Source organism: Nerophis ophidion, linkage group LG08, assembly GCF_033978795.1.
Source record: "Nerophis ophidion isolate RoL-2023_Sa linkage group LG08, RoL_Noph_v1.0, whole genome shotgun sequence".
NCBI lineage: Eukaryota > Metazoa > Chordata > Actinopteri > Syngnathiformes > Syngnathidae > Nerophis > Nerophis ophidion.
This window is the reverse complement of record NC_084618.1, coordinates 62873062-63017240: the sequence shown is the minus strand read 5'-3', so window position 1 is coordinate 63017240 and position 144179 is coordinate 62873062. Positions and strand designations below refer to the sequence as shown.

Genomic DNA, 144179 nt, shown 5'->3' with positions numbered 1-144179 from the left:
GGCACAGCCCGAAGATGCAACGTGGGTCATCCCTCCAATGGGCTCACCACTCATAGGAGGGGCCATAGAGGTCGGGTGCATTGTGAGCTGGGCGGCAGCCGAAGGCAGGGCACTTGGCGGTCCGATCCTCGGCTACAGAAGCTAGCTCTTGGGACGTGGAACGTCACCTCACTGGGGGGGAAGGAGCCTGAGCTAGTGCGCGAGGTAGAGAAGTTCCGGCTGGATATAGTCGGACTCACCTCGACGCACAGCAAGGGCTCTGGAACCAGTTCTCTCGAGAGGGACTGGACCCTCTTCCACTCTGGCGTTGCCGGCAGTGAGAGGCGACGGGCTGGGGTGGCAATTCTCGTTGCCCCCCGGCTCAAAGCCTGCACGTTTGAGTTCAACCCGGTGGACGAGAGGGTAGCTTCCCTTCGCCTTCGGGTGGGGGGACGGGTCCTGACTGTTGTTTGTGCTTACGCACCAAACAGCAGTTCAGAATACCCACCCTTTTTGGGTACACTCGAGGGGGTACTGGAAAGTGCTCCTCCGGGTGATTCCCTTGTCCTACTGGGAGACTTCAACGCTCATGTTGGCAACGACAGTGAAACCTGGAGAGGCGTGATTGGGAAGAATGGTCGCCCGGATCTAAACCCGAGTGGTGTTTTGTTATTGGACTTTTGTGCTCGTCACGGATTGTCCATAACAAACACCATGTTCAAACATAAGGGTGTCCATATGTGCACTTGGTACCAGGACACCCTAGGCCGCAGTTCCATGATCGACTTTGTAGTTGTGTCATCGGATTTGCGGCCTTATGTTTTGGACACTCGGGTGAAGAGAGGGGCGGAGCTTTCTACCGATCACCACCTGGTGGTGAGTTGGCTGCGATGGTGGGGGAGGATGCCGGACAGACCTGGCAGGCCCAAGCGCATTGTGAGGGTCTGCTGGGAACGTCTGGCAGAGTCTCCTGTCAGAGAGAGTTTCAATTCACACCTCCGGGAGAACTTTGAACATGTCACGAGGGAGGTGCGGGACATTGAGTCCGAGTGGACCATGTTTCGAACCTCTATTGTCGAGGCGGCTGATTGGAGCTGTGGACGCAAGGTTGTTGGTGCCTGTCGTGGCGGTAATCCCAGAACCCGTTGGTGGACACCAGCAGTGAGGGATGCCGTCAAGCTGAAGAAAGAGTCCTATCGGGTTCTTTTGGCTCATAGGACTCCGGAGGCAGTGGACGGGTACCGACGGGCCAAGCGGTGTGCAGCTTTAGCGGTCGCGGAGGCAAAAACTCGGACATGGGAAGAGTTCGGGGAAGCCATGGAAAACGACTTCCGGACGGCTTCGAAGCGATTCTGGACCACCGTCCGCCGCCTCAGGAAGGGGAAGCAGTGCACTATCAACACCGTGTATGGTGCGGATGGTGTTCTGCTGACTTCGACTGCGGATGTTGTGGATCGGTGGAGGGAATACTTCGAAGACCTCCTCAATCCCACCAACACGTCTTTCTTTGAGGAAGCGGTGCCTGGGGAATCTGTAGTGGACTCTCCTATTTCTGGGGCTGAGGTCGCTGAGGTAGTTAAAAAGCTCCTCGGCGGCAAGGCCCCGGGGGTGGATGAGATCCGCCCGGAGTTCCTCAAGGCTCTGGATGCTGTGGGGCTGTCTTGGTTGACAAGACTCTGCAGCATCGCGTGGACATCGGGGGCGGTACCTCTGGATTGGCAGACCGGGGTGGTGGTCCCTCTCTTTAAGAAGGGGGACCGGAGGGTGTGTTCCCACTATCGTGGGATCACACTCCTCAGCCTTCCCGGTAAGGTTTATTCAGGTGTACTGGAGAGGAGGCTTTGCCGGATAGTCGAACCTCGGATTCAGGAGGAACAGTGTGGTTTTCGTCCTGGTCGTGGAACTGTGGACCAGCTCTATACTCTCGGCAGGGTTCTTGAGGGTGCATGGGAGTTTGCCCAACCAGTCTACATGTGCTTTGTGGACTTGGAGAAGGCATTCGACCGTGTCCCTCGGGAAGTCCTGTGGGGAGTGCTCAGAGAGTATGGGGTATCGGAATGTCTTATTGTGGCAGTCCGTTCCCTGTATGATCAGTGTCAGAGCTTGGTCCGCATTGCTGGCAGTAAGTCGGACACGTTTCCAGTGAGGGTTGGACTCCGCCAAGGCTGTCCTTTGTCACCCATTCTGTTCATAACTTTTATGGACAGAATTTCTAGGCGCAGTCAAGGCGTTGAGGGGTTCCGGTTTGGTGGCCACGGGATTAGGTCTCTGCTTTTTGCAGATGATGTGGTCCTGATGGCTTCATCTGGCCGGGATCTTCAGCTCTCACTGGATCGGTTCGCAGCCGAGTGTGAAGCGACCGGAATGAGAATCAGTACCTCCAAGTCCGAGTCCATGGTTCTCGCCCGGAAAAGTGTGGAGTGCCATCTCCGGGTTGGGGAGGAGACCCTGCCCCAAGTGGAGGAGTTCAAGTACCTAGGAGTCTTGTTCACGAGTGGGGGAAGAGTGGATCGTGAGATCGACAGGCGGATTGGTGCGGCGTCTTCAGTAATGCGGACGTTGTATCGATCCGTTGTGGTGAAGAAGGAGCTGAGCCGGAAGGCAAAGCTCTCAATTTACCGGTCGATCTACGTTCCCATCCTCACCTAGTCATGAGCTTTGGGTCATGACCGAAAGGATAAGATCACGGGTACAAGCGGCCGAAATGAGTTTCCTCCGCCGGGTGGCGGGGCTCTCCCTTAGAGATAGGGTGAGAAGCTCTGCCATCCGGGAGGAGCTCAACGTAAAGCCGCTGCTCCTCCACATCGAGAGGAGCCAGATGAAGTGGTTGGGGCATCTGGTCAGGATGCCACCCGAACGCCTCCCTAGGGATGTGTTTAGGGCACGTCCAGCTGGTAGGAGGCCACGGGGAAGACCCAGGACACGTTGGGAAGACTATGTCTCCCGGTTGGCCTGGGAACGCCTCGGGATCCCCCGGGAAGAGCTAGACGAAGTGGCTGGAGATAGGGAAGTCTGGGCTTCCCTGCTTAGGCTGCTGCCCCCGCGACCCGACCTCGGATAAGCGGAAGATGATGGATGGATGGATGGATGGATGGATTGTTTCACATCGAGAACAGTACAATTCCAAATGTTTTCATATCCGACGCAAACATTTTTTATATGTAGATATAAATTGAATAGATTTATATGCGACTGCAGTCTGAACGCTCCGGTCACATTCATCTAACCAGTAGATAGTAGTACTTTAGTGATTCCTTCAGGAGAGTTCCCTAAGGAAAATTTAAAAAGTACGCCAACAAATAGCGATAAACGTCAGAATTGTTCGCCAAGATTGAAAGTTTCGAAATAAATAGTTAGCAAATGAGCAGAATACAGGCAGGAATAATATTTTTTAGGAACTCAAGTCAATGTTCCACAACTAGTGTCTCCGACTGCTCACCAACACGCCTTCGGAGCAGACGTCGAAGCAAATGTCTCGCAAACTACAAGAGCCAAAATGTTTGCCTCGTTCCTTCTTAATATTCTACGCATAATATATCGGTTAAGAAAAATGTTGATATTGATTGCACAAAATCTTTGACATTGCCACAGATACACCAAGACTGAGACCTATTAGAAGTGAAGCATGATTACGTTCATAAACACTGCAGCACATGACTTCATGACTGCATACGGGTTTTGATTGCGTTCACATTAGACATCACATTTTTTTTAGTAATGTGAAGGACTACATAAAATTTTTTTAATTTGACTAAAAATCTGAATGGGACATCCTACCTTTCAGTGTGAACATAGCCTAAACAGGGTGAGGAGCTCAGTCATTGATTAGGAGCTTACAGTAGAGCTGCTACTACTTCGCATTGAGAGCAGGGGATCCAGTCCGGATGCCTCCCTGGTGAGGTGTTCAGGGCATACCCAGCTGGACGAAGACCACAAGGTAGACCTAGGACACGTTGGAAAGATTATGTCTCGCAGCTGGAATGCCAAGGTTTGCTTCTGACGGATCTGAAAGAGGTGGTCGGACACTTGAAAGTTTGGGCGTCCCTACTGATACTATTGCCCGAGCGGAAAAATATGGATTACTGGATGGGTAAATAATGTAGTGTTATGTTACAGCCAAAGTATGGAACACATTGAAATAAAAAAAAAATCCCCTAGAAATTGATGACCAGACTTCAAATGAATTCAATTACATGTTTAAAAAAATTACATAAATCTAAAATAATAATTTTAAATGTGTTTGGTATTTTCCTCTTTAAAATATAAATATGATCTCTGAAATATTTTGTATTTGCAACAATACAATTTAAGATTTTATTGTATTTATTTTTAATCCTTTTAGGGCCCATGGAAGGACAAGGAGATGGCTGGCACAATGGTCCTAGTAGTAAGTTTTGTGACAGCTCAGTGTCCTAAATCTTTTCACATGACTGTACTTTATATGTTTGTGCCAGATAACTCTTCTACTTTTGAAGATAACGCTTCTTTTGAACCGCCGCACACAAAAGGTTGAACATTTGTCAAGAAATGCACCCATACTGCTACTATTTTCTTGACGAATACACCACAAGCATTTGAGGCACTTGTGATTAAGGGCTATATAAATAAACTTTGATGATTGATGGTGACGTTGTCAATAAAACCCCTTAAATCGGATTAACTTGATATCTCTAGAACAGCTCAATGCACTCTACAAAACCCCCACTGTGACTTGCGTTCTTTAGCCAAAACACCATAAAATTTGGTACGCATCTTGAAGGAACTGACAGGCTTAAGGGTGTAAAATTTAAGCAGAATTGGTTAAAAATATAGCCGTCATCAAGCAAAACATTACAGGGGCACGGATGGGTATTGTACATTAGCCCATTGGTCATTAATCGTTTGTCTTACGATTTTAAAACTTTCCAAAATAGACTATAAAACTTTGAGGTAGTGTTGTAAAATTACCAATATTTTAAAACCGGTATCGGTACCACATTTTTTTTGATACTTTTCGCTGCTTTTCTAAATAAAAGGACACCACAAAAAATTGCATTATTGGCTTAATTTGAACAAAAAAAATCTTACGGTACATTAAACATATGTTTTTTATTGCTAGCTTGTTCTAAAATAAAATAGTGAACATACAAGACAACTTGTCTTTTATTAGTAAGTAAACAAAGGCTCCTAATTTAGCTGCTCACATGCAGTTACATATTGTGTCATTTATCATTCTATTATTTTGTCAAAATTAGAAAGGACAAGTGGTAGAAAAATAATTATTAATCTACTGGTTCATTTACTGTTAGTATCGGCTTACTTTTTATTTTAACATGTTCTATTTAGACTTCTGTTAAAATGTCAAAAACACTTATTCTTCTGTTTAATACTTTACATTAGTTTCGGATGACACCACGAATTTGGGTGTCAATCCGATACCAAGTCGTTACAGGATCATACATTGGTCATATTCAAAGTACTCATGTGTCCTGGGACATATTTACTGAATTTATAAACATAACATCCATTTTCTAAAAACGAAAGAAGATGTAGTGATGCCATAAATTATTGACAGAATCATAGTAGTATCGACTGTATACTACTATGATTTCAGAGGCGGTATAGTACCGAATATGATTCATTAGTATTGCGGTACTATACTAATACCGGTATACCGTACAACCCTACTTTGAGGATATTTGTATCCCATGTATGCTAACATGACCTCCAAAGCATTTTGACCACGAACCCAAGGCGACGCCTCTGATGTCATTTACAGTCATGTGAAAAAAATAATTCAGTCATTATTGGTACCCTCAAAGCATTATGGACGTTTCATATCAATGAATTACAGGTTACCACATTCCGCTGATAATAGGAAACCGACCACCAAACGATGAACCTAACATGGAATACATTGTCGTACTCGATTTTATCGTGAACCAGGAGATCATCTTCGTAAACGAGGGAGAGCCGTGGCCAACTGACGACGACATGAACGTTAGTGAGAATGAAGAAAGTTTTGTAAATATGAGTGACAATGACCGCGACTTGGATGCCGCTGTCGGGGCAGAGGTGGAGATCGGAGTCAATCGAGGAGTGGAAGAGGAAGCAGAAAGACCTCTACCCGAATCTGCGAGGAACAATGACGACGACGAAAGTAGTTTCCGATGGTGGGATGAGTTTGACGGTAACAGTTCGGACAGCAACGCTGAGCTTGACGTCGCTGAAGGCCCGACGAAGTTACAGGCACAGGCCAACCTGTACCTAATGAGCTTAAGTGGCCACCTGGCGGCTCACAGCTCGGGCATCTTAGTCGTTGCAGAGGGAGGGATCGCTTCCAAGGAGGGGGATGGTTTCTGGGAGCAGGGGGCAGAGAATGCCCTCATACCAACGCAGTCCACAGAGAGGTTGAGAGAAAGCCACGAGGAAGGAAGCAGCAGCATAATGTACTGATTCTAAACATGAGATTAAATTAATCGCAGTTTATAGAAACGATTAAACATTCTAATCTGAAGTGTGTAAACACTGTTCTAATGATTAAATGTTTGTTACGAGATGTTTGCTGAGCCATTTTCTTTTTAACACCATACTGACGTAAATGTAAAACAATTCTGCATGTAAGACTCCTTTTTCAAGAGCTGTTCTAAAAACGATATTTTTTGACATTTAATCCTAAAATTATCATCATAACCCTACTCTGTTGTTCTATAACTTGGTCACCCTTTGATTCTTTGACCAGTGGAGTGAGTGACAGGAAGAAAAGCACTGACTTGCTTGGGGGAGAAGTCGCTTTGTAACACGTACTGTTTTGCATGTATAAACCTCGAAATTATGGGGTGGAGATCTCAGGGAACCTGACAATACAGTACGTGATACATGGCTCCTTATGTGGCAACGCTCTTGATAATCTTCAATGTGTCTCTTTTTATACGGTGACACTAAAACAACATACTTTTTTGACTCATTAACATTTTAGAAAAACAAATCAAGTCTACTAATGCATCTTTTTAGTTTAACTTCAAGGCTTCAGTCCACCATATTAGTGCTTGCTGTTTGTTTTTTCTTCTGTGACGGCCTATTAAAACCCATATGTACACGTGTATGTATATATATATATATATATATATATATATATATATATATATATAATACACAGAGTGGGGCAAAAAAGCATTTAGTCAGCCACCAATTGTGCAAGTTCTCCCACTTAAAATGATGACAGAGGTCTGTCATTTTCATCATAGGTACACTTCAACTGTGAGAGACAGAATGCGGGGAAAAAATCCAGGAATACACATTGCAGGAATTTTAAATAATTTATTAATAAATCATGGTGGAAAATAAGTATTTGGTCAACCATTCAAAGCTCTCACTGATGGAAGGAGGTTTTGGCTCAAAATCTCACGATACATGGCCCCATTCATTCTTTCCCTAACACGGATCAATCGTCCTGTCCCCTTAGCAGAAAAACAGCCCCAAAGCATGATGTTTTCACCCCCATGCTTCACAGTAGGTGTGATGTTCTTAGGATGCAACTCAGTATTCTTCTTCCTCCAAACACGACAAGTTGAGTTTATACTAAAAAGTTCTATTTTGGTTTCATCTGACCACATGACATTCTCCCAATCCTCTGCTGTATCATCCATGTGCTTGCTGGCAAACTTCAGACGGGCCTGGACATGCACTGGCTTAAACAGGAGGACACGTCTGGCACTGGAGGATTTGATTCCCTGTCGGCGTAGTGTGTTACTGATGGTAACCTTTGTTACTTTGGTCCCAGCTCTCTGCAGGTCATTCACCAGGTCCCCCCGTGTGGTTTTGGGATTTTTTTCTCACCCTCATGATCATTTTGACCCCACGGAATGAGATCTTGCGTGGACCCCCAGATCGAGGGAGATTATCAGTGGTCTTGTATGTCTTCCATTTTCTGATAATTGCTCCCACAGTTGATTTTTTCACACCAAGCTGCTTGCCTATTGTAGATTCACTCTTCCCAGTTTGGTGCAGGTCTACAATTCTTTTTCTGGTGTCCTTCGACAGCTCTTTGGTCTTGGCCATAATGGAGTTTGGAGTCTGACTGTTTGAGGCTGTGGACAGGTGACTTTTATACTGATAACAAGTTCAAACAGGTTCCATTAATACTTCCTTGTTTGAAGTGACCAAATACTTATTTTCCACCATAATTTACAAATAAATTCTTTAAAATTCTTAAAATGTGAATTCCTGGATTTTTTTTCACATTCTGTCTCACAGTTGAAGTGTACCTATAATGAAAATTACAGACCTTTGTCATCATTTTAAGTAAGAGAACTTGCAGAATCGATTCTCTATTCAACATGAGTCTCATAGAAACCGATTCCCGTACGATAATTGGTATAAAATGCTAATAAAACCTATCCAAAGCAGGTTACAGATTACAAAAGCTCTTCTTGGCTGCTGATGTATGTCATACATGGACAGCGAGTAAACACGTAGACAGCTTAAAACACATTTTTTCAAAAATCAATTCCAGAATATTATGAATCGATTTAGAATCTGAATAAACAAGAATTCAAAATTGAATCTTTTTTTTCAGTACCCCTACAAGACGCCACGTTTTATATACAGGTCAATACTTACACTAGAAAAATTATGCAAAAATAAATACAATTGTGATAATGAATTAGACAGTATTTGTATTTATTTTTTTACATTTTACTTTTGCAAAAAAACAATGTATTACATGTTATTCTGGTACAGTTTTGTTTTTGCAACTTTTTTGTAATTTATTTTTTTATTTTATTTTAAGCATTCAAACCCCAAGAGTTAGCACAAAGCTTGAGAATTGTCAAAATTTAGACTGTGTTGGCCCTGCGATGAGTTGGCGACTTGTCCAGGGCGTACACTGCCTTCCGCCCGATTGTAGCTGAGATAGGCAACAGCGCCCCCCGCGACCCCTAAGGGAATAAGTTGTAGAAAATGGATCGATGGATAGATGCCAACCTTTGACATCAGCTCCAGCAATTCAACTCAAAGTGACATCACACAAATTGGGAACATCACAATGATGTAATGGTGTCCTATGTCATGAAATGCTTTGTTGCGTCGTATCACAAAGCTGACATTGTGGTCCTACGCTCTGCATTGTTGAGGGAGCGCTCTTTTTTCTGCCGTGATTGACGTCTGGAAGTCTAACATGGACGCAATCAGGAAACATGAATCGAATTACGGCTTTACTTTGGATATCATTTTGTCGAGATCAGCATGATCACAGATAACATTTTGGAAAAGCTGTCAAAGGACTTCATCGTCAGCTTTAGAGAGCAGTTCCCAGAACGTAGGTGAGACTCTCAAGCCTGCACAAAACAAAACATTATTTCTGACAAAAGTGAGTACACTTCTCACATTTTTTTTCATCTTGGGGCATTATGACCTGAATCAAACTTGGATGTACATGACTTATAGTACTGTAGTCAGTGTGCAGCCTTTATTTTATAAAAAGAAAAAAAAACTCAAGTATACTGAACACGAAAATAAACTCAACACATTTGTTTTTGCTACCATTTTTCATGAGTTAAACTGAAAGATGTAAAAATTTACTAAATACACAAAACAGCTATTCCTCTCAAATATTGTTTACAAATTGGTCTTAACCTGTGTTAGTGAGCATTTCTTCATTGCCAAGATAATCCATCAGGTGTGGCCTACCAATATGCTGATTAAACAGGATGATTATTGCACAGGCGTGCCTTGGGCTACTCTGAATAAAAGGCCGCTCTGAAAATGTGCAGTTTTGCTTTACTGGACCTCTGGGGGGGGGGGCAGAAAAGCAGTCAGTATCTGGCGTGACCACCATTTGCCTCACGCATTGCAACACATCTCCTCCGCATAGAGTTGATCATGGTTGTTGATTGTGGAATGTTGGTCCACTCTTCAATGTCGGTGCCAAGTTCCTGGATATTGGCAGGAACTGGAACACACTGTTGGATACGTTGATCCACAGCATCCCAACCATGCTCAATGGGTGACATGTCCGGTGAGTATGCTGGCCATGAAAGAACTGGGATGTGTCAGCTTCCAGGAATTGTGAACAGATTCGAGCAACATGGGGCCGTGCATTGTCATGCTGCAACATGAGGTGATGGTCTGGGGTGAATGGCACAACAATGAGCCTCAGGAACTCATCACAATACCTCTGTGCAATCAAAATACCATCAATAAAATGCACCTGCGTACGTTGTCCATAAAATACGCCTGCCCATACCATAACCCCACCCAATCATGGATCACTTGATTCACAGCGTTGACGTTAGCAAATCACTCTCCCACACAATGTTCCACACACTGCCATTTGCCCCGAACAGTGAAAACAGGGATTCATCCGTGAAGAGAACACCTCTCTAACATGCCACACCTCTCTAACGTGAACTTTTGCCCACTTAAGTCAGTTAAAACAACTAACTGCAGTCAGGTTGAGACACCAATGACGAGCATGCGGACGGCTTCTCACAGTTTGTGCAGAAATTATTTGGTTATGCAAACCAATTGTTGCAGCAGCTATCTGAGTTACTGGCGATCATGGAGGTGCACCTGCTGGATGTGATTACACATTGTCTGCGGTTGTGAGGCCGGTTGGATATACTGCCAAATTATCTGACTTGTAGTAGAAAAATGAACATTCAATTCACGGGCAACAGCTCTGGTGGACATTCCTGCAGTCAGCATGCCAAATGCACGCTCCCTTTAAACTTGCAACATCTGCGGAATTATGCTGTGTGATAAAACTGCACATTTCGGAGTGGCCTTTTATTGTGGGCAGCCTAAGGCACACCTGTGCAATAATCATGCTGTTTAATCAGCATCTTGATACGCCACACTTTTGAGGAGGGATAGGCTATTTTGCAATGAAGACATGCTCACTAATTTGTGATCAATATTTGAGAGCAATAGGTAATTTGTGTCTACAGCTAGTGGTGTGATTAGCAGGGTGTACCTGTTTTGGCAGTTTGCGAGTCTCTCGAAAATTAGCTTCATTGTCGAGAAATTTGGTCCCGGGGATACACATTACTGTGACTGGTTAATTAAACTGATATAATCACCAATAACTAAGGGGTGGTGGCCAGTCGACTGAAGTGTAGGACCAGCTAACAGGCTAAATTTGTTATGCGTCATTAACGGCTTTTTGAAGTTAGCTAACCACTTAGAGGCTACGGCTAACTGGGCTTGTTAGCTCAGTACAGTTAACATTAGCAAGCGTGTCCAGGACATCTAAAGTTACGTTGTAACTCTGCTCTAACTGGCGAACACTTCAATTCAGCAGGGACAACCTTTTCATGGGAAGTGCAAGAAGTACATAAAGCCATACTCGTGATTTTTTCTGCTCCGGTTTCTTGCTGTCTTCGGAGCGGGGGCTTTGGACTTGGGCCAGCACCACAAAGCTAAGCTAGCTTGAGAGTGAAGCGTGGAAAAAAAGACTAAATGCTTTGTATAATCCAGTCTGCAGGACATAATATTTTGCCACTTACTTATGTTGCCAGCTGTTTAGTAAATAATGGCTGAGGGAGGATTCAGCGTATGGCAAATCTGTACTGCTATACAAGCTGTACACCAGTCTTAATCAACTGATGACCCGGGAGCCACAACCAGCCCGCCAAAGCTTTTCGTTTGGCCCACAAAACATCACCCAAATAGGTTTGATGGGTTGGGTTGCGGGCAACACAGTGGCCCAGGGGTTAGTGCATGTGCCTCACAAATACGAAAGTCCTGAGTAGTCCTGAGTTCAATCCCAGGCTCGGGACCTTTCTGTGTGGAGTTTGCATGTCATCCCCGTAAATGCGTGGGTTCCCTCCGGGTACTCCGGCTTCCGCCCACCTCCAAAGACATGCACCTGGGGATAGGTGGATTGGCAACACTAATTTGGCCCTAGTGTGTGAATGTGAGTGTGAATGTTGTCTGTCTATCTGTGTTGCCCCTGCGATGAGGTGGCGACTTTTCCAGGGTGTACTCCGCCTTCCGCCTGAATGCATCTGAAATAGGCTCCAGCACCCCCCGCGACCCCAATTGGGACAAGTGGTAGAAAATGGATGGATGGATGGGTTAGGTTGCTCATATATGCAGTACTGCCACCACCCTACAAGGGGCAACAGCGAGGCATATGTGTCACGATTAAGCAGAAATGGGGTGAGTAGAAGAAGATTACTCATTTAACCTTGAAAACATTTTTTAAGTAAGTTGCGAAAATCTGACATTAACAACAACTGGAAAACAAAGGTTGAATATTCTGCCCCCTGCAAGGGCTCAGGGCATTGCTCCCGGTAGGACCTTTTAAGTATTATAGACAAGAAACAACAATGGAAGAAATCCACATGTGTAAACTTCCTCACTAAACTTGGTAAAACATTTTTGTAAGTAGATATTGTGCATAAAGATATATACTTTGTTTTGTATTGAAATTGCTGACTTCATGATGTCTTTTGGTTTTTGTGGTCGTGTTGTTTTTGTCTAACAGTAACTCGATCAGAGCTTGTTTATTACATCCATCCATCCATTTTTCTACCTGTTATTCCCTTTGGGGTCGCGGGGGGCGCTGGTGCCTATCTCAGCAACAATCGGGCAGAAGGCGGTGTACACCCTGGACAAGTCGCCACCTCATTGCAGGGCCAACACAGATAGACAGACAACATTCTCACTCACATTCACACACTAGGGCCAATTTCGTCTTGCCAATCAACCTATCCCCAGGTACATGTCTTTGGAGGTGGGAGGAAGCTGGAGTACACGGAGGGAACCCACGCATTCACGGGGAGGACATGCAAACTCCACACAGAAAGATCCCGAGCCTGGGATTGAACCCAGGACTACTCAGGACCTTCGTATTGTGAGGCAGATGCACTAACCCCTCTTCCACCATGAAGCCCTCGTTTATTACATGTAGCACTTAATTTGACCAGTAGAGGGAAATGAACGGTATACATTAGGTTTAATTGGGATGACTCACATACCGGTAGATTGTAGGCAATGTTTGATATACTGCAAATTTAGTTTAATTTCTATATGCGTAAACAAATGTAGTTGTGTAAAGGTATTAACACTAAAACTTTTATTTTATTCATGTAAACGACACAACGCGTTACTTTTGTAATGCTTATTTTATGTTTATATTTTAAGTCTTATAATCATAAATTCAAAAGAAAAGAAAGAAAATAAAACATTGGAAGGAAAATAATTCCAGATAAGGAACATCAATCCCCAACAAAGTGTCTGGAGCTTCTGTTTCATCAATCTGTTAACTAGCTGTACACGTTGAAACCAAGGCAGAATAATGAATTTATCCACAGTGCAATGTAAAAGTCAAGGTGTTTACGTTGTAATTGAGTAAACTTAGTCTCAAAGGAATATGACCTGCGGTGGCACTTTCTGATGGAACATCCACATTTTGATGTGCGGCCCCCAAGCCCTTGGACTCTTGAAACTGCGGCCCTCTTTATTATGAGGTTGAATAGCCATACTGTATGTACACTGATTACTGTAAATCTAAATCTTAGTTTAGATTTACAGTATTCTCTTTTCTAGTGGTTAGATTTTGCGCCCTGAGATCGTTAGGTTGTGAGTTCAAACCCCGGCCGAGTCATAACAAAGACTATAAAAATGGGACCCATTACCTCCCTGCTTGGCATTCACCATCAAAGTTTGGAATTGGGGGTCAAATCACCAAAATTATTCCCGGGCGCGGCCACCGCTGCTGCTCAATGCACCCCTCACCTCCCTGGGGGTGATCAAGGGTAATGAGTCACATGCAGAGAATAATTTCGCCACACCTATTGTGTGTGTGACTTTAACTTTTAACTTTAAAGATATATGGAGGGGGGGGAACCTGTCAATATATTGGTGAGACTGTCCTATGTAGAATTTTATGATTGTCTTTCAGGCAACATGGATGGACAAGGGGATGGATGGCACAATGGCCCGAATAGTAAGTTTGGTCGTCATCCGGTTTTCCACTAACTGATTTGTGTAGGTAATAGTAGTAGTGCATGTGTCAATCATCCTACAGGTTTCCGTCTGCCAATCCCAAGAGGACACCGGCCACCAAACGATGAACCAAACATGGAATTCATTGCCATCCTCGACTTTATCGTTAATCAAGAGATTATCTTTGTAAACCAGCCTGAGCAGTGGGACCTGGACAACAACAATGACATTCCCAACAACGTGAACATGGAAGATGTCATTGTTGAAGAGAATATCGACAATATCATTGGTGGTGAAGCTCAGCCTGCCGATGGTGTTGGGGCTGAGGGTCAGATGGACGTGAACCAGCGTTTGGAAGAAGCTGAGGCTTTGTCTGAATTACCAGGGAACCAGTCCAGAGAAGATGATGATGAACAGAATGATGTTCGAAACAGCGAGAGTATTTGTTGGTCACCTAGGTTGGGGTTAGATGATGCTAACCCTCAGCCAGGACCGTCAAGGATGAGATCAGAAGATGATGATAAACTATTATTGCAACACAACAGTTCTGACAGTAGCACAGACTCAGATATATTTGAACTAAACCTTTTACTTGATAGATGTAAGAAAACCTTGAGAAACAACTTGGACTTACAAGAGGAAAAAGAAGGGAAGACAATGATAGACTTTTGTGGCGCATCCAAAAGTGTCTGCAATAGTGATAAGGCTGAAGAAGGATCAGACTGTGAGGAGAGGTTGAAAGATTTAATCAGACAAGAGGCAGAGGAGGAGCCACCAGTCAGGATCAAGTCCCCACATAAGTGTTTCCAGTGGTGGCCTGGATGTGAGATAGACAGCTCTGAGAACAGCAGGAGCATAGATGGTCCTGAAGAAGACTCTCCGTCGGCTGGATTGATCCCTCAAAAAGATTACTTGGATACGGAAGAGCAAAAGACAACTTTAGGACTGAACAATGTTTCTGAAATCCCAAAAAGTAATAATTCTTACAAGGCTGACAAAACCGGGCTTTCAGAGAGTGCAGATGAAGACCCACTGCCTGGTCCGTCCAGCAGAATATTGAGTGAGGAAGCTACACACCAGGTCGACATGAGAAGCAGCAATCGGTTGCAGTGGTGGCGAGAGTTTAGTGGTAATAGTTCAGACAGCAGCACGGACTTCGACGATAGCCAGCAAGTTTGTCTGCCGGGACCGTCAAGGAAGAGATCTGTAGAAAATGAAAAAGACGAAGATGAAACGAGACGAAACAAACGTTTCCGTGTCACATTTCAGCATAATTCTGATAGCGGCTCTGACATGGAAGACTGGAATGGTTCTAAAAAACACTTGGATTTGCACAATACCAAAGGGAAGAAAAGATTAAGGTGGCGGGACAAGTTTCCTGTTAGGCACAAATGTGATTACGTTCCTTCTCACGACATCTTAAATGGTCCCCAAGAATTAACATCTGGTTTTAGTGACCAAGAGGCTGATGATATCCCTCTGCTTCCGCCATCCAAGGACAAGACATGGAGACTTGAGAGGAGAAGCCTGAAAAGCTTCCAAGTAGGGCACAAATGTGAAAACAGTTCCGACAGCACCGGCTCTGGCCAAGAGGAACCTTTCAAATCAAGTTTGCAGGACAACCTGGAGCGCTTGAATCTGAGCGGCAGTAGGAGAATAGTCACGTTCCAAGAGGGAAGAACTTCGAAAGAAAGTTCCAGTGGTGCGGAAGCGGAAGAAAGCCCACCGTTAGCACAGAAGACCAAGAGCTTGAGTGAGGAAGAAGAGAGCTGTGGCAAGAAATGATTTATTTATATCTTCTTAAAACTGAAATGGACTGTGGATGCATGTAGCTAATCTAACTTTGCATCCAGTTCCAAATCATGTAGTTTAATTCCATCGATTTAGGTGAAACATCAATGGGTTTGAGATCAAACATAAACTAGTAAACATACAAGTGAAATATGTTCTCAAACTACATAACAATTAATCCATAGGTTGAGAATAGTTTGCATAGCTGTTCTGTGAAAAGCATGCACTGTGTCCAAAGTGTTAAGCAGAAAAACAACAAATAGACATACAGTAGTATGGTTGTGCTATACTGTTGAAATACCATATTGACCCGAATGGAAGATTCACCTGAAAATAACACATTTTTAATAAAAGTAAAACGTTTTTCTAAATCAGCTAAATACATTTTCCAGGTCATTGATGTGTGAGTGACTAGAAGAAATGCTCTGACTTTCTTAAGAGGAAGTCAAGTGATGCCACCCGCTGATTTGCATGTAAAAAAATCTAACCCCCTGAACATGACCTGTTTTTCAGGCCGTTTTCTTGGAGGAAATATAATATTCTGGTCAATACGGTAGTTTTAGAGATTAGTTGCTTTAACAGCTATCTGATCAAAATGGAGCATTTTTTGCCAGCTGTCATCCCGATCTGTAATAGATCTGAGAATATCAAGAACACAAACAATACACATCCTGTTTGTAGGGCCAACATTCAAAGTGACATCACCCGCAGAATATATGCATCATCCCAATGATGTAATCATGTAATGACATCAAGTGCTTTGGTCAAAGCATGTTGACTGAATGTTACACAGAGAGCAATAAAAATCTTACTACAGTGTTTTTACATAATACCATTGCATTATTGTCAGCTTACTGACCTCTTACCCAAGTTTCAAATATGTGACACATCTTTGAATATTTTTAGTTCAACATGAGAAGGACTAACATCTGCGAAAGAAACTTTGGACTGCTTTGTAAACGTCGTTTTTATAGACCAGTTCCCTGAAGTTAAGGTAAGTATCACAATTTTCCCATTGTCAACCAATTGTAGCTATCGGGTGAGGCTTTAAATAACGATTATAAATGACAACGTACTTCAAGATTAAAACTACTGTGGTGCAGATCCATCGTTTAATCTTGATTCACTGATGTTTGTTTTCTAGAATTCCGTTTGACACCATGGAAGAAGGACGGGGAGATGGGCGGTGCTCTGGTACTTGATATTTGTTTCCCCATTACCATTGACAGTATCTCACAAGAGTGAGTACTCGTCTTACATTTTAGCAGCCATTTTAATTTTTCTATATTTTGTCAAAAAGACAAGAGGAGAGAACGGCGTTGGTTGTCACATGTTTTACAACAGTGTGAATTGCTTATCAACACATTCCAATAGTGACTACTACATTAAATTAAATCTGAAGGTGTTTTCCTAAAATGTCTTAGGCCATCTGCTGGTTGGTTTTAAAGAACAGATTCTGTTTTAAGAAACTTACAATGGATACCGTAAATTGTGCCATGCGTTTGAAGAGTGACAGCCGTAAAGCTTCTCAAACTGACGCTGAAATGCAATCGGGGAAAGAAAAACCTCTTGCCAGGTTGACAATGTCAGTTATGGACCAGAAAAAAATCAAAAAACGTCAAGCAACATATACACATTGGAGTACATACAAAACTCAACTATTTCAATGGGGGGAAGCTGCATCCACCAGGGGCGCTGCTCCGTTGTCCATCACACTGCAGGGGGTGAAGTGCCAAAGAGGTGGGATGGGGTGTAGAGCGTATGTGTGTGTCTATATAGTAGTAGTACATGGGTGCGTGTGTGACCATAATCTTGGAAGTGTTGTGAATTATATTTGTGAAGTGAATTATATTTATATAGCGCTTTTTCTCTAGTGACTCAAAGCGCTTTACAGAGTGAAACCCAATATCTAAGTTACATTTGAACCAGTGTGGGTGGCACTGGGAGCAGGTGGGTCAAGTGTCTTGCCCAAGGACACAACGGCAGTGACTAGGTTGGCAGAAGCGGGAATTGAACCTGCAACCCTCAAGTTGCTGGCACGGCCACTCTACCAACCGAGCTAAACCGCCCCACAAGTGTTGTGTATTTGTAATTTTCCTGTCTTCTCCGTATTTGCTTTTGTGTTAATTTTCCTCTACCCATTAGTCCAACGAGGCACACCTGCGACGACTCACTGCCCGGCACTATATAAGTTCATCACGGTCAGCTGTTCCTCGCCGGTTATTTTGTCATCTGTGTCCTCCATGTGCTCATGCCTGATTCACCTCTTCGAACTCGGTACGTGCTCTTCCCTTGTTCGCATTATTCCTTACCTCTCGCTTTTTGCTCCCTAGTTCCTCAATAACTGAGAGAAGTTTTTTGGAACATTTTGCTGACCTCCAAAAGTCCTCCTTTTGTTAGTATCCCCATGGGTTGCACTTCTGCCCCATCACCTTTAGTTTAACTTTTGTACCAATAAAGACATTCTAATTTTTTGTGACTCACTTAGCCTCCCGTCTCTGCATCTTGGGGTCCAGTCCTTGTTAGGTACCCAACAGGAAGTTGTTCATTCAGTGTTAAAGCCTTTTGCCTCAGTTCGCAGAGTGACTTCACGATAAGGCAGCTGGTTGCTATGTAGACGTTCGAAGTCTACCCAAAAATAGTCAACAATATTCCACGTGTCCTTGAAGGAAGGAGGGAAGCGATTTCAGAGCGTCCTTTGCTGCCAGGGTGTACCCTGCCTTTCGCCCAAGTGCATTTGGGATAGGCTCCAACACCCCCGCGACCCCGAAAGGGACAAGCTATTAGGTAATGTTTAAGGGTGGACTCCGGGATGCAGAGAATGAAGGCAAGGTAGTAGCTCAAAATGAAAATATTTAACTAGTCCATAATAGTAACAAAGGGTGATGGGGCAAAAATGCACACCATGGGTATTTAACAAAAGTCTTATCTTGAGTGGTCGGCGGAAAAAAAAAGCCGGGAAACACTAAGCGCAGCAAAAAGTCCTCTTAAAACAAGGTGGCTAGAAAACAAAACACAACGAGGTCAAGGTTAACAAGAATATAAAAAGGCACATACCAGGGCAGCAGAATCAGAGTAGGCACATGTAAGTGCGGGGTTCAGGAAAAAATAACCGTCAGGGACCAGCTGGCGGTGACGAGCTTAATTGCTACCGGGTAGTGATTAGTAGCAGGTGTGCCTCGTTGGGGACAAATAGACTGAGGAAAAAAAACTGACAAACAAATAGAGAAGGCAGGGAGAAGACAACAAACACAACACAAGTGGTAGAAAATTAATGGATGGGTCTCACTGGGTGTGTTTACAGTTACAGCATGAGCGATTGCAGGAGCTGAATTGTAAATAAGGGTTGTGTTGGTTAGGGAAAGCAGATGCATTCCAATACGTTTGTCTGCTCTACAGTTGTCCGTTCCGACTCTTAAATTCATCATCATTTTGCCTTCAATCCAGAAAATCAAGTTTGCCTGATAGAAAATGCCCGTACCTAACGTAAGTCTCCATTTTTTTTCAAAATTGCGCTAGATTGATGCTAATTTACATTGGTTTTGCTATATTAATGTTATTGATTAACACTAGCAATATTACATGGCGATTTCAACACCTTTGAAATTTGGTAAGTAAAACTACAACTAAGATACACGTTACAATCAAACAGCAAGTGTGTAAAAAGTACAAAACTTAGAGTACAAAGCACAAGACTAGACCAGCACATTCGGCTTCATGGCAACACAGTGTAGTCTATAAAATACTGCCACCGCTGTCTAATATCTTTGAAATTGCAACTGCATGCAAATTTTATTACATAATGTTGCACACATGAAAAGGAATCATAGTCCAAATAGCAGATTATAGTTTTCGTCACATTGCTTGGTGGAACAGGGGTTAGTGCATGTGCCTCACAATACAAAGATCCTGGGTTCCATCCTGAGCTCGGGATCATTTCGGTGTGGAGTTTGCATGTTCTCCCCGTGACTGCATGGGTTCTCTCCGGGTTCTCCGACTTCCTCCCACTTTCAAAAACATGCACCTGGGGATAAATTGGCCCTAGTGTGTGAATGTGAGTGTGAATGTGGTCTGTCTACCTGCGATAAGGGCGACTTGTTTAGGATGTACCTTGCTTACCGCCCGAATGCAGCTGAGATAGGCTCCAGTACCCTCTGCCACCCCAAAAAGGAACAAGCGGTAGAAAATGGATGGATGAACATTGTATTGGTCCAAACCAGTCCCTGGAAGCTGTTTATTTTATTTTCATTTTATTTAAATTAAATAAGACGATCAGTAATCAAAACAAAGACACGTTGACTAAAATGATAAAACAAGTAAATGACATGTTAGTAAAATTATAAATACGAGACAAATAAGTTGACAGAAACAAAATCATTTAATTTTGTGTTGTCGATGGGTGAGACAAGTTAGGAATGTATCCTGTCTCAGAATGTTCTCATTCATCCAGGTCATTGTAATCTCAGAGCATTCAGTCGATTGCAACTGGACTGCTTCGTTTGACTTGGAAGACGTTTTGCCCCTCATCCGACTAGGTTTCATCAGTTCATGCTCATAGACTTAGATTTATCAGATCTAGTCTAGGATCTGGTGCCAACACCCCAAGTGTTTACACTCCAAAAACCAGGTGGATGTGCATGAGCATGGATAGTTTCGCCCTATCGTAGTGAGAGAAAAAAACTGATGCAAACGAGCAATCCTAACTGTCAGAGCCAACGACAGTCGTTGAAGTGTAATTTTCCCTCGTTAAAACTGAGGTATTGTGTGGCAGAACAATCACTACTGTTTTGGATCAACTTCTACCAGTCCAAAATAGTCGGAATCCTCCACGTAAGCATTCCATTCAGTTGTAAACAAATGGCACAAGTGGTATACTGGTCACCGTTTGTGACCAGAATGTTACTACGTTTGTAACTCCTGTTTATTTGTTGGAGGCTACATTGCAGAGTCTTTTAGGAATGGTTGACAGGACGTGTTGTATGTAGGAGACAAGTTGTGTCACAGACCATCTTCTATGTTAAGGGATGGTTTTTCAAACTTGACTTAGATGGCTTCCCTCAGTTCTATTTCATACCATCCGTCGTACCTGTCCAGAATCTTTACAATTTTGTTCTCTAAGGAGTGCTGGGTCTACCTGAGGTGCAAGTGGACAGCTGAGTCTTAGCCTGAAGAGTTTGCCCATCTACGCTGTGCCATTCGTTGGCTTACAGTTTTTTTGTTTCCACAATATATGAATCAGTGCATTCATCATTAGACTGGATACCATACACCAGATTGTTTTTGTGGGTGTGGGGTGTCCGGTTTTTAGGATGCACTAGTCTCTGTCTCAGGGTGTTGCCTGGTTTGAAGTGTACTGGGGTGGTGTGTTGGTTAAAAAGTTTTCTGAGTTTCACAGAAAGACCTGATACATATGGAATGACAGTATATTTACCTCCGTCACCTTTTTCCTTCTCATCCACTCTGTTCTTGATATTTCTGGAACTGGATGCACTTTTCACAAACGACCAGCTGGGATTAAACACAAGTTTTGAGGGCTTTTGAAGGCTTCCCTCAAATGCCTATGCTCTTTCTTTTTGGCCTGTTTGCTGATATTGGGCCGATATCCAATTCAAAAATTGGATGGGTACATCTCCACTTATAAGGTTTACCATTTTACTTCAGAAAAGACTTGGTAGATGAGCTCTGAGCCTAATTCCGCAAACACCACAATTTGATGGCACCCTCTGCTGGTGAGGTAAGATGAGTGTGACAGCCAATCCCGTTCTCCCCAACTCAACAAATTAAATTTGGATGTACTTTAGAGTAGTCGCTGTACAGCTTTTATAGCAGAATACATTTACAATCAACTAAAAAAGACTCAACTCAGGCATTATTTGGGTGGGAGGCGGGGTTTAGTGTCATGTTTTGGGGTTGCATGACTGCCGCCCGCACTTAAGAACTATGGTTCAATTACAAGATGTGTTGTGACATTCTGAAGCGCAACGCAATGACTTTTGTGAGATACTGTGGTTGACAGTGACTTGTATTGCAAATGGATATAAACAGTAGGAAGGGGATTCATATGGACCCATTTATAGTGGTTCACTTGACACCAGAAAAGTGACTAATTGGGGAGTACACGTTCCCCTTTAGCCGCCAAATGGCAGTAGAGTGTTGAATATCTTAAGATGTGTTTTGTGGCCATTCCAACATTGTCCACAGCGTCAGTTGGTGTGTGGAGTGACGCTTTCCTTCATTTTCAGCAGAATGCACTGCAAAATGATTAACCTCCTCCACCTTCCTCTCACACAAGATCCACCCAGGAATGGGGCCATTTGCCCTTCCCGACTGTAGTAGTAGCGGTATTAACTATGTGTTATCACTGTGTTGCAGGCTACCGTATTCCACTGGAATTGGGAAGAGGGGAACCAAATTTAAGATTTCGTAGATTTTGCATTTCCCTGCATAGCGATGAGATCTCATTCATAATTTCGGCAGCGCCAAGACAATCTGATAACGATGTTGAGAGTGAAGACAATAACGGGGAGGCCCATAATGAAGACCATGGCGTGGAGGGGGACAATATTGAAGACACGGACGAGGAGGGGGACAACAACGAAGACATCGATGATGTCATTGTTGACAGTGACAGCGAGCGTGAAGAGGGTGAGGCGGACAACGCCGATACAGACAGCGACGGCCAAAACGAGGATAGCGATAACAGTTCGCTGCTGGAAGCCGACCACTTTGCGTGGATCCGCTTCATCTGGCAGGTGTGGCCGTTTTCCTGCGGCAACATATTTGAGGAAATCGTCTTCGAATTCCACGGCGTTCACGAGGACGATCTGATCATTCGTGCCTTCGATGTCATCCAGGAGCACGTTGAAGAAAATGACGGTAATGACAACATCGAAAGCGACGACCACGTCGCGGAAGACAACGTGGGAGAGGCCGACGCCAATCAGTGTCCGGAGGAAGTGGAGGAGATCCCCTTGCCTTTGCCCTTGCCGCTGGTGAGTGACAATCCTAAACCTGAGGAACGGGAAGAGAAAGATGTGCAATGGTGGCATGATTATAACAGCTCTGAGAGTGTTGACGAGGAAGACCCGGACCCACAAGACGGCAAAGCGGAGAAATCAGGACCACGGGTAGACTTGAGCGATAAACGTGATCACAGCACCAGTAATGGAGATTTGACTGAGGAACAGGAAGCACCGGATGATGGCGTCACTTGCTTTGGTAATCCGGAGGAGGAGGAAGACCCTTTACCTGGACCGTCCAGAAAGAGGCCGAGGGACGAGGGCTCAAGACATCAATTTGAAACAGGACGCAGAAAGCGTTTCTGTCCCCAGAATGATAACAACTCTGACGGCAGCCCAGACTGAGACGACTCAAAAGAAACTCATGAGTAGACCTTTCTCCCGACATCAAAAAGTCCAAAAAAGATGGATTGTCTATATTTTTGCATGCAAACACCACCCGGGAGAGAGTCTGTGCTTTTGATAATAATAATAATAATAGTAATACATTTTATGTGTTTGTCACTTTACATTTGAACAACAAATCTCAAAGTGCTACAGAGTAAAAACATCATAAAAGCACCAACACAAGACAGTAAAAAATATAAAAATTAGCTATATGCTTTTTAAAAAGGTAGGTTTTTAGCCCTTTTCTTACTGTCACTCACACACATAAACATGTACGCACGCAAGTCAGGAATTTCCCCGTGGCGACTAATACACACACTGCAGTACATACGTTTGACCACTTGTCAAACACTTCACACACTAAAACAGGGGTGTCAAGTCATTTTACATTGGAGGCCACATATGAGAAAAATCTACTGCGAATTGGGCCAGACTGCTAAAATCACGACACGATAACTTAAAAATAAAGACAACTTCACATCGTTTTCTTTGTTTAAAAATATAACAAGCACATTCTGAAAATGTCTAAATCATAATGTTGTTGGGGTTTTTTTTATACTGCGGTTAATAGTATTCTACCTTTATTTGTCGTTATTTATACTTTCTGAATAAATTATGTGATAATGTTCATCAGTCAACTCTTTGGTGTTAATTTTCAATTTATGTAGATACAAAAAAATATGCCAAAATAAAATTACAAGATGTTGTTTATGTAATTTGTTCGTTTTCCTAGACTGGTGCACTAACATACTTGGTTTAATTTGTACATATATAGCATCATGTACAAAGATACAAAAAAAATGCAATTGCGACATACAGTGAACACATTTTGATCAGCTGTGCTTTCATTTAAAAAATGTCAGGTTAATTTTTATACTTATCAAACTCATCCCGGATAAGACCTGGTCGTGGGCCTTGACACCCCTGCACTAAAAGCATGAAGGCTTACCTCCAGGGAACAATTTAAAAAAAAAGACATGCATAGGAGCCTGTTTCCTATTGCTTTCCATGCTTTTTGGCAATATTTGGACCCAACAAAGAGGGCTCAAAGATTAGACAAATTATGGTCATGGTTTAAATGTATTTTCCAACATGCATACAGTTACAATAAGGTACATCACATATTTCCAGCTCCTCGTCACATTTCCAAAAAGCAATCAGTGGAGGTTAGTTTGTGTCTTTATTATCAAACGTTTTTTATTTTACATTGAATTTATTACAGATTTTTTTTTTTCTTTTGAAATTTGTGAATTTATATATGTCAAAAATGAAACAAAAAATATGAATATACAGTTCTGTTTTGAACACAATCATTATGCTCATATTTTTATTCAATGAAACCGAATTCAGCTGGGATTTTTACCCAGATCAAGACTTTGCAGTAAAAGCAACAGAGAAAGATAAACTGAAACGTTTAAATATATTTCCTATTGAAATATTTTAAAAATAAAATAATGAAAAAAACAAAACAGCATTTTTGCTCTCCTAAAATAACATTTAAAAAAGGGTCTTGCAAAATGAGGACTGTCTTATGTTCGACTCAATACAGTATAAAATGCAAGGCTCTCCCATACCACTGTGTTGAGTCATAAATTAAAGCAAGCAGTATGTTTTTGCTACATAAAGGTCCTTTATAGCAGTGCTTCTCAACCTTTTTTCAGTAATGTACCCCCTGTGAGCATTTTTTTGAGTCAAGTACCCCCTAATCAGAGCAAAACATTTTTGGTTGAAAAAAAGAGATAAAGAAGTAAAATACAGCACTGTCTTCAGTTTCTGATTTATTAGGTTGTATAACAGTACAAAATATAGCTCATTTATAGTGGTCTTTCTTGAACTATATGGAAAAAAAGATACAAAAAAAACTAAAAACTTGTTGAAAAATAAGCAAGTGATTCAATTATAAATAAAGATTTCTACACATATAAGTTATCATCAACTTAAAGTTGAAAAATATGTGTGTGACTTGCTTTTCTTTGTGCTGTTTAATTTTTTCTGTTTACATTTTTATAATTTGTACAGCCTACACTCGTTTCGCTCATTTTACCGCAAATTGTTTTGTTTTCATTCGACCAATTTTATATCTCTAAATCTGCAAAAACTACATATACTTTTAAATATCTCTAATGTTAACCCACAGTTTTTATTAGAATTTTCCAGAGGTCACTGTTTCTCTCGCTCTATTTTCAGAACACACATCAAGTTCAAATAAGAACTCACAAGCGCTTTGCAGCTGGCAACGCTTTAGGATAATGATGGCGAATTCCACACAGATGAAGGGTCCAAATGCCATACCTGCACCGTGCTCTATGGCTGCACATGCATGCTATAGCAATCTATGGCTTGATCACACTTACACTTGAGAAGCCAAATTCCCACCATATACTGTCTTACCAAATGTGCATATTTCAATGCTGTAAGATGTGTGGTACACTTACATATAGTTGCTTTATTGATAAAAAGCTGCTCTTGATTACTTAAATGCCAGCCGTGTGCAGTTCTCTAATGTATGTGCAAACATCAACTTAATGACCCACAATTTACAAATATTAGCATTAATATACAGTGGGGCAAAAAGTATCTAGTCAGCCACCGATTGTGCAAGTCGTCCCTCTTAAAATGATGACAGAGGTCTGTAATTTTCATCATAGGTACACTTCAACTGTGAGAGACAGAATGCGGGAAAAAAATCCAGGAATTCACATTGCAAGAATTTTAAATAATTTATTAGTAAATCATGGTGGAAAATAAGTATTTGGTCAACCATTCAAAGCTCTCACTGATGGAAGGAGGTTTTGGCTCAAATCTCACGATACATGGCCCCATTCATTCTTTCCTTAACACGGATCAATCGTCCTGTCCCCTTAGCAGAAAAACAGCCCCAAAGCATGATGTTTCCACCCCCATGCTTCACAGTAGGTGTGGTGTTCTTGGGATGCAACTCAGTATTCTTATTCCTCCAAACACGACGAGTTGAGTTTATACCAAAATGTTATATTTTGGTTTCATCTGACCACATGACATTCTCCCAATCCTCTGCTGTATCATCCATGAATCAATTTTGCTATAAACTCAACTCGTCGTGTTTGGAGGAAGAAGAATACTGAGTGCATCCCAAGAACACCATACCTACTGTGAAGCATGGGGGTGGAAACATCATGCTTTGGGGCTGTTTTTCTGCTAAGGGGACAGGATGATTGATCCGTGTTAAGGAAAGAATGAATGGGGCCACGTATCATGAGATTTTGAGCCAAAACCTTCCAACAGTGAGAGCTTTGAATGGTTGACCAAATACTTATTTTCCACCATAATTTACAAACAAATTCTTTGAAATTCCCACAATGTGAATTCCTGGATTTTTTTTCCACATTCTGTCTCACAGTTGAAGTGTACCTATGATGAACATTACAGACCTCTGTCATCATTTTAAGTGAGAGAACTTGCACAATCGGTGGCTGACTAAATACTTTTTTGCCCCACTGTATGTAGCTAACGGGTTTACAAACTGGCACACTGAGCGTCTTCTCAAAAAACATGGTTGCAAACACATTTTACAGACAAATGTATTTTCCTTAGCATATTTTTCAGCATTCTTTCCAGTAAAAAAATCAGTTAATTCTGCCTTTAAACAACTAAATTTAGCTAAGAAGGTTTAAAACATGTGCTTTTTGATTGCATTTTTCAAGGAAGGCACATACTTTAAGCCTGCTAGTACAAGCAACATACTATCATTTATAATGTTTAGCTTCCAATGAACAAAAGGTGCAGCCCGGTTGTACGGGGATTATACAATACAAAGGTCCTGGGTCCTATCCTGGCCTCAGGATCTTTATTTGCACGTTCTCCCCATGATTGGGTGGGTTCCTTCGGAGTACTCCGGCTTTCTCCCAGCTCCAAAGACATGCACCTGGGATAGGTTAATTGCAACACTAAAATGGCTCTACTGTGTGAATGTGAGTGTGAATCTTGTCCGTCTAGCTGTTGGCCCTGCCGTGAAGCAGAGACTTGTCCAGGGTGTACTCCGCCTTCCACCCATGTGTAGCTGGGATAGGCTCCAGCACCCCCTGCAACCCCAAAAGGGACAAGGGGTGAAAAATGGATGGATGGATGGATGAACAAAAGGTGTAATTGAAATGTGCATTTAATTCAAATACCCATTCAAAAACTTTTATTTGAGTGCATTTCATATGATTAGGAGGTTAATTATTTATGTTGGGTCCCAATACAAGCATGTAACATTACATTAAAGGCCTACTGAAACCCACTATTACCGACCACGCAGTCTGATAGTTTATATATCAATGATGAAATATTAACATTGCAACACATGCCAATACGGCCGGTTTAGTTTACTTAATTATAATTTTAAATTTCCTGTTGAAAATGTCGCGGAATGATGACGCGTGTCTGTGACGTTATTGGTGGGAGGGGACATTTTAGCCCAGCACCACTTACGGCTAAAAGTCGTCTCTTCACGCAATCACACAGTATTTTGGACATCTGTGTTGCTGAATCTTTTGCAATTTGTTCAATTAATAATGGAGACGTCAAATAAGAATGCTGTTGGTGGAAAGCGGTGGATTGCAGCTGCCTTTAGCAACCGAAACACAGCCGGTTTTTCTTTGTTTGTTGTGAAGCTTTAACACAGAGCGGTCAAGTGAACATGTTTCCCTACGTCAACCAGCAAGTTTTTGGATGGGAAATTGTGATATTAAGTCGGCCCTTACCGGAGACTCTTGAGTGGATTACGCGACCTCATCCTGCAGCTCAAAAAGGTAGCTGTGATCTTGGCTCCCTGGCTTCTCTCAGAGACACTGGCATTCACCGCAGCCATCCGACTTTCAGGTATGGCTTTATAATTTCACTAAAATACTATTAACACAATAAGCAGATAAGGGATTTTCCAGAATTATCCTAGTAAATGTGTCTAACAGCCACCCGACTTTCAGGTATGACTTTATAATCTCACTAAAATACTATTAACACAATAAGCAGATAAGGGATTTTCCAGAATTATCCTGTTAAATGTGTCTAATTACATCTGAAATGGTCCCACTGCCGCCGTCTGGAGCCGTCGCCTTTTTTTTTTTTTTTTTTAGAGCTTCACTCTAACTTTCCTCATCCACAAATCTTTCATCCTCGCTCAAATTAATGGGGAAATCGTCGCTTTCTCGGTCCGAAGTGCTCTTACTGCTGGTGGCTCACATTATAAACAATGTGAGGATGTATCGTCTGCTACTTCCGGTGCAGGCAAGGCTTTTTTATTAGCGACCAAAAGTTGCAAACTTCATCGTCAATGTTCTCTACTAAATCCTTTCAGCAAAAATATGGCAATATCGCAAAATGATCAAATATGACACATAGAATGGACCTGCTATCCCCGTTTAAATAAAATCTAATTTCAGTAGGCCTTTAAATCACATGTGTATTTATTTAATTGTCTGTTGTCAATAAGAGATGTTAAACAATGTTTAGTTTTGACATTTTATTATAGCAAAACGAAAAATGAAAAAAATATATTAATAATGGCATTCATTTTTATTTATTTAAAAAAGGTTTACAAATAAACATTAATGAGTTAGCCCAATTGAAGCCACGAGTAGGCGCTATGAGGTGTTTGGCCAGCAGAGGACGCCCATTCCCTGCTAAAAACAATTGCCGAAGAAGAAGGTAAGTATCTTTTTGACTTTGTACAAGTTAACAAAAATGAAGCCAATTAATACAAATATTAATATAGGCGCTTTCTTTGCAGCAGGCCTACAACTACAGACGTTTTCGTCGTTTGTGTATGGGATTTCCATAAAAGAGGTCTCAAATTTCGGACCAAAACGACCACTGAGCTCCAAAGTGTGACAAGTGAAGGAGAAGCTTCCATCTCATGTGAGTTTCTTCTGCTAATTTTACATGCTTCTGTGCTTTGAAACCTGACTCATAAGATATTGAAAGACATATTTAATGAATATTACTAGCATTTGAAGGCCATGTGAGACATATCCGGACTAAAATATGTGTCAAATGATTTGGATTTTGATTGACGTGTCAGCGGGGAGTGTTCTTCCTGTTTGCTAATTAGCAGCAGCTGATTGGCTTCAGCGGCGTTTGTTTTTGCGCATGCGCACCTTCGTCTAGCCCTGTATTATGAAGCTGAGTTGTGTTGGCTGGTTTGAAATGACTGAGTTGAATAATAATAAGAGCCCTGTTTCCTTAAGAGAATGGTACACTGGATTCAAGTGGAATGTTGATCAGCTTAAAAGGATTTTTGATGAAGATAATGCACTGTAATGCACCTTTTTTAAAGGGCTTTTTGTACTTTACTGTGACTTTTTGCACATGTTCATGTTGATTGTTAAAGGCCTACTGAAACGCACTACTACCGACCACGCAGTCTGATAGTTTATATATCAATGATGAAATATTAACATTGCAACACATGCCAATACGGCCGGTTTAGTTGACTAAATTGCAATTTTAAATTTCCTGCGGAGTTTCTTGTTGAAAATGTCGCGGAATGATGACGCGTGCGCGTGACGTCACGGACTGTCAGGAAATATTAGCTCAGCACCAGTTACGGCTAAAAGTCGTCTCTTTTCATCGCATAATTACACAGTAATTTGGACATCTGTGTTGCTGAATCTTTTGCAATTTGTTCAATTAATAATGGAGACTATAAAGAACAATGGTGTTGGTGGAAAGCGGTTTATTGCAGCTGCCTTTAGCACCGAGACACAGCCGGTGTTTCTTTGTTTTTAACACAGAGCGGTCAAGCGAACATGTTTCGCTACGTCAACCAGCATATTTTTGGATGGGAAAATTGTGATATATATCTTACCGGAGACATCATTGGATTATTCGTCCTCTTGCAGTAGCTGTTTAAAAGGCAGCTGTGAGCTTAGCTTCTCTCTGAGACACTGCGTGTTCACCGCAGCCATCCGACCTCGAGGTCTGTCTTTACAATCTCACTAAAACACTATGAAAACAATAAGCAGATAAGGGGTCTTGCAGAATTATCCCAGTAAATGTGTCTAATTACATCTGAAACGCTCACACTGCCGCCGCCCGTAGTCGTCGCTTTTTATTTTATTTTATTATTATTTTTCTTTTTCTAGTCCTTCGCTATCAATATCATCATCCACAAATCTTTTATCCTCGCTCAAATTAATGGGGAAATTGTCGTTTTCTCGGTCCGAATAGCTTTTCCTGCTGGAGGCTCCCACTAAAAACAATGTGAGGACGTGAGGAGCCCTCACCCTTGTGACGTCATCGTCTGCTACTTCCGGTAAAGGCGAGGCTTTTTTATCAGCACCAAAAGTTGCGAACTTTATCGTAGATGTTCTCTACTAAATCCTTTCAGCAAAAATATGGCAATATCGCGAAATGATCAAGTATGACATATAGAATGGACCTGCTATCCCCAATTAAATAAGAAAATCTAATTTCAGAAGGCCTTTAACTATATTGGACAATTTTCCATTAAAAAAATCAAATTGTTTGAATGAAACTAATTATTCGATTAAATAATACAAAAACTTTCACAAACAGGACATGCAAGAATAACAAAATGTATCCAATATTAAAAAGAATACATTGATGAATGAAATAGTAATAATGTTAACAATAAACAACTATAAACATTCTTGTTGTTGTTCTTACTATAAACAGATTATATGATGTCATGCTTATATGTTCATGCGGATGTTCTCATCCATCCACATCATCCTTTTAATGATAACGATAATTCTAATAATAATAGAAACACATATTTACTGTAAAATAAATGATACAGTACAGGCAAACATATACAAGTAGGGCTGAGCAATATTGTCTTTTACTAATAAATATCTCAATATTTTTTTGGCCATGTCACGATACATGATATATATCTCAATATTTTGCCTTTGTCTTGAATGAACACTTGGTGCAAATAATCACACCAATATGATGATTCTATGTGTCTACATTAAAACATTCTTGTTCATACTGCATTAATATTTGCTAATTTTAAACTTTCATGCAGAGAGGGAAATCACAACTAAGTCAATTTTCCAAAACTGTATTTATTAAGCAGTGGCACAAACATTCATGTCATTTCAAAACAGAAAGTGCAAGATTGTCAGAGACATTTTAAAACAAGCTATGAGTGCACTTTTGTGCATGATGTCACTAAGATGACATATCAAAACAACACTAGATTAAAGTACACTTCTTGTACAGAACACCACTACCATAGTTTAAAACAAATAAAGTGCACTTTTGTGCATGATGTCACACAAGACAATAAGTGTCACATAAAAATTAGCTGCATAATAGGAAATCAAATAGTGTATGTCCTTCGCTATGTGGTAGGTTACTGCGGACGTTATCTCCTTCTGTTGTTGACTATTTTTTTCATACATTGTTGATGTGGAAATTGAAGACATCAGGCTCAATTGGGTCAGTGCTGATTGTTTGGGCATTTTGTTGGTGTGGCACCGGCCGCAGATGTTGACATGCAGAGTTTCAAGTACTACTTACTCTCTAGCGGGTGACTTTTCAAATGATGCTACAGATTAGTAGTGCCGTGACTTTTTATGGCAACGCTTTTGCCGAATACTTTACATATTACGGTTGTCTGTTCAACATCTTCCCGCTAGAAGCCAAACCACCGCCAGATGATGCAAGTAATAAATAAAACAAAAAATAATCTTTAACATGTTATTAGTCCGATTATATTAACATGCTGAATAATAAATTTTCACTTATAGATAAAATACATAATACATTGAATAAAACAAAAAGTGAACAAATAAAAAGTACAAATACAGCCAGGTTTCGTATGGGCAATTTTTTGCATAATTTGATTTTGGCAAGAAATTAAAAAAAATGCCCCATTTTTTTGAAAACTGTCTTGTTCTTGCCATGTTTGCCAACAAGAGTCTTCAATATTTATTTCACATTGTTTTCTTGCTTGTAAAACTTTGATTGTTCTCTAAGAAATATGTTTTAGAAACTGGCAGTTTGGAGGTTTGTGATTTCCGACGGTCTGTAAACGCGACGATTTCTGATTGTGTATGTGCAGGTGGAAGAGGACCACAGTTAAGTTTGTTAATAATTTTTCTTTTCAGGTCGTGGACCTATGTGTTTATGCCCTGAACAGGCTCTGCTTAAATCGTGGTAGATGCTATAGTTTTTTTTGTTCATAATTGTGAGTGTTTGGAACATATTCTAATCATATAAAATACAGTATGAATGAATGAATTGATTATTTATTTATTAATGTAGTTATTGGAATTAAGACAATGCATATTTATCAACAAAGAGCAACAATGTCAAATATGCCGAATTAGCAAAATAGCAAATTTTCATCCGTTGTCCTATACGACAGGTTAATATGATAAACATTCAACAGGTAATGATACAAAATAATACATAAATCACAAAACATTACACATAAAAATAATTCCATAAGCTCAGGCCATGGACAAAAAAAAACAAGTGAACAAACAAGTGTTAAACAACAGTATTGGTATTCATTTGAGTTAACAGTTAGTGTACAGTCTTAATGCTGTAGATTTAATTAGATGTATGATATTTTGAATCACAATCCACATATATTTATTTATATTATTGTATGCTCTTCTCACACTACAGCAACAATATAATTTACATTTAATTTTAAAATTTAAACCTTGTTCACAGGGAAGCACACTAATCATGCGGAGGTATGTGTGTGTGTTAAAAAAGAAAGAATGGTGGGAACAGTTTTGGTGTTTGTGGTGGGAAAACAGGACATTGACACAATTGGTCGTTTTTATGTGAGTGTTTTGGTTTGATGGTGACTCCTTGGCAACACTGTAATTAGTGTGTAATCAAGTTAAACAAGGACTAAACACATGTAGTGTAATTTGAATATTCTCAGCCCTCATCTGTGCGCGCACACACGCACACAGACGCACACCTCTCACCCCCTCCTCTCCCGCACACATGGCTGGGGAAATGTGTGTTTGATTTGAATAGGGAGTTGCCTACCCTGCTCTCGCTTTACAACATATGGACGACTGCTCACATCTCAGTTGGGTAGAGGCAAGCATGAGAGAGAGAGAGGTGGACTTTGTTGCTTGCCTTTAAGGGAAAGAGACATTTAAGGACGCGTAGGACATCTTAAAGCCTAATTGGTTTGTCACAAATAAGGGTCCTTGCAGGGTAAGTTGTATTATATTTGGATACTTGCATGTGTGCAATGACAGATTACTTCAACCTGTCATTACTGAGAAATAAAGCAAATGACTGTAATTATTTTATTATTATAGACTCAGCTTTGTAGGATCCGTGCGCTCACATCCCACAGACAGGTGTCACTCTCACTAGTTAAAAGACACACAAGAAAGTATTTCTCTGCAGAGGAGGCGCAAGCTTTTTAGGAGCCACTCTTGAGCCAAAGTGTGCATGCCAAAGCAAGCAGTGCACCTCTCGGCTGCAGTATTCCTTCAACATGCGTGTGTCACTTCCAATATTTTTCCAGCTCACACTCTCGCCACCTGAACACGTGTCTGCAGGAATTAAATTCTAGGAAGACAATTTAAAGTAAGACACCCAAGGTTGTATTATTATTGATCCTGTGCAGGGCAGCTGCTGGATTAATCAGCCGAAAAGTGTGCTTTTAGGAATACCACAGAGATGGAGGGATAAAGTGTAAAAGTGTAAAACGTACTTTATTGAAGCTTTAATGACACAATTGCTTGTCATTAACATGGTACCCGTAAAACTATTGCTTTTTTTGTTTTGTTGACACTTAATTTGTATAGATTGGGAACATACCTGTGCTTTCTTTGGACAGTCACACTGGAGTTTACATTACTGAGTAATTTAATGTCTATTGCGCATTAAAAAAAGGACCACAAGTATTATTTTCAGTGTTGCTTTATTCTATCAATCAATATTGACTGACTGCGTAGTCAGTCCATCAATGTTGTCCAAAATGTGGCCTTGGAATTTAGACTGTTTAAAAGTGTTTTTAAACACTTTTGGTGTGTCTGCAGTTTTAATGCTAATAAGTTGTATTTGTCCACACCTTTTTTTGACAAAACGTGTGGGTCCAAGTGGCGCTATTGTGCACTTTATCCATATTTACATGTACGCTCTAACTTGTCAAACTCTCTTGTCATATATCACAACAAGGTAACTGGGGATTTTTCTGATCAGGGTTTTATGCTGCCGATTCAGATACCAAAAATGACACCAATCACGTGTAATAACTCTATATTTTTTAATGTATTCATGGTGAGTGCTATTGTCAGTTTAACAATATCAATACAATATGTAAACTTGATCCTTATTCTCTTCCTCTGTGTGTACATTATGTTTTGCCTTGTCCTCCAGTGATAATGCTACTTAAGACAACGAATTGCAGTTTATTTGTCGTATAGCAGGTGATTATTGTTAGCTTAGAGGAGCGGCTTCACATTGTGTATGGAGACACATTGCTACAGCCGCTAGCTTCTTGTTAGCCTAGGGACAGAAAAAATAATAGGATTTGTGTTTGTGATCGGCAAAAAATGCATTAATTGGCTATGGTGATCACATACTTTTTCAGAAAAATCATCTGATACTGATTTAAGGCTTTTCAATTGGCTCATCTCTAATGGAAATATTGAGGTGTGTACTTAAACAAAAAATAAATAGTGGGACAGGAGGACACAAATGCAACACTAGCCTAGGTTTGTCGAAGCTACAGTGTTGACTCACATTTTAACAACAACATCTTGCTAAATTAGCTTAAGAAAGCTCACAGCTCACACAAATAGTTGGAATAATAATAATTTCTTTAAGATGTGTACTGAAACCTGATTTTTTTTTTTTTTTTCATTTTGTATTTTTTTTTCCAAGCTGTTTTCTGTGAAATGGCATCGCTATACATGGTGCAGGTCCATCAGCTGAGGTGGTATGATGTCCATAAGGAAGGACAGTCATAAACCAGCTCAGGGTTTCCCCTACATGTAATTGATTGTGGCGCCCTGCCACTGCAAAATAAAAGCCACCACACCTTAAAAATATATATGTTTTTTCCCTTGAAAACAATTCCAATGAATATATTGTATGAATGGATATATTTACCCTATTATTTCCGCACTATTGACTAGTGATGCACCGAAAATTTGACCACCGAAAATTTGACCACCGTAAAAAGACTTGAACCACTGAACACACTGCTGAAACAGGATATTGTAACGATGTAAGCAATATGCATGCGATTGTTTGGAACAGAGGTAGCACATCCTTTTAATAAGTTAAGTTAAAGTACCAATGATTGTCACACACAGACACACACTAAGTGTGGTGAAAGTTGTCCTCTGCATTTGACCCATCTCCTTGACCCCCCCTGGGAGGTGAGGGGAGCAGTGGGCAGCAGCGGTGGCCGCATCCGGAAATCATTTTTGGGGATTTAACCCCCAATTCCAACCCTTGATGCTGAGTGCCAAGCAGGGAGGTAATAGGTCCCATTTTTATAGTCTTTGGTATTATTAGGCCAGGGTTTGAACTCACAACCTACCGATCTTAGGGCGGACACTCTATATACTCGGCCACTGAGTAGGGTAATATATTTAAGATATGCCCGTGGACAGCGATATACAAAATCTGCAATGTGCAAATATCAACAGGACAACTGGTGCTCTTTTAAGGAGAGAAAGTGAAGCAAGTGTGACTTCAGGCTCGCTGTTTGTTGTGGACATCGAGTGGCTGATGTAAAGAGTCTCTAAACACAAGTTTTCAATAACACCAACAAAAATATGAAATTTGTTGATAGTCGTTTATACTAAAGGAAAAGTCACTAAAAGGATTGGAGAAGTCGAAACTTGAAACATATAACAAAGTACATTGCACAATAAGCAGCAACATTAAAAACATTGAGCAAAACAGTATAAAAAAATATTTGTTAATACTAATTAACACAGATTGGTTTTTAAATGCATGTGTAACATTGTTTTAGCCTTTATAATGAAAATATATGCATCATTGCAGATTATACAAATTATATGACATCATATTGACCACACCCCTAGCTGCGCCCCCACCGCCACAGGTATATGGCGATTTGAGAGAAACCCTGAAGCTCTCTTAACTGTTATAACACAGTTGAAAATGTCTATTCTGCATGATAGGAGACCTTTAGCTCTCCCGGGGTGATATCAACCCCCCAAAGTGAACTTCACCTCCTCAAAGCTCACACAGTCTCTACTATTAAGCCCGTCGGCACCTGAAAGTGAGAGTCCCGTCCAAGCTTTCTTATCTTAACTGCTTCAATAGACTTAAAGTATGTCCCTATTGCCCCCTGAAACAGTGTCAGCCACTTGACCTACTTCTCACCACTAACCCCTGGAGCCAATCCGCAAGTAAGAAGAAAACTCTCAGAATGTCTCATGAATCAACCCCATCAGCGTGGACCTTTGCTAATTAATCATCATCATTTAATTGCATTGTGCGTCCATCAATAACACCAGCAAGAGAAGGTAGAGGCAGGAGCGAGCCACATGATGTGTACAAGCTAATCCAAAGCACCAATCTGCAGATTTTGGTCATCCTGTTGTGTGTGTGTGTGTGTGTGCGTGTGTGCGTGTGCGTGCGTGCGTGTGTGTGTGTTTGTGCGTGACTGTGTGAGGTATTTATGAACCCACAAGAAAAGGTGGTTGCACTGGGACAGAGAAGGCTGTAACATAAGCAGATAATTTTCAACTCCTTTGAATAACTTGGCTCCCTTCACGTGAACAAGTAAAGTCAACATTTCCAATATGTTTTTCTACTTTGGCTCCTCCAACAGTTCAACATGGCAAAGTCATGAAAATACACACTCTTTCCCCGAGTCTTTTATTTAATTTGTAATGCCTGTAGCTATCGTTCACCTTCTTGACTCGTGTTTTTTATTGTTTCATGAGTTGAACAAATTCAACCTTAGTAATCAGTGGTTTTCAAAGTGTGGCACGGTGAGCCTCCCCTCAGAGAACATAATATGCTTGCAGGCCTTCCTCACTCTCTGACAAATTTTTCTGGAGCATATTTTGTGGTGTTTTCTGCTCAACCTAAAACCTATTTCCATTTACACTCCAAATATAGGAACTAAAAATACATACCTTTTCTATTCTTCCAAGAACTTGCGATGTCGCGATTGCGCCAATTCAGACAAATTCTAATTCCTGTGGATTATGCACATTGTCGCCAATCATGGTAATTTTTCCCAATCAAAGGGGGTGCCGTTGTGGCTTGTGAAGCCCATGTAGGCACATATGATTAAGATTACAAATATACTTCATTGACTGTGAACGTGTAACGATATATCAATCGTTCTCGTTCCTGTCTACTTCCCGTTCCCGTCTACTTCAACAATCAACATTTAACAACACACTCACTTTGCTAGTTCACATGTATTTGTTTATATATATATATATATATATATATATATATATAAAACCTTTATTTATCCAGCCAATTATTAACAGAGTTTCATTTGCAATACCGATGACAGTGATGTGTGATACCCCTGATTTTCTTTCCGATCCGATACAGAGTGAAATTCAGGCTGGTATCGAGGATTCCGATCCGATTGCTATAGTTTGTGTACCTATACCTAATGTGTTTGGTAAAATTTTAAAAGTAGTGTATTTCAAATGTTGATGCTTTTGTGGAATCATCTTAAACAATATAAAATCACTGGGCAAAACAAAAGATAGTGTTTGTGTCTCTAAATAGTCTACGATAAAAGGATACATACCCTTGCTGTTTAATTATACTGAGAGACTTATTTTAATTGCCAGTAATTTTCTTAAATAAATGACGGACTAAATGACTGAGCACAGCACAGTGTGGCGCTGCATTACGTACTTAGGCGGAACAAAAAGGAGTTCCCACCAATTGTGTTTCATTTAGACAATGATTTAGTTACTTTACACTGTGTTTCTGTTAATACTAAGCGATTAGTCGTCCTAGCGAGGATGTTTTTTAATGCTGCAACTCGAAAGAGCATATAATGTCGCACTTGGCTTGACGGATGTTATTTATCTCAACTAACTAAAGTATCAAAAGTATTGATAGTTTGATTTGGGAATCTATATTTTTAGCATAAGATCTGGTATCGGCGGTTTGGTTATTTCAGTATCAATACGCAGATCACTAGCCGACGTAGCATTACGTAACAGAGATGTTGATGTGTGATGATGATTTTTCATTGTGTCTCATTTACCCACAAAAATTACAGCTATAAATCCCTCTCAACGGTTCACAAATGCCCTTAATGAACGGGTAGATGCGTTAGGACATATTTACAATTTTTAAGACCAAATAATACTTTACAAGCAAATAAAAAATTTGGAGAATGTCTGCAACATTTTTTTGGGCTTTATTGATTTCACGGAATGCGTCACAATATTTGCTATTTCTTTTAACAACAACAACTACTATTGGTACTACTACTACTACTATTACTAATCATGGCAGACTTCATGAAGGCAAACTACTTAGGGGAAAATGATGATCCAGAACCTTATCTTTTTTAGCCTGAATATACAGAGGATGCGCTACAGTTTTAGAAGCTAGGTGCTAAGAAGATAATGCTCCAGTAAAACTCTTAATCATCATGCAGCCGTAGTGCTAAGTGCTAAACAAGAAATACAAACTGCAAACATAATAAATCAATCACTTACTGTACACTGTCTGCTCTCACTGGGATGCCAGCTGATGGGATGTTTATGTCTTTCAGATCAAAACTCCCGTTTAAATCACTTCATCACAATCCTCACTTCTCAGGTAATAATAATGATAATAATAATAAAAATAATAATAATAATAATAATAATAATACATTTTACTTATAAGGCGCCTTTCTGGGCACTCAATGACACGGTACAAAATCAAAACAATAAAATCAAACTGGATAAAAACGACAACAACAAAGAAAGGTAAACAAATGCTCGGAGCAAATAAGCATATGTTTGTGTTTTCCTAGCGATATCTTTGGGTCTTTTAATTTCAAAGTTGACCAACTTCTCGCCTTATGGCCACAATCTTCTACTTTACAGATGCAAGACATAATTTATAAACTAGCAGAAACGTTGACCACTTCAGAGGCATCGCAGTAGTTCAGTATGTCAAGAGCTAAAATAGTTTCTTTACATCTGTGATTATGGTGGCGTGTTACTAAAAAATAGTTCCTTGTCATTAGCTCTTACAATAACAATGCTGCTAATAGTTAGTATGCATGTTTTGACAGTTTTGGATGTTTTTTTAGGGGGCTTTATAAACGGAACGGAATAGATGAATCCCATTAGCTACATTTTTAGCAATTCAGACTGCACAACAACTGTTGTTATTTTAAAAATCAGAATCATATTTAACTGCACACAAACTATATGCCTGAATTGTTGTCAGGAATATTTAAGCATTATTATACACAAAAAACTAGAATAATGCTAAATCTCACATTTAGAAGCCAGTGTCCACACCTTTGTTTGTATCTGCACCAAAACCTAATTGTTTTTTTATTCTTAGATCTTTGAATATTTTTGTGAAAATTGATTCAGTCAAGCACACAGTTATTAATACAATTATGGTGGATGTAAAAGCAAGACGTATCCCTCTAAAATAGACCAGATTTGCTACTTATGATGTGTTTAATTTTTTGTTCATGGTGTCATAAATGTGCTATATGTTACAAAATCATCAAACATGGCCTATAGTTGTCTCTGAATGCATCAACCAATTTATATTCCATAAATTGTGAATGAGGTGTGCGACTACACAAATTGCACATTCTCCTTTAGGAGGTGAGAGTAAAGTCAAAGTGGTCTTTTGTTGTTATTTCTGTTCTACTGACAAATTGCGTGGGCGCTCACCTTTCGGCGCGCCTGTTAAAGTGTTAAAATACCTGTCGTTCGTCAGCGTGACACCTCAGATGTCTCTGACGGAGAGAAGACGGACCAGGACCGAACATGCGCATGCTTCATCCTGCCTGTACAGTACTCCCCGCATCCCGCTTGGCCTGCATGCATGTGTTAGCCACACGTTTCCTCCAGATGCAGGTGTGTGTGTGTGTGTGTGTGTGTGTGCGTGTGTTTGCGTGTGTGTGTGTGTGTGTGTGTGTGTGTTTGCGTGTGTGTGAGGTCCGCACCTCTGCCCACCAACTAGATATTTAATTCAAACACACACATTTTGAGATGAATTTTACGCTGGTATTAAAGCCATTTACCGCTCAAAGGCCATCTTGTGATTAAATGTGTGTTTAAATGGAATTCACACAAGAATCCCAGAATACCAAGTACTTAATAAAAATTGATAGTGGCTGAATGCTTACAAAGGTCTTTGAAAGACTGCCCACTTTCTTTAAAGTCTTCCATCCCAACAAACAAGTCACATCTTTTCATAGCCATTAACACTTATTTAGAACATTATTCAGCCTTACGGCTCCAAATTTCCCACACAATCCAAATTGAAAATGTAAAGCACTATTAAGTAATAATGGTGGCACCTTTTGCATACGGGGCGTCTTTACAGTTTTTCTGTGTTTTTATCACAATAGCAGTAAATGCAAATAAAGTATGTTACTGCCCTTGCTCTGCCATGTATAGTCTAGCAGTGCAAGGGATGGTCTGACGGGCCCACCAATTGCTCTATCCACGGGTAGGGAACCTATGGCTCTAGAGCCAGATGTGGCTCATTTGATGACTGCATCTAGCTCTCAGATAAATCTTAGCTGACATTGCTTAACACGAAAAGTAATTAATAATTCCGCTGGTAATCACAGTGTTAAAAATAACGTTCAAAATATAAAACATTCTCATGCATTTTAATCCATCCATCCATTATCTACCGCACCTGTTCAAGAAGTCCCATTATTGGTAAGAAGTATTTTGTTTATTATTGGTTAGCTGCAGAATACCAATGTTATTTAAAATATTAAGAGACTTATTGTACTCTAAAAATATTGTTATTAATTAAAAATGCATGCATTTAGTTGTATTCATTGTTAAAAAAATATTATATGGTTCTCACGGAAATACATTTTAAAATATTTGGCTTTCATGGCTCTCTCAGCCAAAAAGGTTCCCGACCCCTGCTCTATACCAAGCCGCTGAATATACACTGTTCTTTTGATAACAAGCTCGTCTTGGGCGATAACGCAAGTTTTGCAACCTATATTAAATCAAGTAAATGGACTTGGTAACAACAATAACAATTATAGTCTAATCAGACTCATATTTTAACTCTATGTTGCTCAAAGTAAGGGTTTGTATTAATCAGTTATGCAGGGGTACGACATAAAATTATACTTACCAATACCATAGCATACTAGTGTACAGAATAGATACGGGTCCATATTGGTTACTTTTACTACATACCTTTTTATACCTGTATAAATTTCTACTAGGACTGTCAAAATTACCAAGTTAAATCATGTGATTAAATACAAAAATGTTTCGCATTTCCCATGTACACTCTTATATTAATCATACAATTTATTTCGACCGTACAAGTTCTTTTACCATAACTACTATACAGTCAGTGATCAGATCAATCAGTACAAAAATGAGTGAGGAGACTTAAACTCAGAATCGGTGACAAAGGGCAACCTTGGCGGAGTCCAATCCTCACTGGAAACGTGTCCGACTTACTGCCAGCAATGCGGACCAAGCTCTGACACTGATCGTACAGGGATCGGACTGCCATAATAAGACAGTCCGATACCCCATACTCTCTGAGCACTCCCCACAGGACTTCCCGAGGGACACGGTCGAATGCCTTCTCCAAGTCCACAAAGCACATGTAGACTGGTTGGGCAAACTCCCATGCACCCTCAAGAACCCTGCCGAGAGTATAGAGCTGGTCCACAGTTCCACGACCAGGACGAAAACCACACTGTTCCTCCTGAATCCGAGGTTCGACTATCCGGCGTAGCCTCCTCTCCAGTACACCTGAATAAACCTTACCGGGAAGGATTCTGTTCATAACTTTTATGAACAGAATTTCTAGGCGCAGTGAAGGCATTGAAGGGTTCCGGTTTGGTGGCCGCGGGATTAGGTCTCTGCTTTTTGCAGACGATGTGGTCCTGTTGGCTTCATCTGGCCGGGATCTTCAGCTCTCACTGGATCGGTTCGCAGCCGAGTGTGAAGCGGCCGGAATGAGAATCAGCACCTCCAAATCCGAGTCCATGGTTCTCTCCCGGAAAAGGGTGGAGTGCCATCTCCGGGTTGGGGAGGAGACCCTGCCCCAAGTGGAGGAGTTCAAGTAGCTAGGAGTCTTGTTCACGAGTGGGGGAAGAGTGGATCATGAGATCGACAGGCGGATTGGTGTGGCGTCTTCAGTAATGCGGACGTTGTACCGATCTGTTGTGGTGAAGAAGGAGCTGAGCCGGAAGGCAAAGCTCTCAATTTACCGGTCGATCTACGTTCCCATCCTCACCTATGGTCATGAGCTTTGGGTCATGACCGAAAGGATAAGATCACGGGTACAAGCGGCCGAAATGAGTTTCCTCCGCCGTGTGGCGGGGCTCTCCCTTAGAGATAGGGTGAGAAGCTCTGTCATCCGGGAAGAACTCAAAGTAAAGCCGCTGCTCCTCCACATTGAGAGGAGCCAGATGAGGTGGTTCGGGCATCTGGTCAGGATGCCACCCGAACGCCTCCCGAGGGAGGTGTTTAGGGCACGGCCAACCGGTAGGAGGCCACGGGGAAGACCCAGGACACGTTGGGAAGACTATGTCTCCCGGCTGGCCTGGGAACGCCTCGGGATCCCCCGGGAAGAGCTAGACGAAGTGGCTGGGGAGAGCGAAGTCTGGGCTTCCCTGCTTAGGCTGCTGCCCCCGCGACCCGACCTCGGATAAGCGGAAGAAGATGGATGGATGGATGGAGACTTAAACTGGTTTCACTCTTAAATACACCCTGACTGGACTTCAGATGAAACTGTTACCAAGTTGTGTGCAAATGCTTGACATATATATTCAAGCCACATGTTTAAAATAGAAGTTTTATTCTAAGAATTTTTAGATAAACAAGAGATCACACCATCATTGCGCAAGGCTGCTTGATTTGGTTTTGGCAAATTAACCCTCTTTAACCCCCTCAAGTCCTAGTACCTCAAACTGTTACCTCAGCTCATGTTTTTTTTTCTCCTCCTCCCATTTTCTCACCAAAACGCTGACCTCACAGAACCTTCCAGACACAGAAAAAATACACTGTAGCTTGTTCAATCAGCAATTTTGTCTTACTTTTGTGCAGATACTGTGAGAACTGCCTTGACCTCGAAATACACCTAGAATCCCCCACCCTTTCTTGAAGTATGGTTCTGGGTGTTGATCTTTAGAATCTTGTTTGGAGTTTGGGCTACAACATGTTACATTGGTATGTGTCTCATTTTATCAGATGCAAAGATAGGAATAGGGGAGAAAGGGATGCAACTTTGCACTTTATCTTAAATGTATCATTGAAATTTAAAGTGAGGATGAGCATATTTTGAATTGGATTAGAAAAAAAATCTGCATTAAATCTTGCAGACGCCCCTCCTCAGAATGAGCAGGCTTCGAAAATTTGTCAGTGATCCCTCTGCTAATGATGCCCTCAGCTGGGAGAGTTGACCCCCTTCTAGCCTGGGTCCCCACCGCCAAACCCACACTGCTCCACCCAGCCAACTCCAACACACAGGCTTATACAAACACCAGCATTGTCGTCACCGCTGTGGAGATAGCCGTCATTAGGGCGTGTGACCCCTGTTACCTGAGGCCTGTCAGTCATGTTGACTCATATGGACAGGTTTATTTGCTCTAACCCTGTGTGGGTTACATATAAGACTAGATCCACAGCCTCTATTCCTGAACAAAAATGCACTCTGGAGTGAAACTGTTGAAATAGAGGTATTCCCTTATTTTTACACTTAATATTACTTAATACATTGCCTGCATGGTTAATGGAGGTTTTATACTGGCAACTGTTGAATGCTGTTATAAATTGAATCGGTGTATCGGTGTTTGCTTTTTATCTCTTTTTTTTTTTTAAGTAAAACAAAAATCCTAAAATGTTTTGTTCTTATTTTATATACCGTATACATTTAAATCCAATATGAGGTTTTACATGGACCTGCACTTTGCAAGTAAACAACCGTTGAAGAAAACTACCACGATTTAAGTTGAAGTTATCCAGGATATTTTTTCTTTTTTTTGGCTTAACATTGAAGATGTGGAATATGCACTACTACGAAGCTGGATAACAACTTTAGAAGTTAAAATTGTATTATGTCTCCCAGAGCATTCAATCGATCGCAACTGGACTGTTTGGTTTGTCTTGAAAGATGTTTCGCCTCTCATCCGAGTAGGCTTCATGAGTTCGTGCTCATAGAGTTAGATTGGTCAGCTCTAGTCTGACAAGACTGCAACAATGTGTGGACATTGGGTGTGGTACCTCTGGATTGGCAGACCAGAGCGGTGGGTCTTCTCTTTAAGAAGTGGAACCGGATGGTCTGTTCTAACTGTCATGGGATCACACTCCTCAGCCTTCCCGGTAAGGTCTATTCAGGTTTACAGGAGAGGAGACTACTACGAAGCTGGATAACAACTGTAGAAGTTACAATTGTATTATGTCTCCCAGGGCATTCAATCGATCGCAACTGGACTGTTTGGTTTGTCTTAAAAGATGTTTCGCCTCTCATCTGGGTAGGCTTCATCAGTTCGTGCTCATAGAGTTAGATTGGTCAGATCTAGTCATAGATCTGACCAATATATTACTGTTTGAAAATTGTTTTGCAATAAGGAAAAAACAACATTTAAAGTGGTCATATATTTTTATTAATTTGAAACACTTCCCTGTGGTCTAGATAACATTTAATAGTGTTTTTGGACAAAATGTTGCACAGATTATGTTTTACAGACCATTTTCAAGCTGCGTCTGACTCAGAATGTGCCGTTTTGTTGGCGATCTATATTATGATGCTCCACTTCGACTTCGTCTTCTCCCTTCCGTCTCTGTTGTACAAACCCTGTTTCCATATGAGTTGGGAAATTGTGTTAGATGTAAATATAAACGGAATACTATGATTTGCATATCATTTTCAACCCATATTCAGTTGAATATGCTACAAAGACAACATATTTGATGTTCAAACTGATAAACATTTTTTTTTTTTGCAAATAATCGTTAACTTTAGGATTTGATGCCAGCAACACATGACAAAGGAGTTGGGAAAGGTGGCAATAAATACTGATAAAGTTGAGAAATGTTCATCAAACACTTATTTGGAACATCCCACAGGTGTGCAGGCTAATCGGGAACAGGTGGGGGCCATGATTGGGTTTAAAAGCAGCTTCCATGAAATGCTAAGTATTTCACAAACAAGGATGGGGCGAAGGTCACCATTTTGTTAGACAGAGAGACCCTACTACTGCATTTTCCACAAACGCTGCTCTTTTTACTGTCCATTTAATGTTGTAACAAGATTAATCTTAGCATATGCACAACTAAAACATCTACAACCTACTACAGCGTTTTCTCAAGTTAATAGTAGAGACATATTGTAGGCTGAAATGTGAAATCCTTTGTGAGCTGCCACCTTATCGTGGTAGAGGAGTTTGCGTGTCCCACTGATTCTAGGAGCTATGTTGTTTGGGGGCTTCTATGCCCTCTGGTAGGGTCTCCCAAGACAAACAGGTCTTAGGTGAGGGATCAGACAAAGAGCAACTCAAAGACCTCTATAAAAAGTACAAATCGAGGACCTAGATTTCCCTCGCCCGGACGCGGGTCACCGGGGCACCCCTCTGGAGCCAGGCCCAGAGGTGGGGCACGATGGTGAGCGCCTGGTAGGCGAGCCTGTCCCCATGGGGCCCAGCCCGAACAGGCAACGAGGGTCCCCCCTCCAATGGGCTCACCACTCATGGGAGGGGTCATAGAGGTCGGGTGCAGTGTGAGCTAGGCGGAAGCCAAAGGCAGGGCACCTGCCGGTCCGATCCTCGGTTACATAAGCTAGCTCTTGGGATGTGGAACGTCACCTCGCTGGGAAGGAAGGAGCCTGAGCTGGTGCACAAGGTGGAGAAGTTCCGGTTAGATATAGTTGGACTCACTTCAATGCACAGCAAGGGCTCTGGAACCTATTCTCTCGAGAGGGGATGGACTCTCTTCCACTCTGAGGTTGCAAGCAATGAGAGGCGATGGGCTGGAGTGGCAATTCTTGTTGCCCCCTGGCTCAAAGCCTGCATTTTAACCTTTAATCCAGTAGACGAGATGGTAGCTTCTCTCCGCCTTTGGGTTGGGGGGACACGTCCTGACTGTTTGTGCTTACGCACAAAACAGAATCTCAGAGTATCCACTCGTTTTGGATTCCCTTGAGGGAGTACTGGAGAGTGTTCCCTCGGTTGACTCCCTTGTTCTGCTGGGGGACTTCAACGCTCATGAAGAGGCGTGATTGGAAAGAACGGCCGCCCGGATCTTAACCCAAGTGGTGCTTTGTTATTGGACTTTTGTGCTCGTCACGGATTGCCCATAACAAACACAATGTTCAAACATAAGGGTGTCCATATGTACACTTGGCACCAAGACACCCTTGGCCGCAGTTCCATGATTGACTTTGTAGTTGTGTCATCGGATTTGCGGCCTCATGTTTTGGACACTCGGGTGAAGAGAGGGGCAGAGCTTTTTAACCGATCTCCACCTGGTGGTGAGCTGGCTCCGATGGTGGGGGAGGCTGCCGGACAGACCTGGCAGGCCCAAACGCATTGTGAGGGTCTGCTGGGAACGCCTAGCAGAGTCTCCTTTCAGAGAGAGTTTGAATTCCCACCTCCGGAAGATCTTTGAACATGTCACGAGGGTGGTGCTAGACATTGAGTCCGAGTGGACCATGTTCCGTGCCTCTATTGTCGAGGCGGCTGATTGGATCTGTGGCCACAAAGTGGTTGGTGCCTGTCGTGGCGGTAATCCTAGAACCCGCTGGTGGACACCAGCAGTGAGGCATGCCGTCAAGCTGAAGAAAGAGTCCTATCGGGTCCTTTTGGCTCATGGGACTCCAGAGGCAGCGGAGGGGGTAGGAACAGGCCAAGCGAAACGCCGCTTCAGCGGTTGGGGAGGCAAAAACTCAAACATGGGTGGAGTTTGGGGAAGCCATGGAAAACGACTTCTGGACGCTTCGAAGCGATTGTGGTCCACCATCCGCCGCCTCAGGGGGGAAGCAGTGCACTGTCAACACTGTGTATGATGAGGATGGTGTGCTGCTGACCTCTACTGTGGCTGTTATGGAAAGGTGGAGGAAATATTTCGAAGACCTCCTCAATCCCACCAACACGTCTTCCTATGCGGAAGCAGTGCTTCAGAATCTGTGGTGGGCTCTCCTATCTCTGGGGATGAGGTTGCCGAGGTAGTTAATAAGCTCCTCAGTGTCAAGGCCCTGGGTATGGAAAAGCCCGCCCGGAGTTCCTTAAGGCTCTGGATGCTGTGGGGCTGTCTTGGTTGACAAGACTCTGCAACATCACTTGGACATCGGGGGTAGTATCCCTGGATTGGCAGACCGGGGTGGTGGGTCTTCTCTTTAAAAAGGGAACCGGAGGGTGTGTTCCAACCATCGTGGGATCACACTCCTCAGCCTTCCCGGTAAGGTCTATTCAGGTGTACTGGAGAGGAGGCTATGCCGGATAGTCGAACCTCTGATCCAGGAGGAACAGTGTGGTTTTCGTCCTCGTCGTGGAATGGTAGACCAGCTCTATAATCTTGGCAGGGTCCTTGAGGGTGCATGGGAGTTTGCCCAACCAGTGTGCTTTGTGGACTTGGAGAAGGCAATCGACCGTGTCCCCCGAGAAGGCTTGTGTGAATAGCTCAGAGAGTATGGGTTAATAGACTGTCTGAGTGTGGCGGTCCGCTCCCTGTATGATCAGTGTCAGAGCTTGGTCCGCATTGCCGGCAGTAAGTCAGACCCGTTTCCAGTGAGGGTTGGACTCCGCCAAGGCTGTCCTTTGTCACCGATTCTGTTTATAATTTTTATGGACAGAATTTCTGGGTGCAGTAAGGCCGTTGTGGGGTTCCGGCTTGGTGGCGGCAGGATTAGGTCTCTGCTTTTTGCAGGTAATGGGGTCCTGATGGTTTTAACTGGCCAGGATCTTCAGCTCTCCCTGGATCTGTTCGCAGCCGAGTGTGAAGCGACTGGAATGAGAATCATCACCTCCAAATCCGAGTCAATGGTTCTCGCCCGCGAAAGGGTTCAGTGCCATATCCAGGTTGGGGAGGATATATTTCCCCAAGTGGAGGAGTTCAAGTACCTAGGAGTCTTGTTCATGAGTGAGGGAAGATCGACAGGCGGATCGGTGCGGCGTCTTCAGTAATGCGGACGCTGTATCGATCCGTTGTGGTGAAGAAGGAACTGAGCCGGAAGGCAAAGCTCTCACTTTACCGGTCGATCTACGTTCCCATCCTCACCTATGGTCATGAGCTTTGGGTTATGACCGAAAGGACAAGATCGCAGGTACAATCGGCCAAAATTATTTTTCTCCGCCGAGTGGCGGGTCTCTCCCTTAGCGATAGGGTGAGAAGCTCTGTCATCCGGGACGAACTCAGAGTAAAGCTGCTGCTCCTCCACATTGAGAGGAGCCAGATGAGGTAGTTCGGGCATCTGGTCAGGATGCCACCCAAACGCCTCCCCAGGGAGGTGTTTAGGGCAATTCCGACTAGCAGGAGGCCACGGGGAAGACCCAGGACATGTTGGAAAAGACCATCTCCTGGCTGGCCTGGGAACGTCTCGGGATCCCTTGGGGGGAGCTGGACAAAGTGGCTGGAGAGAGGGAAGTCTGGGCTTGTCTGCTTAGGCTGCTGCCCCTGCGACCCGACCTCGGACAAGTGGAAGAAAATGGATGGATGGATGGAAATGTGAACATTTGTATTGATAAATCACAGTGTATGATATATATGTTCTTTCTCCTATTTTGTTAGGTAAACATGGCCTTCTCTGACATTGTTACTTTTTAACAGTGCGTAGTTTGCGTGCCGTCATGTGACTGCCAGGCTTAGTTTGATTGCCATGAGACAATTCCCTCTGGACGAAGTCTCTAAGAGAATGCATGTTTCTTTGCCAGAAGTAATTAATAGATTTTACGTAGATATACAATATATAAAGATAATATAAATCAACATAGCAATGGGAATGAAACTCAATTTAACAGAGTATAAGTAGTGTTTCATCTTCACAAAATTACTCGAAAAACAAATGTATGTTGCACTAAAACTACTCTTACAATTTATCCAAAATGTTACTTGAGTAAATATAGGACATTATTACCCATGTTTGGTTACGTGTAATTTTTGCCAAGTACAAAAACCAAGATGCAACTGTATTTGATTTGGGAAATATTTAGTATGTGTCCATTCACTAAATTAGTCCTATTTTTTAAAATAGTTCAGCTCTAAATAAGCCTCCTACAGCCCACGGAAACACCTTAATCTAATTCCCTTTTAAAAAATCGGATTTACACACCTGGATTATGTGATTGGAAACCAGACCTTTCGAGGGGTGTATGCAGTCGGAGAGGACCCTTCGTATCACGCATGCACTAGTCTCAACGCGCGAGATACCATTCAATGAAAATGTAGCAACAATTTTCATGAAGAGTAGACTGTTTATTTTCTTCATAAATTAAAGGAACACATCGTTTTATAGTGCAACAATGGTAGAAAAAAAGAAACTGATTTATTTAAGAAGGTAGCTAAGGAAATGTAATAACAAATAAGATTAAAGAATGAAACAGGTATATTGAATGCGAGTAATAAAGCATACACAAACCTCTTCACTCTGCATTTGTGCACTCCAAACTGATAACTCTGTATTCTGTACAACTGTCAAAATAGTCCAGATTATTGCAAACTTGATCTGGAACGGTATCGCCTGTGGCATGAACAATCTTTTCCTTCAGGGTTAGAGCCTCATGAATTAACCCCAAATCATTCAAAAGTTTTGTTCATATGATTCTTCGTCAGAAAATTCCTTCCAAAAAACTGTTTCGCCAGTCTGTCTTTGCTTCGGACCAGCATTCGCCCCGATTCTTGGTAGTAGCGTCATATTTGTAGCTCAATCCAAGAGCATTGCTTTATACTGTCTGCAATTTAACGTCAACATAGCCTCTAGAAACATATTATTTGTAATCTGTGCCAATGTTACAGCAGACATCACTTAAATCAAGTTGTAAGGATTCACAGATGGCTAGTGTAACGTCATAGATCAACCGGAAAAGGAATGCATTTGAATTAAATTAAATAAGTGCCCCCCTGTGTATGCGAGGCACATGGCTTGTGACCAATAGTCACATAACAAAAAGTGCATGTGCACTTTTACTTCACTCACATGTAGGTGTGAAAATACAAAAAAACGAATTATTTGAGATCAGACTAATTTAGTGGATGGAAACGTAGTGTCTGTTTTGAAGTTCTGACAAAGGGGATGGGGTTCCAAAGTTTTTGTACTGTAGTGTTTATCCAATACATCTTGCAGCAGCGACAGTGACATTGGAGGTGACAGTCTTATGAAAAAAGCTTGGGTAGTTGTGCAAAGCCACTAATAACCCCACCAGGGATTACTGTAAAGCAGCTTGGGGGGACAGCAGGGGTACCATTTGGGTCTCTGCTGGCAGTCATCTGAGAGAGTCAGACCCGCAAGACCCCTCTCCGCTCCCCGTCTGAGACAGAGAAGCTACCCGAGCAGCGTGATAGGCTCCCACTTGGGATACAAAGCAGCTCAGCTGTCCCACTCCTACCCTCACATCCCACCACCATCAAACCTCCTGCTCCAGCCATCCATACACCCAAGCCAAATAAAGCCTCCCAGCAACTTCTGTTTTCCTAATCTGTGAACTCTGACTGAGGCAGCCCACGCTTGAAAGAGAGACAACTCAACATGGGATGATCTCCCGGTGACAGGGAGAAGCTGAAAAAACGAATCCCGGAATGTCTCTGCTGAAACCACAAGACCACCCTGCCATCCTCCCATTCTTGTCCTTCCCGCTCCCCCGCTATTTTCTAATCTCATTTCTCTTCCCTCTTGCCCTCTATCATCTACCTTTGCTAAATGGCCTGTCATTGGATGATTAAAACCATTGACTGTGTTCCACTTGCCAAGAGGCCTGAGTGGTGGCAATATACAGCTTGGACATGGAAAGCCTAATTCTCTTATCATATTTTATCGCAGTCCTAATGGACAAAAGTGTTTTTTCCTTGCCATTAGTCCACAGACAAATGCTATAGCTTACATTATACAGTATAGAATATTTCCCAACACTCCAAGCAGCTTTTTATTTGAAGAAGTTTGCCTTAAAATGCAGTAGTTGGTGCCTGAGATGGTGACTAATTTAACTTGTTTTTGTCACTGTAGCAATATAACAATACTTGTCAGACAAAAAGTCCCAACAGAGCAGAAGAATGCATATGTAGCTGGGATGTTGAATCAGATTTTGTTAAACTGCATAGAGTAATTGTGCATGGGAAGAAGTAGAACCAAGAAAATGTTGGTACTGATACAGATATTTAGACTTTTGTCAACATTCCTGGCATTTTATTTAGCATCTCTGTAAATAATGCATCAATCTCAATTACATGTTTTATGACCAAAAAGCTGATCAATGACAGAACAAAGTGAAGTGTGAATTATATTTATATAGCTCTTTTTCTCTAGTGACTCAAAGCACTTTGCATAGTGAAAATTGCAACGCCCTGGAAAAATACATTCCAACTAGGTATGGGCAATATGGCCGAAAAACTATATCGCAATATGTATTGCAGCCACCTGCGATAACAATATATATTATAATATGTGGCATATGAATTATACTAGAACCATTACAAAGACTCTTCATTGGCCTGCAGTGACATTTTGCTTGATTGATTGATAGTACCATATAATGGTTTGGTTGTATTATTTTCTCCAAACTATTATTCATATACTTGCTAATTTACTGTTATTAGCTGGTTACTTTCAGAGGTAAGATCGTTAGCTGGTTACAGTTTTGTTCACTACTATATTTAGACAAGAACACAGGATGGTGACGTAACAATTTTAATTGAAAAAATATTTCCTTATTCCCTTTAAATATATAAAATATTTTGAAATAAAGTCATTAGTGCAAAATAGTTAAACATGAGCAAAAAGTACTGTTGGCTCTCATTTAAACCTTTTATTTTTGCCCTTGAAGTCGTTTAGTGTCCAGGACCATATTTCCTGAGTTTGCAAACAACAACAAAAACGTCCCAAAAATGACTGATGATAAAAAAAAAAAATATTGATCAAATCATTGTAGTCCCGACCATATACTGTCATTATACTTGGTATCGTTTGTCGATATTTGTATCTATGCACCCACCGGTGTTTACGTTCAAGAGCTCTATCTTAGCGGTTAGCATGTATAGTGGAACATGTTTAGCTATTCCTTGTCTTCCTACTTGTAAGAAACTTACTTTATTTGCTGTCATGGAGGCAAGGATTACATTGACATAGTTGTTCCATTGTTGCTGTCAAATTTCCGTGACAGCGAGAATGTGTCAACCTGCATTATCACGATATGACAATAGTATTAATGCTCTATCCTTTTATATAATTTACAATATATATCCTGTATATTGCAAATTCCAAACGAAAGGAAACTCTTGATATGTTTTTAAAAATTTCAGCCAATTTTTGGATATCCTCAAAAAAATTTGATTATTTATAATTCAAACCATTCCTTATTTTTTTTTCAGAAAATGCCAACAAAAAGAATATATATATATACATGTATATGTATATAATACATATGTATGTATGTATATAATACATATGTATGTATATATATGTATGTATATAATACATATGTATGTATGTATTTATATATATGTATGTATATAATACATATGTATGTATATATATATATATATATATATATATATATATATGTATGTATGTATGTATTTATATATGTATGTATATAATACATATGTATGTATGTATTTATATATATGTATGTATATATATGTATATAATACATATGTATGTATTTATTTATATATATGTATATATATATATATATATATATATATATATATATATATATATATATATATATATATATATATATGTATGTATGTATGTATGTATGTATTTATATATGTATGTATATAATACATATGTATGTATGTATTTATATATATGTATGTATATATATGTATATATGTGTGTGTGTGTGTGTATGTATGTGTATATAAATATATATATATATGTATACATATGTGTATATATATATGTATATGTATATATATAGATGTGTGTGTGTGTATATATATATATATAATATATATATATATGTATATATATATATATATATATATATATATATATATATATATATATATATATATATATATATATATACACACACATACAGTCAAGAAAATACGTTTTTGAACACCCAGCTATTTTGCAAGTTCTTCCACATAGAAATCATGGAGGGGTCTGAAATGTTTACAGTAGGTGCATGTATGAGAGATAACCTAAAAAAAAAATCCAGAAATCACAATCAATGATTTTTTAACAATTTATTCGTATGATACAGCTGAAAATAAGTATTTGAACACCTGTTTATCAGCTAGAATTCTGACCCTCAAAGACCTTTTAGTCTGCCTTTAAAAGGCCTCCTCCACTCCACTGTATTATCCTGAATCAGATGCACCTGTGTGAGGTCGTTAGCAGCCCAAAGACACCTGTCAGTAAAACAATCAGTAAGACCTAAACATTCAGCATGGCTAACAGCAAAGAGCTGTCCAAAGACACCAGAGATAAAATTGTACAACTCCACAAGGATGGAAAGGGCTCCGGAGAAATTGCCAAGCAGCTTGGTAAAAAAAGGTCCACTGTTGGAGCAATCATTAGAAAATTGAAGAAGCTAAACATGACTGTCAATCTCAATCGGAGTGGAGCCCCATGCAAGATATCACCTCGTAGAGTCTCAATGATGCTAAAAAAGGTGAGGAATCAGCCCAGGACTACACGGCAGGACTTGGTCAATGACCTGAAAAGAGCTGGGACCACTGTTTCCATGGTCACTGTTGGTAATACACTAAGACGTCATGGTTTGAAATCATGCATTGCACGGAAGGTTTCCCTGCTTAAGCCAGCACATGTTAAGGCCCGTCTTAAGTTTGCCAATGACCATTTGGACTGTCCAGAGGAGTCAATGGAGAAAGTTTTGTGGACAGATGAGACCAAAATGTATCTTTTTGGTCATAATTCCAGTATGCGTGTTTGGAGGAAGAAGAATGATGCGTATCATCCCAAGAACACCATCCCTACTGTGAAGCATGGAGGTGGTAGCATCATGCTTTGGGGTGTTTTTCTGCTCATGGGACATGGCATCTGTACTGTATTAAGGAGAGGATGACTGCAGCCATGTATTGTGAGATTTTGGCCAAAAACCTACTTCCTTCAGTCAGATCATTGAAGATGAGTCGTGGCTGGATCTTCCAACATGACAATGACCCAAAGCACACAGCCAGGAAAACCAAGAAGTGGCTTCGTAAGAACCATATCAAGGCTCTGGAGTAGCCTAGCCAGTCTCTAGACCTAAATCCAATTGAAAATATTTGGGTGGAGCTGAAAGTCTGTGTTACTCAGCGACAGCCCAGAAACGTGACTGTTCCAGACAAGATCTGTGTGGAGGAGTGGGCCAAAATCCCTCCTGCAGTCCTTGCAAACCTGGTGAAGAACTACGGGAAATGTTTGACCTCTGTAATTGCAGACAAAGCCTACTCTACCAAATATTAATGTTGGTGTTCAAATACTTATTTTCAGCTTTATAACACAAATAAATTGTTAGAAGATCATTGATTGTGATTTCTGGATTTTTCTTTTTAGGTTATTTCTTATACAGTGGACATGCACCTACCGTGAACATTTCAGACCCCTCCATGATTTCTAAGTGGGAGAACTTGCAAAATAGCAGGGTGTTCAAATACTTATTTTCTTCACTGTATATATATATACATATTCACTGTGTATATATATATATATATATATTCACTGTATATATATATATATATATATATATATATATATATATATATATATATATATATATATATATATATCACACGTGTGTGTGTGTATGTATAACCTGTGTGTAATATTTTCCTGCAGTGGTGTCAGCTTTAGACCACATCTAATGAAACATAATGTGTGCCCACCCACTCCCAAAGGGAAATACCAATACTGAGTGCTAAAAATGATATTCCTCAGACGGATGGTAAGTCCAAAGACATGCACCTGGGGATAGGTTGATTGGCAACACTAAATTGGCCCTAGTGTGTGAATGTGAGTGTGAATGTTGTCTGTCTATCTGTGTTGGCCCTGCGATGAGGTGGTGACTTGTCCAGGGTGTACCCCGCCTTCCGCCCGATTGTAGCTGAGATAGGCGCCAACGCCCCCCGCGACCCCAAAAAGGGAATAAGCGATAGAAAAGGGATGGAGAAAATGGATGGATGGTAAGTCTTTGAAATATCAGCCAGCGAGACTACAATAGCAACACCCTGACAATAATAAAGATCTTAAAAGATTACGCAAAACTTGTGGCTAATGGTCCTGATGATATGTAGCGACTGCAAGTCCTTGGGATTTAAAGTAAAAAGAGGGATTGCTTTATCAATGTTCCCAGTCTGTTTAAGCACCCACTGCAAGAATCTCCTGGCAGGCCCAGCAGCAGGGATGGAAAAGGCCATATTTAGTCATTCCAAGCACAGACACAGAACGTTGCAGTTGTCCACCTTTATATTTCCCTGCTCAGTGTCTCACTCTCTCTTGCTGATATTGTTATGCACTTGTCCCCTTCCTTCTTCGTCTCCCTTAATTTTAAACATATTTCCTTCCAGTTTAATCTGATCTTGATCAACTTCCTCCTCTACCTCCTGTGTTATCGTTCCATCTCTGCAACCTTCCAACCACTTTTTCTCACTTTGCCTTCTTCTCTTTTCTTGGACGAACTTGCTGCTTTTGGAAGCTGGGCCTGAATGCTAATGAATTACTAATTCCATCAGTTCTCCCTTAGTGTCCACCTCACTTTTAAAATAGTAGCCAGTCTTTTTGATGGAGTGCCTTGGCTGATCAACTCCTCCCACTTTGGCTTCCTCACACTCAGACACATGCCATTGATCAATGTTCCATCCGTCTTGGCAAGAGTCACTCCTAATCTTTTATTAGCAGACTCTGTCCCTGAAATTCATTTTTAATACAAGAATTGCAATAGCAAGAGATTTTCTTCTTTGAGTCATGCTTGCATGACATTTTTGGCAAGACTTTTCAAGTTTCAAAATGAAATAAAAAGACATTAAAAAAATGTGTATAACACCAGGTAAATATATTATTGATCCCGAATGAGTTGTGTTAATCCGTTGGAAGACATGGTCACATACATGTCATAAGGATATCTTCAAAATCTTATAATAAATGACTTATGGATAATTACTTTCAAATATGTTTTGGTTCGTGGCAATTCAACTAATGTTGCTCAAATTTCATAGTTAGCTCTTAAAGATGTAGGTATGAGTACCGAATTAGGGACTTTTATAGGCACCGACCAAATTCCGTTGGTATCATCGGGTATCAATTCACGTAGAGTCAAACTGTTCCATATTTCAATACCTTTGTTGCATGTCACATTATGTCCGGTGCAAACACTTGGCAAGTTACAAAGCACTAATTAAGTACTCAGACTCATTTGGACTATTTCTGGAAATGTTGCAATGTCCCATGCCAACAAAGTAAGCATGCCTTAAAGAAAATACTCAAACGTACAGTAAGGCTAGCTTGATGCTAATTTATATTAGATTTTACTTAGAAATGCTACTAATTAGCATTAGCAATTTTACATGGCTAATTCAACATCTCAGAATTTGGAAATTGTGAGATGTAATGATGTAATAATGAAAACTACCGGTGAGATGCACATTACTGTAATTAGTACAATACTTACAGTACAAACACTTTTTAGGATGCAACAAACAACTATATTTATCTTAATGGAAAATACTACTCCCTGACTTGGCAACACACCACATAGTCTGTGCCAGGGGTGTCAAACAAATTTTAGCTCACGGGCTGCGTGGAGGAAAATCAATTACCACGCAGGCCGGACTGGTAAACTCATGGCATAATAAAACTAATTAAGAAAAATAGAACAAACACATTCTGAAAATGTACAAATTACAAATAATCCTCTTGGCGAAACACGTGAAGTTTGTTGAAAATTCTGAGGAACGAATCAGTGCGGTTTCAAAAACACCATGGAAAACACAATTACTGTACACGATAGACTTTGTCTCAGCCTTTTTACATAGCCATTAAACTTAATACCCTTCCTGTTTATCATTCTCATGTTGGCAGTTCACCATTAAAGACATTATTGGAAACGCTATCAAGTGTTTGCTCAAAATTGGTGACATCCGTAACTGCCACAACACATGAATTTATCAACATTCATATATTACAATTATAATATAAACAAAACAATTATCATATTGACACCATAATAGCCAAATAAAAGGTAGCATGATTAAAAACTTAACCAATGGTAGATTTAAGCATAAAATAAAATAGGACAAACAACAAATTTAAAAACACATTTTTACAATGGAGTTCAGAGTGGACATCGCTCTGTCAACAAATTGCGAGCGCTGCATGGAACTCTAACTACAAAGATGCATCTTACCATGTCATAATTTTATCTGTTGAGGGGATAATTTACAATTAAAGAAGGTATTGTGCGCCGCTACAGCATTAGTCTGCAGCCAGCCACAACAGGAGCAGCTGATTTCTCCAATCCGTAGGGCGCTTAATGTCAGCTGACACGTCATCTTCAAACAATGGGATGTGTGATACACTGGTATTGCTATTGCGACATCCAGTAGACACATTTAGGACCACAGTTTCTTTCATAAAAACATTGCAGCAAATTTTTTACTTCGATCCAGCCCGCGGACTGTACATTTGACACCACTGGTCTATACACTACTACTATCTAATGTCTTGGACTTGCAACCACATGCAAGGTCTGCTATGTAATTTTTGCAAATGATACTCCGAAGTGTAAGAAAATGATAGCACAGTTATTATCAGCTCACTGCTAAAACTTAAATAAAAAAAAATATTTTAGATTTTAGAAATTATATTAATGCATGAACACACAGATACCAAAGAGTACCGATTTCGAGTCCCAGTTACTGGGAATACCGTATCGATTCAAATGTGGAAAGGTACCCATCCCTATGAAGGTGTGAATCCAAAGAGTGTACACTAATGCTTTTTAATAATAAAATAATAATTTTATAATGCATATGTTCCTTTGGACTGTACTTAAATGTAAAATATATTTATATTATTCATATATAATAAATATTATATTTATAATATATGATATAAATTATATTATTTATAATTATTATTGTCTATTGTGAGCGAACTGTGGTGCTGAATTTCCCCCAGGGATCAATAAAGTACTTTCTATTCTATTTTATTCTATTCTGTTCTATTCTATTCTATAAACATCCGACCCAAAAGGACACCATTTCGGGCAGGATGTTTGTCTCCCAAAACTTGGGTGACAAACATTTTTGCATTCTTGAATTGAAGTGAATTTTATTTATATAGCGCTTTTGTGACTCAAAGTTCTTTGTAAGTTAAGTTAAAGTACCAATGATTGTCACACACATACTAGATGTGGAGAAATTATTCTCTGCATTTGACCCATCATCCTTGATCACACCCTGGGAGGTGAGGGGAGCAGTGGGCAGCAGCGGTGCCGCGCCCGGGAATCATTTATGGTGATTTAACCCCTAATTCCAACCCTTAATGCTGAGTGCCAAGCAGGGAGGTAATGGGTACCATTTTTATAGTCTTTGGTATGACTCACGACCTAACGATCTCAGGGCGGACAGTCTAACCACTAGGCCACTGAGTAGGTCGTATATAGTGAAACCCGTTATCTAAGTTACATTTAAACCAGTGTGGGTGGCACTGGTAGGAGCTGGGTAAAGTATCTTGCCCAAGGACACAATGGCACTGAATCAGATGGCAGAAGCAGGGATCAAACCTGGAACCCTCAAGTTGCTGGCACGGCCGCTCAACCAACCCAGCCATGCCGCCCCAAAAAACACTACTAGAGAGATGATCTTGGACTAGCTTTTTTGCAGAATGTCCTTAAAAACAGCAGAGTGCCCCTTTTAACTCTGACAAAATAAATGGAACACAATCAAATGTCCACTGTCGATGATGCTGGTTCTCCAAAATATTAATACTAAAGAAGGAAAAAAGTTTCTCCCCTCAGTCCTTAACTTTTTGGAAATGTGGCCCCCAATACAATTTAGTTTAATATCCTTGTGTACACTCCAAAGTTGCGTGAGAAACTTCAAGTTAATCAGACCCATTGGGTTAAAAACCATTTGGTGTGTCTGTCAGAAAATAAATGTTCACCTTTCTATGTTCCCTACATACACATATCATGTTGTAACGTACTAAACATTAAAGTTCAGCTTTAACACAGCAATTGTGTTCACTTTTCTAGACATTTTTTTTCAGCCCACACTTTATTTTAACACCCACTTAAAATAGTTGGATTGCAGATGAATGCTCCCATTTGCTATCCACTAGTTTTTAAAGGGTTTTCCCAGCTATGGCCATGAGATGAAGTAAACTTTTGTCTCTCTGACCGCCCTTAAATCCATCTGTCTGCCTTCCGTGCTTGACTGAAGTGGATACAGAGGCCACCTTTTGTTCTTCCGAGATGAAGAGGGATGCTGTTGTGCAGGGGAGAGCGAGTGAGTGCAGGAGGAGGTGGCTGTGATTCATTGTAATATAATAAATACCACACAAAGAGGGATGTGGTTCCCTTCTCAAACCCCCTTCAGCTGTCAATTCTCCAATGGAGGCACCTCTAGATTTGACACCCAGGAAAGGAAAAAGGGGATTAGGGAAGGAAAAGCCGCAGGCCATATTCATCTCCTTCGCCCTGTACCACCCCCCCATTACCCCAATAGCTTTCTCACCCTGCACCCCTTCAAGCGTTCTTTGGGACCAAAAGGCCCCTTGTCTAGTTGTGGGTATAGAAATTATGTCACCCAGGTACCAATCAAGGAGACTCAAATAGTTATCACTTGTGGTGTATTTCATGCTTCATTGGATGAACATAATGGCGCTTTCTCCATATGCTGTCTTGTAATTGTGTCTTTATAACTAAAAACTGGTGCTTGCTGTTTAGCAAACATGTCTGTTTCGCTTCTTAAACAGAGAGGGTCACATTAGGGATTATGGGCCGCCATGCACCTTAAACACAACCACAAAGCAGTAACATCAGAGGTCTTTGCAATTGAACATATCTTGTTGGTTAGCTAGATACTTATTTGGGTATTTTGCGGGATTCAATTCAATTTACATTCAAATTTAACTCGAGCTGTCAAAAAATAATGACTAAATACCAAATACCCCAAAAAATTGCATTAATCATGTACAGTACAGGCCAAAAGTTTGGACACACCTTCTCATTTCAATGTGTATTCTTTATTTTCATGACTATTTACATTGTATATTCTCACTGAAGGCATCAAAAAATATGAACGAACACGTGGAGTTATGTACTTACAAAAAAAGGTGAAATAACTGAAAACATGTTTTATATTCTATCCATCCATTTTCTACCGTTTATCCCTTTTGGGTTCGTGGGGGGTGCTGGAGCCTATCTCAGCTGCATTTGGGCGGATGGCGGGTACACCCTGGACAAGTCTAGTTTCTTCAAAATAGCCATCCTTTGCTCTGATTACTGCTTTGCACACTCTTGGAATTCTCTCGATGAGCTTCAAGAGGTAGTAACCTGAAATGGTTTTCACTTCAAAGGTGTCATAGTTTTGATGCTTTCAGTGACAATCTACGATGGAAATAGTCATGAAAAAAAAAAAAAATAAGCACATTGAAATGAGAAGGTGTGTCCAAACTTTTTGCCTGTACTGTATATTCGCAGATTATTCACACAGTTCTTCTGAATAATTTTCTGTTACACCCCCACAGGAAAAAAACAGCATTTTGGGCCTTCCCACACTGCCAACCACGACTATAAATAGTATGATTTGTCTCCAAAATTTTTATACGTCCACCTCTGCATAACATTGTAACATTAAATTAACATTAAAGAACCAAAACATTAAAGAAAATAAACTTGCAACAAATAACAACTTGTCCACATTGTTTTTTAGACTGTAAGAGAAAATATTTAAAGTGCATGAATTGATTGAAGTTTTGAATAAATGCAATTTTAACAATTTTTTTACGGGTGTGAGCCATTTGTAACTGAAAAAAAAAAATTAATAAACTCAAATGAATATTCATGAATTCAAATTGATCAGCAAAATTAACTCAGTAGCACAATATACACAAAAATATAACCTACAAAGAAAAATGGGTGCAAAAATTTCTGCTGATTTTTTTTTTTTTTTTTTTTAGAATTAAAAAAAAGGTCAGGATTAATGGCTACAGTGCGCACGTTTTGCAGTGTATGACTTTTTAAAGTTTTAAACCATGACACTGCAGGATGCTAATAAAACATGTTCCTCGGGGTCAGACGCGCTATCCTGGCATCGCATCCCCGCCCCCTACAGTTGGTTACCTTAAAGGCGACACGAGCTGTTGCAGCATGGTCAGTAATCAGGTCAATGCAGCGCAAAAAAAGAGTTAGGCAAATTTCACTTAAAAATAAACCTAGATAGGAGTTGTAAAACTTTTACCAAGTTTTTAGCAAATAACTGTAAACAAAAAGAAAAACATGTTCACACTGCAAAAAGTCAGTGTTGAAAAACAAGAAAAAAAATACAAAAATGAGGAGTGTTTCACTTGAACTAAGCTAAATTATCTGCCAATAGAACAAGAAAATTTGGCTTGTCAAGACTTTCCAAAACAATTAAAATTAGCTAACTTCAATGAACCCAAAAATACCTTAAAGTAAGTATATTCTCACGAATAATAAGTGCATTTTTGTTGGTACAAAAAGAGACCTTTTTGCTCAATATGTTGAAAAATATTCTTAAATTAAGTACATGCTAGTGTCATTATTTTGACATAATGATATGCGCTCCGCATCATGATTTTTTTTTCATGCATGAAGTAAGAAATTACTACTTTAAAAAAGTATTTCTATACTTGTGAGTGTTGATGACACAGCTCTGCAACAGTTGATATTCTAATTTCAAGTATGTTGTAGCGGTAGAAAATAGATGGATGGATGGATGGATAGTTCATAAAATCTCAGCTACAAGCTGTAATAGCTTACTGAGATAATTTAGGACCAAAACCCTTAAAACAAGTAAAACACTCTAACATAAAATCTGCTTTGTGAGAAGAGTTATCTTATTAGACAGAAAATAAGCAAATATCACCCTTATTTGAGATATTTAATCTTACTTAGATTTCAGTTTTTGCAGTGTATATAATTTTGACAATAAATTGCATTCGTGTTGGAATCTTTGTGTTCAAATATGGAAATATTTTTTTAATTTAAATCATGGAAGCAAATAATAACTTGTGATGAATCATAATTAATCCAAATTCAAAAGTGTGATTCATCTGAAATAAAAAAATATATATATTTGACAGCACTACGTTAAATCCATTGTGTTTTGGTGCAAATCAAGGAATGTATAGTGACTTTCAATTGGTTTGAAGCCTCCACACACGCAGCAATAAGCTGTTTTGGAATCATTCCTCCACAATTACAACTTAAAAATAGAATGGGCGGGGGAACTGATTTAATTATGTATTTTTCATGCTGAAGTTAGTTCTAACATATTCACTTTATTTAGTTCTACAGTTTTGGGAGAACATGTTTTGTTCTGAAGGTAGAATGTTTAAGTGTGTGAATACCTACATGGACTGACCCTTTGACACTTTTTAGTAAATCAGGCATGTTAAGGATTTTTAGGCCTTGGTGAAGGTCCCCTTCTTGTTCTATCCTTGTAAGGTAAAGATATGAGTTTGACACTGACCTCTGTGTTTGTGTCTGTCTCTTGCAGGAAGGGCCTGATGTGAAGGGTCACCGAGCTCAGACACTTGTCTTCCTCTGAGCAGTAATTAAGCACATCTAAGGGAGATTTTAGTGAGCCGTTGGACAGGTCTGCGCTCATTCGCTGTCTCGCTTTTAATAGCATCACTTCTCTGATAAGACTCTGAGACATCTACTTATTCATACACAGGCAGGCTTTAAGAGCAGAATGAGGGAACCCTGGAGGTACCTGCTGTGCTTGTGCCTCCTGGCCTGCTCAGCCTCCTCACACAGCGCGAACAATCCCTTTGCGGGGCAACAGACCCCTGTGGACCCTTGCTACGACGATGCCGGTGCAGCCCGCCGCTGTATCCCAGAGTTCATCAACGCCGCATTTGGAAAAGAGGTGGCAGTGTCCAGCATGTGCGGCCGCCCACCGTCCCGCTCTTGTAGTGTGGTGGAGCGTGGCGACGACCGGCCGTCCGTGCGCACGTGCCAGATCTGCGACGCCGTCGACCCCCGCCGGTCCCATCCGGCTTTCTACCTCACAGATCTCAACTCGGCTCACAACCTGACTTGCTGGCAGTCGGAGAACCTCAACACGTCACCGTACAATGTGACTCTGACTCTTTCTCTTGGTAAAAAGTTTGAGATCACCTATGTAAGTTTACAGTTCTGCTCGCCAAGACCTGAATCACTGGCCATCTACAAGAGCATGGACTATGGCAAGACCTGGACGCCCTACCAATTCTACTCGTCACAGTGTCGACGCGTGTACAATCGACCCAACAAAGCAAGCATTACAAAGCAGAATGAACAGGAAGCGCTGTGCACTGATGGCCACACAGACCTCTACCCCCTCTCTGGAGGACTCATAGCTTTCAGCACCTTGGATGGACGACCGTCTGGCAAGGACTTTGACAACAGCCCGGTCCTTCAGGACTGGGTGACCGTCACTGATATCCGCGTGGTCTTCAGCCGGCCCCAACAGTCGCGGGAGCTGGCGGCCGGAAGCAACAGTGGAGGAGGAAGGGACAACGACCCCATGGCGATGACATTAACGCTGCCGACGTATTTCTACGCGGTGGGTGACTTCCAGGTGGGCGGAAGGTGCAAGTGCAACGGCCATGGGTCACGGTGCCTGAATGACAAGGAGGGCAAGCTGGTGTGCGACTGCAAGCACAACACAGAAGGACCGGAATGCGACCGCTGTAAGCCCTTCCATTACGACCGGCCATGGCAGAGGGCGAGCGCCCGCGAGGCCAATGAGTGTTTACGTAAGTAGTCTCCCTATTTGCAACTATTTAATCTTCTAACTCAAAACAATAAGCCAGCAATAGTTGCCTCTTAACAAAGTCCATCCATCCATCAATCCATTTCTACCGCTTGTCCTCTTGGGGTGGCTGTAGCCTATCCCACCTCATCGTAGGGCCAACACATTCACACTCACATTTACACACTAGGGCCAATTTAGTGTTGCCAATCAGCCTATCCCCAGGTGCATGTTTTTGAATGTGTGAGGAAGCCCGAGTCTCTGGAGAGAATCCACACAGTCACGGGGAAAACATGAAAACTCCACACAGAAAGACCCTGTGTCAGGGGATCAAAGCCAGGACCTTCTTATTTTGAGGCACAAGTACTAACCCCTGACCACCGTGCTGCCTCAACAAAGTCTGACTACCTTATTTTTCAGACTTTAAGGTGCACTTAAATCAATAGTGTGCTGAAATGTACTTATTAATTCTGGCTTTACCAACCTCAAACCAATTTTGTTTGGTACATGGTATAATGATAAGTCTAACCAGTAGATGGCAGTCAAAAATAGGTACAGTATATGTGTGGACTGTAGGTTAAGGCCTGTTCAATTAATGAGGATAGCCAGTGCCCATAAGCCAGCAACACCAAAACTTTGCTGTTTCATTGAAAACATAAAACATTACACACAGCACTCAAAAATCTGTCAACATTTTTTAGTACGCTACGAAGCCGCACCGCTTGATGGAATGCAGTGTATTACGGCTAGCATAGTCAGACGTACTGTCCTTCAACATATTGGTATTATTGTAGTGTGTCTATAAGTACCTCAAAAGGGCACCTATTAAGACACCTATTATATTCCGTTTTGTGTCTCAATATTATGCAAACCAACTTGTCTTAACTGTTGGTACCTGCTGATGTGTATTTGGGATCTGCATACCGGTAAGTCTCGAAAATGCTTGTGTGTTCGCCATTGTAGTCCAGCGCCGTAGTCGATAAGCTCCGTCTTTTTTCTATCTTCTTGTTGTGGGGCATTCAACTTCCGCTGTTGTCATTTGTAATTTAAAGTAGCGTCCAGTTCCAACATATATATCTATATTGTCTTGCTATGGAAGTGCTAAATACTACCTTTACAACAAAGATGACAGGCAGAAGAAGTTGTCGAAGTGGAGCCACGTAAATAAGAAAGCGCACAAAACGGCGCATCCTGAAGAGATGGTCAGAAAGCGGCTAGAAGATGGTATGAAAAACATAATCTATGCAACATTTTGACCAAAGAACCACCATTACATTTTATGTAGACCATGAGAAAGTGTTTTGAATGTAGACAAAAAATCATAATATGATCCCTTTTAATGCGCCTTATAACGTGGTGCCCCTTTTGTATGAAAATAGACCTCAATGGACCCGCTCATAGGCAGTTCGCCTTATACACGTAATCTGTTGTACGCAATGGTTCGAAACATACGCTTTTCTGAAACAAATATCACCTTCAAGGGTGGTCTCAGCTTGATTTGCAGAATGGTTCACTTGTGTTATGTAAATAAGAAGTGATTGAAGATCCTGTTTCACATCACTCTAGGAAACTGGTTCCTCCTTTAAATCACACTTTGGCCCTCGAGCACCAGGACTTGTAACAACTAGAATGTGCCCCTGTTTATAGTACGGACTGCAATAATGTGTTTTGAAAAGCATGGTTGCTTACATAAACATTTTAATATTTGGTTTCTGGAAGAATTAAAGTCACAGGTGATCAACTTCCCGTTTTCAGGATATGTATATGTTAAATGCATAAAAGTGAAATATATAGATCATGACCTGCAACTGCTTTAAATTCAAAATGACCAATTTGTCTGACAAAAAAACAACAGAATCCATCACTTGTGTAGGTTTTCCATAAAGTTTGTGGATTAAGTGCGCCTCTTCAGGGACATGCTCATGTTTTCTGGAAATGTCTAAACTGGTCAGCTCGTTGGCACAGGACTACAACTACAGTATGTCATCCAAGTCTGCAATTGAGCACCGTTCACCCCCAGACATGCTTTGGAACCGTGCCATGTTGCATGTAATTCTTATTTATGTGGCATTTGCAGTTAATGTATATCCCTTTCGCGGTTACATGTGAGCTTTTTCTCTTTCAAGATGGAAGTTTCATATTAGACTTGTACACCCGGTTTTAATATAAACAGACATCTTTTGAAACTGAATTCTGGTCAATTTTGCCTGTCGTAAAAATATGGAAGCACAGTAAAGTAACACCATATTAGCCAGTTTTGTCCCCATTTTCACCTTGCTTGGGTAATGAAGTAGAATTAGAGCCAAGAAGGAGTTTAAAACCGTGTATATTTTTCTAACATGTTGTAATTGCCCCGTGAGCTGGCCTGAGATCATATTTAGCAATGCCGCATCTGTTTAAGGTCAACCGGGAATGACAGAGCAAAACCAGCTTAGCCAAAATAAATCTAGCTTGTATTTATGCCAGCACTAACTTACCCCCGGATGCCCCCGCCCGCCACACATACCCCGCCTCTTACTCAGCACACGTGCGTCTATCCCCTTCTGCCACGATATCCTGTCAACCCCTCAGCGCTTTCTGCACCGTGCCTTTGCATACGCCCGTTTTTAAAAGTCCCATAGTGCTTTTCGAAATGCTACACCCTCTTCCTATAGGTCTCTTCTCTACAGGATGTATATGTCACCTCTATCCAGGAGTTTCTAGACATGTTTGCGCGGTGCAACTCTGATGACCTAATCCTAGTGTTGATACGGGCCCATTAAAGCTCATTGCGCATTGCACGCTATACCTGATCATCCATGCAAGAAAGTCAGCCCCAGATGTCTCCTTTGGGTTTTTTTTCTTCCAAATTGTCCTCAAAGTTAAAAAAAAAAATAAAAAATACCTAGTCATCTTTATGGTATGTCATCCATAAAGCGCCCCGGGCCCCATGTTGATTTCTTTGCGTATTGTTTTTCCTGCTGAACAAATGGCTGCAGTACGATGCCTGTAATATGCCACCGTGTCAGCAAAGTGTTTAGACAGGACAAGTGTGTTAAAAGGTGGCAAGTTACAGAGCTGGGACTTCCCTTAGGTGTCACCGGAGCCAATCTGGGCCCTGAGGGTGTTTTTAGTAGACGGCGAAGGTCTAAAGGGGGCAGGGCGTGGGGTCGTGATCCTTTTGGAGGGTGGTGACATGGGTTAAGCTGACGCTGAGGAGACGACATAGGATGTCAGGGAATGTGAGCAAGGCAGATGTGGAGATAAATGTAGAGTTACAATACAATCACATTTAAAACCAATGGTGACGTAGTCTGGTTTGGCATATGTAACAGCAGTTATCAGTGTCCCCAAAACACCTGAGTAGGATTTTTTAAAAACAACATTGTTGAGTTACTTTGAAACCCTGTATCTCCTGTCCTCAAGCAAATTCAAATTATGATATTGTCATTTCTTGCACGTGATAACGATAGTATTGCGATACAGCCAGTGTGCGATACGGTGGCAGCTGCTTGTGTTTCAAGTCGGAGTACCTCCTTTTCAGGTACTCTTTGAACACAAATACAATCTGCGATGACAGATACAAAATATAAAGATGCTATAAATCAGGGGTGTCAAACGTATGGCCCGCTGGCCGGATCAGGCCCGTGAACAGGTTTTATCCGGGCCGCGGGAGGAGTTTGCTAAGTATGAAAATGAGCCAAAATTTTTGAATTAAAAAAAACTGCTGTTTTTTAAATGTGCCCACGAGATTTCGTAATAGCAATTATTTTTGTTTATTTGTAGATTATGCTACATATGTAAGAAAAAAATAAACCACGTTAGTGTACAAGTCGAGGAAAATGAGCAAACCACATAAATAACGTCCAGTAATTTGGTTTTGTTATTTTTTATTCATCTTGATAGATTGAAAATTAACACCAATGTGCTGACTGATGAAAATTATCACATTATTTATTCAGAAGGTATAAATAACGACAAATAAAGGTAGTATGCTATTAACCGCAACATGTAAGTGTAAAAAAAACAACATTATGATTTGTAGATTTTCAGAATGTGCTTGTTTTATTTTTAAACAAAAAAAAAAACAATCTGAACTTGTCTTTATTTTTGAATTATCGTGCCGTGATTTTACCAGTCCGGCCCACTTGGGGGTAGATTTTTCTCCATGTGGCCCCCGATCTAAAATAAGTTTGACACCTCTGCTATAGATATTTCAAAGAAAATGTGAAAATGTCAGAGGATTGTAAAATTGTTTATATCAACCAGGAACATTGGAAAAAAACTTGAAAAATGCTCTGGCAGTGGTTTTTATTTCAAGATTACTGATGTTTTAATTTTGGTGTCAATCAAAGAGGGATCCAGCCTCAGATCATCCAATCAACATGTGGTATCTCAGCATCCAAGACAGTGGAGGCCATGCCGAATTTCCATTCACTTCCAGAGATACTGAGCATCTTGTGGGTGGAACAAATCAGAGCATTTATCAAGTGGCTGTCCATGTTTGCTGCAGTGGAACAACCCACTGTATGCTCCTCCAATGTTGTCAATGGACGCTCGGCTTCAACACTCTTTAAGGCATTGTGATGCTACCAAAATGGATGAGATGAAATTATAAGTAGCTGATTCTCGACAAAAGGTGAACACATTCAAGCACATATTTTAGTCAATGAAATGTAAACACAAAAGTATATATTTGTCCACTTGTTTTATTTTGACATTTTAGGGCAAGCTGAGCATCCATTGCAGTCTTAGAGCAATCACCACTACTGTGATGATACAATATACACAAACAACACAGTAGCCAATATTCATCAATATTGTTGATATATTTAAAATAAAAACTAAGGATGTATTTATTTTTTCAAGCCAATACCAGCATTGATAACTTTTACTGCTTTTGATCCAAAAAGACTGACAAAATTGAAGTGTACTTCAGTTTGTTCACTCATGTAAGTAAGAAAGGCTCAAACAAATGTGAATTTGACAAACTGTACATGTAAATGTCCTAAAAAAAATAGGACATCTCAACCACGGTAGGGCAATTATCACCCTCCCATAAATCGGTAATGAGGCTTACTGTATGTCCTTATTTCCATCTATCAGTCTATGTATGCAGGAGTGTCACAATTATGTCGTATCTTGTTGACAAACAAACATACATCCAACGAATTTATGTGGTGCAAACGGTAGTTTGCTGGCGTCGGCGGGCGGGGAGGTTCTTCGGCGATGAATAGCGTTGGTCATCTAGCGCCATCATTAATATGATGTAATCGCAGATCGATTTTTCCCTAGGGCTGTTTCTAGCTGGCTTTTTTTTACATTTCGTATGCAGCTGCTTTGGGAACAGCCCCAGGCCTTTTTTTTGCGGCTGGCTTTGGGCAACTTCTTTGGCGGCGAAGGTGACGTCATGGGCTTTCTGGGTACCTAGTAAGGTTTGATGTGTTGGCGGTGGTGTTTCCTACCTTGCAGAGTGTTTTGCAGGGCATTTATAGTGAGTGGGTGGTTCATGGGATATCTTCTTCTAAGGAATTAAGTCTTGCACGCAAAATGCTGCTCCTTTACACAGTGAGCTGCAGGGAAAATTAGGACATCCTACAAAGAGTTCTTGATTTCTTCACCCTAACCCACCTACAGCACAGTCAAGGTAATCTTGCCTCATAGGAGCGTTTTTTTTTAGGGGGGTTATCTGTTGTTGGATTTTGGGTCGCTGTGGCTCAGAGCGTCGACGTCCGTGCCAGCAACTTGAGGGTTCCATGTTCCAGGTATCCAGCCTCCGCCATCATAATCAGTCATTGTGTCCTTGGGCACTACACTTTATTCACCTTGCTCCTGATGTGTCGTGGTTAGCGCCTTACATGGCAGCTACTGCCATCAGTGTCTGAATGCATGTGTGAATGGGTGAATATAATGTATAATATAAAGCGCTTTAGGTATTGTTTCTGGGCAGCACGATGAAACGGGGGTTAGTGCATGTGCCTCACAATACGAAGGTCCTGAGTTGTCCTGGCTTCAATCCCGGGCTTGGGATCTTTCTATGTGGAGTTTGCATGTTCTCCGCGTGACTGCGTGGGTTCCCTCCGGGTACTCTGGCTTCCTCTCACCTCCAAAGACATGCAACTGGGGATAGGTTGACTGGCAACACTAAATCGGCCCTAGTGTGTGAATACGAGTGTGAATTTTTTCTTTCTATCTGTGTTGGTCCTGTGATGAGGTGGCGACTTGTCCAGAGTGTACCCGCCTTCCGCCCGAATGCGGCTGGGATAGGCTCCAGAGACCCCGAACGGGACGAGCGGTAGAAAAATGATGGATGGATGGTATCATTTCAGGTATGGTAAAGCGCTATATAAATGCAAAACAATTACCCTTTACCATTTATCAGTGTGTAGTTATAATTCCTAATATGGAGACAATAACCTCCTGAAAAGGGATGGTCCTCACGTTGAATGTTCTAAACACCTACTGCCATGCGATTGTTGCTGAACTATGCTATCCAGAGATGTTGCGCCATTCAACTTCTCAGAGACGAGATTGAATCAATAGCGCCTATGTTGGTTGAAGACAAGTAGGACGCACCAATTGCAAACACTACTAATTAATTAGAAATTTGACAAATGGCGATTATTAGATGGAATTCTTGGATCATACTCCAACATCTACGGTAGTTGTCGCTGCCCCTTAATGAGAATAACATATCTTCCAATGCATCTGCTGCCTCCATCCTAAAGACACTGACTAAAGGTCATAGAGGTTAGTTTGTTGTTATTGATGAAGACGTGATGGAAAAAAAATGATTTATACACACAGTGCAGCAAAGCAGAATGAGGAAACCGATGAATTAGTTCTGTTTAGTTGCTGCATGTGATTGAGTATTGTTATTTTTGCTGGCACAGTCTACAGTGGAATGTAAATTCTGTTTGTTGACTCTCAAATTAAGTCTGCTAAAAGAGACTATATGAGATGAGAGGCCTCTTTTGGAGTCATGTGCCACGAGTCCACGATGATTTATGGTGGTGTTAAGGCCTCGGCGGCAAATTATTCTCCAGTCCTTCCTCTCCCCCATTTGGACCAGCTCAGGGATGCTACAGGGCCCGAGCCAGACGCCATCCATCGCTAATGGGGCAGCTCAGCCTGATCCCGCTGCGTTACACTGCTATGTATTCATAGCACTAACTCTGCAGGTCATTTAAAGGCTGCTGCTATTCATTTGGGTTTACGTTTCAATTTTGCAGGTGAGCTGAGGTTGGCATCACGTTCCAGTGGAGGGGTGTGCCAGCGATTATTTCATTGCAGTGCATTTAAATTGCTGGCTTGGTGACTGATACACTAGTCTGTTTTTTGCAGTTTCCTTTTAAATCGTGTCCATCGGCACGCACTGCACATTTGTCCATGCCATCACATGAGAGAAACTCCCTAGATTTGTAATACTTCTAAAAGAGTAATTACCTTTTCTGGAATAAAAGCTGTTAGATCATGTCCATCAATAATTGAAAATAATTAATTTTACTGACGATGCATAGGGAAATTAAGATTCAGTGTTTTTGGAAACTATTGGTGGGAATTAAGGGGACATTGATAGATGGGTTCCGTAGGGTGAGTAGTGTGATCCAACAGAGGTGGCGTGTGTGTGTGTGTGTGTGTGTGTGTGTGTGTGTGTGTGTGTGTGTGTGTGTGTGTGTGTGTGTGTGTGTGTGTGTGTGTGTGTGCGCGCAAGGAAGAGACCAGCCAACAGGAACAGCTCTCAGATGTGTGCACTGCTTTGGACACCCCAAGGACTTTAGCCATTTCTCTCTTCCCCTCTAAAAAGAGGCAGATGGTTATTTGATGCTGATTAGAATTTCAAAATAGGCCGCCATCCCTCTTATTTTTTCCACTCTACCATGTACCAACAGAGGGCAAGCTGAGGTCAGGCTGTGTTCCACTTGTAGCGCACATTTTGAGGAATGACTTAATTTTACAAATCGCGCCACAGAAAAACGTGAGAAGTGAAGACCAGATTGTTTAAAAGGAATGTACAATTTTGGAAGTGTTGTCGCCTGAGGGCAACATGCTGTGAATGACAATGAGATACCAAATTTAGAAAGGGAAGCACTGCCCCATATGTGTCATTATCCTACTTTCGCTAATCGCCCTTTTCAGCTTGAGGCTACCGGGAGCTCGTCACACCAACTACTTAAAGGCCCAAACTTGAACTAGCAGTTCAATGAAAAGAAACTACTTGTACTCTTGAATAATTACATAGCCGTGGAATTGTGTTGTAAAATCAGCAGTACTGTGGAATTATACCTCTTGGGAGGCTTTGGGATGTTTGTGTCTCTATTTTTTCTCTTTTTGGTTTGACAAGACCTAAAGTATGGCTGCGTTTACCTGACTAGAACCTAGTAAAAACATGTATTGACAACAGCATTGTGAAAACTATGTTCGCATAGATCTGACCAGTAATTGGCAATGTCACTTTGTAAAGAACCTCCTTGTACACCTTAATGATTTATCTGATTATGCTATTTATGGCCAAAGCTTTTATTCATCCAAACCGCTAATCAGTTAAGACTTTAATAAAAGTAGGTGATCATTTTCTTACACAAGTAATTTTTTTTTACTTTTTGTTGATATGGCTTGTATAAGAAAGTGGGAAGGACCACATGGTCATTTATTAACAAATATATTGCGCAACGCAGCACCAACTCATCCAATTACATAAGTGATTTATGACTCTCTTCAGGGAGTCGGATCTTGAAGACTATTTCTAGTCAAAGAGCCGTCCAAAAGACTGTCACAATGTTATATTTCGCCTTGAGAATTTTTTTTTTTTTTTAGAAGTTCTTTGTTTTTATCAAAATAGAGATTAATTGATAGCACACAGTTATAAATAGGATTTGGATCTGAATAGTTCAAATTTACCCAATGTATAGTATACTTTATATGTGGGAAATATTCTATAATTTCATCTTGGTTGTGTTTTCCTTGTCAACAATACATAAGATGTACCTTATCCTCATACTGTGAAAGTTCCCAAGAAACTTTGTGGCACAATAGGAATATACACAGGCTCCAAATTGTCTTGTTTTGTGTTTGTTATAGTTCTATGTTTAAAGTATATATCTGTTTCTACGGTCTTTCCTTTGTTTATGGTCTGTTTGCTTGGTGTGCTGTTTTAGAACAAGACACTAGCTGACATTTTGTTAATTATTTCTACTGTTTTCAATTTGACATTGAATAGATGAATAATTTTGAAACTCGAACATGACTGCAAATTATTTCTTATTTCATGCTATAAATCACAAATGGCTATTCAGATAAAGGAAGTTATAGCTAAAAGAATAAACATTGTTTGTTCTCTTTGATTTTTGCATTTGGAGCAGTTAAAAGTGGAGAGGAAGTCGAACAGATAGAAATTGGCTATAAAATCCAAGACCGAGGGTGTTCCCCGCCTTCCGCCCGAATGCAAGGGACAAGCGGTAAAAAAATGGATTGATGGATGAATCCACTAGGGCTGAAGCAAAAAGGAAAATGCAAGCTGTTCATTGAATTGCCAGGAAGGCTAATGTCAGAGCCATCAAAGCAAAAATGCCAAAGTAATGTGCAATTATGTGTACATTGTCTTTAACATCAGTATACACTTATCAAGGAGCCCAGGACACTTAATGGAAAAGCATGTGAGTTTCCACTTACTAAAATTATAGTCATCTCAATGTGTGGCTTGTTTATCTGCATACTATGTACAATACTACATTTTTATGTACATAATTATTTTATTGAAGACAGAATTTTTAAGTTTTCACTTTATTGGTCTGTTTGATTTTTATTACTATAAAATGATTATTGATTTTATTGATTTATTGGAGTTTATTCATTTACATGCAATGTGCAATACTACGTAGTATTTTATGCAAACAAAAGTATTGCCTCCAAGAGGAAACTTTTAATATACAGTAGTTCTTTGAAAATGATTCCATAAAAAGAGCAATTTATATCTGGTCTAAAAAGAACAACGTGAAAACTTGTTTTGAATTATCTCTGCCATTATTCATTGGTTTCTTTTAAAAGTAGAGGAATAAATCGCCATATCGCCCAGGCCTAAATACAGCGGATAGGGTTATTGTAAACATCAGACATGCATGAGTTTCACACCAACAGCTGAGTAGCGCAAAAGCCATTTTGGCTCGCATGGAGATGAATGAAGCTGTCAGATGCTGGTCATTCATAATACTTTGAATAGCACTACTGCCATTTTGTGAACTTAAAGGCCTACTGAAATGAGATTTTCTTATTTAAATGGGGTTAGCAGGTCCATTCTATGTGTCATACTTGATCATTTCGCGATATTGCCATATTTTTGCTGAAAGGATTTAGTAGAGAACATCGACGATAAAGTTCACAACTTTTGGTCGCTAATAGAAAAGCCCTGCCTACCGGAAGTCGCAGACGATGATGTCACCCGTTGAGGGCTCCTCACATCCTCACATTGTTTTTAATGGGAGCCTCCAACAAAAAGAGCTATTCGGACCAAGAAAAAGACAATTTCCCCATTAATTTAAGCGAGGATGAAAGATTCGTGTTCGAGGATATTGATAGCGTCGGACAAGAAAAAAAAAAAGAGAAAAAAAAATCAAGTCTAAAAAAAAAAAAACGCGATTGCATTGGGACAGATTCAGATGTTTTTAGACACATTTACTAGGATAATTCTGGGAAATCCCTTATCTTTCTATTGTGTTGCTAGTGTTTTAGTGAGTTTAATAGTACCTGATATTCGGAAGGGTGTGTCTTGAGGCCAGTGTCTGATGGAAGTCGACGGCAGCTCTATAGACGGCACAAGCTCAGCTGATCTCCGGTAAGTGGCGACTTTTTACCAACATTTTCTCACCGAAAACTGCTGGTTGACATTTAGTCGGGATCCATGTTCGCTTGACCGCTCTGATCCATAGGAAAGCTTCACCTCTGGGAATTTTAAACAAGGAATCATCGTGTGTTTGTGTGGCTAAAAGCTAAAGCTTCCCAACTCCATCTTTCTACTTTGACTTCTCCATTATTAATTGAACAAATTGCAAAAGATTCAGCAACACAGATGTCCAAAATACTGTGTAATTATGCGGTTAAAGCAGACAACTTTTAGCTGTGTGTGTGCGCAGCGATAATATTTCCTTACAGTCCGTGACGTCACGCGTACACGTGATCATTCCGCGACGTTTTCAACAAGAAACTCCCGGGAAATTTAAAATTGCAATTTAGTAAACTAAAAAGGCCGTATTGGCATGTGTTGCAATGTTAATATTTCATCATTGATATATAAACTATCAGACTGCGTGGTTGGTAGTAGTGGGTTTCAGTAGGCCTTTAATAAAATATACATAGAATAGAATAGAATAGAAAGTACTGTATTGATCCCTGGGGGAAATTCAGCAACACAGTTCGCTCACAATAAATAATAATAATAATAAATAATATATAACATATTATATATAATATATACTATATGAATGATATAAATATATTCTACATATATTCTACATTTAAGTGCATCAGGTGGTTGCCTACAGCCACATCTGTTAAAGCCGCGTGTTTTTCACCCAGATTGTTTGCTTTCGTACGCACCCAGCGGTTGATCGAAGACAGGGTATGCCGTAATTGGACTGTTTACATTTTTACACATTCTAGCATAGCGCCACATTTTATGATATAGCATTTTTTTTTTATGCCATTCCCACAAAGTAAAATCAGCTTAATTGTGTTGATAGTATGTGCCCATGCTGCTCCATTGTAGTCACATGCCCACAGATGGTAGCAATCAGCCCAACTTTCCCACCAGTGAGTTTTTCTATCTATCAAGTGCCCCCCTCGGCTGAAATCAGATCCGTGCTTTTGTCATTGTAATCTTGCAGTTTTTCTTCTTTTCAGTGTTGTTGCAAGCCTGCGGGCTCTGGAACGATGTGGTTTTAACCCAACGTGCTGATGTTGTTGGTGGCTGTTAAGAGAAAACTTAAGTACTGGACTTTTCTGTGAACTCTGTTCCTCTTTTTTTCTTGGTGAAGCGATATAGTTTGCAGATACGAATGATTCAACTGTTTTATTTATGTACAGTTGTTAATGTATGTGACAGCTCTTCTGTAAGCAGGATAAACAAATGTGAGACAGGGTGTCCTTCACTGTATTGATGTCATTCACCTTGCAGAGCAATTTTAGTGGAAGAACATGACCGTTTTTGGCTTTTCAATACACCGGTTTAAAGGTCCAATTTGTGAGCATGGCATGCAAGCCCCATATCTCTAATTTGCATCAAGTCAAGTCCCCTTGTCTGATGTTGTTAAACTGCCTTTCCCTGCCTGGAGTTAGATAAATAGAACATGGAAGATGGAAGAGAGTATGACCATGAAAGAGGGAAGACTAGAAGTGGAAATGCTACCATCGAAGCATCTAAAAAGGACAGAATGTATCAGCATGAACTATTTCATACAACAGACTGTTGGAAAAATTACATTTTTCCACTTAAATACCCCATAGCCCTTCCCACTAGCTGGGACCAATTTTATGGGGTGGATTAAGAATGCCGTTCTTTTGTAAATACACCATAAATAAACCATCACAAGTCTAAAAGTATTCACTGACTACATTTGAGCTTGTAGGTCAGTCATTTTTGCTACAGTGGACTTAGGCCTGGAGAGCATAAGTTTTAAATTTCCAGTGTCCTTTACCCAGCTTTTGAAAACCATGGTTTGGCCCAAATTGGGCCTAATCAGTGTGGGCAGGTGTGTTCACCTAGTATAACCCTCAACACCACCCTGACTCTTTCAGCAACCAGTTCAGAGCCATGTTAAGTGAGAAGTTGTGATTTGTTTGTTGAGTGTGTGTGTATGTATGTATATACAGTTCAGGTCAAAAGTTTACACACACTTGTGAAAGACATAATGTCTTGGCTGCCCTGAGTTTCCAATAATTTCTACAACTCTTATTTTTTGTGATAAATTGATAGGAGCACATACTTGTTTGTCACCAAAAACATTCATGAAGTTTGGTTCTTTTAGGTATTTATAATGGGTCTACTGTGACCAAATCCGGTGGGTCAAAATTATTCTTACAGCATTATCAATTCTGATGATGAGAAAAGTTACAATCAAATCAAATTAGCTTCATGGCATGGTGTCTTAACTTCATGTGAGTAATTATAATTGACAACAACTGTTGACTTCTCTGAGCCCATTTAAATAGGGCTCATGTGATGCAGTCATTAGACTCGGTTTCAAACGCGACAATGGGAAAGTCAAAGGAACTCAGCACAGATCTGAAAAAACGAATCATTGATTTGAACAAGTCAGGAAAGTCACTCTGAGCCATTTCAAAGCAGCTTAAGGTCCCAAAAGCAACTGTGCAGACAATTGTTTGTAAGTATAAAGTGCATGGCACAGTTTTGTCACTGCCACAATCAGGAAGAAAACGCAAGCTATCACCTACTGCTGAGAGAAAGACGGTCAAGATGATAAAGAGTCAACCGAGTACCACCAAAAAGCAAGTCCGCAATGAATTGGAAGCTGCTGGAACACAGTGTCAGTGTCCGCAGTCAAGCGTGTTTTGCATCGCCATGGACTGAGAGGCTACCATATAAGAAGGAAGCCCCTGCTCCAGAAGCAAAACCTTAAGGCTCGTCTATAGTTTGCTGCTGATCTCATGGACAAGGATAAGACCTTCTGGAGGAAAGATCTGTGGTCAGATGAAACAAAAATTGAGCTGTTTAGCCACAATACCCAGCGATATGTTTAAAGGACAAAAGGTGAGGCCTTTAATCCCAGGAACACCACCTACCGTCAAGCATGGTGGTGGTAGTATTATGCTCTGGGTCTGTTTTGCTGCCAATGGAACTGGTGCTTTACAGAGGGTAAATGGGACGATGAAAAACGAAGATTACCTGAAATCATCTGCCCGGAGGTTGGGTCTTGGGCGCAGTTGGGTGTTCCAACAGGACAATGACCCCAAACACACGTCAAAAGTGGTAAAGGAATGGCTAAATCAGGCGAGAATTAAGGTTTATGGATGCCCTTCCCAAGGTCCTGACTTAAACCCCATTGAGAACATGCGGATAATGCTGAAGAAAGTCAATGTCAGAAACAGATTTAGCTGAACTGCACCATTTTTGTCAAGAGGAGTGGTCAAAAATTAAACCAAAAGCTTGCCAGAAGCTTGTGGATGGCTACCAAAAGCGCCTTGTTGCAGTGAAACTTGCCAAGGGACATGTAACCAAATATTAACTTGGCTGTATGTATACTTTTGACCCAGCAAATTTGGTCACATTTTCAGTAGACCCATAATCCCATCCATCCATCCATTTTCTACCGCTTATGCCCTTTTGGTGTCGCGGGGGGCGCTGGCGCCTATCTCAGCTACAATCGGGCGGAAGGCGGGGTACACCCTGGACAAGTCGCCATCTCATCGCAGGTCCAACACAGATAGACAGACAACATTCACACTCACATTCACACACTAGGGCCAATTTAGTGTTGCCGATCAACCTATCCTCAGGTGCATGTCTTTGGAAGTGGGAAGAGGCCGGAGTACACGGAGGGAACCCACGCAATCACGGAGAGCAAATGCAAACTCCACACAGAAAGATCCCGGGATTGAACCCAAGACTACTCAGGACCTTCGTATTGTGAGGCAGACACACTAACCCCTCTCCCACCGTGCAATGCACACACACACACACACACACACACACACACACACACAAATCTCACGATACATGGCCCCATTCATTCTTTCCTTAACACGGATCAATAGTCCTGTCCCTTCAGCAGAAAAACAGCCCCAAAACACGATGTTTTCACCCCCATGCTTCACAGTAGGTTTGGTGTTCTTGGGGTGCAACTCAGTATTCTTCTTCCTCCAAATACGACAAGTTGAGTTTATACCAAAATGGATATATGGATGATACAGCAGAGGATTGAGAGAATGTATATGTGGTCAGATGAAACCAAAATAGAACTTTTGGTATAAACTTACTCGTCGTGTGTGGAGGAAGAAGAATACTGAGTTGCACTGCTGATTGGTTGTTATCGCTCTGAATACGCACTGCTGATTGGCTGTTACAGCTACGGTTGTAACCAATCAGATGGTTGTGTGGGTAGGACAATGCTGGGTGCTGTGTAGGAGACGGAAGCAGAAACGCAGAACAGCTTATTAAGACTTTAGCATAGGCGGCTACTTCATATGTTCGTGTGGAAACTCGTACGGTTCAATAAAAATACATGTACTGTTACACCCCTAATAAATGTGTGTGTGTGTGTGTATATATATATATATATATATATATATATATACATATATATATATATCATATACACACACCATATTTTTCGGAGTATAAGTCGCTCCGGAGTATAAGTTGCAACTGCCGAAAATGCATAATAAAGAAGGAAAAAAACACATAAGTCGCACTGGAGTATAAGTCACGTTTTTGGGAACATTTATTTGATAAAACCCAACACCAAGAATAGACATTTGAAAGGCAATTTAAAATAAATAAAGAATAGTGAACAACAGGCTGAATAAGTGTACGTTATATGACGCATAAATAACCAACTGAGAACGTGCCTGCTATGTTTACGTAACATTATGGTAAGAGTCATTCAAATAACTATAACATATAGAACATGCTATACGTTTACCAAAAAATCTGTTACTCCTGATAACTAAATCCCATGAAATCTTATACGTCTAGTCTCTTACGTGAATGAGCTAAATAATGTGATTTGATATTTTACGGTAGTGTGTTAATAATTTTACACATAAGTCGCTCCTGAGTATAAGTCGCACCCCTGGCCAAACTATGAAAAAAACTGCGAATTATAGTCTGAAAAATACGGTGTGTGTGTGTGTGTGTGTGTGTGTGTGTGTGTGTATATATGTATGTGTATATATATGTATATATATATATATGTGTATATATATATATATATATAATTTTTTTACTCTTTTATTTTAGGGTTTTTGTTAGGTTATTTTCACAACGGTATCCCAAACAAAGGTTTGTGTGTCATTTGCTGAATGACCACATAGATAATTTCATTCATATTTTGTATATTGCATGTGTGTTTGAGCACACTGTCTCGTGCCCTGACTCTGACAAGGAGCTAATTAACCGGGTGTTGCCCTGGTGCCCTGAGCAGGTGGCTGGAGCAGCAAGGAGAACGCACACGCACACGCGTGCACACACACAAACAAACACAATGGCAGCAGCCAGCACAAGAACCTGTTTGGGCATGCAGAGAGTAACACAGGGGGTGTCTGCATCACAACCTGCATGGACCCAGAGAGGAAAGATGGTGGTCAGAGAGTGGTCCTCTCCTCTTCAAAGACCAGTGTTCGTCATGGGATTTTAAGTAAAGGAGGTTACGCAGGTTTCCAAAATCAATTGGCTGGAATTAGCGGTTTAGGCTTTGGTGGAGGTAAAGAGTAGATTTATTCTATCAAATGGACAGTGAAGAGTGGTCGGTCACAAACGCATTTGGATTGCCTTTGTTGCATCTTCCACAGGCACTGTTTGTCATGGAGCACCCCTGACAGTAGGCCCTGTGAGCTGGCTTTGAGCACCTGTTTAGAGAGCTACAATAGACCACTGTGCTGTTTTTGAATCACCGTGTTACCTGGCATGTCATATTGTATTCTAGACTCTAAAACGAAAAAAAGTGCAGAAAAGAAAGTTGGCTTGTAGTTGATCAAAGTGGTAATTTAGTCATAACTCAATGTGTTGCTTTTTATCTTGATATGCACATATTTTTTCTCACATACTAAAAATGGTTTTCCAAGTGTGCAGCGTGTTTGTTGTGCGATTACCTAGACAACACCAGAGCTATTTTGAAGCGTCTTAGCACTCTCAAACTCAACATGTTTTACAGCATTTGGAAAATATTTGTGTCAATGAAACAAGGCATTTAGTAAAGCTTAATTGTGTGGGGATTTTCCTAGTGTCAGGTTGGGTATACCCAAGTGCTTCAAGGTGTTGCTATACTTGTAGCTCCAAACCATAGGGTATTTTTACCCACTCAGAGATGCTTTGAAGAAAAAAATAATATCAAACATGAATTAAAATATTATCATAAAAATAAATAAATATCACACAAGATACAATTAAAGAAATTAAGTATACATTGAGATAACATGGAATTATTAGTGCTGTCAAATGATTCATGTTAATCAAGATTCATCACAGTAACTTACGTGCTCTGAAGATTTAAATTATTTTAATATACACCCCAATATTTTCATACAAATGCAGTGTTACTATCAGAATGTCATACACATTGTGTGTGTGTGTATATATATATATATATATATATATATATATATGTATATATATATATATATATATATATATATATATATATATATATATATATATATATATATATATATATATATATATATATATATATAATATATACATATATATATACATTTATTTATTTATTTTTAAAGTTTGTTGACAATGTGGTAACAGTATTTTCTAAAATCCTGATGGGATTTATTTTGAAGCGAAATGTGTCACAAAGCACACCAGTCAATGTTTTCACTCATCTTTGTGCAGGCGTATGCTTTGACCTGATCACTGACCGCAGAAAAACCCGCACAGCCTTTCGGTTAACCATCTACGGTTAAAGTAAAGGAGAATGTGGGGTCAAAATTAATTGGGTGATTAATCTGTATTGATACATGATTAATGCAATATTTTTGGTGATGAATCACATGTGTTTACTTGTCAAATGTGACAGCCTTAGTTATTATTTAAAAAGATGTACATAAAAATAAAATGTATGTATTTTTAAATATCCCTAACCTATTCAAACCCATAGAGAGGTGGCACTTTATGTCCATATAATTTTGTAGTCTTAGCCAAAGCCTGAGTTCCCTTCCAAGGTTTCTCATTATTCCCATTGGGTAGAGTTTTTTCTTGTCCTGATGTGGGATCTCTGCCGAGGATGTCGTTGTGGCTTGTGCAGCCCTTTGAGACATTTGTGATTAAGGGCTGAATAAATCTAACTTTGATTCATTGATTGATTAATAGTTATGTCAAATGCATTCAATAATAACAAGCTAAAGTAGAATAAAAAAAATATATAGTCACTTTTGAAAACAATGTAAAGACAAAAGTGAACAAAATGTTTTGTCCTGTAAAAAACAAATCCTCCTCGGCAAACTTTAATCATGGCGTGGGGTTGTCCAAAGTGTATTTTTTGTGCACAAGCACTTAAAAACAAGCCCATAAACATTCCAGGATTGTGTTGACAACTACATCTCAGAGATAGATGTGCTTGTACATCACATACAGGCAATGTGTGTGCGTTATTTCATCCACTTCTCGCTTTAGTTTGTCATTAAGTGTCTGGCAATTTTTTTAAGCTGTCACAACCATCCCCGCCACATGTGTTGAAACACTCAAAAGATTAGATTCCGGAGCTTTCTTAACATTCTCCACACTTGAACATGCCTCGTCTTACTTTGTTGGCCGATCTTGTTGCACGGCAGTAAATCAACAAGATGCCATAAGAGGGCCGTCGGTTCTTCAGCTGCACATGCAAAACGTGATCCATCACTTTCAAGTTCTGTGACAGGGTGTTAACGGTTCCAAATGCTCGCAGCTGCGAGCATGTTTGCATTTTGCTCTGCGTGTTTGCGTGATCAAAAAAACAGTACTCTACCTGCACCTAAATATATATCATTAACTCCTTGGCATCCTAATGTCACGCAACGAAATGCTTTTGAATATCTGTTAAAGAATGGGGCAGCAAAGGTCAGTCCCAATGACTGAGCGTGACTGAGCCTGAGTTTTTATTCATATTCAAACCGGTATTTGATTAGCGTCTGAATTCCAAAACAATTTGGCGGTAGCATGGTCACATGGAATTGGGAGACAGTCTGGGAATGTGCCTCCCCCTTTTTTTCCCTGATCAGAGATCTAGGTAAACACGGGCCTCATTTCCCCGAGCCTGGTGACAGGCTACCTTTTTCTATTTGTGGATTTCATGCAAGGCTCTTGTGATTTCAGATCTAAAGTAAAAATCTGTACCTCTAAGTCATTCTTGTTCTATACTGGCTTGTAATGATTAGAATAGTATAGCTGTCATTACTTTTATTGGTCATGACACCACTCTATAAAATGACCAGATAATATTCTGACTAACCATACCAAGACTTAATGTTGTCTGGTAATCTTAGAAATATACAGAATATTTTATTTGGCTTGGCATTAGGGCTGCAATGATTAATCACCATTATTTATAAGAATTAATCGACAAAAATGTTTCGTTGTCAACAAAAAATTTGACTCTATAGACCGCACAGATATTCATCTTTACACTTTTGTTCCTTTGCGGAAATTATTGCAGCTAATTAATCTAGTATTAGATCAAATTAATTGTTGGACTGTCTATGGATGTTCTCGTTCATCCAGGTCATTGTAATCTCAGGGCATTCAATCGATAGCAACTGGACTGTTTGGTTTGTCTTAGAAGACGTTTCGCCTTCATCAGTTTGTGCTCATAGACTTTGTACAATAGAATTGAGTACACTAGAATTGTCGTACTCGATGTGATGTTTACACTACTGTGAGTTTTCCTTGCCCTTATGTGGGCCTACCAAGGATGTCGTAGTGGTTTGTGTTGTGGTTTGTGCAGCCCTTTGAGACACTAGTGATTTAGGGCTATATAAGTAAACATTGATTGATTGATTGACTACATCCTGCTTTTTAGGTTTGTTGATATATTACTTACTGTGGTTACAGCAAATACTTTATGTAATAAAGTAAAACCTTTTGTTTCTCAATAATTTAGGTTTATTGTGTTACAATTTAATTTCCTATAATAAGTTTTAAAAATCAGTTCAAATCATGTCGAGGACTCGGCGTCATAATCATATGTGTACAGACCGCAAGCAATCTCGGTTTGTCTCGTTGACAGATCGTGAAAGCAATTGCTGACTAGTCGACTACGAAAATAATCGCCCTGACAATGGTTTTGGTAGTTTTTGGGGTTTTTGGTGGTATATTTCATCAAGGGCCTCATTTATTAAAGGTTTGTGTGTACTAAAACTAAACAAAGCTGATCTACAAGGTGTGGCGAAGTTGGTAGAGTGGCTGTGCCAGCAATCTGAGGGTTACCGGTTCAATCCCCACCTTTTACCATCCTAGTCACGTCCGTTGTGTCCTTGGGCAAGACACTTCACCCTTGCTCCTGATGGGCCCTGGTGAGCACCTTGCATGGCAGCTCCCACCGTCAGTGTGTGTATGGGCGAATGTGGAAATACTGTCAAAGCGCTTTGGGCTCCTTTAAAAAGGGGTAGAAAAGTGCTATACAAGTACAACCCATTTACCCTTTACCATTTACTAAACGTGGGCAAAGTGGATTGCGTCTGTTAGGTTAGTAGAAGAAGGCGTCGTCATAATATACAAAATATATGCTGAACATCAAAACGCCCACAATAATGGAAGGAAAAGATGCAGATATCATTACAACTGTGAGCAGCGTTGAAAGGGCCCTCGCCCCCGTTGCACCATGGGGTTTACGCGAGTCGGCCGGCACACATGATCCTTGCGATCACGTCCTTACCGATGCCCTGACCCGCCATCAAAATTTCCGAACCCCCAAAATATAAAATTTTTCGCCATACCTGACGCTTCTGCGAAGTATGGGGACTTTTCATGCATGTTAAAGACTTCAAAAAGTTGCAAATTGTTTAGAAGAAAAAAACACATCAATTTCAATAGGGCCCTTGCGGTGCGCTGCATCGCCCATGCGGGTTTGCTCTTAGGCCCTGGTAAAAAAAAATTAATAAAGCCACTTCAAACTGTTATCATTTACAGCAATTAGGATCAATTTCTGAACTTGTGAAACAGAGTTATTAATGTTTTGTGTTGTGTGGCGAACCATCAGATCAAAGTTTGGCGCCATGCCACGCCCACATCCTGTGATTTTTATCATCACCCATCAGTTTAGTAGCCATCTCTGATCCCCTAAAGTGCAAAAAAATGAAAGTATGGTGACGGCGTAGGGCAGTTTTCACCGCTAAGGAACAGATACTGACCTATTGGGCACTGAGTGTCGTCATCATCATTGTTTCTACCAAATAATTCCAATTTTCTGGACCCAAATTAACGTTTCAGAACAATGTTGGGCACCATACCACGCCCACATCTTATGGGGTAGGAAAAATTGGTTTGCAAATTTATCATTGCCTATATGTGCAGTATGTGTAATATTAACCACAACACATTTGGTCGAAGTCCCCACGAAGAGTTCATTAAAGTGTGACCCCTTTTTTTTGCTGAAAAATGGAAGACAAAAACCAAGATGGCTGACTTCTTGTTCGATTTCAGGCATGGAATCCTAAAAATAATGTGCGTCCCGTCATGATAGACAACTCCTAAAATGTTCATGTTGACATGTGAAACTGATACGAGGGTTTTTTTTTTTTTTTTTTAGAATTTTGAAGGTGGCGCTACTGGGACAATTTTGAAATTTAATTTTTCAGGACCTGCAAAATATAAAAAATTTCACCATCCCTTACACGCTGTAAAATATGGGGACTTTTCATGCCTGCTAAGGGCTTCAAAAAGGCGTCCAAACACAGAGGAAAAACACAGCAATTCAACTGGGCCCTAGCAGTTCTCTGCACAGCCTATGCGGGGCTTGCTTCGCTGTTGAAACTTATCATTCAGTAAGAACAATTTGGTTTATCAACACTCATCAATGTTTTGCGGCCATTATTTGTGTTTTATTTTGCACGTGTCAGATAGATATGCAAACTGACAGTTCCACACACAATCAGTGATTGCGCTGCACAGACAGGTAATGGACGATGAGCATTCTATGTCATACTTGTTTGTTCAACATTTTAAACAGTCAGAAATAAAAAATGTTAGATTTATCGTCTATTCAGCTATTTTATAATTTCGTTGCTGCTGGATGACTTATGGGGATGATAAACATTTCAATTGATGCGTTTTGGTGTCTGCTTGCATTTTTTTTTTCATGTTTGTTTTTTTAAATTTAGGAAATACTGTGTATTACTATAATATATCTCTTACATGAAAAAAATATTTCATTGTGCATTTTCTTGTGTTTGAGTCATTCAAATTAAGTGCCAGTGTGCATATGTTTTTGTTTGCGATTGTGAAAAGGTGTTACACATTTTAGATGTGTGCCGCCAGTTGTGCACAGGTGAGAGCATGATAACACACTGAGTCTTAGTAGATCACACGCAACACACCCACTCAGAGTACATGCTGTTTTTTGGGGCTTTTTTTGCACATGCTGTTTGACGTGTGGTGTTTGGATCGTGGTAAATCAGGCCCAACTGTATAGGCAGATAAGCAATATAAGAATCCAATATTCATTAGTGCCACAATAACCTTCAGGACACCTAAATCACACTCTGCTACGCAAAGAGAAGCAGGTTTTTTAACAGCAGCGCAATGTGAAGAGTTAAGTTGACCGTTTAACGTTAAAAAAATAGCCAGTGAACCAGTCGGATATCAAGTTTTAACTGGGACAGAGCGCCTCACGTCTCATGTCCCATATATCCTGGCTCACCTCATCTAGACGTGCAAGCTGCTTCCTTTAATAGGACGTTGGGAGTATTTATTCATATGTGAATGGCCGGATTAACATGTCTCTTTGCAGTGATTAATAACCGACAGACCGGATTCATAAATTATGAAATAGAAGAAATGAGCTCTGCAAATATAATTTTGAGGGATGAGCTCAGGAGAGTGCAGCCAAACTCATACTAGGTTTACTTTATATCGTAGTAAAGGAACTGCTCATTGTTCATATGTCCAGGTGCTCTCGTTAACTTCTTGTCCCCCCTGCAGCGTGTAACTGCAACCTGCACGCCCGCCGCTGTCGTTTCAACATGGAGCTGTACAAGCTGTCTGGGAGGAAGAGCGGGGGCGTGTGCATGAACTGCCGCCACAACACCGCGGGACGCCATTGCCACTACTGCAAGGAGGGCTTCTACCGAGACATGGCCCGACCCATCTCTCACCGCAAGGCCTGCAAAGGTATGTACTGTCCAATCATGTCGTGTGTTATCATGGATTTGACTGGTTGTCATTACTGTGCAATAATATGTCGGTGCTACTAAACTCACTAACCACAACATAAGGTATAACCTGCATTTTACAATAAGATTTATAATACTGACTCACCACGGAACTTTGTGCATAATTTTAGAATTGGGAAAAGTTGAAGATTTGTTGAAAATGTCAAGAAAACTGTCGCGGCATGAATTGCAGGACTTGACAACTTATTTTTAAAGGTTGACATTTTTCAAAATGGATTACAAAACTAAAAACCAGTGAAATTGGCACATTGTGTAAATCGTAAATAATAACTGAATAACAAGATTTGCAAATCCTTTTCAGATGATATTCAATTGAGTACACTGCAAAGACAATATATTTAATGTTCGAACTTGGAAACTTTATTTTTTTTTTGCAAATAATCATTAACTTAGAATTTAATGGCAAAAAAGTTGTCACAGGGTCTTTTTTACCACTTTTTTACATGGCCTTTCCTTTCAACAATACTCAGTAAACGTTTGGGAACTGAAGAGACCAAATTTTTAAGCTATTTAGGTGGAATTATTTCCCATTCTTGGTCGATGTACAGCTTCAGTTGTTCAACAGTCTGGAGTCTCTGTTGTGGTATTTGACGCTCCATAATGCGCCACACATTTTCAATACGAGACAGGTCTGGGCTACAGGCAGGCCAGTCCAAAACCCGCACTCTTTTGCTACAAAGCCATGCTGTTGTAACACGTGCAGAAGGTGGCTTGGCATTGTCTTGCTGAAATAAGCAGGGGTGTCCATGGAAAAGACGTTGCTTGGATGGCAACATATGTACGGTAGCTCCAAAACCTGTATCTACATTTCAGCAATAATGGTGCCCTCACAGACCTGTAAGTTACACATGCCTTGGGCACTAATACACTCCAATACCATGCTGGCTTTTGAACTTTGCGCCTATAATAATCGGGATGTTTTTTTTCCTCTGTGATCCGGAAGACAACGTCCACAGTTTCCAAAGAAATGTTGAAATGTGGTCTCGTCAGACCACAGAACACTTCTCCACTTTACATCAGTCCATCTTAGATGAGCTTGGGCCCAGCGAAACCAGCGGCGTTTCTGGGGGTTGTTGATAAATGGCTTTTGGTTTGCATAGTACAGTTTTAACTTGCACTTACGGGTGTAGTGAGAGACTGTAGTTACTGGCAGCGTTTTTTTTAAGTGTTCCTGAGCCAATGTGGTGATATCCTTTATACGCCGATGTGGGTTTTTGATGCAGTGCCACCTGAGGGTTCAAAGGTCACGGGCATTCAATGTTGGTTTTCAGCCTTGCTGGTTGTGAGCAGTGATTTCTCCAGATTCTCTGAACCTTTTGATGATATTACTGACTGTAGAAAGTGAAATCCCTAAATTCCTTGCAATAGCTCATTGAGAAATGTTGTTCTTAAACTGTTCCACAATTTGCTCATGCATTTGTTCACCAAATGGTGACCCTCGCCCCATCCTTGTTTGTGAATGACTGAGCTGCTTTTATACCCAATCAAACCTGTTCCCGATTAGCCAGCTCACATGTTGGATGATACAAATAAGTGTTTGATGAGCATTCCTCAACTTTCTCTGTCTTTTTTTCTACTTGTGCCAGCTCTTTTGAAACATGTTGCAGGGATTCAATTCTAAATGAGCTAATATTTGCAAAAAAGGAAGTTTACCAGTTTGAACGTTAATTATCTTGTCTTTGCAGTGTGTTCAATTGAATATAGGTTGAAAAGGATTTGCAAATCATTGTAATCTGTTTTTATTTACAATTTACACAATGTGCCAACTTCACTGGTATTGTATTTAATTCAGAGGATATCTGTATTTAAATGTATGCAATCAGGTCATCGTAGTGTAGATCTTTACCCTATTCACAGCATAAATGGTACACTGAAGCAGGGTTGCCCAAATTTTTTCCCTTTTTAAGGGTAAAGGTGAAAATGTGCCAAGGTATTTTAAGTGCAAATCACAAATGGCTTAAATTTAAATACAAAGGTGTTTTAATTAGTACAAATGACAGTGATAAATGGCAAGTAGTAGGTGTGAGCTTTAGGGCTGTACCTAACTTTGTAACTAAGTCTAACTTTTTCACTTCCGATACAACACAAACATTGAACCCTTGAGTAGTGGCCAACACTGATAGTAACCCAATTTGATATCAGCAAGAATAATACATACTTTTATTTTGAAATTAGTCACTGAACACAATAGTCTGTATGAAAAGCAGTTACCTTTGTACTATTAACTCTCTTGAATGGATACATGCTGTTTTTTAAGTTGAAGTGAAGTGGTAATTGTTTTTTGTCACCACTCGTGGCCACAATAATTCATTAAATAAGTTGATGACGTAATAAATTGATTGATGCTGTCGCATTTGTTATTGTATAGTTTCTAATATGCTTCTGCCTGAAAACATTCTGCCTTAAAAACTGTTTATATTGACAAATATGTTGTTTTAGACTGAAATATATTTAATTTAAGGACACTTATAACAAATATATAACTTGTGTGTAATTTTCTGCTTAGCTGCTGTGTATCTGCTAGTTCCTAGTACTCTAAAGCAGGGGTGGGCATTACGTTGCTCGCGAGCTACCGGTCGTTTGCGGAGGGTGTGTCAGTCGATCGCAAGCCAGGCATTAAAATAATAGACAAAAAAATGAGCAATCATCAATCTTCACCAAGACTTCACTTTCGTCAGTTGTTTGACATTCTCGGCACCCGAGGATCTTGTGAGATGACGCTGGCTGCTGCGAGCTCATTATCAAGAAAAAAATCACTGACAGGACAGAGAGAAACACTTTTTATTTCAACAGACTCTTGGGCCGTACCTGCTGTCAAAACTCTAAAGACCGACTGCACAGTTCCTGTCTTCACCATAAAAGACCTGCTTCATCCTGCCTGTGCTAACAAAATAAGAGTCTCAGAAAGCTAGCCTGCACAAGCTAGCAAGCTACGGAGTTTGATGCCAAAGTATTTCTTATAAAGTTGTTGCACCTTTCCTGCTTCCTGCGCCTAGACCGTAGTCAAGGAGCGCAGGGGAGACACTTCTCCAGGGCCAATGGATTCTCGGGGCAACACCCTTCACTTTATCCGGCAGTGGGTCTTCACAATTCCGGACTCCAGGGCAAAATGACTAGTCCAGCAATTAGTTGCAAATCGTGGCTTTTTATTTACGTCTTGCACACAGTAGAATATCCCACACAAAAACACTAGCCACTCCCCCGCCCTCAGCGACCGCTCCCTCTCCTCTCTCGCTCACACACTCACTGACGTCACTCACCTGCTGTAACACATTAAAGGACCACACACACATGTGCTACTCTCATAACAAAGTGTTTAAAAACGAGTATGCAAGTTGGACAAATGAGATTCCAAATCCAACCACTTTCATGTGGTATTGGACAGAAAGGAGGACGTTTTTTCTCCTCCATTTGAAAATGTGGACGTTATCAGCACCACTGTCTGATTCCAATGAATGCAAGTCATCAGAATCAGGTAATACACCAACTTATATTCTTGTCTTCATGAAAGAAAGGAATCAACATGTGTTAAACATGCTTGTATTATCATTAAACACCATTAACTTTTTAACAAAAAATGTCTCTTTCATAAATACATAAATGTAAATTATAAATATGAATGAGGTAGGTCTTCTCGACTTGGTCAATTGAAAAGTAGCTTGCCTGCAGAAAAAGTGTGGCCACCCTTGCTCTAAAGCTTAGCATGTTTACCTTTCTTTTGTGCACATTGGGGGACTTTTAGATATTAATTGGCTGTCCAACTATGCACAAGTAAACACAAAGCAGGACTGTTTGTATCAGAGATTTTACATACAAGCCAATATAATCCCATACTTGTATTTTTTGCCGATATGGCATCGAAATCCGATACAAACGTTGGGACACCCCTAAAGAGGTCAGTATGAATATGTATTAAATTTTGAAAGCTACCCTTTGAAACCAAACAACTCGACAGACCAATTGTGGCCCCCAGTCCTAACTTTTTGCTGCAGCCCTGTGCTTAAGAGGTTTTGCGAGTGTACCCCAGAAGTATCGTACTGTTGGTGTTTTACCTCAATTCTGTGCAACTTTGGTAGAACTTTTTCATTTCCTGCAATATCTGTCTTTAACACATACACCCATTCATCATCATGACATTGTTATTTGTGCTTTATGAAAGTATCGCAATCAAGAGGTAAACAATTCATCACTTTCTTTCACATGTGCCAAATGTGACGGATATTATAGATTACGGAATGGTTTGCTTCATGACTCATCAGGGCAATACACCACAACCTTCTCTACCTCAGCTCCAATTTGTGTGTAAAGCCTTTGTCTTTTCCTTTTGGCCTGGCCCATGTATCTATTTCTTTTAGTACCACATGTCTGTGTAAGATGGAGGTGAAAGGTGGTGGTATGCTTGATCGGGGGCGAGTGTCACATCTGAAGTGGAATTTTGACAATAAAATACAGGTGTTTTCAAAATTTAGAGGCTATGACTGGTTCAAATCAGATGTGCCTATAAGAGACAATCCTGTTTTTGCCTGAAACATTGTACCCAATTATCAACCCGCAGGGCAGGACAGATGCTTGCACCGACTTTCGCAATAGTATAAGCGTGGGTAGACAATGGCATTTAAGCACATGGCTAGGCCTTTAGAGTACAATGTCTTACAAAATATAAAATAGATTTATGGGACCCAAAGCATTCACGTTGAGCTGGTGATCGTTGACCACAAGGAACTTGATTTGACGCAATACCCGGGCAATATAATTCACATGAAACTGTGTGAGCAACTGTATAAACATATTTTTGTTATAAATTGCAAAAAATACTTTACATTGGGGTATTCAGTCACCCACCTCACATTTTATTTTCGTGACTATCTTTTGTTTCCTAAAAACAATTTGAAATGTGGACTCGTCAGACCACAGAACACTTTTCCATTTTGCATCAGTCCATCTTAGATGATCTCGGGCCCAGAGAAGCCGGCGGCGTTTCTGGATGCTGTTGATAAATGGTATTCGCTTTGCATAGTAGAGCTTTAACTTGCACTTACAGATGTAGCGACGAACTGTATTTAGTGACAGTGGTTTTCTGAAGTGTTCCTGAGCCCATGTGGTGATATCCTTTAGAGATTGATGTCGGTTTTTGATACAGTGCCGTCTGAGGGATCGAAGGTCACGGTCATTCAATGTTGGTTTCCGGCCATGCCACTTACGTGGAGTGATTTCTCCAGATTCTCTGAACCTTTTGATGATATTATGGACCGTAGATGTTGAAATCCCTAAATTCCTTGCAGTTGCACTTTGAGAAACGTTGTTCTTAAACTGTTTGACTATTTGCTCACGCAACTGTGGACAAAGGGGTGTACCTCTTCCCATCCTTTCTTGTGAAAGACTGAGCATTTTTTGGGAAGCTGTTTTTATACCCTATCATGGCACCCACCTGTTCCCAATTAGCCTGCACACCTGTGGGTGCATTCCTTTCCCAACTTTTTTGTCCATGTTGTTGGCATCAAATTCTAAAGTTAATGATTATTTGCACAAAAAAAAGGTTTATCTGTTTGAACATCAAATATGTTGTCTTTGTAGCATATTCAACTGAATATGGGTTGAATATGATTTGCAAATCATTGTATTCCGTTTATATTTACATCTAACACAATTTCCCAACTCATATGGAAACGGGGTTTGTATATATATATATGTGTGTGTGTGTGTGTTCAAAGTTTTATAATCATTAGACAATGGTCAAGAATATTTTTCAACCAATCTTGCTTAAAACTTTACATACATATATAAACTTTGAGTGAACAAGACTTTATCCAGCTGCCCTGCACACTTCTCGGGGGAGCTGCCTGACTCTTGTCACTCAGACCTCGAAGCAGCCACCTCAAACAAAAATGCGTAAAAACTACACAACTCATCTTTTACTCCAAACATCCAAACTGTTCCAAAATGACTTGTGTGTGTCAGGCAATATGCTTTTTTTTTTTCTTATAAATTTTATGACTACTTGTCCAGAAGCCAATTGAAAAGCACATAAATATATTGTGCTAATGCTAATGCTAGCCAGTCATTCCAGATGTCCCGTGTTGTTGTACACACAACCAACGATGCCGGAGATTGTAGCATCTTAAACATCTTATTGCTAAGTTAATGATAACTTGAGATATTCTGATATTATACAGTGTGGCAGATCGTTTTGAAATAATAGCTCATGCATCCTTGTGTGTGATTTCTTATACATGACAGCATTTTAAGTTTACTGGTGCATAATTATGTAGCAACATTATTTTGCTTTGGTTTGTCATAATGGGCAAAATTGTCCAGGGATATATCAGTCAGTGTCAGGATGTGTGCATTCAATTCAAGGGTCAGAGCTCTATGAGCCATTTTGACATTTTATTTGATCAAATATGTCTGTAAGAACCACAACTGATAAATGGAAATGGGGGATTATTAGGATATGTGGTATTCTGATGTGTTAAAAAGAACCAAAAACCTTAATAACATCCGAAACATAGATTTTGGGAAACGTTCCACTCTATAATGTGCGTACATCTTATTCCTTTATAAATAGTGGATACTGCTCTGCATGTGTCACTCAAAATAATGAATGTCCAGTCATTTTTGCAAAGAAGCAAAAACTGCCTGATTGCTTTAATCAGCTACAATCTCACTAAAATTTAGTGACATGGATTTGCATCATTACATCTAAGTTTCAAGGTTGATTAGTAATCCATTCAACCAGTCAATCTCACATCGCACTTAGTGTTGACTTTCTTCATTCCAGATGCCCCGTAAAAAACGTCCATGCACTGGATTGCTGTGATGAAGTCATAAAAATGAGCGCGCCGAGTGCCTCTTAATATGGTCAATAGCAGCAAACAAACATTCGCTGTTTCCACACAAGAGGCTCAGATAAACACACGTCAGTTAAAAGGCGACCCAAATCCCAGCGCAGAGCCTGTCACAGCTGCAGTCGCACATGCTTGAAAAGTCATCAACATCTGAGGACGTTTTACTGCTTCTTAACTGGCCCGAGCCCCCCGCTCATAAAACTTCAGAAAAAAACAATTTGAGAAGAAAGGGAAGGGGTAGAGATTGACACCGCCTGCACCACCCCTTCCGACCCCAAGCAACCCGCTTACGCCCCAGCTTAGATTTGTCTGATTGTTTACCGAACACCCTGGACAAAGGCTGTAAACCGATGTCTTAACAGCCTGCCATTGTTTTGTTTAGAAGGCCTGTTCTCACTCATGTTCCTGTCCCTGCTCCTAGCTTGCTTGACTCGACGCTATTCCCTCAACAGCCAGGAAGCAATGACGTCCGTCCATTTCCACGCTCATGTCCTGGCGGGCTGACAGACCCCAAACACACAAAACACCACATCAAATAAAAGGGTGTTTGCTGAGTTAACACAGGAGAAATAGTTCCATTGGCTAAATCCTAGTAGGATTACTAGTAGATGTTCCATCAGAAGCGTCTTTTTCCATTCATTGTCACATTCATTGCAATGCTTTAGTGGGTCAATCAGATGGGTTCCATTACTTCTAATGATGGCAGAACTCCTGGAATGTCAGACATTTTCCCGCACCTGGTGATGGTGCCTCTAGCAGATGAATCTCTGCCAGAGAGCCAAGATTCTTCTCTGACTTGACCCCTGACATCAAGGTCACCCCCCCGTCCGTCATGCCCAGTCATACACAGACGCATTTCAACGCGTCCGTTGCGAAGCCTGACTGTTCCGGGTGAGCCGGCGTGCTCTAAATGACAAAGATTTTGATTTACGTCCACTTCAGATGAACCACGACTGCTTTGACACCTGCGGATGGGCCCGGCCTTGCCCGGAAAAAGGCGGATGTGTTTCCGAGGGATCAGAGTTAATCTCCCTACTTCGAAATCTTTCTTGGGTCAGTTTCAGCCTTTTAAAGCCTCCGGCCAACAGGTGGGATCTCGTACGCTGCTCTGCTCTAGTGGCACAAAAATGTCCGGTGCAAATAAACACAGTCACGCTTCCGTCAAGTCATGGAAAGAAAAGCGCGGCCTGTTCACAGCTGCCCTGGCAAGCCTTAGAACAAAATGCTGGGTCCCAGTATTTTCCCACAAAGAGCCTTTTTGTCTTTTCTTGATAATCTTGGTCACTTTCATCCATTCCATCCTGACCTTGAAATGTTTAGTCAAATGAAGAATGATCTTTCACAGTGAAGTAACCGTAAAACTAAGCACGCTGAGGAAAATACATTAATATACACGTGACATATACTTACACTGGATGAAGGTTGGCTATAATGTCGCTAGCTTAATGCTAACCAATAATAGACCAGCTCATTGTTAGGTTAACGAAAATTAGCTGGCCCAATTGCAGTGCACCTATATAGACAAACTATCCTTCAAACTCACATTGATACAATTTACAGTCTCCAATGAACTTAACATACATATTTTTGGAACGTTGGAGGAAGCAGGAGTACCCGGAGAAAACCAACACACGTATAGGGGTTCTTCCACATAGATGTCCAAACGGAGGTTCGAAGCAAGTTGGATGTTACTGTCAATAGTAATTTCAAAATTAGGGTAGTTTTCATAGGCTTGAACAAGAAATGCATTAATTAACTTGAAATGCCTTTCTTTTGAATTATTTTCCACTCCTTACTTTTTCCAAGTGCCAAGTCTGTTCCAGGGTTGTTCTGGTGTGCGCCCAGCTGTCACACTTATGCAGAAAGGCGATTCAGATGCAAGTTTTTCAAAATAAAATATAGAGCAACCTTAGGTACCTTTTTACATTTGAATCTAAATATTACCAATTCTGGTACCTGGTATTCAATACCGGTTATACTAATATTTGGTTCTTCTGTGTGTGTTTATGGGTTTATAAAAGTTACATAAATTATAACATCTCACTTTATTTGACATTTAACAGGGAGTTGATAATGATGATGTTCATTGCTTGAATCGTGTTTTCTTCTGAGTCGCATTTGCAAGTATTATAAAGCATACTTTGCATACAGTTGCAATTCCAATACACTAGATGGCAGCAATGTATAGGCTATTGGGTGTTGTCCAGTCAGGAAGTCGTTTATACTGTAAAGAGTTTGTACTGTGCTTATTACACACTAGCTGTTTGATTGATGCGTGCATCTTAGTTATAGTTTTCAACTTTGGAGGTGTTGAAATCTCAAAGTGAAATCGCTAATGCTAATAAGCAGCATGTCAATAGCAAATCCATTGTAAATTACAATCGAGCTAGCGCATTTTGGAAAGTGGCCCCTAATGTATATTCCAATGTTTTTTATCAGGCATACTTGCTTTGTTGGATTGGTCAATGCCTATAAAAGAACATAATTTGGTACTCATCCTACCCGTAACATTATTTTTTTTACTTAAAACAACACCTAGTTTGGTACACAACTTTAGGAGGCTGACAAGCACATTTTCCTAAAAGTTTGTTGAAAACAACAATTTTTGCACGGGTACATGGGATTCTTAGCAACTAACTACCTATAAGCCTCCACATCCCACCTCCCCTGATTGTGAATATCCATCCATCCATTTTCTACCGCTTATTCCCTTTTGAGGTCGCGGGGGGCGCTGGCGCCTATCTCAGCTACAATCGGGCGGAAGGCGGGGTACACCCTGGACAAGTCGCCACCTCATCACAGGGCCAACACAAATAGACAGACAACATTCACACTCACATTCACACACTAGGGCCAATTTAGTGTTGCCAACCAACCTATCCCCAGGTGCATGTCTTTTGAAGTGGGACGAAGCCGCAGTACCCGGAGGGAACCCACGCATTCACGGGGAGGACATACAAACTCCACACAGAAAGATCCCAAGCCTGGATTTGAACCCAGGACTGCAGGACCTTCGTATTGTGAGGCAGACGCACTAACCCCTCTGCCACCGTGAAGCCCTGATTGTGAATAATCAAATGTAAATAATCAAATGTATGTACTTGTTCTTATGCTTTCTGAACTCACTATGTTCATTGCTCGCTGTACATATCCTACGAAGTCAGTCCTACACTGTTTCAATGTCCATTTCTCAGATGATGCAATTGTTGATGACTGAAGTACTGATATCAACCAAACCTACCCCCCACACCCCCTCCACATCCCACCCCCCCGATTGTATATAATGTAAATATTTCAATGTATATACTCTGATGATTAACTTGTGTGATGACTGTATTATGCTGATAGTATATATTTGTACCATGAATTGATTAACGTGGACCCCGACTTAAACAAGTTGAAAAACGTATTCGGGTGTTACCATTTAGTGGTCAATTGTAAGGAATATGTACTGTACTGTACAATCTACTAATACAAGTCTCAATCTAACAGTTGTCTAATGATCATACACCGTTGATATCTGCATTACGACCATGCTAACATGTCCTCCAAAATATAGTAATTTACATGACTGTTAATTGTTTCCTTCACCAAGAAACTACAATAAGTGCCTAAGATTACATAAAAAGTACTTCGATTTCTGTGAAACTTGTTGGAAGAAGGTGCAGACTGGAACCAGGAAGAACCCATTTAAATGTGGTACAAAGGAAGGTTTGCCCTTCTCCAAATTCTAGCAAATACATTGGGGGTGTGGATACATTTGAATGCCATTTAAGTACAGTATCTGTTTATTGTCCAAAGAACAGCTAGCATGGCCAAAGTTTGATTGGGTTCACTGTGCTTTGTGCCTCTGAACACACTACACAAGGTAGTATTCGGACTCTGGCTAAGTGCTACATCTCTCACTCCTTCTCACCCTCATCTTCACATGTTCCCTCCTGCCCTTCCCGCAATCCCTCGGATCCAAGCGAACATCCTGTGTGTGTCAGAGCCCTTTGAACAAACATGTTGTATTTAATAGCTTGTTAAACCAAAAACCAAAAGCCATGTGAGAACAAGCGTAACCAAAAGTGTTGCTTGTTTAGGTTGGCCTTCCCCCAAGTTTCTCCACACTTTTTCGAGAACCGATGTGTCACCAGAACACGCTTTACAGAGTCACCTTATGGCAATTAACTTTTGGACTCATTCATGATCATCTGGAGAATGTCAAGCAAGTATACCAATATATCAGATATAATTGTTTCTTCTGTCTCTCTCTTGCTACTTACATTTCAGCTTGTGACTGTCACCCTGTGGGAGCAGCGGGTAAGACATGTAACCAGACCACGGGCCAGTGCCCCTGCAAGGACGGCGTCACCGGCGTCACCTGCAATCGCTGTGCCAAAGGCTACCAACAGAGCCGCTCCCCCGTTGCCCCCTGCATCAGTAAGTAAATACACACTTTTAGCTCTGCCCATCTATTTTAGCTTGGAGCGCATAATGTAACCAAAGGCTACACAATATAAGCAGCATTAGCTCAAGTCACAGAGATTAGCAGGCATAATTTAAAGCACACGTCTCGAGTAGCCTCCAGTCACTTTGGGCTTCTGACCGGGCCAAGCCAACCTACATGTTTTCTGCGGGATTGGCTTGCCACAGAAAACAGTAATTTCATAGAGAACTGGGCAAAACATATGTGAGTACGTGTGCCAAGCAGATGCAAAGTCGCGATAAAGTGAAATGCAATCAGTGCTGAGGGCTCTGCAGAGAAATGTAAAGATATTTTCTTACAGCATAAAACTGTATGAGAAGCAAAGTAGTTAATACACGATTACAAAGTCCACCGTTCTTTCTCACCACTTGTCCTCTATGAAGCAAAATGTACTCTTTAATGATATTGTAACAGTAATACGTGTCCGGATAGTCTGTTGAAAAGTCATCAAACATGACACATATCTATTGTTGAAGCACATAAAGGAAGTTCTTTGTATTTATGACACCATGAAGGACAAATACCCCTTCCCCATGGACATGATACTGCCTCTGACCCACCCCTAGCTAGATGAGCCCACCACTTCTTACAGGGCAGCTTTGAAGGACGGGAAACATGGGCTTTGCTACACATGATGAGTTCCGCCGATTATCCATTGGTCAGCTACATTAAGAGCTGTCTGATTATTGTGTTTGTCTTCAGCATCTATGCTAGCCTAGCTGGATGTTGCTTTTAAAAGTGATATCACTGTAGTTCATGTAGATATGCAAGCACTCCCCAACTTGTAATGTTTTAAAATATGAGACCTTTTAATAACTGAACATTTAGCAAAACGTGGAAACCTTATTGTGTGGACTCTGGTTTTACTTTTCCAAGCAATCCACCACATGGAAGTGTTGTTATTGAGCCAGAAATGTTTACATTACATTATTATTATAATTACAAAATTATTTTTAAATTTAAATATTGTATACAAGTTCAGCTCCATATGTTAGCAAGCCACTTCATAGTTTACAAAGGATGACACAAGATGATAATTTTAGTATTTTGATGCAAAAGTTAAAGTAACCATGGACACACTTCATTAAACGCTCCTCAAAATGCAAGTGGGATTTTAAAAAGGTCTGCCTAATGTTCTTTCCCCAAAAAAGTGAACCATATGGGGAACCATAAATATAAAATGTCCCTGGAATAAACTAGTTGGTGTATTTTAATCCATTCAGTCATGCCTAGTAGTGAAGGGCAACTTCACACCAGACTGTGTACCAGACTGCCTGGACGCAAACTCGCCAAAAGACGACCTTCGCCGAGGCAAAACCAATCTGTGCTGCGGCGTACGGTGCCACATGGTGCCGTGTTGTTTCTTGCGCTTGCAGCTCCGGAGCAGATGGCCGACGAGTGAAGAGAGAACGACTGCGGTCATGCATGGAAGACCCCAACCATTTTTGTGCCACAACCATCCGGGGACCCAAAAGAACTGTGTCTGTGTGTGTCAGATTCATTAGGATCAATGACAATTCATGCCTCATCTTTGCTCCTGTTGAGTCCCAAGACAGACGACAAAGCTGTTAAGTAGCCAATTAGTCCGTTTTATCCCCTATTGCACTGATACTCTCATTGTGTGTCACAAGATGTGGCGCAGTCAAGCACCCCCTCCCTTCACGGCTCTGCAGTGTCCTTGTTTGTTGTCATTGGCAAAGGCAGCAGAGATTTTAGCCTTCCAAGACCTCCCGCCAACATCTCCCGCTGGCTTGCTTCAGAGCATCCAATCAAAAGCAGCCAGTTCCAGCAGTCGCTGTGTTTGTGTCGTCGTTAGCGTTCAATTCGGAAAGTTGCACACAATTGGAAGAAGACCTGTATGGGTTCCACGAAGCACCTTTCAGCTTAAGCCAGTGGAGAAGCAAGAGAGTCTTAAGGGCTGCATCTGTCTCAAGATGATCCAAACCATATTGCCACCTGGCCATATGTCCCTTTTCCTATCAAGATTGTGCAAAAGTCAATTGAGAATGGGATGGTGTAGCAACACATATGGAGAGGCTATGTGAAAAACAAAATGTTAGACAGATGTCAGTGTGACGCAGCACACTGCAGCCACGATAATAAGCATATTGGTAAATTAGCTGACGATACAAAAAGTACATGACCTCTTCTTTTGAAAATGTGCGTATTTCACATAAGAAACCATTAAATGTTACTGCAAACCCGTATACAGGTGCAGATAAAGGGACTGATTTCAGATTAGATTAGATTAGATTAGATTAGATAGTACTTTATTTATTCCGTCAGGAGAGTTCCTTCAGGAAAATTACAATTTTCAGCACAATCCCATTCAAGATCAGACAAACATTACAGGGAGACAAAACAGGATCGCTGACGGGTCTGCCGGCTTCCAGCGCCCCTTACAAAAAAGATGAGATACAGGTAAACAGGGGGGGGGGAGAAAAGAATAGAAGATTAAAATAAAATAAAAAAAAAATCGGTTTTAGCCTGGGCCCTGGAGAGGGGGTGCAGACTAAGGCCAAGGGAAAAGAACAACTCATAGCCATAGTACACATCCCTCTTACATGTGTGTAAGAGGGAAACATCAAACATCAAAGAACACAGAGGACATTAAAGACATTAAAGCAGCAAAGACAAACAGACACTTCTACATACATCCATCCATCCATTTTCTGCCGCTTATTCCCGTATGAATAAAAAGTAAAAGAAACATATCCACTGTGGTGGCTTCTGCGGTGTTCCACGCCATCGTCCGCTGGGGTGAAGGGAGCATGGCCAGAGACAGGAGCAGACCCAACAAAGCAACCAAGACAGCCAGTGTCCAGTCCACAGGTTTTGCTATTGGCGTCACGAATTGAAGTGTAGCCCGACAAAGAATGAAATAATAGTTTTAACTGTTCCACCTCACCCTCGAATAAAAAATTCTACATGCACATCTTCTTGCATGAATGTCGTTAAACTATGAAGTGGCCTGCTAACATATCATTAGACCAAACAGAAGTAGGATTTTACCACACTTTTTTTTCAACCTTGGTGAAGGTTAAAAGCTCAAAAATACACAGATCTCATTAGATGCCGCTATAGTGATGCCAGATGGTTCAAGCATAGGCAGCATCATTGAAAGGTGAATGTTTCATCATGTTTCTTGTGTGTTTCAGAGATCCCCGTGGTCAACCCCACAGCTGTGGTGAGCAGCACAGAAGAACCATCAGGTTGGTCTACACTCTCACTGCACCCCCGCCCTCCAGAGGAACAAAAACATATTTTTTTCATATTCCTGGGCTCCGTTTTGAAGGTGTGGAATAAATATTAATGGAGGGCGGGGCGCCTCTTTTTGAAGTCCCACAAAGAGCACGTTTTGGCACAGACACATTTTTCCTCCCCTTTTGTCCTAAAATCCCGTAATCATCGGCCAAGTTTCTTCGACCTCGAGTTTCGCAAAGCATCGGCGAGGCCAGCCAACAGACAGCAGAGGTGATTGGTTACAGCATACGTGGAAGATAAAGTGGAATCAAACGTTTTTAGGCGTGAAAAGAGTTTTGGCAAGTGAGCGAGGAGGAAATTGGTTCAGTCTCACTCCCTCCAACGCCCCAATTCTCCGCTCAATTACCCTTATTTTCCCTTCTTGATTCATGGTGATTTGGAAATGTTAATGATTTGATTGCGGTAGCTCCCAAAGCGGGAAGGCTTCTTTGTACTTCCACAAGGCCGCACCGTATCCTTGTAAAGAAAAAAACACGATGGATCATGTTGCCATTGCAACAACAGTGGCAAAATTCCGTTCCAAGGTCAAACTCACTATTGCAAAACATATGCTTGTTACACAAGAGTAATAAGAAGTTACTGTAAGTTACTGGTAAAAAAAGCCGTGCTGGGAAATTCCCTCAATTATTAATCAGGGTTATTACACTTTAAAATGTGGATTAATCATAATTAATTTTATATAATTTCAATTAATTTACAAAAAGACCCCAATATTTGAACAGCAATGCAATTTTATTGTCAGAATGTTGCAACAGTTTCCAAATGTTTTACTTAAATGCAGATCATTTAGTTCATCAAAACTTGCTAGTAATTTTATTTAACGTCCCGTCAAGACCAGTTGGCGTTTCCTTACTCATCTTTGCACTTACATACTGTATGCAATGACCTGATCACTCACCGTAGAACAACCCTCAGCTTTTCAGGTAACCATCTGCGGTTAAGGTAAAGGAGCATGTGCACTCCATATAAATTGTGTGATTAATCTGAGTATATACTGTACATGTTTAATGCAATCTTTTGTTGTGATTGTGTGATCTCTTCATTTTTGACAACCCTAAAAAAAAATATTAAAACGTTAATACTGTATGACGAACACTGACCTGGGAATTTTCTGGCTTTGGATGTAGTATAGAACTGTAACATAGGCCTCTGTGAAAGGAAATACAATGGAACCTCAATTTACAAACTTAATTGGTTCTTGAACATGGTTCGCGAATTGAAAAGTTTGTATAGTGAAGCAGGGTTCCCTATCAGAAACAATCTAAACATAAATCATTGTTTTTGGCCTCAACAAAAGCTACGATTTTAGTAAAAAAAACAAAAAAACTGCAGACTTTAAAGACACTACAATCCATATACAGTATATACTCTTATCTATTAGCTCAAACTAGCAGTATGAGGAGATCCTTCATTAAATGGTAAATGGTAAATGGTTGTACTTGTATAGCACTTTTCTACGCCTTTTTAAGGAGCCCAAAGCGCTTTGACTGTATTTCCACACTTACCCATAATGGGGATCCTTAATAAACTAAACTAAACACACATTCACAGACTGATGGCGGGAGCTGCCATGCAAGGCGCTAACCAGGTCCCATCAGGAGCAAGGGTGAAGTTTCTCCCAACTTCGCCACGCCGTCCCCAGAGGTCCGCTGTGGCACTTTTTATGGTCTCATCACAATTAAAAACCTGCTGCGGAACAAAGCCCCCCTCGCTGATAAAATCCTCAAATAGAAGGGTCCGCAAGCTGGAAGTCTAACCAGCTAAAATACTAGCTCAAAGCAGTAGTCTTCCAACCGGACGCTATGCAGCTAGACTGTGAGAGTTTGGACACATTTAAAGCGCTTCTGATCACACAAGGTCAACTGTAAGACAGGCTGACACAATTGTGGAAATAAACATGTACGAAGTTCCGCCGAAGCTCTTCAAAATGCGTCGGTTGAGGTGGGCGGGGATGGGGTGGCGGGGTTTGGTGGTAGCTGGGGTGAATAATGTAGCACGGAAGAGTTAGGGTTGCATGGGAGTCTGGGTATGTGTTTTGTTGTGTTTATGTTGTGTTACAGTGCGGATGTTTTTGTGTTTGTCATTCTTGTTTGGTGTGGGTTCACAGTGTGGTGCATATTAGTAAGAGTGTTAAAGTTGTTTATATCACAACCCTCAGTGTAACCTGTATGGCTGTTGATCAAGTATGCCTTGCAATCGCTCGAGGATGGTATAAATAGCCGGCACACAAACAGCGTTGTGTAACAGCGGGCACGACTACATGTATTAGAGGACGTTATGGGTATGCCACTATGGCCCGCCCTCATAGTTGCTGTTCGAGGGAAAACCGGGGTATATTTACCCGAGTCAAATTTTGGGAAAGGCACTGAAGTTAGAAACGTCCCGGAGAAACCAGGGTGGTCAGCAAGTATACAGCTGAGCCACACCACAGTGATTAAAAAACCGGATGCGGCTCCGGAACCGCGGGTTGCCGACCCCTGATCTGACAGGTATTACGCCCCGCACCGTATGCTGGTGCTGTAAGGCATCTTTATATCTATTTTCCAGGATGCTTTGTTGCCTGGGCTGTATCCGTGTGTAAAAGCGTCTCATTTTATGTCACTTCTTATTTTAATACCCTTTGTTGGAATAGTGTTGCAAGCGAAAAAAAAATCTGTGTTTGTGTGGGAAAATGCTAAAAACTTCATCGCCAATTCTCCTCAGTCACCAAAACAATATCCGTGTCTTTCTTTCTCTTTAACTTGACCATCCAAAAAAAAACGGTGTTTGTGTGGAAGGGGCGGAGAATGCAATTTGTCCTTGTCATAGCATCCAAAGGCTTTAGGAAGCCCCTCAGCCAATGTTGCGTGTTTTTACTCAGTTACTCTTCTGGGTCAGTGGGCGATTTTTTTTTTTTTTTTCCCCCTCTCTTTTCCGAGAGCTTTTCCAGGTGAAAAGTGGATCCTCATGGGAAAACGCACTCTAGCTTTTCCTCCCCTGCCAACATTTCACCGCCAATTCCGCGGGCTCAACCGCAGTGTACCTCACATTATACAAGGAACGCACACATATTTGGCGTGGCTTTAATGAAATCCATGTACATCTCATACAAATGCATGCCTGTCACTCTTGCATGCACACATTCATGATAATGAGCTGCATATGTAACCGCATGCTCACCTGTATTAAAAATATATTTTAGAAAGCTAGAATTTTTAACCCTTTGGAGATCATTTAAAAGTAATTGACACAATTGCCCCAAAAGACAAAAAATATAAGCTTCCTAAAAACTGCTGTCAAATATTATGTATTCGTATTTTTTTTTACACTTTTAATGAGTCGGTCTTGCAAAAATACTTGACCCTGAAATAATAATTATATTTAGTTTGGGTTTTTCTAGTCATTCAAAAATGTGTTTGTTTACATAGATTCATTTGTTTCATTTTTTGTTTTTTTGGAGGGTGGGAGGTAAGAAATAGTTTGTATAAAATGCATTACAATGTTTTGTTTTTACATTTAATATTTGTCCTCAAAATTTTACAGACAATACCTCATAATAACATTGCAAATGTATTAAAAATTAACAACTAAAAAATAAAATGTACATAATTATTCACAGCCTTTGCTTGATACTTTGTCGATGCACCTTTGGCAGTAATTACAACCTCAAGTCTTTTTGAATACAATGCCACAAGCTTGGCACACCTGTCTTTGGGCATGTTCACTCCTTCCTCTGTGCAACACCTCTTAAGCTCCTTCAGGTTAGATGAAAAGGTTGGTTTTCATCCAGGATGTCTCAATACATAGCTGCATTCATCTGTCCCTCTATCATGTCTAGTCTCCCAGTTCCTGCCCTGTTTCCTCCAAACATTCACGTCAAAAAGTTCGGACCAGATAATTATTTTTTTCATGGTCAGAGTCTTTCAGCTGCATGTTGGCAAACTTTTTTTACTGGGAAATTGCTTCTATCTGGCAACTAAACTATTCAGGCCTCATTGGTGGATTGCTGCAGAGATGGTTGTCCTTCTGGAAAATGTTCCTCTCCACAAAGGAATACTGTAACACTGACAAAGGTACTATCGGTTTCTTGGTCACCTCCCTGACTGGACTTAGAGGAATGCAGCAATTTACAGACACATCCTGGATGAAAACCAACACTTCCAATCCAACCTGATGGAGCGTGAGCGGTGCTGCAAAGAGGAATGGGTGAAACCACCCAACGATAGGTGTGCCAAACTTGTGACATCGTATTCATATTCAGAATTGAGGCTGTAATTGCTGCCAAAGGTGCATCAACAAAGTATTAAACAAAGGCTGTGAATACTTACAGTATGTACATGTGATATTTTAGTTTAAGTAAATTTAGAAAAATTGCAAAAAAAAAAGAAAACCTTTTCACGTTGTCATTACGGGGTATTGTGTGTAGAATTTTGCGGAAAAAAATGAAATGTTTTCTATTTTGGAATTGGGCTTCTAGATGCACTGTATCATTAATATAACTTATCATTTCCATCGCCACCAATTATTTGTATTATTATTATTATTAGGCCGTGGGATGGGTCAATGACTGGCAGCAACATCGATTTTCAAAATTGTAATTTCTTCTGCAGTGTCTGATTTAGATGAAAAATGTTCGCTTGGCGTCTTACTTAAAACAAATGTCAGCTTCCCCAAAAATCAGCAAATACTATTTCCACTTTAAATAAGTAAATCTTTGAAAACTACTTCACTTTGAAATATATTTATTAAGAATGGTTTGTATTTGGTGACATAATCCCCTTTAAAAGGGATTATGTCTTAGTTCCACTGTTTTATTGGAAAAAAGTAAAACTGATTATTTTTATTGTTTCATTTTGGCACACACACCACTAGGCCTCAGAAATAAAGACACAATTATTTTAGTAACTAAAAACCATGGCAGAAAACAGTAAATTGTGATAAATTTTCCTGCATGCTTTGAACGGGCAAACGTGGGATCATCTAGTGGACAAAGATAAAAACAAAAAATACAACGTAAGGCTTCACGGTGGAAGAGGGGTTAGTGCGTCTGCCTCACAATACGAAGGTCCTGCAGTCCTGGGTTCAATCCCAGGCTTGGGATCTTTCTGTGTGGAGTTTGCATGTCCTCCCCGTGAATGTGTGGGTTCCCTCCGGGTACTCCGGCTTCCTCCCACCTCCAAAGACATGCACCTGGGGATAGGTTGATTGACAACACTAAATTGGCCCTAGTGTGTGAATGTGAGTGTGAATGTTGTCTGTCTATCTGTGTTGGCACTGTGATGAGGTGGCGACTTGTCCAGTGTGTACCCCGCCTTCCGCCCGATTGTAGCTGAGATAGGCGCCAGCGCCCCCCGCGACCCCAAAAGGGAATAAGCGGTAGAAAATGGATGGATGGACAACGTAAGTATTCCAAATTACAATTTTTACGCAAAGTCGGAATCATTTATGTTTTGAGACAGGGAATGTTGTGCGTGTAGCTAATTGCCACGTTAAGGAACAAAGATGAGAATCCTAAACACTTTAAAAAGTAATTACGTCTGAAAAATTCCACCTGTGACGCAAACTATTCGAAATATGAACATGTATGAGATTGATTGATTCTCTACAGTCTTAGCAGGTCTTGTCTACCCTTTCCTGTCTGTGCTCTCTGTGCCTTATAAAATCTCCTGATACACAGCCAAACATCCTGGACATTTTTATTGCTTTCTTGGCCTTTTTCTTCTTCCTTAAACTCCTTCATTTGCCGCATCCGTCTTCTCCTCCCATGCAACTCGTGAAGGTCATTTTCTTCTCGTAGCCACTTGGGCATTTTGTGTGCGGCCACTTTTGATTGATTTACTTTGGTAGCCGACGTGACTGGCGGGTTTTCCTTGAGAAAGCACTGCGACCACAAAGAATCCCGGTGCAGTTTAGCAGCATGTGTTTTTTCTGTCTCTGATGCTCGTATACATTCCTAGCAGGCAGCAAGGTCAGCTTTCCGTGTCCCCTTAAGACGCCTGACTTCAAACATGGAAAATGCTTATATTATTCCCTTTTTATGTTTGTGCACCATTACTGCCTGGAAGCTTTTCCATGATAGTGCTCATCTGTTTTTATAGTTATGATCAGGCAGAACTTGTGATAAAAAGCAAACAATTCAGCTTGCTAAGATGATCATTTCCCTCCATTTCCATTGTAGATTTACGAGCAGGCTGACTGAGTTAAAGATGTATCTGGCCAACGTGTGGTCTCAGGCTTGACGCCGCCAGCCAAGAGCCCACTCGCACCATCCAAGCATGACCCGCTTCTACCTCGCCTCTGTCTTTTGTCAACGCGCATAAAAACATGTCAGACTTAACACTTTGAGTCCTCTGCGATGTTTCACCTGCCTCGAACAGCACCACTGGTTGTGTTGGCGTGGGAATGTCAAAATGTTTTTGTTTTTTACACACAACATAGGCAGCTTCATCCTCCTCCGTGTAATTCAATATGTGCTCTTTAAATTAGTTTGCAAATGAAATGCTGGGCGTTCGGTAACAAGACATAAGCAGAAACAGATTATAGATATTGTCAACCACTAAAATTCCAAACAATCGCTGCGGGGTTTTGTTTTTTTTGCAAAGACTTGCCGAAAAATTATTAGTCTCATCCTTGTCCAACAAGTTCATGAGAATATGCCCTTTAGTTATGTGGGTTACACGATGCATTCAGGGACGCTGGTCTATTTCAAAATATTAACATTTTTTTCCCATAGCAGAGTAAGAATACACATATTTTTTGTTGTAGGGTCAAACAGTTGTCAAATTTGTGTGTAACCTTTAACGTTCCTAAGTCATCCAAGTGTAAGAATAAGTAAACAAGTTAACTACAATACAAACTAGGGATGTCCGATCTGATATTCATATTTGGAATTATAACATATGCCTACTGTTTTCCATAGACACCATTATCTGACATTAATAATGACAAATTATTTATTTATATAATAAATCATGTATAAATTATATCGAGGAATACAGTAGAAAACAGTAAAAGGTGTTACATTTTGCTGCATGCCTTAATTGGGAAAACATAGCCCCATCTGGGGGACAAATATAAAGATTGGCACAATAGAAAGCCAGTAGTCCTAATTGAAACCGTAATATGTGGTTGTCCAGATCCGATATTGCTGTGGGATATCAGTCCGATATATATATATATATATATATATATATATATATATATATATATATATATATATATATATATATCAGATATATAAATATATCAACAAAAATAATTAAAATAATTGGATTATATCGGCTCGCATCTAAAATCTCCGATGTAAGCGCTTCAATACAAGCAGTCCTGCAGTTGTGCAAAGCTGGACAGCCAATTAACATCTAAATGTCCTGCGAAAAGGAAACAAGGCTGGTCTGTTTTTTACTTTAGTGAAGTCATTTACAAACGGTAAACATGCTAGGCTAAAAGCTACTAGAAGCTAGCAGCTACACAACAGCTAAGCACACAATAGGACAAAGGCTGGACATACTGTATAAAATATTGCAGTCTAAAACAAGCCATTTGTCATTATAAACAAGGATCAAATAATTGTTTTAGCCTTTCAGTTTGTTTGTTTTTTTAAATATCAATTTTTAGATAATTTTTTTATGCCATTCCCGTGTTTACTCACTTATATTTTAGCAACCAAGAAGAGATTTTGTAAAACTGTGACAGGTTTTGTTTTATTCCAATTTTATACCAAATGACATACTGCTAGAATCGGTTTGAATCAAAAATAATGTTGAATCAAGAATCGATTCTGAGTCAAATCAAGGCTGCAATATCCGTATCGTAATGGGAATGAAAAAAATGTTGACACTCTCAATAACAAAATATTGTCAAAGGAGAACTTCACTTTTTGGGGGATTTTGCCTATCTCTCACAATCATTATGAGAGACAAAAAGACAAAAGGTTTTTGTTGTTTTTGCATTCAAATATTCAGCTAATGGGATAAATCAATTCTACCTTTAAATCACTTAAAACATGCATTCAAAAAATGTTAACAATACCTCATTTACGTTCCATAACCTTTATAATAACCAAGCTGTAGCGACATTGTTTTTGTAAGAGCAAACACTGAGGAACTCTTTTTCTAGCTACATCATAGGCGTGCTACGGTATTAGGCGTAAAAGCTAACTACAGCAAGAGATAAGCTAGCTTCTGCAAAAAACTCATTTGATTTTCTCATGCACAACACTGTGATACAACACAAACTTTTACTGAATGGAAAACATGAGCAATCATATTACAGTATCTGTAAATTATTAGCCCACATTTCATCTTTTGTTTGTACACAGCTAGCCAAATAGCATATGTACTGTAGTTGTAATACCACGCGTGTATCATAGTCAATATTAAATTGACTCACTCGATGGACAGTTGTTAGTCTGGTCCAGCTGGCCGGGGACGTTTCTTGTTGAGTTTGGGTAAGCAATCCTTTTATGTCAAAATAGCTTGGATTCAAGTTCCATATTTATGGCGTCAAAATTGCTTTCATTTAACTCTCTCAGCTTCAGTCTGCTCCAAGGTCTCACTCTTTGTGTTCGCTTCAATGAGCAGCAATATATTAGGCTTCAAAGCTATAAGGTTATAAATCCTCATTTGTCCAAAAATTGTCGTCTTCATTGTCTGCCTTGATTAGAACACACACGCGTGTTTGATTCCCGAAGTAGGAACAAACATTTGTTGCCAGAAGTCAGACGTGCGCTGCTAGGGAAACAGACATCAATGTGTGAAAGAAATCAGTCAAGGAAATTAATAAAATGATCAAAATACGGTAAATATTGTACATGTTAAATATTGTTGGAAACATGTCTGTTACTGCTTTTTATATAGATCTGCAGTGTGTGTATAAAATTTTGATGGCAGGTTTTCAAGTGTTTAAAATCTTTCAAGTGTTTAAAATCGTAAAGAAAAACAACAACAAAAATGTGTGTTTTTATCTCTCATAATGATTTTGAACATTTGGCAACATTTTAAAACAGTGCAGTTTCAGTTTACTCTCTATTTTATGCTGCAGCTGTCACATATACTATAATGTACATGGTAATTGTTATATATTCTATATATGATATAGACATAATATAATATATCAGTATACTGTATATATTGTACATATATTATGTAAATATTATGTATGTATGTTATATTTTATATCGCTATATTTAGTCTATTTATACCTGCATTGTCCTTTCCATCCTTACACTTTCCATCATTGTAACTGAGCAACTGTGTGGAACAATTTCCCTTGTGGATCATTAAAGTTTGTCTAAGTCTAAGTCCTCCCTTTAAGCGTTTGATGTTCACTGAACTGAGATCTGGTGTGATATATTGGGTGACAAACTCCAGAATCTGAGGTGTTTTACAACAATTTTTGTTTTGATTCTGAATCATACAACCTCAAAGGTTTTTCAACTTTTCAGGCATAATCCAGGCAAGACCTTATTCCATATATTTATTGCAAAATACAGCAACAACAAAAAATGTTACAACATATAGCCTGCTATCTTTTTTTTCTGCCGATATTGACCGATCTTGTAAACTGAGGTAAATGTATTCTTGTTTTTACAGACTGTGAGTCGTACTGCAAACCAGTGAAGGGCAACCTGAAGATCAACATGAAGAAGTACTGCAAAAAGGATTATGGTAATGTGTTTTTATTATTAACAATGTACAAAACCAAAAACCAGTGAAGTTGGCATGTTGTGTAAATCGTAAACAAAAACAAAATACAATGATTCGCAAATCCCTTTCAAGCTATATTCAATTGAATGGACTGCAAAGACAAGATACTTAACGTTCGAACTGGAAAAATTAATTTTTTGCAAATATTGGCTCATTTGGAATTTGATGCCTGCAACATGTTTCAACAAAGCTGGCACAGGTGGTAAAAAAGACAGAACGTTTAGGAATGCTCATCAAACACTAATTTGGAACATCCCACAGGTGAACAGGCTAATTGGGAACAGGTGGGTGCCATGATTGGGTATAAAAGCAGCTTCCATGAAATCCCAAGTCATTCACAAATAAGGATGAGGCGAGGGTCACCACTTTGTGAACAAATGCTTAAGCAAATAGCTGGTTGAGAAAAATAATAATTTTTCTCAACCAGCTATTTCAAGGAGTTTAGGGATTTCTCCATCTACGGTCAGTAATATCATCAAAAGGTTCAGAGAATCTAGAGCAATCACTGCACGTAAGCAGCAAGGCTGAAAACCAACATTGAATGCCAGTGACCTTGAATCACTCAGGCGGTACTGCATCAAAAAGCAACATCAGTGTGTAAAGGATATCACCACATGGGCTCAGGAAGACTTCAGAAAACCACTATCAGTAATTACAGTTTGTTGCTACATCTGTAAGTGCAAGTTAAAACGCTACTATGCAAAGCGAAAGCCATTTATCAAAAACATATTTTGCCATCCAAGCAATGTATTTTTCATTGACACCCCTGCTTATTTCAGTAAGACAATGTCAAGCCACGTGTTACAACAGCGTGACTTCAAAGTAAAAGAGTGCGGGCACTAAAATGGCCCGCCTGTAGTCCAAACCTGTCTCCCATTGAAAATCTGTGGCACATTATGAAGCCTAAAATACCACAACAAAGACCCTGGACTGTTGAAAAATAAGAAGCTGTACATCAAGCAAGAATGGGAAATAATTCCACCAGAAAAGCTTCAAAAATTGGTCTCCTCAGTTCCCAAACATTTTCTGAGTGTGGTTAAAGGGGAACATTATCACAATTTCAAAAGGGTTGAAAACAATAAAAATCAGTTCCCAGTGGCTTGTTTTATTATTCGAAATTTTTCTCAAAATTTTACACCTCCCGGAATATCCCTAAAAAAAGCTTTAAAGTTCTTGATATTCGCTATTTGCGATGCGACTGTCCATTTCCCTGTGACGTCATACAGGGCTGCCAATACAAACAACATGGCGGTTACCACAGCAAGATATAGCGACATTAGCTCGGATTCAGACTCGAATTTCAGCGTTTTAAGCGATTCAACAGATTACGCATGAATTGAAACAGATGGTCGGAGTATGGAGGCAGATAGCGAAAACGAAATTGAAGAAAAAAATTGAAGCTATTGAGCGAATAGCTATTGACGCTATTCGGCCATAGCATGGGTGTACCTAATGAAGTGGCCCATAGCATGGCTGCCTTATTAGCATCGCCGGTAAAATGTGCAGATCAAACGATCAGGACTTTCGCATCTTGTGACTTTGGAGCAACTTAAATCCGTCGATTGGTAAGTGTTTGTTTCGCATTAAATGTGGGTATCTAGTTTCACATGTACATACAGCTAGCGTAAATAGCATGTTAGCATCGATTAGCGTAACATGTTAGCATCGATTAGCTGGCAGCCATGCCCGGACCAAATATGTCTGATTAGCACATAAGTCAACAACATCAACAAAACTCACCTTTGTGATTTCGTTGACTTAATCGTTGCAAATGCATCTGCAGGTTATCCATACATCTCTGTGCCATGTCTGTCTTAGCATCGCCGGTAAAATGTGCAGACACTCTGGCAAATTCAATGGAGGTCTGGCTGCAGATTTCTTGCCAGTGGTGCAACTTGAATCCCTCCCTGTTAGTGTTGTTACACCCTCCGGCAACACACCGACGAGGCATGATGTCTCCAAGGTTCCAAAAAATAGTCGAAAAAACAGAAAATAACAGAGCTGAGACCCGGTGTTTGTAATGTGAATATGAAAATGGCGGGTGTGTTACCTCGGTGACGTCACGTTCTGACGTCATCGCTAAAAGACCGATAAACAGAAAGGTGTTTAATTTGCCAAAATTCACCCATTTAGAGTTCGGAAATCGGTTAAAAAAAATACATGGTCTTTTTTCTGCAACATCAAGGTATATATTGACACTTGCATATGTTTGGTGATAATTTTCCCCTTTAAAAAGAAAGGCCATGTAACACAGTGGTGAAAATGGCCCTGTGCCGAATTTCTTGCAATGTTTTGCTGCCATTAAATTCAAAGTTAAAGATTATTTGCAAAAAAAAAATAAGTTTCTCAGTTCCAACATTAATATCTTGTCTTTGCAGTCTATTCAATTGAATATAAGTTGAAAATGATTTGCAAATCATTGTATTCTGTTTTATATTCACGACTCACATAATGTGCCAACTTCACTGGTTTTGGGTTTTGTAAAAGTATGCATGTGGGATGGCTGACATGTCTTCCTGCATGTCCTCAGCGGTCCAAGTCAACGTGCTGGACATGGAGACGGTCGGCGACTGGGCCAAGTTTTCGGTCAACGTCATGTCAGTGTACAAGAGCCGCGGCGAGCCCCTGAAGCGCGGGGACAACATCTTGTGGGTGCACATGAAGGACCTGGCCTGCAAGTGTCCCAAGATCCAAATGAGCAAGCGCTTCCTGGTCATGGGCGGCAGCGACGGCACGGGCACGGGAGGGGCGGGGCCCGGAGTGGGGCCCGGCGGGGGGACCTCCAACCCCGGGACGGAACGGGTGGGTCTCCTGGCCGATAAGAACAGCCTGGTGATCCAGTGGCGGGACGTTTGGACGAGACGACTGAGGAAGTTCCAGCGCAAGGAGAAGAAGGGGAAATGCGGCAAAGCATGATGGGGCCCCACAACCCCGCCGCCTTTTTTTTTTGTTGTTTTCCAGCACGGGACCGCCGCACATTACCAAGACTGCATGTACCCTCCAGTACCTGTTTAAGGACCACATTTTGTGTAAATTGTATAATTATTGTCCTTTTCTATTTGTCTTTCCTGTCCTATTGGTTTGCCTTGAAAAGGGACCATTAAAAAGGGTACCAAGTGGAGACACAAGCAGACCTTGCCTTTGGAACCATCCGCTCCGTTTACGACCTGCCTAGTTCTACAGAAAGGATTTTGAGACGAACCAGAACTCCAGTCCTGATGGCGGGATCTCCGCCATATTTTATTTTTTTTAATCAGCCGGACCACTTGAGAAATGTTTATTTGCTGCTCATTTTTTGTGACGGAGGATTAGCAGGAACCTTTGACTCTACTCTTGTCTCAGCTGGGAATTTTCCACAACAAACTGCTGCTGCCTCCACGCTGGACTCATGCAAGCTCTTCTTCTTCGGATGATCCCCCGTGTCATGTCCTAGACGCAACTAAACAACCGGACTATTTAGACTGGAAAGTTTTTCGGCGAGTGTTCTGTATTATGACATGGCGGTATCACGTTTCATCCCTCGTGTGCTTTTCTGTTTGCATGCTTGCGGTTAGCGCCGCAACCCTCAAGACGCATCTCGCCCTCTCATCCTTTGCCAAATGACCATAGTCGGGGGTTTCAATGTGATTAAGACGACTATGGAAGTCAAGGCTCTCAAGATAAACACAGATTGGAGGGGTCGCCGGCGTCCAGCTCGCGAGCGCGCTGACAGCCACGTCATGCGCGTTAGCGGCTGTTTGGCTGCGAGTTTGGTTTGTCCTTTCTCCAAGAGTACCTCTCCCAAGTCAAGACCCCAGCCCCACGCCCCCTCATGTTGTGTATGGAGTGTTTTTAGATATGTGACAGGTCTTTCAAGAATGTATGTCCAACTGTGAAGAACTCACTCAAATGCATGGATAGTGTGAGTTAGCCCTAAGAATGTCCATGTCACGCCTCCAAAAATAACCCTAACCAAAATACGTTTGGAGCAACAACCGATGCTTTGACAGCATTTACTACTGCGGAACCTTCCAAGCCGAGGTGTTCTCTTTCCAAATCAATGTTCCCCAATAGGACATGATGTGTAGTGCATTGGAAAACTACAGAAATATAGTAAAAGTACTCACAGAAAGAAGATTGGCCAATAATGGAGAGGGAACTGGAAATGGTCTGTTGCAAGTAGGGATAGGTACATCGTTTGGTACTTTATTGAGTACTCGCCAAATTTTGTTGGTACTACTACTGGGTATCCATTTAAAGCTGCAAGTATGCCTGATAGAAAACGCTTAAACGTACAGAAAGGCTACACTTTTCAAAATGTGCTAGCTCAATGCTAATTAATATGGGATTTGCTGTAGACATGCTACAGATTAGCATTAGAGATCTTACATGGCGATTTCTTTATTTTTTTTTCCATTTAATTTTTGACATCCAGCGTCACACATTCCTATCCATTACATCATTTTTACCTACAGAAAATATCTGTTGTCTGCCCTAAAGTCAAAATATTTTTTGTTTACATCCCAATGATGACACCAAGACAGCAAGGAAACAAAATATTTACAGATAAATCAATTAAATAAAGAAAAAATAAATAATAATAATAAATTAATAATAATAATAATCACAAATAAAATAAAATAATATAATCAGATAGTATTTTTTTTTTTTTAAAGGTAGGGGTACATCATTTGGTACTTTGAGTACTCACTGAATTTTGTTGGTACTACTGGGTATCCATTTAAAGCTGCAAGTATGCCTGATAGAAAACGCTTAAACGTACATAACGGCTACACTTTTCAAAATGTGCTAGCTCAATGCTAATTGATATGGGATTTGCTTTAGACATGCTACAGATTAGCATTATAGATTTTACATGTCGATTTCTTTTTTTTTTCATTTAATTTTTGACATTCAGCACCCCGCCTTCCGCCTGATTGTAGCTGAGATAGGCGCCAGCGCCCCCCGCGACCCCGAAGGGAATAAGCGGTAGAAAATGGATGGATGGATGGACATCCAGTGTCACACATTCCTATCCATTATATCATATTTACCTACAGCAAATATCTGTTGTCTGGCCTAAAGTCAAAATATTTTTTGTTTACATCCCAACGATGAAGGAACAGCAAGAAAACAAAATATTTACAGATAAATCAATTAAATAAAGAAAAAATAAATAATACTAATAATTATAAATTAACAATAATAACAATCAGAAATAAAATAAAAATATTACCAGATAGTTTTTTTTTTGTTTGTTTTTTTTAAACGGACAGGTATATAATTTTGTATTTTAATGAGTACTCGTCGAATTTTGTTGGTACAACCGGGTATCGATTTGAAGCTGCAAGAATACCTAATAGAAAATGCTTGAACGAACAGTAAGGCTACACTTTTCAAAATGCGTTAGCTCGATGCTAATTGACATTGGATTTGCCACAGATGTGCTACAGATTAGCATTAGAGATTTGACATGGCGATTTCAACACCTTTGAATTAGATAATGAAAACTACAACTAATATGCTCGTTACAGTCAAACAGCTGGTGTGTAATGAATACAATACCTACAGTAGAAGCACATTTTCGGGCACGTCAAAAGACTGATTTAGCTGGAAGGCAAATACTACTTCCTGACTCGGCAAAAAAATGTAGTCAATACACTAGTGCCATCTAATATCTTGGAATTACAACTGCATGCAAAGTACTAAATAATATGTGCAAATGAGACAGAGATGGTGTAAGAAAACAAGATACAACAACTGGACAACACAGTTATCATTATCAGCTCACTTTATAAAAAAAATATTTAAGGGACGGCGTGGCGCAGTAGCCGTGCGCAACCCGAGGGTTCCTGGTTCAATTCCAACCTCGTCTTGTCCGTTGTGTCCTGAGCAAGACACTTCACCCTTGCTCCTGATGGGTGCTGGTTAGCGCCTTGCATGGCAGTGTGTGAATGTGTGTGTGAATGGGTAAATGTGGAAGTAGTGTCAAAGCGCTTTGAGTACCTTGAAGGTAGAAAAGCGCTATACAAGTACAACCCATTTATCATTTATCATTTAACACTAAATGGGTGGCAAGATGGCGGCGCCCGGACGGGCTGCGACACTGCGGTGCTCTTGCTAAAGATGGAACATTTGGCGGAAATGCCGGACAGTTCTGCAGACTTCATGGCTGGTTCGCATCGTGGTCACTCCGTGATCACGTACGACCGCCAGACACTTCTGGATATGGACATATTGGGCCGTTTTGGACTGATAGACGCGGGCGTGCTAAACATGCTAACTAGCATGGGGATTCGTCGGCGGCTACGTCCAGCGGCCTGTGAAGCAGCGGAGTCTAGTAGCAGCGGGGGCCGTCTACGGAGCAGACGCCAGCGGTGTGATCGGAAACGCGGATGTCGAGCGGGGCTAAAAACAAAGCAGAAGGCTAATCCCCACAGAACACCACTTTCCTCCATCCCGAAGACGGATTTAGATGGAAAATGCGAGACTACTGGTCTGGGTAAGGAGTCTGTTAAATTAGAACAAGTTTTTTCTGCTTTGAGTGTTTCAGAGTTGGACATGTGTTTTACTGAGGTGGCTAACTATGATGCGTGCAGTTTATCAAAGCAACAAACAAACAATCGGAAAATCCCCGTTACTGAGGTGGCTAACCATGATGCGTGCAGTTTATCAAAGCAACAATCAAACAATCGGAACATTCCCGTCGTATCAATTCCTAGATATGGTCGTAATTATACTAAATGCACTGGGCATAATAAACACAACATTATTAATATTGCTACTACGGATAATTTGATCAAAAATTCCCTAAAACAGCCCACTGCCTATAATATAGGTTTTTTAAACATAAGATCATTGTCTCCCAAAACGTTGTTAGTTAATGATATTATCAGAGACAACAATCTTAACGTCATCGGTCTCAGTGAAACCTGGCTTAAACCAAACGACTTTTTTGCGCTAAATGAGGCATGTCCTCCTAACTTTACACATGCGCATATTGCCCGTCCGCTTAAAAGGGGTGGGGGGGTCGCACTAATATACAACGAAAACTTTAACCTTAGTCCTAACATAAATAATAAATATAAATCGTTTGAGGTGCTTACTATGAGGTCTGTCACACCGCTGCCTCTACACCTGGCTGTTATCTACCGCCCCCCAGGGCCCTGTTCGGACTTTATCAATGAATTCTCAGAGTTCGTTGCTGATCTAGTGACACACGCCGATAATATAATCATAATGGGGGACTTTAATATCCATATGAATACCCCATCGGACCCACCGTGCGTAGCGCTCCAGACTATATTTGATAGCTGTGGTCTCACACAAATAATAAATGAACCCACGCATCGCAACGGTAATACGATAGACCTAGTGCTTGTCAGGGGTATCACCGCTTCCAAAGTTACGATACTCCCGTATACTAAAGTATTGTCCGATCATTACCTTATAAAATTCGAGGTTCAGACACATGTTCGTCAAACTAATAATAATAATAACTGCTATAGCAGCCGCAACATTAATACGGCCACAACGACAACGCTTGCTGACCTACTGCCCTCGGTAATGGCACCATTCCCAAAGTATGTGGGCTCTATTGATAACCTCACTAACAACTTTAACGACGCCCTGCGCGAAACCATTGATAACATAGCACCGCTAAAGTTAAAAAAGGCTCCAAAAAAGCGCACCCCGTGGTTTACAGAAGAAACTAGAGCTCAGAAATTATTATGCAGAAAGCTGGAACGCAAATGGCGCACGACTAAACTTGAGGTGCACCATCAAGCATTTAGTGATGGTTTAATAACTTATAAACGCATGCTTACCTTAGCTAAAGCTAATTATTACTCAAATCTCATCCACCGTAATAAAAACGATCCTAAATTTTTGTTTAGTACGGTAGCATCGCTTACCCAACAAGGGACTCCTTCCAGTAGCTCCACCCACTCAGCTGATGACTTTATGCAATTCTTTAGTAAGAAAATTGAAGTCATTAGAAAGGAGATTAAAGACAATGCGTCCCAGCTACAACGGGGTTCTATTAACACTGACACGATTGTATATACGGCGGATACTGCCCTCCAAAATAGTTTCTCTCGTTTTGAGGAAATAACATTAGAGGAATTGTTACAACGTGTAAATGGAATAAAACAGACAACATGTTTACTTGACCCTCTTCCTGGGAAACTGATCAAGGAGCTCTTTGTATTATTAGGTCCATCAGTGCTAAATATTATAAACTTATCACTTTCCTCGGGCACTGTTCCCCTAGCATTCAAAAAAGCGGTTATTCATCCTCTTCTTAAAAGACCTAACCTCGATCCTGACCTCATGGTAAACTACCGACCGGTGTCTCACCTTCCCTTTATTTCAAAAATCCTCGAAAAAATTGTTGCGGAGCAGTTAAATGAACACTTAGCGTCTAACAATCTATGTGAAACCTTTCAATCCGGTTTCAGGGCAAATCACTCGACGGAGACAGCCCTCGCAAAAATGACTAATGATCTATTGCTAACGATGGATTCTGATGCGTCATCTATGTTGCTGCTCCTCGATCTTAGCGCTGCTTTCGATACCGTCGATCATAATATTTTATTAGAACGTATCAAAACACGAATTGGTATGTCAGACTTAGCCCTGTCTTGGTTTAACTCTTATCTTACTGATAGAATGCAGTGTGTCTCCCATAACAATGTGACCTCGGACTACGTTAAGGTAACGTGTGGAGTTCCCCAGGGTTCGGTCCTTGGCCCTGCACTCTTCAGCATCTACATGCTGCCGCTAGGTGACATCATACGCAAATACGGTGTTAGCTTTCACTGTTATGCTGATGACACCCAACTCTACATGCCCCTAAAGCTGACCAACACGCCGGATTGTAGTCAGCTGGAGGCGTGTCTTAATGAAATTAAACAATGGATGTCCGCTAACTTTTTGCAACTCAATGCCAAAAAAACGGAAATGCTGATTATCGGTCCTGCTAGACACCGAACTCTATTTAATAATACAACTCTAACATTTGACAACCAAACAATTAAACAAGGCGACACGGTAAAGAATCTGGGTATTATCTTCGACCCAACTCTCTCCTTTGAGGCACACATTAAAAGCGTTACTAAAACGGCCTTCTTTCATCTCCGTAATATCGCTAAAATTCGCTCCATTCTGTCCACTAAGGACGCTGAGATCATTATCCATGCGTTTGTTACGTCTCGCCTCGACTACTGTAACGTATTATTTTCGGGTCTCCCCATGTCTAGCATTAAAAGATTACAGTTGGTACAAAATGCGGCTGCTAGACTTTTGACAAGAACAAGAAAGTTTGATCACATTACGCCTGTACTGGCTCACCTGCACTGGCTTCCTGTGCACTTAAGATGTGACTTTAAGGTTTTACTACTTACGTATAAAATACTACACGGTCTAGCTCCATCCTATCTTGCCGATTGTATTGTACCATATGTCCCGGCAAGAAATCTGCGTTCAAAGGATTCCGGCTTGTTAGTGATTCCCAAAGCCCAAAAAAAGTCTGCGGGCTATAGAGCGTTTTCCGTTCGGGCTCCAGTACTCTGGAATGCCCTCCCGGTAACAGTTCGAGATGCCACCTCAGTAGAAGCATTTAAGTCTCACCTTAAAACTCATTTGTATACTGTAGCCTTTAAATAGACTCCCTTTTTAGACCAGTTGATCTGCTGTTTCTTTTCTTTTTCTTCTATGTCCCACTCTCCCCTGTGGAGGGGGTCCGGTCCGATCCGGTGGCCATGTACTGCTTGCCTGTGTATCGGCTGGGGACATCTCCGCGCTGCTGATCCGCCTCGACATCTCTGCGCTGCTGATCCGCCTCCGCTTGGGATGGTTTCCTGCTGGCTCCGCTGTGAACGGGACTCTCGCTGCTAAGTTGGAACCGCTTTGGACTGGACTCTCGCGACTGTGTTGGATCCATTGTGGATTGAACTTTCACAGTATCATGTTAGACCCGCTCGACATCCATTGCTTTCCTCCTCTCTAAGGTTCTCATAATCATTATTGTCACAGACGTCCCACTGGATCATTATTGTCACCGATGTCCCACTGGGTGTGAGTTTTCCTTGCCCTTATGTGGGCCTACCGAGGATGTCGTGGTGGTTTGTGCAGCCCTTTGAGACACTAGTGATTTAGGGCTATATAAGTAAACATTGATTGATTGATTGATAAATGGTCCCTAGTGTGTGAATGTTGTCTGTCTATCTGTGTGGGCCCTGCGATGAGGTGGCGACTTGTCCAGGGTGTACCCACCTGAATGCAACTGAGATAGGCTCCAGCAACCCACGCGACCCCTAAAGGGACAAGCGGTAGAAAATGGATGGATGGATTGTTGAACAAATTAACATTTAATAACCCTTGTAGACACTCCGAAGTGTAGAAAATACACTTTTGAGTGTGATATTGGTACTGTTGAGTACCGGTATCACTTCCCAGGTACCAGGAATTGGTACCGTATCGGTTCAAATGTAAAAGGTACTCATCCCTAGTCGCAAACTTCTTTGGTTATTTTCATTAGCCACATGCTACGTAGGCATTCCCTGGCACAATCAATCAGACCTGAAAATAAGACAACACCTCTTTCCGTGACCCGTTTTAGGGACAATACTGAATATTTTTTTATAAATTCAAAGACATTTTGTTTTGTTATCAGGTGGTAAATTTAAGAAGGCCACAGAGCATCGGAACTCCGAATGTTGGTAATGTGAGAGGGGGCCTCAAAGTAAAATCCTTCCCCCATTTAGCCTGGGGGCAGCCTTGTGTGTGCAAGTGACAGGAAGAAAAAAAGAAAAGAAAAAAATTATATATATATATATATATATATATATATATATATATATAATTTTTTTCTTTTCTTTTTTTAGGTTGATTGGCAACACTAAATTGGCCCTAGTGTGTGAATGTGAGTGTGAATGTTGTCTGTCTATCTGTGTTGGCCCTGCGATGAGGTGGCGACTTGTCCAGGGTGTACCCCGCCTTCCGCCCGATTGTAGCTGAGATAGGCGCCAGCGCCCCCCGCGACCCCAAAAGGGAATAAGCGGTAGAAAATGGATGGATGGATGGATATATATATATATATATATATATACTGTATTTCCTTGAATTGCTGCCAGGCCGCTAACTAATTTAAAACCTCTTCTCACTCCTGCGCTTACCTAAGGCATGTGGTAAAAGTAAGCATGTGCTAATTATTTTAAAACCTCTTCTCACTGCGGTACTTACCAAAGGTATGCAGTAAAAATTTGAGTGTGATGTAAGTTTGGACCTTAAATCCTACTGAATAGCTCTTAATCTTCTTCCCTTTATGCAATTTCAAATTACCGGTATTGAAATCAGCCTCCTCAGTTTTGAAAATGATGACAGGGGAAGTGTCACTCGTGACGTCACGAGTTTGACCAGGCGGTAATACTAAGCATGCGCTAATTATTTTGACCCGGCAGTAATTCAAGGAAGGCGCATACTATATGCCCTGCGGCAATTCAAGGAAATACGGTATATATATATATTTTTTTTCTTTTTTAAGGGCACAAAAAAATAGTCTTATGTTGCTCATATTCCATTTTGTATTCTGTGGTTATCATCACACTTTTTGGACCTCAAGACCCAACATGAATGATGAAGTGCGATAAAGACCACGAGCCGAATGTTTAGATTTTTTTTTTTTTTTGTATTATTATTTCTGGGGGTGGGGGGTCTCTTGGGGTGTCCATGTTTCCTTCAAAGGCCCAAAAATTGGCAATAGAAGCCAGAACATAACATTTCCTTTCCTTCTTCCGCTGTGTCTTTTTACAGCACTCCCAGGTGTGTGTAATTAAAGCACGCACATGAACGGTCAAAATCCTCGACAAAGTCCTCGTGTGATGCAACCACGTAGCGTTCGATAGAGATCTGGTCGTCCCACTTCGACTTGTCCACGCTGTAAATATGCACGCCTGGCTGCTGCGTCACCGCATGACGTGCGGCATACAAGCGAAGCCCGGGGAATCAGAAACACATGCGACTGGAGACGGAATGTAGAACTTTTTTTTTTTTTTTTTTAAAGACGACAGCCGCCCTTTTTGTAAAAGACTGGTGGCGTACAAAAGATGAAAGGTGTGACACAGGCCTGATGGGTCCATTGGTAGAACTTGATCAATCATCAAGTACCGTTCTGGTGCTCCCTGCTCCTCACTTCTATATCTCGCTTGTACATGTTCACCCTTGAGGCAATGGACCACTGACTTTTTCATCTAAGAAATAAATTATTAGTTAATGAGCTGTGTTTTGTGTCCTGGTAATGATTTGTTTTGCTTTGGAAAGTATCCCAAAATCAAAAAAACGCTTTTTCTCAGGTGTGTGTGAGTGACAGGAAGACAAGCTCCGGCTCATCTGTTGGTTTCAGTGTAAAAATGTCGAAATTTTCCTTTGTCATCTACAGGGTCCCTGAAATTGCACCTGCAATCAAGCTCCACCTGAAGGTAAACTGGTGTGTAAATGAATAAGCTGATCGTTACAGGATGGTCATCACATCCATTAAATATTGTTGCAACAGTTTTATTAATTTTACTTTATTTGTTGTTTTTTTACTTGTATTATGGTATACAATTATTTGATAATTGGATGATTTTTTTTTTAATTCAGTTTGACAATATAAAAAACCTTACATTTTCATTAAGGGCCACGGTTATGGAAGTTATGTGTTATATATATATATATATACATATATATATATATATATATATATATATATGTATGTATATGTATGTATGTATATATATATAAATATATGTATGTATGTATATATATATATGTATGCATATATACATATGTACTTCTATATATATGCATGTATATATATATATATATATGTATGTATGTATATATATATATATATATATATATATACTACAATGGGACGGCGTGGCGCAGTGGGGAGAGTGGCCATGCGCAACCCAAGCGTCCCTGGTTCAATTCCCACCTAGTACCAACCTCGTCACGTCCGTTGTGTCCTGAGCAAGACACTTCACTCTTGGTCCTGATGGGTGCTGGTTGGCGCCTTGCATGGCAGCTCCCTCCATCAGTGTGTGAATGTGTGTGTGAATGGGTAAATGTGGAAGTAGTGTCAAAGCGCTTTGAGTACCTTGAAGGTAGAAAAACGCTATACAAGTACAACCCATTTATCATTTATATATTCCACACACTCCAGGAGTAAGTCTCTGATACAGGAAGTCTTTGAGGTGGAAACCCAAATGATGTAAATAGTGAATTATATTCATAACTCTAGTGACTTACCGATCTTTACATGGTGAAACCCATGACCTAAGTTGCATTTAAAGCAGCGTGGGTGGCACTGGGAGCAGTTGGGTAAAGGATTCCAGAAGCGGATATCAAACCTAGAACCCTCAAGTTGCTAGCACGACTGCTCTACCAACTGAACCATGCTATTCAATAACACACATTTAACACATCTGATTAACAACAATACTAGCACTTCTAATTGTAACGAGATGTGTTTTACAAGATTGTGTTTACTTCAGTATACATTTTCAGTTTTATGGTGTAATGTTAAAGTATTGGATCGGGACCCAAAATCGGATCGTATGCCAAAATACCAGATCTGGATCGGAGGCTAAAAATGTTGATGGAGACATTCCTAATTATTATGATTTGTACTCCACTCTGGTGATAATCGTACTGTACGTGATGCAGATCATCTCTATTTTACACTCTGAAGTAAAGGAAACTTGACACATTTCATTAAATCGGATTCATATCATCCATTTTTTACCGCTTATTCCCTTTTGGGTTTGCGGCGGAGGCTGGCGCCTATCTCAGCTACAATCGGGCGAAAGGCGGATTACACCCTGGACAAGTCGCCACCTCATCGCAGTACCAACACAGATAGACGGACAACATTCACAAAACCTGCACCTGGGGATAGGTTGATTGGCAACACTAAATTGGCCCTAGTGTGTGAATGTGAGTGTGAATGTTGTCTGTCTATCTGTGTTGGCCCTGCGATGAGGTGGCGACTTGTCCAGGGTGTACCACGCCTTCCACCCGATTGTAGCTGAGAGAGGCGCCAGCGCCCCCTGCGATCCCAAAAAAGGGAATAAGCTGTAGAAAATGGATGGATGGATTCATATCAGAGCCACTTTTTTTTAATTTGTTGGCACTTTTTTGTAAACAAAACAAACTTATTTCGGGGGGCGGGGGTTATTTAGATATGTTATAGATACGTTGATTCCATCTTTGAAAAGTCAAATACTTTTTGTTTTTTGTGTGTGTTTCAAAAAAGCTGGTTTCACCCAGATCCATGCAATAATTATTTTTTTGTGCATGTAAACATCCAGAAGGAAGGGGGTTCATACGGCCCCAATCGCCTTGGTTTACCTGACACGTGAAACGTGCCGAGTCCGGGGGATGCGCTATCCACTTTAGTCACCAGATGGTAGGAGTGAGTTTGGTATCTTAAAATGAGTTTTGTGGCAATTCCAACTTTGACCACGGCGTCAGTTGTTATGTAGCATGGCGCTTTCCATCATTTTCAGTAAACTGCATTGTAAAATGATTACCGCCCCCCCCCCCCCCCCCCAAAACCCCCATATGAATACCTTTCCAACTGTACCAAGTGTGTGTGTAATGGGAAAAAAATCGTTGTGCACTTTTTTACCCAGTATTTCATTGGAAAATGTGCCAAATTAGCAAATATTAATATTTATGGCATGTTATCAATATTGGGATTTTATTTTTAATATGTTGATCGGCAACACTAAATGGTCCCTAGTGTGTGAATGTGAGTGTGAATGTTGTCTGTCTATCTGTGTTGGCCCTGTGATGAAGTGGTGACTTGTCCAGGGTGTACACCGCCTTCTGCCTGATTGTAGCTGGGATAGGCGCCAGCGCCCCCCGTGGCCCCTAAAGGGAATAAGCGGTAGAAAATGGATGGATGGATGGATGGATAAATAATAGCATGGTCAAAAGTTCATGGACACTTTTGTTTTTCTTTATTTCGTTCCTGTTCAGCGCTCTTATTTTAGTACCGCTTCCTGTCTGGCTCCACCACTCCTCTGGCATGTGCAGTGACTCCCACCTTTCCCTAATTGGCAATCCGAGCACACCTGCTCCTGGTTGCCCGTCCGATAGGTCGTTTGTCAATGCTTTGTATTCATTTGCTAAATTGCACAGCTTTTCCGTGCACTCCTCTGCTGCACGATTCCTTGGTGTTTTAGCGAGAATTAAAGCCTCTGTGACGGTGTGTCACTTCATTTTTGGTTGTGTTTCCTTGTTTGATGTTTATTTCCTGTCAGCGCTGGTATTTTTGTTCCATTTCCATTTCCCTGAGTGCTCGTTTTCCTCACCTGTCCCTGATTGGCAGCCAGGCACACCCGGTTGCAGTTGCTAATCAGGCGGCTATGTATGCCTGCCTCGCCTGTTCCTCAGTGCTCGAGGATTATGTTGGGATCTCGCATGGCCGCAGTAGTTGTAACCCCGAGATGGCGGAACCAGGATATCGACGTGAAGGTAAGAGTCTTTTAGTGTATTTAAACAATGATGAAGCAATCCTGCATATAAAGGTTTTTCAAACAATAATCAATCCTCGAGCGTTGAAGAACAGGCATAAATAGCCGCCTGATTGGCAACTGCAAACAGGTGTACCCGGCTGCCAATCAGGGACCGGTGAGAAAAATGAACGCTCAGGGAGACATGCAGGAAATGGAACAAAAATACCAGCACTGACAGGAAATAAACATCAAACAAGGAAACCCAACCAGAAATGAAGTGACTATAATCAAATGTCAAATTAGAGACCACGTGGGACACAGGAAGCACAGGTCTTTGTATGAAAGAGGTTTTAGAGAGGAGTGAGCTGGGTTTGATAATAGTTTTTGGGGAAAAGTCAATCAGTCAAAGTTTATTTATATAGCCCTGAATCACAAGTGTCTCAAAGGGCTGCAAAAGCCACAACGACATTCTCGGCTGAGATCCCACATCAGGGCAAGAAAAAACTCAACCCAATGGGATATAATGAGAAACCTTGGAGGGGACCGCAGATGTGCCCCCTCTTAACGCAGGAGAGGGGGGCAGAGCAGAAAAGAAATGGCAGATCAACTGGTCTAAAAGGGAAGTGTATTTAAAGGCTAGAGTATACAAATGAGTTTTAAGATGGGACTTAAATGCATCTACTGAGGTAGCATCTCGAACTGTTACCGGGAGGGCATTCCAGAGTACTGGAGCCCGAATAGAAAATGCCCGCAGACATTTTTGGTGGGGTTTTGGGACTAATTTCCTCTCACGGATTAATAAAGTATTTCGGATTCCTATTCTGATCACTAATAGGCCGAAGTTCTTTGAACGCAGATTTCTTGTAATGGTACAATACAAACAGCAAAATAGGCTGGAGCTAGACCATTTAGTATTTTATACGTAAGTAGTAAAACCTTAAAGTTGCATCTTAAGTGCACAGGAAGCCAGTCCAAAAGTGTCCACAGATGGTCTAGTCTTCTTGTCTACTTTCTTCCAAATGTGAAGTGAAGTGAATTATATTTATATAGGGCTTTTCTCAAAGTGACTTTACATAGTGGAACCCAATATCTAAGTTACATTTTTTTAAACCAGTGTGGGTGGCACTGGGAGCAGGTGGGTAAAGTGTCTTGCCCAAGGACACAACGGCAGTGACTAGGATGGCAGAAGCAGGGATCGAACCTGCAACCCTCAAGTTGCTGGCACGGCCGCTCTACCAACCGAGCTATGCCGCCCGGTGCTGTCACAAGTTGCCGGAGCAGCGTCATTGGCTTTAAATGACATATAATGTGTGTGTGTTCTGTCTTTGTGAGGACATGTTTGGATGTCATGTGACAAAAACACCAGGGTGAGCTCCCTTTAAACGACTGTGTTTTCATAATCCTCTATCCCAGTGGTTCTCAAACGGGGGTACGCGTACCCCTGGGGGTACTTGAAGGTATGACAAGGGGAATGTGAGATTTTTTAAAAAATATTCTAAAAATAGCAACAATTCAAAAATCCTTTATAAGTATATTTATTGAATGATATTTCAACAACATATGAATGTAAGTTCATAAACTGTGAAAAGAAATGCAACAATGCAATATTCAGTGACAGCTAGATTTTTTTGTGAACATGTTCCATAAATAATTTTGATGTTAAAGATTTCTGTTTTTGTGAAGAAATGTTTAGAATTAAGTTCATGAATCCAAATGGATCTCTATTACAATCCCCAAAGAGGGCACTTTAAGTTGATGATTACTTCTATGTGTAGAAATCTGTATTTATAATTCAATCACTTGTTTATTTTTCAACAAGTTTTTAGTTATTTTTATCTTTTTTTCCAAATAGATCAAGAAAGACCACTACAAATGAGCAATACTTTGCACTGTTATACAATTTAATAAATCAGAAACTGATGACATAGTGCTGTATTTTACTTCTTTAAATGCTTTGCTCTGATTAGGGGGTATTAAGTGTATACTTCTTCTCACTCCTTTTCAAATATGTAAAAAAAAAAAAAAAAAGTCGAATGCTCATTTGTTTTTTTTTGTTTTTTTTTTATTCTTCATTGTTTTCATTTTGTTATAATAGCCGTTAAGGCTATAGCACTGTATTGGATCATGCTTGCTCTTGTTTGTTTTGTTTTGTTTTTTGCATATTTGAAATAAAAATAAATCAATCAATCAATACTTGAATTAAAAAAATGTTCACAGGGGGTACATCACTGGAAAAACGGTTGAGAACCACTGTATTAGAGCGACCTTTCAGAGCTAGATGTAGTACACACAGGAGTCCCAACTTATACCGCGCAGGACGTATGGGTACTATAAGGGATAAAATCTTTATACTTTTTGTTATGCTTTTTATTGCAGGCTCAATAGCATAAGCATTGCACCGCGTCAATAAATCCTTCACAAAAATTATAAAAATGAACATTTTTAAAAATGAAAAATTGTAAAAATGTAACAAATCACTAATCAATGCCTCTCAGCGCAGCATCATTGGCTTTATATGACATATACAGTGTGTGTGTAGTAAGTGTGCGTGTTTTCTGTCTTTGTGAGGACATGTTGGGATGTCATGTGATGAAAACACCAGGATGGCCTCCCTTTTAACGACTGGGTTTTCACAATCCTCTATCCCAGGGGTCACTAACTCGGTGCCCGCGGGCACCAGGTAGCCCGTCAGAACCAGATGATTAGCCCGCTGGCCTGTTCTAAAAATAGCTCAAATAGCAGCACTTACCAGTAAGCTACCTCTGTTTTTTAAATTGTATTTATTTACTAGCAAGCTGGTCTCGCTTTGCTCGACATTTTTAATTCTAAGAGAGACAAAACTCAAATAGAATTTGAAAATCCAAGAAAATATTTTAAAGACTTGGTCTTCACTTGTTTAAATAAATTCATTTATTTTTTTACTTTGCTTCTTATAACTTTCAGAAAGACAATTTTAGAGAAAAAATACAACCTTAAAAATGATTTTAGGATTTTTAAGCACATACACTTTTTTACCTTCTAAATTCCTTCCTCTTCTTTCCTGACAATTTAAATCAATGTTCAAGTATTTTTATTTTTTTATTGTAAAGAATAATAAATACATTTTAATTTAATTCTTCATTTTAGCTTCTGTTTTTTTGACGAAGAATATTTGTGAAATGTTTCTTCAAACGTATGATTAAAATTCAAAAAAAATATTCTGGCAAATCAAGAAAATCTGTAGAATGAAATTTAAATCTTTTTTTGAGGTCTTTTGAATTTCTTTTAAAATGTTTGTTCTGGAAAATGTAGAAGAAATAATGATTTGTCATTTTAGAAGTATAGCTTGGTCCAAAATGTTATATATTATAACAAAGTGCAGATTGGATTTTAGCTTATTTAAAACATCCATCCATCCATTTTCTACCGCTTATTCCCTTTCGGGGTCGCGGGGGGCGCTGGCGCCTATCTCAGCTACAATCGGGCGGAAGGCGGGGTTCACCCTGGACAAGTCGCCACCTCATCGCAGGGCCAACACCGATAGACAGACAACATTCACACTCACATTCACACACTAGGGCCAATTTTAGTGTTGCCAATCAACCTATCCCCAGGTGCATGTCTTTGGAGGTGGGAGGAAGCCGGAGTACCCGAAGGGAACCCACGCAGTCACGGGGAGAACATGCAAACTCCACACAGAAAAATCCCGAGCCTGGATTTGAACCCAGGACTGCAGGAAGTTCGTATTGTGAGGCAGACGCACTAACCCCGCTGCCACCGTGAAGCCCTCCTATTTAAAACATGTCATCAAAAATATATATTTATTGTGAGATATCATTGAGATGATCAGTGTTTCCGCAAATATAAATATCATTAATTATTAATAATAACATAGTTAAAGGTAAATTGAGCAAATTGGCTATTTCTGGCAATTTATTTAAGTGTGTATCAAACTGGTAGCTCTTCACATTAATCAGTACCCAAGAAGGGTCTTGGTTTCAAAAAGGTTGGTGACCCCTGCTCTATCCTGTGTGTCGTCAAAAAAAAAAAAAATGCTTGGCCAAATCTTTATACGCCTGCATGATAAATATTCAGTGGTGAAGGTGGCATCTTTCTGCCCTTTGTCTCCTGGCTGCGAGTGAAAGCAGCTTTCCTCCGAGGAGACAGCGCTCCCTCTGGAGCGGAGCGAGCGTGACAACGGCCACACTTCCTCTCGCACGTCTGTCATCCTTCCATCTTTTTAAAAACCCAGCATATATTCCAGCCCTCCCTGCCGGGAAATGTCTTGTTCCGCCTCTCGGAAGGACACACACATAAGTGTCTCTAAGCATTCTTGAACAGTGTCGGACATTGTGTTTGCCGCACAAAACAAGCAGTGTTTTTATTGAGCCGCTGAGTGATTGGGAATAAGTTCAGGGTGTAATTTAAAACCAGGGTGGTCCCCGATAGCAACTCGCCGGCTCTTAATCCATCCTGCAGCTTTGGGGGTTTGATTGGTTACTGTTGAAAATGGGGATGAGTGTAACCCCTTCAAAGTGTGCAACTTGAGAGATGTGTGTTCTCCTGGCCTTAAAGGCACCTTAACATGCAAAAGTGGCGTTTTCATGATGTCAAAACATGAATGTGGGTCCTTAGTGACTGTGTATCAAACAAGTGTGGGAAATTTCATGTAGGACAGCTTTGAAAGAAGAAAAAAAGACAGGCTTCGCCACACGTCTTAAAGTACCAGTTGGGCGGAAAAACAAGTTGCCGCTATCTTGAAGCTATTATCGTATAGATCTGATTTGACACCTAAAGACTTACAAAGTTTGCAAGTAAATAGGTATGACCAAATACTATTGATCTCACCTACTCAGTGGCCTAGTGGTTAGACCAGGGGTCACCAACGCGGTTCCCGCGGGCACCAGGTAGCCTGTAAGGACCGGATGATTAGCCCGCTGGCCTGTTCTAAAAATAGCTCAAATAGCCGCACTTACCAGTGAGCTGCCTCTATTTTTTAAATTGTATTTATTTACTAGCAAGCTGGTCTCGCTTTGCTCGACATTTTTAATTCTAAGAGAAACAAAACTCAAATAGAATTTGAAAATCCAAGAAAATGTTTTAAAGACTTGGTCTTCACTTGTTTAAATATATTCTTTTTTTTTTACTTTGCTTCTCATAACTTTCAGAAAGACAATTTTAGAGAAAAAATACAACCTTAAAAATGATTTTAGGATTTTTAAACACATATACCTTTTTACTTTTTAAATTCCTTCCTCTTCACTCCTGACAATTTAAATCAATGTTCAAGTAAATTCATCCATCCATCCATTTTCTACCGCTTATTCCCTTTTGGAGTAGCGGGGGGCGCTGGCGCCTATCTCAGCTACAATCTTTTTTTTTTATTGTTAAAAATAATGAATACATTTTAATTTAATTCTTCATTTTAGCTTCTGTTTTTTCGACGAAGAATATTTGTGAAATATTTGTGAAATATTTCAAAAAAATTATTCTGGCAAATCAAGAAAATCTGTAGAATACAATTTAAATCTTATTTTGAGGTCTTTTGAATTTCTTTTAAAATTTTTGTTCTTGAAAATCTATAAGAAATAATGATTTGTCTTTGTTAGAAATATAGCTTGGTCCAATTTGTTATATATTCTAACAAAGTACAGATTGGACTTTAACTTATTTAAAACATGTCATCAAAATTCTAAAATTAATTTTAATCAGGAAAAAATACTAATGATGTTGCATGAATTCTTTTTTAAAGTTTTTTCAAAAATATTATTGTTTTCGGTTGAATTTTAAAGAGTCGAAATTGCAGATAAACTGTTTCAAAATTTAATTTTCATTTCTTTCGGGTTTTCTCCTCTTTTAAATCGTTCAATTAAGTGTTTTTTTCATCATTTATTCTCTACAATAAACCTTTCGTACAAGGAAAAAAATGTACGACGGAATGACAGACAGAAATACCCTTTTTTTATATTTATATTTGTTTCTTTAATGTGAGAAATCATTATGATCAGTGTTTCCACAAAGATAAATATCATTAATTATTAATAATAACATGGAGTTAAAGGTAAATTGAGCAAATTGGCTGTTTCTGGCAATTTATTTAAGTGTGTATCAAACTGGTAGCCCTTCGCATTAATCTGTACCCAAGAAGTAGCTCTTGGTTTCAAAAAGGTTGGTGACCCCTGGGTTAGAGTGTCTGCCCTGAGATCGGCAGGTCGTGAGTTTAAACCCCGTCCGAGTCGTACCAAAGACTATAAAAATGGGACGTAGGTACCGCCGATCCCTTCCCCACCAAAAACAATGCAAATCATGCAGACTTTGTGAGCGCAGTCCATCTTAGATGAGCTCGAGCCCAGCGAAGCCGGCAGCGTTTCTGGGTGTTGTTGATAAACTAACACTCAGAGGCCTTGTGGTTAGAGTGTCCGCCCTGAGATGGGTAGGTCGTGAGTTCAAACCCCAGCCGAGTCATACCAAAAACTATAAAAATGGGACCCATTACTTCCCCGCTTTGCACTTAGCATCAAGGGTTGGAATTGGAGGTTAAATCACCAAAATGATTCCCCGGCGGTTCCCTCTGGGTACTCCGGCTTCCTCCCACTTCCAAAGACATGCACCTGGGGATAGGTTGATTGGCAACACTAAATTGGCCCTAGTGTGTGAATGTGAGTGTGAATGTTGTCTGTCTATCCGTGTTGGCCCTGCGATGAGGTGGCGACTTGTCCAGGGTGTACCCCGCCTTCCGCCCGATTGTAGCTGAGATAGGCGCCAGCGCCCCCCGCGACCCCGAAAGGGAATAAGCGGTAGAAAATGGATGGATGGATGGATTCCCCGGCGCGGCCACCGCTGCTGCTCACTGCGCCCCTCACCTCCCAGGAAGCCGGTCACATGATCGCGTGTCGTAGAGGTAGGTACCCTAGATCCCTTCCCCACCAACAACAATGCAAATCATGCAGACTTTGTGAGAGCAGTCCATCTTAGATGAACTGCAGCACAGCGACGCCGGCTGCGTTTTTGGGTGCTGTTGATAAATTGCATTCACTTTGCATTGTAGAGTTTTAAAGGCCTACTGAAATGAGATTTTCTTATTTAAACGGGGATAGCAGGTCCATTCTATGTGTTGTACTTGATCATTTCGCGATATTGCCATATTTTTGCTGAAAGGATTTAGTAGAGAACATCGACGATAAAGTTCGCAACTTTAGGTCGCTAATAAAAAAGCCATGCCTTTACCGGAAGTAGCAGACGATGTGCGCGTAACGTCACGGGTTGTAGGGCTCCTCACATCCTCACATTGTTTACAATCATAGCCAGCAGCAGCTAGAGCTATTAGGACCGAGAAAGCGACAATTTCCCCATTAATTTGAGCGAGGATGAAAGATTCGTGGATGAGGAAATTTAGAGTGAAGGCCTAGAAAAAGAAAAAAAAAGGGCAGTGAGAGCGATTTAGATGTTTTTAGACACATTTACTAGGATAATTCTGGGAAATCCCTTATCTGCCTATTGTGTTGTTAGTGTTTTAGTCAGTTAAATAGTACCTTATAGTCGGAGGGGTGTGGCCACGGGTGTGTTGACGCCAGAGTCTCTGAGAGAAGTCACGGCAGCTGCAGGAGGACACTGATCCCCGGTAAGAGGTGACTTATTGCCACAATTTTCCCACCGAAAACTGCCAGTTGACATGTAGTCGGGATCCATGTCCGCTTGACCGCCCCGATCCATAGTAAAGCTTCACCTCCGGGAATTTTAAACAAGGAAACATTGTGTGTTTGTGTGGCTAAAGGCTCAAAGCTTCCCATCTCCATCTTTCTACTTTGACTTCTCCATTATTAATTGAACAAATTGCAAAGGATTCAGCAACACAGATGTCCAAAATACTGTGTAATTGCGCGATGAAAAGAGACGACTTTTAGCCGCTAGTGGTGCTGGGCTAATATGTCCCCTCCAACCAATAACGTCACAAACACGCGTCATCATTCCACGACGTTTTCAACGGGAAACTCCGCGATAAATTTAAAATTGTAATTTAGTAAACTAAAAAGGATGTGTTGCAATGTTAATATTTCATCATTGATATATAAACTATCAGACTGCGTGGTGGGTAGTAGTGGGTTTCAGTAGGCCTTTAAGTTGCACTTACAGATTTAGCAACTAACTGTACTTACCGACAGTGGCATGTCATCATTAAGTAATTGTTATATATTGTGCATTTTTTTCTGTGAGGAAGGTCGGATGACATTTCCAAAAAATTAATTCCTACAGTCAACTAGTTTTGCAACCATGGAAAAATCATTTGCACGTTTTTTTCGCAAAATCTTTGCTAATTAACGAGAATGCAAACAAAACCATCCTGCTTGCCAACAATGCAGCAATCACCTTTGACCTCTACTGTACCACACTGCGGCGTTCCGACCCATTCCGCTTCAAGCTGCCATCTGCTGCCGTTTAGCCTCACCTTTTGTACCGGTCCGCGCTCCACATTGACCGCACTCGTTTGTCCGCACGCAGCGTGCGCTGATTGCTACCATGTGAAACCGTGTGAAAAGGGGCGGGACGTCCACTTATCCGTGCAGACGGCCGGTGAGGCTCGCTGGAGGTCAAAGGGGGCGGGAGCGGGGGCAAAAATCCATGAGAAAAGGAAAGAGTGAGGTGAGAAGGAAAGGTGAAACATGGAGACCACATGACAGGAGCTGAGTAAGAATGAGTAAGACGTTTTGTTGTCATCTGGCTCCACTTTCCAGTCACGCTTCACCGTCTTCAGACCTAACTACACAACATGTCCATGTCTCAAGAGAAGACACGAGTTAGTCATTTGGTTACGCTTTTCTTTTTCTCCTTTCAATGTCTCCTTTATGATACGACAACAATAAAAGACACCTTGCGCCCAGATGACTGACGTTTCACCAACAATTTATCTTGATGTATTGTTTGCTCATGAAAATTAATAATTTCCCATAATACCAACTATCGTATTTTCCGAACCATAGGGCGCACCGGGGCTTCACGGTGGCAGAGGGGTTATTGCGTCTGCCTCACAATACGAAGGTCCTGCAGTCCTGGGTTCAAATCCAGGCTCGGGATCTTTCTGTGTGGAGTTTGCATGTTCTCCCCGTGAATGCGTGGGTTCCCTCCGGGTACTCCGGCTTCCTCCCGCTTCCAAAGACATGCACCTGGGGATAAGTTGATTGGCAACACTAAATTGGCCCTAGTGTGTGAATGTGAATGTTGTCTGTGTATCTGTGTTGGCCCTGCGATGAGGTGGCGAATTGTCCAGGGTGTACCCCGCCTTCCGCCCAATTGTAGCTGAGATAGGCGCCAGCGCCCCCCGCGACCCCATAAAAGGGAATAAGCGGTAGAAAATGGATGGATGGATAGGGTGCACCGGATTAAAAGGCGCATTGCCGATGAATGGTCTATTTTTCATCTTTTTTCATACATAAGACACACTGGATTACAGGGCGCATTTAAGGAGTCATATTATTTTTTTTTTCTTCGAAATGTAAAACAATTCCTTGTGGTCTACATCAGTGGTCGCCAACCTTTTTGTAGCTGCGGACCGGTCAACGCTTGAAAATGTGTCCCACGGACCAGGGGAGAGGTTCATAAAGAAATACAACCATGTGTGCTTACAGACTGTATCCCTGCAGACTGTATTGATCTATATTGATGTATAATGTATATATTAAAAAATTATATAATTATATGATAAATAATTAAAAAAAAAAAAAATATATATATATATATATAGTCCTCCACATCGAGAGGAGCCAGATGAGGTGGTTCGGGCATCTGGTCAGGATGCCACCCGAACGCCTCCCGAGGGAGGTATTTAGAGCATGTCCAACCGGTAGGAGGCCACGGGGAAGACCCAGGACACGTCGGGAAGACTATGTCTCCCAGCTGGCCTGGGAACGCCTCGGGATCCCCCGGGAAGAGCTAGACGAAGTGGCTGGGGAGAGGGAAGTCTGGGCTTCCCTGCTTAGGCTGCTACCCTCGCGGCCCGATCTCGGATAAGCGGAGGAAGATGGATGGATATATATATATATATATATATATATATATATATATATATATATATATATATATATATATATATATATATATATATATATATATATATATATGTATGTATGTATGTATGTATGTATGTATGTATGTATGTATGTATGTATATATGTGTATATATATATGTGTATATATATATGTGTATATATATATGTGTATATATATATGTATATGTATGTATGTATATATATATATATGTGTATATATATATGTATATATATGTGTATGTATATATATATATATATATATATATATATATATGTATGTATATATATATATATATGTATGTATATGTATATGTATATGTATATGATTTTTTTTTTTATATTTCTTGTGCGGCCCAGTACCAATCGGTCCGCGGCCCGGTGGTTGGGAACCACTGGTCTACATAACATGTAATGGTGGTTCTTTGTCAGGAAGCGCCTTGAAGATGATCTATAAAACATTTTGACCAGTCGCTTCAGGACACGCCGTTTTGTAGGGTGTCTTATTTACGGCATTGTCTTTTCCCCGTCATCTTTGTTGTAGCGTGCAAGGACGGGTGTGGAAGAAGTGTTGTGAAAGACGGAGCTAACTGTTTTAATGACATTCAGACTTTACTTTAATCAAAAACTGAGCAGCATCTCCTCATCCGGAAAGAACGAGGCCGGAAATGTGTCCAGTGAAAAAATAACCATAGTTCCTTGGTTGAATAATGTAAACTTACTACACCGGTATATTTTAGCGCTTACATGGCGAGTTTACTGACGGATATAAGTAAGAACTTTACAGTACTTTATATTAGAAATGGCAATGGCGGAGGATGAATGTACCATAACAAGATAATAGAGACAAAGAAGAAGCTTGATTACAGTGTTAACACAGACTACAAAGGCGGACGCAGACAATTTTTCAAGATTCATGCCGATCTCAAATACAGATCAGCAGAGCAGGTACCAGAAGGTTAAAAAAGTTGCTTTTGCATAATGCGAAACAAAACACCAGATAATGTCTTACCTTTATACAAACACCATAATAATACTCGTATGTGGAAGCACAGTACAATCCATCAAGCGGTGAGGCTTCATAGCTTACCAAAGTCGTACTAAAACATTTTAATAGATTTTTGAGCGCAGCTTGTAATGTTCTATATTTTCAAAGGAACATATAAAATGGTGTTTACTTGAGTCATATTGCAGTCTACACGTATTTCTTATGTTTGACTGCAATCTACTGGTCACACTTATTACACCATGTACCAGATAAAATTGTTTCGAGGTCAGTAAGCAAAACCAGAATTATTCTGTACATTGGGCGCACCGCTTTATGAGGCGCACTATCAGGTTTTTTGGGAAAAAAGGGATTTTAGGTGCGCTTTTTTGAGTCATGTACCGTACTTGGATAGCAACCTATCCATCGCCAGACTTGATATGTCGCCTTTTGGTGTGACGTCATCCACAGAACTGTAGCCTGTCATATAAAACTTATTAGATCACTCAAACGTGTGTTTTTGTCACACCGGTCCATGATTAATTCAAAATTATCCTTAACATAATTAACAAAAATAAATATAGACTGGCTTATGATAATAAACAGACCATAAAACCTTGTTTTATTTTCCTATATTCAAACAGTGTTACTGTTTAAATTTTAATTACACTTGTTGAATGAAACATCTGCCTTGTTTTTAATGAATACCTAGTTCTATGATGCTACTGCATTCTAATGTTGGCCGTTTTGGTGGTACTTGGAGAGAAAAAAACATTTCTCAGGTAGTACTTGGCAAAAAAAAAATTTCAAAGAAAACGTTTGAGAACTACTGATTTAAACAGTGTTTCCTTATTTTAAGTGTCTTAAGTTTACTATGACATTTTTAATTATTGTATTTTTTTTTTCTTTGCATGCCCTTGTTGTTTTCCCACCTTTGTAAAGCTGGTGGGATTGTGAATTCCTCTCAAAGATAAAAACAGGATTCATCCTTCTATCTATGAAATCCCCTGAAGAGCAGGGAAACCTGCGAAAAAGGTTTGTAGGGATGAAATAGCTTCTGTGTTTTTTACTGACCTACAATAGTATCTATCTATCTATCTATCTATCTATCTATCTATCCCTCCCAGCAGGCACAAGATATTGATACAATGCTGATTATACATACATGTCCTTTTGAAACGACGTTGCAAAATAGTTGTATTTGTAAATTGTCCAACATTGGATCCATGTTGTTGGTTGGGAAATAACCTAAATTCAAAGGTCAAATCAATATCACAACCTGACATTGAATAAACGTCTTCAAAAAGTACGTTGTTCCAACGTTCTGTTTGTGTTGAAGAATATTGGTTGGGAAATTACCAAAAATTTAAAGACATAGCCAGCTAGCTAGCAGCTAAAGTCCATCCGCAGTCGGCAGTGTTTTAGTTACTTCTTCTAACTCACTAATCCTCGCCTCCATGGCGACAAATAAAGTAAGTTTCTTACAAGTATCATCCCTGCAGGACGAAGAATAGCTAAACATACACACACCGTAGCTCACCGGTTTACGGCTAATGACACTGTTCCTAAATGTAAAGAAATGCCATGTGTGGATCTACACCTGACATCCACTGAAATGATATCAAGTACTATGATTCCATCGATATTTTTTACAATCACAAAATTTATTTTTCCTTTTTTAAAGATTTATATTATGTTTATATACATTTGTCCATATGTCCCGGCAAGAAATCTGCGTTCAAAGGACTCCGGCTTATTAGTGATTACCAGAGCCCAAAAAAAGTCTGCGGGCTATAGCGCGTTTTCCGTTCAGGCTCCAGTACTCTGAAATGCCCTCCCGGTAACAGTTCGAGATGCTACCTCAGTAGAAGCATTTAAGTCTCACCTTAAAACTCATTTGTATACTCTAGCCTTTAGATAGACTCCCTTTTTAGACCAGTTGATCTGCCGTTTCTTTTCTTTTTCTCCTCTGCCCCACTCTCCCTTGTGGAGGGGGTCCGGTCCGGTGGCCATGGATGAAGTACTGGCTGTCCAGAGTCGGGACCCAGGATGGACCGCTCGTCCAGAGTCGGGACCCAGGATGGACCGCTCGCCTGTGTATCGGCTGGGGACATCCCTGCACTGCTGAGCCGCCTCCGCTTGGGATGGTTTCCTGTTGGCTCCACTATGGGGGGGACTCTCGCTACTGTGTTGGATCCATATTGGACTGGACTCTCACGGTTGTGTTGGATCCACTATGGATTAAACTTTCACAGTATCATGTTAGACCCGCTCGACATCCATTGCTTCGGTTCCCCTGGGTCCTCTTCAAGGTTTCTCATAGTCATTGTCACCGACGTCCCACTGGGTGTGAGTTTTCCTTGCCCTTATGTGGGCTCTACCGAGGATGTTGTTGTGGTTTGTGTTGTGGTTTGTGCAGCCCTTTGAGACACTAGTGATTTAGGGCTATATAAATAATCATTGATTGATTGATTGATTGATTTGTGAAAGAATGGGCTGCTCAGTGATTTCCAGTGTGGAACTGTCATAGGATGCCTCCTGTACAACAAATCCAGTCTTGAAATTTACTCGCTCTTAAATATTTCAAAGTCAACTTTATTATAGAAAAAGTGAAGAGTTTGGGAACAACAGCAAGTCAGCCACCAAGTGGTAGGCCACGTAAACTGACAGAGAGGGGTCAGCGGATGCTGAAGCGCATAGTGCAAATACTTTCTGCACAGTCAGTTGCTACAGAGCTCCAGACTTCATGTGACCTTCCAATTAGCCCACGTACAGTATGCAGAGAGCTTCTTGGAATGGGTTTCCATGGCCGATCAGCTGCATCCAAGTCCAATGCATTTCGGACTGCATTGTGTCGAGTGTGAATTTTGGTGGAGGAGGAATTATGATGTGGGGTTGTTTTTCAGGAATTCGGCTTGGCCCCTTAGTTCCAGTGGAAGGAATGTTGACTGCTCCAAGATACCAACACATTTTGGACAACTCCATGGGATGGCACTTCAAGTTCATATGTCAGTAAAGGCAGGTGGCCGAATACTTTTGGCAATATAGTGTACCTTACCACTGGGTATTACTGATTGGTAATATGTGTAACTATCTTCCAAAATATGACCCTAACATATCCATATTTCTTAAAGCTGTGATATTTCATTTTAATATTCCAATCTATGTTCAAATAACAATAATAAGTCTGTTATGTTGTTGAGAGAACAGAACTTTCTAGGTGTAGAATAGAGGCCTTGTGTTAGGCAGGCAAGTAAGCTGCAACACCACCTGTGAAAATAAGGGCGGCATATTCGCGTATCAAAGCAAATAAAATCACCTTTGCCGTCAAACGTGGGCACGCTCTGATGACAGGTGGCACTCGGCGTCCAGTAAAACACCTCGATGAGCCGTGCTGTTTAACGTACAGAGGAGCTCTATGTGCCGCCATGCCAACCGCTCCACATGCTGCAACCCTTTTTTTTTTTTTTTTTCACACATTCCACAGACTACATGTCAGGGCTTAGCGAGGCCGTACAGCGCCCATGCATGCATGTAGAAAAAAAAAATAATAATAAATAAAACATCGGAAAGCCGACTTCCTGCCCTCTGCTTCTGTTTCCTGAGCAGCGGGGCTACGCGCCAAGCCGGGCCGCCGCTCGCATGTGGCACGAGAAGAGAGCGATTTACTTTGGCACCGTCACCTTAGAGCAGCGTTACCAATACGGAGTGCCAATTAAACGCCGCTAGTAGGATATCCAGACGCAGGGATAATGAAATACTTTCATGAGAATGACATCAAGGACTGGAAAAAAAAAAAAAACATTCAGTCCTTCTGTATGCCAGCCTTGATAACCACACCTTGCATACGTTAACCTCTTTTATATAAATATGTACTAATAATGTAGCATAATAACACAATTGTTTAGTTTCCCACTGTTAAAGCTCCTATGTAATACTACTTCAGCAAAGAACAAGTCCCGCGATAGTTTATTAAAAGTGCCTTGTCCAACATTTAGCCTTGATTCTAGAAAATAGACCTGCCACCTAAGTTTTGTGTGCCTGCAGCTTTAATGCTAATGACCCATGTGGCCCCAAGTAATACGTGTGTATAGGTGAAGAAGATTGCACAGATATATATATATATATATATATATATATATATATATATATATATATGTATATATATATATATATATATATATATATATCTATCATCCATCCATCCATTTTCTACCGCTTATTCCCTTTCGATATTTTTTTATGTATATATATGTGTATGTATAAAAATAGTACAAAAGTTCAACTTTATTCACAATACCATATAACAATTACAATAGTGGTGAATGTCATTTAAAGATGTAGGTTCGTGATAGGGTCCCCCAAATAAGCTAGAAGAAGCTTTTGACAGGGGGTCCAAATGTGTCTGTGTATATATATGTATATGTATATATGTATGTATATGTATATATGTGTATATACATGTGTATATATATGTGTGTGTGTGTGTATATATATATATAAATATATTCTTAGGGTGTTTCCTTTGGGGAAGTGTTTGTCGATCAGAGTGGACAAACACTTCCCCAAAGGCAACACCCTAAGAAAAGTATTCAACAAGAACAACATCAAGTTGAGCTACAGCTGTATGAATAACATTCGACAAATCATTTCAAATCACAATAAAGCAATTGCTAAAGGACCACCTGCCCCCAGGCTGAACGACTCCGAAACCATTAAGGAATGCAACTGCCGCAGCAAACCTGGTTGCCCTCTCAACGGGGGGTGCTTACAAACATCAGTTGTTTACCAAGCAAAGGTAACACGCAAGGACATTAACACATCCAACACGTACGTAGGATTAACTGAAGGAGAGTTTAAAACCAGATGGAATAATCACAAGGCCTTCTTTAGAAACCAAACCTTGTGGAATTCTGCAGAACACAGCAAGCACATTTGGAACCTCAAAGACAATAATTTAGAATATTCAATGACATGGAAAATTCTTGCATCCAGCACATCTTACAACAGTGGTAATAAAAGATGCAACCTATGCTTAAGAGAAACAGTTTATTATATATCACCCAGACCTGTCATCTCTCAACAAGCGCAGCGAAATCATCTCAGCATGCCGTCACAGATGGAAACACCTCCTAGGCAACACATGAGCCAATCACCACGCCCCTACGCCTGCCTGTACCTACACACACTGTGCCCTATATAAACCATTGTATGTGAATGCTTCCGTTAAAATCTCCTGACGATTGAGGGAACCCCTCCTGAAACGGTTATGTAGAGATGAAGTAGTTTTTCCCTCACATACATATTGAGCTCTACCATGGTATCGAGCACTATTCTCTGAATAATTCAATCAAGACGTATGTATGTATGTATGTATGTATGTATGTATTTATGTATGTATGTCCAGGGTGTACCCCGCCTTCCGCCAATTGTAGCTGAGATAGGCACCCGCGACCCCAAAGGGAATAAGCGGTAGAAAATGGATGTATATATTTGTGTGTGTACAAAAACTGTTTACATTATTGTAGGTGCAGTTTTGCTGTAGTATGTGTTTTGCTTGCTATGTTCGTTGCAATGTTTAAATGACAGATATTTAATATCATTGTGGCATAAAAAATGGGATAATGGAACCCTCTTTCCATTGGGAACAACACTGCTAACCACAATAAGAAACTGTTTTATTGACTTTGGAAAGTTCAGCTCGGAATGCGAAGTTTCCGACCACAAGAAGAATAGATGTTTGCCTTTACTCTTTAGCGAGGTCGTCACATCAAATGTGAGATTTTCGTCAGATTAATGGCGTTTGGTGTGGTTGCTTGTTTCGCTGGCTTGTTTAAGGTGGATCACAATGTCGTCGTACACGTGAAAGTGCATACAAGTTGTTTCTTAAATCAAATCCAAATGATAACAGCTAAACAAGTCAAGTCCAACACAAGTTGAGTGAGCATCAATGCATTATGTGGATCA

General features: G+C 40.6%; 2 protein-coding genes and 1 long non-coding RNA gene across 8 annotated transcripts in view; all 3 read left to right on the top strand.

The window, feature by feature from the left end:
* The first annotated feature begins 17930 nt into the window (after positions 1–17930).
* Positions 17931–24294, top strand: LOC133557105 (clumping factor A-like). Of its 2 annotated transcripts, none has more exons than XM_061907354.1 (2): positions 17931–17979; positions 22075–24294. In XM_061907354.1, exons 1-2 carry the CDS (start codon positions 17946–17948, stop codon positions 23064–23066), a joined length of 1026 nt encoding a protein of 341 aa, XP_061763338.1. In that variant the 5' UTR covers positions 17931–17945; the 3' UTR covers positions 23067–24294. The 2 variants fall into 2 exon arrangements, 1 of the variants encoding a protein (XP_061763338.1); XR_009807697.1 differs by lacking the exon at positions 17931–17979 and adding an exon at positions 18916–19188 and having other exon boundaries at positions 22075–22215.
* A 4383-nt stretch (positions 24295–28677) lies between these two features.
* ntn2 (netrin 2) lies at positions 28678–118346 on the top strand. 4 transcript variants are annotated; one of them, XM_061909319.1, is made up of 9 exons: positions 28678–28775; positions 28858–28985; positions 63134–63232; positions 63314–64379; positions 87207–87395; positions 98578–98727; positions 101932–101985; positions 111610–111684; positions 114254–118346. In XM_061909319.1, exons 4-9 carry the CDS (start codon positions 63332–63334, stop codon positions 114637–114639), a joined length of 1902 nt encoding a protein of 633 aa, XP_061765303.1. In that variant the 5' UTR covers positions 28678–28775; positions 28858–28985; positions 63134–63232; positions 63314–63331; the 3' UTR covers positions 114640–118346. The 4 variants fall into 4 exon arrangements, with proteins under 4 accessions (XP_061765303.1, XP_061765302.1, XP_061765304.1 ...); XM_061909318.1 differs by having other exon boundaries at positions 28702–28775; positions 28861–28985; positions 63134–64379; XM_061909320.1 differs by lacking the exons at positions 28678–28775; positions 28858–28985 and adding an exon at positions 33136–33284.
* An 8425-nt stretch (positions 118347–126771) lies between these two features.
* LOC133557104 (uncharacterized) overlaps positions 126772–144179 on the top strand; it is a 68430-nt gene continuing 51022 nt past the window's right edge. Inside the window, exons 1-2 of one of the 2 annotated variants that reach the window (XR_009807695.1) lie at positions 126772–127227; positions 141119–141220. This is a non-coding gene — a long non-coding RNA (uncharacterized LOC133557104). The remainder of the gene's footprint in view (positions 127228–141118; positions 141221–144179) is intronic. The other variant, XR_009807696.1, reaches the window with a different exon arrangement.

Coding starts and splice junctions, on each gene's coding strand:
- LOC133557105 (XM_061907354.1), top strand. CDS start 17,946: ATGTGCTCATGCCTGATTCACCTCTTCGAACTCG. Junction 17,980..22,074: donor GATTCACCTCTTCGAACTCG/GTACGTGCTCTT, acceptor ACTGTGTTGCAG/GCTACCGTATTCCACTGGAA.
- ntn2 (XM_061909319.1), top strand. CDS start 63,332: ATGAGGGAACCCTGGAGGTACCTGCTGTGCTTGTGCCTCCTGGCCTGC. Junction 64,380..87,206: donor CGAGGCCAATGAGTGTTTAC/GTAAGTAGTCTC, acceptor TCCCCCCTGCAG/CGTGTAACTGCAACCTGCAC. Junction 98,728..101,931: donor CCCCGTTGCCCCCTGCATCA/GTAAGTAAATAC, acceptor TGTGTGTTTCAG/AGATCCCCGTGGTCAACCCC.